At 39.0% G+C, this 144,179-nt stretch overlaps 10 protein-coding genes and 2 pseudogenes across 14 annotated transcripts in view; 7 read left to right on the top strand and 5 right to left on the bottom strand.

Moving 5' to 3' along the window:
* The window catches only part of LOC149107632 (U6 snRNA-associated Sm-like protein LSm6), an 8,105-nt gene extending 6,718 nt beyond the window's left edge, over positions 1–1,387 (top strand). For all 4 annotated transcript variants that reach the window (XR_016209270.1, XR_016209271.1, XM_089296403.1 and 1 more), the window contains one exon: positions 253–1,387. Coding sequence is in view for 2 of the 4 variants with exons in the window: in XM_089296403.1 (XP_089152529.1) it covers positions 253–290 (38 nt within the window). In the remaining 2 variants the exon portion in view is untranslated. The remainder of the gene's footprint in view (positions 1–252) is intronic.
* A 3,293-nt stretch (positions 1,388–4,680) lies between these two features.
* On the top strand, positions 4,681–8,072 carry LOC149107631 (uncharacterized). The gene has a single exon (XM_089295791.1). The coding sequence runs from the start codon at positions 4,852–4,854 to the stop codon at positions 6,022–6,024; it is 1,173 nt and encodes a 390-aa protein (XP_089151917.1). The 5' UTR covers positions 4,681–4,851; the 3' UTR covers positions 6,025–8,072.
* A 5,089-nt stretch (positions 8,073–13,161) lies between these two features.
* On the top strand, positions 13,162–16,376 carry LOC149107630 (uncharacterized). The gene is made up of 5 exons (XM_089296115.1): positions 13,162–13,468; positions 14,567–14,727; positions 15,188–15,435; positions 15,708–15,743; positions 16,073–16,376. Exons 1-5 carry the CDS (start codon positions 13,162–13,164, stop codon positions 16,374–16,376), a joined length of 1,056 nt encoding a protein of 351 aa, XP_089152241.1.
* A 3,814-nt stretch (positions 16,377–20,190) lies between these two features.
* On the top strand, positions 20,191–32,680 carry LOC149107629 (uncharacterized). The gene is made up of 3 exons (XM_089295809.1): positions 20,191–30,499; positions 30,930–31,060; positions 32,111–32,680. Exons 1-3 carry the CDS (start codon positions 20,207–20,209, stop codon positions 32,262–32,264), a joined length of 10,578 nt encoding a protein of 3,525 aa, XP_089151935.1. The 5' UTR covers positions 20,191–20,206; the 3' UTR covers positions 32,265–32,680.
* Positions 32,681–35,312: 2,632 nt separating this feature from the next.
* LOC149107628 (uncharacterized) lies at positions 35,313–41,030 on the bottom strand. The gene has a single exon (XM_089296387.1). The coding sequence runs from the start codon at positions 40,928–40,930 to the stop codon at positions 36,893–36,895; it is 4,038 nt and encodes a 1,345-aa protein (XP_089152513.1). The 5' UTR covers positions 40,931–41,030; the 3' UTR covers positions 35,313–36,892.
* LOC149107627 (uncharacterized) lies at positions 40,939–66,147 on the bottom strand. Its single transcript, XM_089296113.1, has 12 exons — positions 64,866–66,147; positions 64,686–64,766; positions 62,997–63,037; positions 50,454–50,600; positions 49,886–50,013; positions 48,772–48,916; positions 48,406–48,487; positions 44,634–48,082; positions 44,156–44,310; positions 42,055–42,176; positions 41,030–41,064; positions 40,939–40,959 (listed from the first exon to the last, which is right to left on the bottom strand). Exons 3-12 carry the CDS (start codon positions 63,006–63,008, stop codon positions 40,939–40,941), a joined length of 4,296 nt encoding a protein of 1,431 aa, XP_089152239.1. The 5' UTR covers positions 63,009–63,037; positions 64,686–64,766; positions 64,866–66,147.
* A 1,268-nt stretch (positions 66,148–67,415) lies between these two features.
* LOC149107626 (uncharacterized) lies at positions 67,416–68,239 on the bottom strand. Its single transcript, XM_089296401.1, has one exon. The coding sequence runs from the start codon at positions 68,203–68,205 to the stop codon at positions 67,465–67,467; it is 741 nt and encodes a 246-aa protein (XP_089152527.1). The 5' UTR covers positions 68,206–68,239; the 3' UTR covers positions 67,416–67,464.
* A 22-nt stretch (positions 68,240–68,261) lies between these two features.
* On the top strand, positions 68,262–72,453 carry LOC149107625 (uncharacterized). The gene has a single exon (XM_089296395.1). It carries the CDS (start codon positions 68,303–68,305, stop codon positions 70,856–70,858), a length of 2,556 nt encoding a protein of 851 aa, XP_089152521.1. The 5' UTR covers positions 68,262–68,302; the 3' UTR covers positions 70,859–72,453.
* LOC149107624 (nucleolar protein 6-like) lies at positions 72,387–93,804 on the top strand (annotated as a pseudogene).
* Positions 93,805–94,485: 681 nt separating this feature from the next.
* LOC149107623 (uncharacterized) lies at positions 94,486–98,969 on the bottom strand. Its single transcript, XM_089296409.1, has 2 exons — positions 95,212–98,969; positions 94,486–94,789 (listed from the first exon to the last, which is right to left on the bottom strand). Exons 1-2 carry the CDS (start codon positions 98,936–98,938, stop codon positions 94,581–94,583), a joined length of 3,936 nt encoding a protein of 1,311 aa, XP_089152535.1. The 5' UTR covers positions 98,939–98,969; the 3' UTR covers positions 94,486–94,580.
* Positions 98,970–109,364: 10,395 nt separating this feature from the next.
* LOC149107622 (nucleolar protein 6-like) lies at positions 109,365–135,303 on the top strand (annotated as a pseudogene). The gene is made up of 26 exons (XR_016209273.1): positions 109,365–109,532; positions 111,144–111,357; positions 112,038–112,190; positions 115,724–115,903; positions 116,708–116,880; positions 117,377–117,513; positions 118,171–118,331; positions 118,442–118,562; positions 120,105–120,182; positions 121,066–121,154; positions 121,358–121,472; positions 122,056–122,234; positions 122,953–123,072; positions 123,912–124,056; positions 124,153–124,376; positions 124,997–125,123; positions 126,803–126,957; positions 127,902–128,062; positions 128,437–128,589; positions 129,348–129,445; positions 129,966–130,090; positions 130,376–130,468; positions 131,276–131,461; positions 131,750–131,851; positions 133,799–133,852; positions 135,103–135,303. The product of XR_016209273.1 is annotated as a nucleolar protein 6-like (transcript).
* Positions 135,304–136,540: 1,237 nt separating this feature from the next.
* LOC149107621 (uncharacterized) overlaps positions 136,541–144,179 on the bottom strand; it is an 8,999-nt gene continuing 1,360 nt past the window's right edge. Inside the window, exons 2-3 of the mRNA XM_089296112.1 lie at positions 136,804–141,291; positions 136,541–136,640 (exon numbers count right to left, since the gene is read on the bottom strand). Of these exons, the coding sequence (XP_089152238.1) occupies positions 136,582–136,640; positions 136,804–141,291 (4,547 nt within the window). The 3' untranslated portion in view covers positions 136,541–136,581. The remainder of the gene's footprint in view (positions 136,641–136,803; positions 141,292–144,179) is intronic.

The raw sequence follows: 144,179 nt of genomic DNA, 5'->3' as shown, positions 1-144,179 counted from the left end.
CCCCCTTGGATAAACTCTCTTCCTATAAACATCGCTTCCCTTATTGTATGCCTTCTTTGGTGCAGATATGTTTTTAAAATGGTTGAGCTTGTCCCTCAAAATGTTACACTTAGGTGCAATTACGACAACAAATTTAATTTCTTGACTTCTCTGTATTATATACATGTAGCTGCCCGACTAAGTGCTGGGCCACCTCTCACTTTACAGGCTACCATTCTGCTCTCAACTGACGCTTTCATCTTTCTCTTACAGTGTTATATATCAGTACACAAAAGACAAGCCGAAGATAAAGACAACAAGGGCTGGACAGAAACTTAACTAAAAACAACCAAAATATTGTTTGTTGGTGATAGCTATGTGTACATAGAGTTGTTTTTGTATTTTCCTGTAAAAAAAACTCATTCATCTGTTATTCACAACTTGCTGATAGATTTTTGCTTTTTCTTGTACATGTAGTTACATTAGTTTCTGTATATGTACATGTATAGGCAGATAGGCAGGGAAGAGGAGGGAAGTTGTACAGTAGCTAGGTTTGAAGCCAGAGTTGTAAAATAATTTAGTTAAGTCCCGTGTCAAGATCTACGTCCCTGGCACTAGCCGGATCTGTGACTGCATTCAAACCTAGTGCTCCCCTAAGGGAGGAGGGGGGTGGGGGGGGGGGGGGGTATTCTGAGAAAAATTGGGTGGAAGTGAGCGGCCAGCTTCCCAAAGCCCCTACCCTAATTATGATAAAAATCTGTGATTGTCAGTACTCTGTTTATGACCTGACCCTAAATCAATAGCCTGTTTTAGACCTGCCTTATACTCAGTTCCCTAGTTTAGGCTGATGTTAAAGACTTTTGACGATCGGTGTTATCATCACTGATGAAAAAGTAGCTCCTTGTAAAAAAATGTCCAATTTAAGACTAGAGAACAAAAAATAGACCTTATTAAAATGATCAAAATCGCTAAAATCGATACCCTATTTGTGACCAAAACGGCTGCAAAACCATATCCTTTGGGGCTGCACATACCCTTATGGGTCATACAAGGGATTACACTTCTGGGCCAGTGCCCCGTCACGCCAGGGAATTATCTCCGGCTTCCAGAGCATAAAGTGACTGGTCCATCACAAGGCTACTACTAATTTCATTTGCGGGTCAGTATCCATTTATCAACCTGGGTGAAGAGGAAAAGTAAGAGTTTGTGTCTTCACTGTTTTGCCCAAGAACACAACACAATGACCCCGCTCAGCTTTCGGACTCAATGTGGGGTCCATTGCCTAAAGCATCAGGACATTTCCCTGCACAAAGATTTGTGATTCGTGGTTCCAAATTCAGTCCATCCTCACTTTGTACATGTAAATAGCCAACTGGTCAAAGGTTGTTATAAAGTTTTCTGTGTTTGAGATGTCAGGGGATTATTTTGGAGAAGTAGAGGGGGCTTGTCATCTGAATTTTACAGCTGCAGTAGCTGTTACCTCTGCATGTTCTGTTCCAATGGATATACTAAACAACAGTAAGGACGTTCGCGCTAATTGTTTCTGCGCATCCTTACTGCGCACGCAATTTCACACGCCACGTCATGCATCGAGCGCGCACTAAGTAATAAAAGGAACAATGATGGGACAGACGGCCAATTGGCTATTGTTATAGCTTTGCCCGGATTTAACGATCTTGGACATTCGATGACCCCTGTTTTTCTTTTCATGGATTATTTTCTCTACCGATTTTCTACGTTTAGCGAGAAAAGGAAGGACGTCTATCGATCAGAAGTTTTAATTTTTTGCAAATTCTTTTTAGCTCTTCGTTTATCTGTGCGGCGGTGTCAAATGCCTCTTGAAGGGTTACGTTTTGTGAAAACGTTGGAAACGTTTGGGATTTTTAATGCAATGGATTAACTAATACGAAATATCATTAGGATAGTTTGTCTCCGTTGATTCATCATTGATATTTTAAGCTAAAAACCCTGGAGACCACTGCTGATTTACGCACGCCAGTTTTTCAAAATCAGACTGGTTTTCCACAAGCTTTATTTCTGAAACGAAGTCCGTGACCCCCCTTTTTTTTATTTGTGAAACAAGTAATTCATTATCTGTCCGCAGAAGAAGTTTGAAGAAGGGCATTTTCCCACGAATGTCCTTAAGGGGGTAGCCTGCGAACGCAGACGTATTTCCGGCTGTCACTTGGTTCCGCTGAAAAATAACGTCTGCGAACCCGAGCCAGGAAACGATTTCTGTTACGTAATGACCTTTGTTTCTCCGTGGCCAATCAGATTCCATGATAGAATGAAACTCGAGTGCTCCTCACAGCGAATACCTCGCGCAGTAGTTCTGGGGTTATCTGAGCTAAACTGTGATTGGCTTCGAATTCCTACGTCACAGAAATCGTTTTCTTGCTCGGGTTCGCAGACGTTATTTTTCGGCGGAACCAAGTGACTGCCGGAAATACGTCTGCGTTGGCAGGCTATTAAGGGGGGGGGGGGGGGTCGTTCTTAACTACCAATTGGTCATGAATCTGTTGCTAAAGAAGGTTTCTAACAGTCATATGTTGAAAACCAGACCTCCTAATTAACCGCGCGGCCATGGGCCGAGCGCGGTTCTAGATTTACCCGTGGTTTATTTTTTTTTTTTTGTCGGTGACCAGACACAGACCTCCGCTCGGCCAAACTTTGAGTCACGGAACGTGTGATGTTTTTCCGCCAGAAGCTGTTAAAACATAAATACACGGACAATTTTACGGATATTGTTTTCTTTTTTGTGGGTAAAATATATTTTCTTTTTTTTTTTAATCAAAGCGTTGGATTTAAAGGGAATAATAAATACGCTGAAAAAAGGTATTATGTCAGCCATGGAATGCGCTGACGTTGCAGCTTTCACTTTCGCTACGTGACAAATAAGATCGTGTTTACTTTGCAAGTTTATTTCGGCAGAAGCGACGGTCATTAATTTATTTGTAATTTTGCCAGTATTTCTTGCGGTTTTAGGCAAATGAAGTAAATCCTTTGACTGTTTCATCGCAGCGAGTTCATAGATCGGAAGCAAAATCAAATATTTGCAAGCCAAGCAAAGAACGTGTCAGAACGTGCAAAGATTACGTCATTGATAGGGAAATAACCACCGTACTAAAGATAGCCGTAGATAACGCAATTCTTGAATTATGTGACTCGTGTGACTTCTTTGCTAACCCTTAACTCAAGGGAAAAAAACAGTTAAATTTAATCGTGACTTTAAAGAAAGAAAGCGGTTTGTAATAGTGTTCGTATCTTCATGCCCATACATATCCCGAAGAAAGTTCCAGATTAAGACTATTACGTCATCGGAGATGTCACAACGGCTACGACTGATGGTGCGATAATAGAGTTTGTGTTGATCAAGTACTGTGATGTCTACAGTAATCAATGAATCATCAAAGATTGCTTTGGAATATGCACTGCGGTGCGACTGTAGTACTAAGAAAACAGTTAAATTTTAAAAGCGCGGTTATAAGATCTAACAGATCTTCTTGTTTGCACAGGTTTGATCCATCGAAGAGTCCTGCAAAAGTTTCAAATCACAGCCATATTTGACCAGTCACGTGACCAGAATAAAAAACCCTAAAAATTAAGAGGCATCTAAATCCGAAAATTCAAATCAGTGTCAATACATTAAGATCGTCCAAGTGCTTAATGCTACGCATGGGTTTCATGAAACTACAATGTAGCATTATCATAAAAGTTATGAGGTAATAAAAACCCGTAGTAACAGACTTTCTACCGTAACTTTCCTGTTTTACGTGTAAACAGCAATTCCATACGTACGATTATCAAGAAGGCTTACTTATTTCTGATTCGTAAGAAAAATCGGAACTCTTACTCTTTTCTTCAAGTTTTAGTGATTTAAAATTCAAACGCGCGGTTTGGGACTGGCACTAGTTACGCACGCGAAATCTTTTTTTTTTTTTCAAAGCAAACGTTCCCTCACGTAAAATTCACCATTTAGCACTGCAAAACGTTCCAAAATAGCTTTCTTTTAAATATGGCCTACAGCAATCCTTCAGCAGCTGCTCTAGATCTGTAGTTAAGAAGGCAAAAAGTTCAAAATTTTACCTAAAATTTTTTATTGCTTCAAAGGTCCACATTTCACTTGGTATTGACGCCACCGTTAAATTTTTCATAAAAATGTTATTTTTTGTCCAGTATTTACTCGTTTTTGAGACCAGGCCTTTGGTTGCTAGGGGCAACGGGTTTGTTTTTATCTTGGTTACAGTGAAGAAACAATCCCGCAATGGTTGATTTCGCCCGCGCCGGAAAACGATCGCTGTGTGACAAGGAACTTTCTGTTCTGAAAATTTCACTGACGCGAGTAATCTATTAGACAACGCATAAGTGAAATCTTTATTTATTATTTTAACACTATTTTGGGGATGGTCCGTAGAGGGGGTCCGTAGGGGTAATCCATGGACCGGTCCGTAGGGTAGTCCGCGGACAGCTCTCGATGGAAAGGCGACAAACTAGGTTCGATTTCCGCCGCTTTCTCGAGTCCGGTCTCCTTTCCCGAACAGCGGTTGGTAATCTAGACTGCAAAAGAGTCGTTTTCGGACGTTTTTGGAAGGCGCGAAGCGCCGTAAGCGCGCTCCTCGCGTGTGAAGCACGCGAGCCTCACACGCCCGTCTCTCCCCATTCTCCCTCGCCGTTTTTACACTCGCTCCAGACCTTTCGTTCGAATATTGACGGTCTCTCGTGTTCGCAAAAATACGACTGTTTTGCAGTCTACTGGTAATCGAGCCTAGCGATAAACGCGCATTGAAAAACCGAAACATGTGACTATCTTATGACGATCCCGTAATACTGAAGGTACTCGCGTTGGGTTACCTCTTTTCATGTTGTACAACTATGGCCGTAATACGAATTGTACTTCTTGTGTGCCTGTTGCAAGGAACATGGGCACTTGTTTCTGTCAATTCAAAGATGAAGTCTTTCTCCTATGCCATAAAGAACGGTTTTATACACCCAAACGTAGAGAAAACGCTCTACGAACACGACACTGGGGAACCGGGTGTGATTACGGAGCAATGGTTTACCGGTCTCACGATGAATCAAGATACAAGAATAAGAATCTACATCGACAGTGAAGTGGAGGCAAGTTTGGATTTTAATCTCTTCCTCGCTCATGGATTAGGATTCTCCGAGAGAGACGACCTCGCAAACATTCCATGGGGGACACGGCGAATCGCTCATTCGGCTGATGGTGGAATCTACAACACTTTTCGCATACCGTTTGGTAAATCATTCCGAGTGACTGCCACCACAACCGATTCTGGTCACTTTTGGTACATCATCCGAGGGGTGGAGAATTATCCTTTGGTGTTGGGTGATCTGATTCTGCCCTCACATACAAGGCTGAGGCTCTATAAGAACGAAGACGTGCACCTGAAACCGTTGGAGTTCCTTCGTTTGGCATACGTCAATAACTCTGCGGGCGCATTGTTCATGGTGACATTAGTTGCCAGCAGTTCTAATCTTGTTTTTCTAGAGGGCTGTATGCGATCGTATATCGATGGAAGTAACAAAACAACTTGGCTATCCTCTGGCACTGAAGACTTCTTCCTGTCTGCATATTACTTCGATAAAGGACTATACCATCTCGACAATGCTGGCTTGACTCATTTAGACAAAGGCGGACTTGTGAGCGCTTACAAGTTTTTCGAACACGATCCATTGCTGTTTACAAAATCCTTCGAACTTTGGTGGAGGTGCAGTGATATGGACATTAGCAAAGATAAGCATGGCTGTCCTAACACCTGGCCAGATCCCACCCCTCCCAGAAATGAGCAGTTTTTCACTAAATATTCTTCCATGAAAGAAAAACTGTACAGCAAAGAAGAACCGTCCATCAAGGGAAAACCATCCAGTAAAACAAAGTTCGCTGGGAATGAAGGGTTCTTCACCAATGACAGTCGTACACTTAAAGAGAAAATTGCAATGACTGGAAACTCCTTTCTATTAGACAGGGGAATTATGCAGCCTGCTATTGTGACCACATACACCTGGGTGTATGAATGGTGAAGATTTGCTAGGCTGCATTAGGTGAACAAAAATTCAGATAGACCTCTTTCACTCATACATTTTGTTTTCATCATGTACATCATGTGTCAATACTAAAGAGATTATTGTCTTTGAAAACAGGTAGCCCGAAAAAACTGACCCCCGGTCTGCGGACCCCCACTACGGACCAGGTCCACGGACTAGCTGTGGACCAGTCCACAGACTCCCCCTACTGACCACCCCCCAAAATATAATAGAATTAATAAATAAATATTTCAGTTACGGGTTGTCTAATAGATTACTCGTGATGGCGAAATTTTGAACGTTACATTGTGCAAACATAACAGACCTGGATTCAGGCTCGCGTGCAATTTAAATCATTACACATTGCCATTTCCTTCGCTGTGGCCATACAGTATATGAAAGACGCGTACGGGGAAGCCCCCGGGAAGCCTCAAAATTTGTGTTCTTTCCCCTCTGCCATTTTGTTCAGCCCATTCTCCCGTGGATTCATGAACTCATTCCAGGCTTCACAATTTGATCAGTGGAATAACAGATACAAACAACAATTGACAGCCTAAAAATATATCTTCCATGGCCAGATTGAGCCACGAATGGAAGGTAAGAACTTTCCTTCTTACCATCGGCATCTCCTTACGCTGAAAACAGCTTTTAGGCATTTTTTTGGGGAGGGAGGGTGGGGTGTTAAAAACCCAAGTCTGTTACATTTGCACGGTGTAACACTCGAAAAATCACCGACATGAGTCTGAATCTATTAGACAACCCATAAGTGAAATCTTTGTTTATTATTTTTACACTAATTTAGGGTGCTCCGTAGGGAGGGTCCGTAGGGGTAGTCCATGGACCGGTCTGTAGGGTAGTCCATGGACCTGGTCTGTTGTGGGGGTCTGCAGAACAAGGGTCAGTGTTTTCAGGTTACCCTTTGAAAACTGTTCACAATCATGGTGGTATGCATTCATTTCAGTAACCGAGACAAAAGCTCAAATCACCTGCGAGTAGTGTCACACAGTCTACAGTGAGGAAACAAAATGTACAAGTGAAAGAGGTCTCACATTGATTTGTGTTTGTCTAACATGTAAATACATTACATTGTAATGCAACTGCACTGCTTCAATATCCACAGGTTTATTCAGGCTGAGGGGGGGGGGGGGGGGGGGAGGGTGCTAGGTTAGCAGGCGCAAGGGGACAACTGGTACTCCTAATTCTAGTGTTCTTTTGTAATGAATTGCGCAAAGCATTTTATTCTAATGCTCATGAGTGAGGTCATATTTAAGGCCCGCTTGTGTTGGGATGAACTGTTTTCAGCTGGTTGTTGTTGTTGTTTTTTTTTTTTTCGTGCTTTGTTGGGGGAAAAAAACTGTTTTTGCTTGCCGTTTGGTTGATTGTCCATTTCAACCAGCTCAGAAGTATGTTGAAATGGTTGAAGATGATAGGAACCATCTGCGGTTGATCTCAAATGTTGAGAGATGCCTTGGGTTGACTGCTAATGAGATACATAAACCTCATGTAGAACACAAATCCATATTACTAAGCTATTATGCACAGAATTGTTTTAAAAAGGAAGGGACATGAAATTGCCAAATCTCTCAGTGAAATATCAAGTACCCAATTAAAAATATCTGCACTGAGTCAGTTCTGGGCATGAGTGGAGAAAGGAACTAGAAGTGTTCCGGTGACTGACAAAAACTGAATTGTTCTCTATCTTGGTTATTACAGCAGTTGTGGATACATCTGTCTGTCAAAAAAGGTCCATCTTGGAACTTGAGAAAAGCTAGTTTCCTTTCCTGTCCTTTTGTTTACATTTCATATGCCTTAATTTGACTTAATTAATGCAGTATATTATTAGTGCATTTCAAATGTATCCAGAAGGGTGTTCTTGAAAACACTTGTTTTGGTCACCACAATAATTGTTTGAAATTGTATGGTATGAAACTATTTGTTTAGAACATAGGTTTTACATGTAATGAAGATAGTATTCATTTCTTTTGATAGTTAGAAGTTTTGTAACAACAATTTTCATGGAATATTACACCAAAGAATGTAAAATGGCCTTTTGTTTCAAATGGTGTGCACATAAGTAGAGTTCACAGAGTTTGCATGCTTTTTTAACCTCCTACACAGACATACTCTTGGCTCGTCACGCAATCTTTCCTCCCCAACAATTGCATGATGAGCCAAAAGAATGTCTGCATAGGAGCCTATGCTCTTTTGGGCTTTTCCATGACTTTCCACGACCCTTCCCAGTTTTCCAGGAGCTACACACACCCTGTAATCAATGGCAGTGGTGGATAACTCCTTAATATCCCTAGCAACACAAGATCGTGACACTTTTTTTGCGATTCTCTTAACCAGCTTTTGACTCATCCTTTTTTCAACCCTGAACATAAACAGGACAAAATGGAGTTTATTCGTTAACTAATACAGGATTCAACAAAATATCAAATCTATATTAGCCATGACATTAATTTAGTGTTGATTATTGGCAGTTATTGGGCATCACAGACAGTATTTACAGTACAAATACTAAACATATTTCTCTCATCTCTCCTCGTGTGAACAAAATATGAACTGACTAACATATAAAAGAAGATCGACTCTTAAGCGATACTTAAGAGGACTTAATGATCAAAGGGTGCAGACTTTCTAGGATAAATAAAATTTTTGAGGTAAAAATGTAAATTTAGTTTACTTTTACCCATCCAATAGATCGTTTTCACGTGACGTCATCACTTTCTAAAATCCAAAACTAAAGAGCCACCAAAGTTTTTATCTTCATCAGGCATAAGAGGCGGTATATTTGCATCTGTTTACAATTTTACAGCTCAATAGCGTTCGTTTGGAATCCAGAGCATTTTGAATTTCAGGGTTGTGGAGGTGCGTGACATAAGGCTATGATCGAGTTTGTCGAAAAATATATACTTATCTTATGATTTTGAGCCGTTTTAGAAGTTAGAGCATTAGGAAAAGTGCTTAAGTAAATGCTTGTTTGATCAGTACTGATAATCAGTCGCCTAGATAGCCAAAGTAAGTTCCAGATGGTTACACTATTTTCCAGCCGCTATAATCGTGTATCACGGAGGTACACCTACATGACGTTTTCATACTGGGCTCTGTAAATATCTGCGAAACATTTCGACGAATATCTGAAGTTTGGGGAAACGCACAGGCCTAAAACTTAGAGAAGTGTCTTATTTAGCTATCTTCTATAACATCATAATTTCATAGCTTTTTCCAATGGATGGTTTTCGATTTATTTTTCATTGCGTGACAGTGAAAACGATCTATACTTTATTGACTTTTTGTACCCTCTATTTCGTATGTTGCATGTCCTGTTGGAGATTGCATGACTTCCCTTATTCGGGAGCTTTTTCTACTGGATGGTTTTCGATTTATTTTTTTATTGCGAGACAGTGAAAACGATCTATACTTTGGAGACTTTTTTGTACCCTCTATTTCGTATGTTGCATGTCCTGTTGGAGATTGCATGACTTCCCTTATTCGGTCTCATTTCGTCACATGCTCCGAGCCTGCGCTCTGCCTGCGGTTTTAGTTACCAGTCCCAAGCTTACTTTGCAAAATTAAAGGAGACCATCTACAGATATGAATTAACTGCATAATCTCTTTTGTTGCTGTTGACTGACTTAATCCATTTTTTCTAACAGTTCACTGACTAGAGCCACACCCCATACACCTTATTCCAAAATGACCGCCATTTTAGAGTTTTTTTGTTTACCTTCAAATTACCCTTTGTTGCCTCGTTCTTAAACTCGAAATTCAAAAGAATATTTTCCCTTGAACGAGGCAAAAAGGGCTAATTTGCAAGCAAACAAAGGAACACTGAAATGGGGGCCATTTTGGAATAAGGTGTATTGACACTCTCCTTTATTGTGCCACATTTGGCTCCATTTCAAACGCACCCCCCCCCCCCCCCCTCAAAAAAAGTCACTTTGGACATCTTTGCTTGGAGCCCTTCAATAAACTGCCATGCAAATTCAAAATTTTCGAGACATGAAATTTCCCAGCTAAAGTTACATTGTTTTGATTGACTTGGTCATCACTCAGAGCTGAATCCACGTTTTCAAATTTGGGGGTCGAGGGTCCTTTTCAAAATTCTGAGGGCCCATTAAATTATTTTGAGGACCAGCTAATTAATATTGCAAATATTTGTGACAGTATGATTACTTTGTTCTCCAGTCTGTTATGCATAAGTGTTTATCAGTAAATAATAGTAGAGATGCTTCTTTCTTGCAATTGTGGCGAATTGATCTGTTTACCAACAGTTCATTTTCACATGTTGAACAGTTAAGCATAACTCTGCAAAATCATATTTATGTTTCATTAGCATAAACATTCAATTTACTTTTTTCTGTGTTCAACTGGACCCTTGTCCCATATTTTGTGTGGCCAACTGGTAAATAAGTGCATTCCAGGATGCAGTGAGTTATGACGCACTGGATACATCTCTGGTAACATAAGCATTACAGGAGTACAGACACAAAGCCAAATGGAATCAATTTGTAAGGCAATTTGTGACATAAATCAGTTTGTGCTTACATAGGAAAGTGAATTATGCTGTACAGTGTAAGGAAGATTTTTACAATTCATGCATTGAAGTACATGGATAGTGTTTTTTAGCACAGATATAAATCCAATTTGCATATGATTAATCAGCCAAGCAAGTCTTCGCCATTCACCCTTGTGTACGAGGTAACAGTAGCAGGCTGCATTTCACTTCTTAGTGGAAAGGATTGTCCTGCTATTGCAATTTTCTCTTTCAACAGGACATAAAGCATTGCTCTGTAATCACACCCGGTTGCCCAGTATCGTGTTCGTACAGAGTGGTCTCTACGTTTGCGTGTATGAAACCGTTCTTTATGGCATAGGAGAACGACTTCATGTTTGAATTAACACAAACCAGTGCCCGTGTTTCTTGCAACAGGCACATTAGAAGTAAAATTCGTATTATGGCCATAGTTGTACTACATCAAAAGAGGTAATCAACTCGAGTATGGGATTGTCATAAGATAGTCACACGTCTCTGTTTTCAGCCGGTGTGCGTTTGTCCTTTTTCCAGCGACAGCCAATAATTTTTAAGGAAAATTACCACGTTGTAAATATTTTTTTGGGTCTAGTTCCAGTTCGTTCCGATGCCTCCTGCAACAGGCACGCAAGAAGGAGAATTCGTATTGCAGCCATCTTCTTAGTTCGCGTTAGACATGCTCCAAGCCGCCCTCTCGAAACTCTCCGATTGAGAAATTAAAGCGAGCTTGAAGTGAGGTCGCGCAGCGACCGAACGAGCGACGAAAGACTTTGAGAAAGTCTAAGTTCTCGTGCAATCATGAAATAAACCGAAATGGAGCTTATACCAGTATGTCAAGTGATTATTCTAATTGTTACTTGGGCGGAGGAGCCCAAGTTATGGTTTCCGACAGGGCTACGGCCATTATAAGTGGTTCCAAAGTAGATCCATCTTCACTTTGAATTGTGCATATAAAATGCCAACAATACTTAGTGCTGACGAAGCCTAAAGATCGCTGTCTTCAGAGCTCACAAATAAACCTTCCTCTGATTGGCTACGATAACTTAATTCGGAATCGAACCTTCTCTGACCTCTGAAAGGCAATTGCAACGCACGTTACCGAGTCTCGGAAAAAGTTAAAATTAAGAGTGCTTCGTCATTTGAACCTCATTCTGGAAGTGTGCGGTTGTTAAGAGAAAGGCGGCTGCCTTTTTGCGTTTTTGAAGTGTCTGTGAAGAGGATTTAGATAAAGTTTTGAACGACTGGTAGATATTCGCTCTTGATTTCTGTGCGGGATATTTGGCTCAGAATGCGCCTTTCCCTCGGATTGCCCTCGTCAACTGTCAAATAGTTTTCCGCACCTCGCAGGAGGAAAATATCCGCTACTTTTTCACCTATAAAACTTTAAGCGGTAGAACCGTCCGAATGATGAATTCTGCTACATTAACCAAAATGGGGAACTGAAGTGCACTTTAAAATATTGAAGTACAATGCTACTCAGTTCCCTTCCCCAGGTCTTTCCTCTCACCCCTACCCCCACCTCCCTCACTTTAGTTTTCTTTCTCGTTTCCAGACTCCTAGTGCCAGAGTCAATTATAATTCCTTTGAAAAAAAGTCATTCTTTCCAATGGTGTTTTTCCAGTTTCAACCTGCACTCAACTTTTCTTACTCCATTGGCTGTTATTACAGTGGACAGTGTTCCTGATGATGTAGTGGTTAGCTTTGCTGGAAGAGCAAACAGTCACGACGGACACGACTTTTGAAAGCGAGAATTTTAACATTTCGTCGTCAATTGAACCTCATTCCGGAACTGAGAGAAGAATTTTGAAGACACTCTTTACCCTGAGGAAATAAGAAGACCAGCTTCATTCACTAAACCGCTACAAAATGATACTCTGCAAGTTTGTCTGGACAATTAACGAAGACCGCAGTAAGGTATGAATTCTACACTCGGCATCGACCTTCGATTCACAAGAACTGAATCAGAGTGACATTTTCAAAGGAAGCTCGGTTGCTGCTTTACTTTCAAACTGAGATCACTGTATTTTTACTTGATAATTATGATTTTAAAGTTGCTGAAGAGAGTGAGTTTTTTTCATTGTTCTTGATTTTAGCAATCTTGCACCATCAGTCTGAGACAAATGTTCTACGCGTTAGCTTACTTGCAAATGCGAAGGTTCACATTCATAGTAACGAAAATTTCGCTCGCTACGTCGTAAAACAGTTACCTTAATCCAATTATTTCTCTTTAAATTTTGCTACAAGGCTAGTTTCAATGCGTTTGTAAATTTAGATCCCCAAATTTCTGAAATTTGGACGGAAAGGAGTTTAGTGTCACAGTGCGCGAGCAATCGAAAATGCCAGCGTTGTTTATGACGAAAAACTCGACTACGGTTTCCATGGATTCAGGTGAAAAATCTAAATCATTTGCTTCGGCTATCGGTGCGGTTAGTATCGAGTTTTGGAGCGAGAGAATTGCGACATTTTTCGTAGTGAAATTGAAGAGAAATTTTTACAAAAGACAAAAAAACAAAACAAAACAAAAAATATAATATACAAAAAAAAAAAATACATTTTAAGTTTTCGTTAAGACCGGTGTAAATAGCCGAGGATAAAAAATGGCTTCGTGGCTAAGCCGCGAAATTAGTGGTGGTGGCAATCATCTTCCTCCACTGAAACAAAAGTCTAAAATACCAGTCAGAGTGACTCGGTTGAGTGGTGACAGCGACAAAAGCTCTTCATCAGAAGACGAAGGCAATAAAAAGCCGAGCTTGTCGAAGGATTCAGTGGAAAAACTTCAAAGTCAGCGACCATCAAGGATTCCGATTAAGGTCGGTCAGAAAAAGAACAAGATCGAAAAGGACAAACTCCCAGAGAAGAATGTGCGAGCCGTAATGGGAGAAAAACCTTTAGGAAGAGACTCAGGTATTGTGTTCAATTTGATCTTTTTCTTTGGACATAAGCTTAAACCATGACAATGTAGATTGTATGTATTAAGCTTATAAGAACCATGTTAGCTTCTGACCGAATTTTATTGCAGTGTTTATTCCAGTTAAATTATTTTTGTACTGTTTCATCATTTAGTAATCGTATCGTAATGTGCGATTTTTAATTTGCCATTAGAGGGAAAATTAAACCTAAAACAGTTTTATTTTAGAATCAGCTTTGGAATCTATACAAAGTTGGAGCTTACATTAGGTCCATTAGAAAAAAAAAAACAAGACTTAGAGTGGACGGTTGGAATCAGGGGAATGCTAGAACTGAAAACTGGAGAGAGCAAAACAGTTGTTTTGCTCAAATGAAACACTTTTCTTAGTACCATACCTGTGTATGGAACAAAAAATTTAGTTTTCAAAACACTCCTTCCTTTGTTCGTGAAGGGGAGAATGTCTCCCCGATTTGCGATTGTAGCAGATTTTTCTTGTTTAACTAGCGAAGGGCAAGCAAAAGATGAAAACAAAAAACACCTAAAATTAAACACAACTCGATAATCCGCAGTAAGTTCTAAAGTGTTTATTACATTTCAGTCAAATAGTAAGAAAAAAGAACTACAATAAAAGGTTAAGATAGCCACTCAAAGCAAATTAATTCCGCTACATTGTAAAATGATAAAATGAGGTTCCCAAAGTTTCTGCAGCCTAAATTTACGATTAGAAGCTACTTCTCTGCAAGTAACCAAAGCTCTAAAGCTTTTTGAAACTATTTAGTTGACATGCTCATTCGTTTTTGTGTGTGTTCTGGGGTTTAATGATTAGAAATTCCCACCATCGAGATAACACGGCAAGGAACGGCAAGTATTTACGTTGCTATGGAGACTATTCAGCCCCAAGCCTCACGCTTATTTGACTCCAAAAACGCGAGAAGAATGGGGAGAGGAGTAATGTTTCTTTGTCATTTGTGGTTAGTTTTCGTCGTGCAATTGAGCTTTGCAGTTTTGTGGCATTGATAAATTTTGTCTTTTTTAATACTCTGTCAAGAACATAGGAAGACTGAAAGGAAACTAATGGTTAAAATTGCTAATAGGTATTAATCTAAGAGAAAGGCGAGGAAAACAAGCTAAGGCTAAATTCAGTACCAGTCCTCCAAGAGCTGCGAAACGTAGCAGTCGTAAACCTGCCAAAGAACCGACACCACAAGTGAGGCGACGAATACCAAGACAACTTACTCCGATAGAAACAATACAGGTAAATGACACGCTCTTGTTGCCGAAATGATGTAAAATAAACCTTTTCTTTTTCATACCCAACTCAAACTTTAATAAAGCGAATCAGAACAAAAGTATTCAAGGAATTCAACCAATGTTAGGGAGGTCCGTCTTGTTAATCTCACTAGATCCCTGCGGCTACTCCTTGGGATTTTTGGTGAGGATATGACACCCTGGGGAGGCATTATTTTAAAGCGTCTAAGAGTTGCTTTTTTTCTTATTTTCAAAAAAAAAACATGCAATTTTAGGGAACAACGATAAATCTTATTCCTGCTATCAGCAATGCATTACTTAGGTGCGTGGTAATTTGTTTGGTGAGTGATGGAGTCAAGAAGGAGCTCCTTAACTTTGCAAAGTAACATTGTGTTGATATTCTGTTGGTCAAATCCTAGTCAAGTTTGTCACCAAGCGTTTATAAATCTTATTGTATTAACAAACAGGTCTCCAAGGATGAAAAAGAACCGCGCAATGAAACCTCGGCCAGTGATTCATCATCTGCAGCTAGGACAGATGAGATTACGCCAGATTTTGAGTGTAACATTCCGCGCGTGGAAGATGAAGATCTCATGAGAGGAGCAGAATCAAACATGAGTGGAAGTGAATATGGAGACGACTTTGAACGATATTCAGTCTCCAGCGATGAACAAACACTGCCCAATGTACCGCCATGGTTAAGAGAAGCAGTCGAGTAAGATTTAAGTCTGCAAACTAAGTTATTATAAGAAATTTAAGGCGTTCTTGTACATTTGATGTGCTTTGCGTTGTGCTAACGTTCACATCAAGGTCGATAGCGTCCATGCGCCCTGCAAAGTGATACAATCATGATCCAACCACAAACAAACACTCGTAACGATCCTGAACATCGTGTCGATAGACAGGTCAACAAGAGCAGAGAATTCCTCTCCCTCCCCTCAAAAGCAAAAGTTCTTACTTACGAAATCTACTTTTCAATTGTTGCAGGGAACAAAATGCGGCAAAACTGGCCGAAAAAGACAAGTAAGCATTCCTGTTTAGTAGCCGTCAAAGAACTGAAAAATGAAAACGATATCTGTATCTCTGAAACTTTCAACTCTTATCTTTAATATTTTAAAATTTTCAGGATTTTTTTGGTTTAGAATTGATTTTAAAATCGACGATTCGACAAATTTAACTGGCATTCTCCAGGAATAAGAATTAAAATTAATATTAACCTTGCGGAAAGAATCGCGAAAAACATAAACAACTTTTCATTCAAAAAATGTTACGAGCAATTTTTACAGGTTAAGATTTACGTAAACTTCAGAAGCGACACATGTACTAACAAGTAGAATTTATTTTCAATTAAGGAACGCCTCAGAAAGTGCCAATGATGCCACAAGTGAGCTTGGTACTGGCCATAAAGACATCCGTGAAGACCTAACGGTTACTTCGTATCCGGCTCCAAAAGATATCTGCACTGACTTCGTGGCGGACGAGTTGGACAAAATAATTGCCGACCTGAGTGTCATGAACGCTGACATGACAGACGAGGAGCATGCTGATGCAATGGCGTCTTTGTTGTTGCTACGCGAAGAGGCCAGGTATGTCCTGAGTAATGTGTCCAATTATTTTACGTTAGCGCAAGAATTCAATGTGAGGCTTGTGAAATGATTAAAGATGTTTTAAAATGTGTTTGATGTTAAACGTCTTTACCAGAGACTAAGAGTATAGGGCTTCTGCTATAATGTACATTAAAGGCTAGTTCTAAATTCCTCCTTCCAACGTTGATGGATTTTCTGACACTGGTGTATATATCGTATAGTGTGCGTAGCGGGCTGAAAGAGCTTCAGGCACTAGTGCTTAGTTTCAGCGGCTAAGGACTCTCCTCGTGACTTCGCGGCCAAACAAAGCGCGTGCACGTCACGCAAGCTTAATAATATAAGATATTTCTAAACTTTTCTTTTAAAGTTGCTTCTTTCAATGCATTTTTGTATTTCATCGACATATTTTAGCCTCAACGATTTCACTGTATATGTGGTATACTTTCCAAAATACGCCTTCAGGCTAAACTTAGACCTCTAGGGTTCGGCAAATCACTGCAGGGAAGAGGGGCGTGAAAGACTCCTATGCAATCTCATGAAGCTGTCTGTTTGAAGTTGATAAAGGTTAATTAACCGCCATAGTGAATTTGTAAGAGCTGACGTGTTGAACGCTAGCCCTTTTGCTGCTGTGAAACTCAGAGGAAGACCTGCCGTTAGTAACCTCAGATTCGTCAAATTCTCCAGGGGGTGGGAGGGGGGATATTCGTTTATTAATTTCTAAGTGTTTCACTGCACTGCCGATGCTAACCTGCAATCATACCCTCCCTCCCTTATATTCAGACGTGGGGAAGGAGGGCATGATACATTTACTTGTCGGATCATATGTTAAAAAACCAGATTCTGGTTTTTTCTCTGATTGGTGAAAACGAACTTATGAAACGATGCGTTCTTATTGGCTTTCATATTTCAACCTCACTTCCGGTCAAAAAGCTGGCCTGGCTAGAAGAAAACAAAATGGCAGAGACAGAGCGAGATTTTAGCGAGGACGAGTTTCCTGCTGCGTTAGTTGAAGCCCTGAGAAATTTTCACTATGATTCCCTGAAAGTAGAGCAGATAGAGTGCTTACGGCGAGTAATTTGTTTACGTGAAGATGTTTTGGCAGTTCCGCCTACGAGTGTCGGTGTAAAATAGGGTTGACTAGCCTACACGACTTCTACGGTTCGTGACATTTGTACATTTGCCGTTTTCTGTTCGGTCACTGGACCTTTTTTTGTAGCTTGACTCGTGTTTATGAAAGGCACTTCATGTTGTGTTATAAGGAAGAATTTTAAGTAGAGTTGAGCCGTTAGATTGTGCTATGGCAAATTATAGGTCTGCATGATTTCCGCTGTTATCTGCATGTTGCTTCGTCGAGTTTGACACCTTTGTAATTTGCCATGTGTTTATGCATTGTTTTGGCTCGTTTCTATTGCAAGCTATGTTTTTAAGTCTCCAAGTATTCGCTTTCAAGGGACAAAATTCAAAATTTACCGTGAACATGTTGCTTACTTGTATTCTATATTGCAAGCTGCTGGAGGACTCGAACATGCATTTGCATCTAAGCTTATGTGTAATCCTACGCTCTTGGGCAATTCTGCCAACACGATGCCATCAGCAGTGAAACAGCTCTTGCCAGTGAATTCCTTGTTTTTAGTTACCGTAAATAAAGGAATGACAGCTCCTACTGGTAAATTATTATCGCAGAAATAGCAGCACTTGTTTGTTTTTATCGTGAGCGCCATCTCACCTTGTTTCGAAACGCATTTAAAGTGCACCTAACCCCAAAATTTTTTTTTCGCTAAAACAAATCTAGACTTTATTTGAAGCATTTGGCCGAAGAAATTTTTGAATTTGGTTGAATCCTCGATTTTCTATGCCCTTTCAAAGTCGCGATTAAGTGTTTCACGACCGCGTTTTAGGGAGTCTGGGGCGGCGGTACCTGATGACGTCTACCCAGGAACCAAACACAATAGCGCCTCAGTCAACTCTCTGTATTTGCTCGAGAAAATAGAACGCAAAACTAATCGTTCCGATGTATTTTGGGACTAAAACGTCCAAGTTTTGTCTCAGAATCATTTCTTTTTCGTCACTGGAGTCAGAGTTAAGTTTCGATTCGGAAGGCTCCGAAATAAACTTCGATCGAGCAAGTTCGACAACTGTGAACTCACTGCTTAGAGCTTTGAGAGCAATTTACAATATTTCAAGCGACGACGGGGAAGACGTCTTTGCGGACGAGCTGCTTGTATATTAGGAATGGAAAGCTAGATACGAAGTGGAGGAGCAGGCAAACGAAAAGCAGGAAAGAAAACTCAAGGACTGCTTTGGATGGTAATTTCGTCAACTAAACATAAGATTCCCACGCGTGTTTATAGCCCGTTTACATTTGTCCTTACCGAGAATGTATTTTGTCAAGGTTCTGTTAAATCCAGTTTGTGTTTTACTTTCAGTTGAATGCTTCATGTTTATAAGAACGACGTACGTGTTGCAGTTTTCGAGACTTGATGACCTCCAAAACATTGGCTTCGGTCGATTGAAAATCGTATTGTTTGGACCTGTATTTTTGAAGCTGCGGGAAGCAAGGCGGAAGGAAACATTTCATACAGTTACCGATTTCACATTGCCACACGTTTTAAGTCGTAACTCCAAATAACCAATGTAAATTGTTCTCAAAGTTTGCAGTGAAATTCGTCGGATAAGCGAAAAGGATGTGTTCCCTAAGCGGTCCGCAGATAATGTTACGCGGTCATATTTTCGACGCTATTGCACAGAATCTTTGTCGCACTGCTGATTTCCAAACCTTCGAAAAACTTTGTGAGTCTAACAATTTTGTTATCATGTAATTCTAGAGGATTAATCTTCGACTTTCATCTAAATCGAAAGAGAAATAAGTGTTGGTTAGCGGCGTACAGTTGCGACTATTTACATATCAGTATAACGCTTCTTGATCATGACCGGATCACACAACTTTGCCGGTTATGTTATAAATATTGCGGGATTGGAAGATATAGGTTGTAGGTAGTATTTCTACAAATTTCTGGTTAGCTTTAAGCAGAAAATTTATGAAAATAGCGTTCGAAAGTCTGCGGAACAAATTCCAGTGAGAGTTTTTCAGTGGTTCTCACAGATTCAGTTCGCTTGTTTCGGTTCGACAAAATCAACCATCGTTTACGTCTTTATTGCACCATTAGCCGATCATCGTCAGTAAATTGTACAGTATATCTTTCTTTAAATCTGGAATATTGCTGCAACAGCCGATAGCACCTCTGGAAGGCGTTTTCTGCGCACTTTTCGAATGTGTATTGCACCATCCTGAAGGAAATGAGAGGAAATGAGATATCCAATCTTCCTGGGTAGACGTCACAAGAGCCGCTGGACCCATTCTCCTCAAACTCGGTCGTGAAACAAAATGGCGGTGTTTTGGAGCTATTTTCGAGATTTCGTCGTGGCACAGCAAATCGAGGATTTAACGGAATTCAAAAATTTTTTCGCAGAACTATTTCAAATAATAAGTAGATTCGTTCTAGCGAAAAAAAATTTTTGGGGTTAGGTGCACTTTAAGTTATAATTTCACATGGCGGAGTTTGCAAAGCTGATCTGCAGACTATTTCAGAAATCCGAGTCTCGAATTCCCGCCAACTACAAATAAGTTTGACTTCCGGTGAATGCTGACTGGCTCATAAAATGACAGTTTGACCACACCTTAGTTTATTTAAATGAGGGGGCGGTTGGTGGCTGGTTAAATAAATGTATCAGGCGTTTTTCTTTTTCCTTTCTCCCTTTTCCCTTCTTCTTTCAAAAAAAAAAAAAACGCCTGATCGCAGGTTATGCCGATGCAGCACAGAAGGTTTTCTAGAGCCCTTATGTTTCGTTTGTTAATGGAACAATTATGCATTAATCTTTTACAGGGACAGAGAGGAACCCATGAAAGATACAAAATATAACATCAGTGAAGATAAAAAAGTCGGCAAAGATGATGCTACCATTACAAGTTTTGTCGACGATGCCGTGAAACTAGTGTTTGAAGAAGAAAACAACTTGGAGGAGAAAGCAACAAGTGACGAAGAGTTCGATTGTAGCTCTGTAACGGTATCGAGCGAAGGGGAAAGAAAAATTGCCGCACTGGATGAAAAATCAAGACGGCTTAAAGCTCAGTTTGCCGAGGAAAACAGACTAGCTATCGAATCTATGGACAAGATACGAGAAGAGATCAAACAGAGTCAGGAGAGAGAAGACGCCATAACCAATGATATAGAGGAGATGAGACACAGACAGGATGAAATCAAACAAGACCTGACACGCTTAGATGAGATATCTAAAAGACGAGAGCGCGAGGAGGAAAAGTGGAAAGCGAAGATCGATAAAAAGAAGAAGAAAATTGCACGAAGACTGGAGAAGGTACGGGCCCATCGGCTTGAGTATCAACAGGAGACAGAAGCTGAAAACGAGAACCCAGAAGACCAGAATGGAGCAGGACGTCAAGTGGAACAGGAGTGTAAAGATGCAACTGAAGCAACCACTTGTTGTCTCGAGGAGGACGCGTCCAATATCATTTTATATGAGTCCCATGAGGTTAAGGAATATAGCAGCGTAAAACAGCTGGAAAAGAAGCGAAAACAACTTCGACGTCTGGAGAAAATGGAGAAAAAAGCTATCAAAAGAGAGAAGTTGGAACAAAGAGAGCGAAAAAAGATCGAAAAAGAGAAACGAAAAGTTGCTCGTAAACTTGAAAAACTAAGAGTTAAGAATTCAGCAGTGACTGAGAAAAGCCTGGTGTCCTCCCAGTGTGTAAATAATCAAGTTCAAGAAGTTTCTAGTGCCAGTTTACTGCAGGAAAATTCTGAAGAACCCCAAACAGTTAATCAGACTGAATATCAAACCACTCACTTCACTTCGGCTTGCGACGTTGACCAAAAAGAACAGGATGCCTCAAATGAAGCATCTGATCGAGATCCAACAGAGGGACATTTGTCGTTACACGCACTTGAAGTCCGACCCAATGTGTCTAACGGGGTAATACAGGCATTTGGAGATTCAGAGCTCGACATATCTGAAGATATGAAAGAGCCAGTTTTGGACAGCATCAGTTGTGAAACAGAAGTGGCAGAACTTGCTCCAGAAGAGGTGGAGACTTGTATGTTTAAAAGATCATTAAAACTTCAAAATGACAAGTGCGTGGCTACTGAAGGTTCTGTTGGAGAAGAAGTGAAAACGAAACCATACAACGAATTTGTTATGGAAAATTCAAAGGAATCCAGCCGCTCAGGTGGTAATCAAATGGACAACGAGGATGCCTCGGAAGACGTTGAGATCGATTGTCTAGAGAAAGAAGACACATTGAAAGACATATCAGTGGAACTCTTCAGTATCGAAGAAGAGTTGGGTCTGATTGAACCCCACAACAACCCTAAATGTGGTGGGGAACTAGAGAAGAATTTCAAGTCAGAGGAATGTGCATCGAAAACAGCTGGCATGGAATATGATGAGTTATCTTCCTTACAAGGAGAGATTCTTGTAAACAATTCCTTTGAGAGGGAGATCGTTTCAACAGCTATTGTTAGGGCTAGTGGGAAGCTCGAAAAAATGTCTGGCTTTTTCGCAACAAATATCCGCACATTGGGGCCAGCCGCAGAGCGTTTGGATGATATATCTGTCTGCAGTGTGATGACTCGCGACGAAATCCCTCCCCTATGTTTTGACGGTAAAGAAACATTGGCAAAAAGCGATGCTTTTGATCAAATTGATGGCGGGGACCAACATAATGACGGCCCGCTGCAGTGTTTGGATGATAGAGACGTGGAACTGTCCACTCGTTCCAATAAAAACAAGTGGACCGGAGATTTACTTGAAAAGAGTGTACCACGGCCTGAATATGTCAAAGAAGATAGCAATGATGAATTTTTGAATGATGGAAATGATGATACCATCGATATGACATTGAGTGATGAAGGCTTTGACCATGGCGATCCCAGTCGTACAGGGAACCGGAGGATTATAGCTAATGAACCTTCTCCATTAATGCGAAAAGTCTCTGGTAGGTTTGCACCAGGTGGAATACAACCTCTTTTCAACTCACATGGAACTGGAGAGTTCAACTCAATATTTGAAGATACAGTTCCTTCAGAAGAGGAAGTGGAAGACAAAGTACGGGGTGAAGATGGCCAATTTACCTCGGAAGAAAATTCCTCTCTCGACCATTTGGAAACAGGAACTCTTGAAGATGAAACGTTGAGCCACGACCACGGCATAAGCTTCAAAGATTTACCCAAGGAAATGCAAGAGGCGCTTTTACAGCGATACGCTGCTTACACTGATGTAGAGGGGGCTGAAAACGTACAAGTGGATATCGTCTATGAAGAAGTGAGTCGTCGCTCATCTGACCCAAACTCATTCTCTATCGCCTGCGAAGAGGCCAGTGTCCAAACTTGCGACCAGGAGAGCTGGATGGAACAAGATATCGTTCAAGAAATAGATGATGCATTTATTAAGGAACCATCTTTAAGTGAGGAACGCCCGTTAGCCTTCCTTAAATGTGATGAGATGAAAATGAAACAAGAGTCAGTAGATGATATTGAGACAAGACCTGAAGTAGAGCTGGATGGAGTTGGATGTGATCATCATGATCTACGAGACAGCATTGACGAGCGCGGAGTAAAGGAGTTTTTACAACAACCATTAACAGCAAGCGAAGCTTCATCTGTTAAATCTTCGTCTGTGCATTTACCAGACCTTCAAAGCTCAACAGCTGGACGTTATAACAAAGCTGCGCTTCCTGAAGAAATGAAACCCATTCCGATGAAAGCAGCTTCCACGTCAAACACTTTAGAAAATTTGCCCGTCGGTCATTTCCATGAGTGTTCAGACCGTTTCTCTTCACACGAAAAACCGTACAATTCACAGTCAACTGCAAAGCGTAATTTTCAAGAAGACGATTTCATTGCCGAATTTGACGACTTTTTAGACGAAGTTGAAGAAGCCTTGCAAGTGGCGGAAAACCAAGGTGATGCAATGACAATTGACGCACAATCTACAGTGGAGTCTCCTGATAGGAAGACGCAGGACGTGCTTCCAGATCATGGTAATAACAAATCTATGGAGAAGTTCAGAGGGTTGAAAGAAGACACATCTTCACATAGAGACATTTACAAGGATTTTAACATTCCACTGCTTATTTCAGACAGGGATACAAACAACAAACCTCTTGCAGAGTACAAGGAAGCATTCCGTTATAGCCATTCACACCAGTCTGGTAATGGTGAAGATGTAAAGAAAGCCTCCCTGGATAGAAATTTTCATCCAGTTATTGATACACCGAAAGAACTGGATTCCTCAGCTCTATTTAATGATGCACTTCAATCTGACTACTCCGATGATAGGGATGACTATACCTCGGAAAGTAGAGCTTCCAGCGTTGGGAAAACTGTGCTGGAAAAAACGAACGACCAAAATCTGTTTCTAATGTCAGAAAATAAAGACGTGCATAACAGAGGTGAAGTTTCTGGCTTTGCACACTGCATGGAAGGACCTCTCGCTGAGACAAAAGTGCAAGACGAGCAACACCTTTTAATGGATCTGGATGCCACGAATAAGAAAAACCAACAACTGATGAAGGAAAACACACAAAATGACGAAGGTTCTTTTGATGAAAAGGCAGGTTATGATTCTTCTAAAAATTCAGTTGAAGTCGGTAGTATCACAACTGATACTTCCCGAGCAGATGGTGCCGTGGCAAGAGCTGACGACGAATCTACTGTCAGCGAAATTCAAGAACTGCTTCGTGAGGAAGATTCAAAAGTTGAGAGATCACAGTCTATTTGTGATGCCGGTGATGAACTTGATTCTTGGGGCTCAATAGATGATATGCCGCCAAGTGATTCTCATTGTGTTATTGGTGGCAAGGAAGAATCTGTCTGTGGCGCTCCATACTTATCTGATGTTGTTAATAAAGGACCTAACCAAAAGAATAAAGAAGAAGACAGGGAAACTCTTGAACTTAAGACTAGCCCAGCATCAGCTTTAAAGTCTACAGCGGCATCACCAGGACGTCATAGAGACAGTTTACTTTCCCCGCGCAAAGACGAAAATATCTCTGTTGTTGGTGAACGTGTCAAATCAACAACTAATGAAGTATGTGCTCTTGAAATAGAAAAACGTGCAAAATTGGATTCAGTGGGTGATTTGGCTCTCCCCAGGGTCAATGGCGTCATGAAAGGGGTATCCTCTGCTCATCAAGATATTTCAGTTTCCCGCATTGATGACGAGGCCTTGGCGGTTGGCGAGGAGTTTCAAAGGATAGAATATCACGAACAGTCTGTTCTACAGGTAGCTCCTGGAATGGGCAGAAGCTGCCAGAAAGACAATAAGGCGGCTGCTAGTGACGTTAAAGCTAATGGTGGTGATGGATTTGCGTCAGTTGACTCAATTATGGACGAAAGGTTAGAAGCTTCACTGGAAGATAAATTTTCTCAAGTTGATACACCATCTAAAGAGGTCAGTCAGCGTCCCCATACTACCAAAAGGTTTTTATCAGGAAGAGGAAAAGTGACGAAGTCTAAGCTCAAAGAGGATGAGTTCATAGACGACTTTGACCGTTTACTTGACGAAATTGAAGAAGATATACGAACTGAAGAAAGCATGTCGTCTCCTAAAAGCAATTCTCGTTCTTCAGAAACTAAAAAGGCAGTTGAGGAAATTGAGTATCAATCAATCATTGATGTAGAAACTCTGGATGAATCTGTCACGTGGCTGACTGATATTGACAACGATGAGTCATTGTTGTCGTCGTGTGACGAGGAAGTGGCAGCTATCAACGATAGCATTTTAGAGGTGATTTCAGAAAACGAAGAAGAACCAGATTCCTGGGACGCTTTGGACGAGCTTGTTGACAGACGATTTCAAAGTCGCGATTCTAGCTTTGTCAGTTTAACCGACGGAGAAAACAGAGTGACAGATGAACGCAGGCGAGCTAACTACCAGCGAAGGATAGCAGCTGTAGTAAACATCTCGGAACATCTTCTGCATCAAGAGTTACTGGCAGCTGTTAAAGCAGCGGCGTGTGAAGTTACTGAGATTGACGTCTTGGAAGATGAGGTAAAGCAAAACGTAACGAAACATCATGTACACCAGGATGATATAAAGAGCCCAACGGAAGACAAAATGCAAGCGCTTGTGACCAACAAAGAAAAAGGTGTTACTGTCAGTGGAAAAAAGGCAACAGTTGGAGACGCTATTGAACAATTGAACAAACTGCATTCAATGGTCACTGACATACGACAGCAGCTAAGTGGAAGGAATGGAACTAAGGGACAGAGATTTGCTGTAAAAAGAGAGGTTAATACAGTCCCAGTTCTGCTGAACAGCATTAGTGTTCTTGATGATAACATCGCAGAAATGGCAGAAGAATTAAAACAGGCAACTGGAAAGAGTAACAAGGGCTCAGTCAAAAGCGACGAGCATGTTGGGACGGAGATGTTAGAGGAAAGCAGAAAAGAAAACGCAAAAATGTTGGTTGAGATCACTATAATGCAGGAGGAAGTCGAGGCGTTTAAGAAGAAGAACGAATCTTTGCATTCTGAGCTTGAAACGACAAACGCTGAGTTAAAATGTCTTCAATCCAGGGATGAGTACAAGCAAAGAGAGTTGACAAATTTAAAAAATGATTTTGAAAGAAAGGAGAAAAAGTGGGATGAAGCAGAAGAGAGCCTGGAAAATGCTCTGAAGGACAAGCTAGAGTTATTGGATGATGTTGAGTATTTGGAGGACAGCTTGAGGTTTAGACGGGAAAACAATGAGAAGTTGAACAATAGAGTTGACGAGTTAAATGAGACCATCAAAGAATTCAAGAAGTGGGCTAAGATGGATAATAAACGACACGAGTACGAACATTTACGCGAGGAGGTAGAGTTATTGAAGGGATCCCTGGAATTGTCTAATCAACGAGAAACGTTGTTGAGATGCCAGGTGGATGATTTGGAAGGACAAGTATCTCACTTTAAACATTGTGAGCAAACCTTGAAAAGCAACTTGGACACTGTAAAAAACGAGAAGTCGAGGACAATAGAGCAACTTGAGAAGCAGCTGAGTACAGCTGAGAATGAAAATACCAGAATGATCGCAGAGCTGTCAAGGGCATCAGATAAGGAGAATCTGCTGAGCGAACTTAAAAAAGAAAACATGAAGGTTATAAAACAACTTGAAGATCAGTTGAATAAGCTTACGAAAGAAAACTCCACGCTTAATGCCGAATTGTCCAAGGTATCAGAGAAGGATAATCAAATGACTGAGCTCAAAAGTGAAACGACGAAGGTCATAAAACGTCTTGAAGATCAGCTAGCGAACCTTAACAAGGAAAATCACAACCTGGCCACAGAATTGTCCAAGGTATCGGAGAAGGATAATCAAATGACTGAGCTCAAAAGTGAAACGACGAAGGTCATAAAACATCTTGAAGATCAGCTAGCGAACCTTAAGAAGGAAAATCACAACCTGGCCACAGAATTGTCCAAGGTATCAGAGAAGGATAATGAGATGATTGAATTAAAAGGTGAAACGTCCAAGTTCATCAATAAACTTGAGGATCAACTAGCGGCACTTAAGACGGAAAATTACATGCTGGCCACAGAGCTGTCCAAGGTATCGGAGAAGGATAATCAAATGACTGAGCTTAAAAGTGAAACGACGAAGGTCATAAAACATCTTGAAGATCAGCTAGTGAACCTTAAGGAGGAAAATCACAATCTGGAAAGAGAGAGGGACAATGAGATGAATGAATTTAAAGGTGAAACGTTCAAGTTCATCAATAAACTTGAGGATCAACTAGCGGCACTTAATAAGGAAAATTCCACGCTGGCCAGTAAATTGTACAAGGCATCAGAGAAGGATAACCAAATGCATGAACTAAAACGTGAAACGTCGAAAGTCATAAATAAACTTGAAGGTCAGCTCGTGACTCTTAAGAAGGAAAATTCCATGCTGGTCACAGAATTGTCCAAGGCATCAAAGAAGGATAACCAAATGATTGAACTAAAACATGAAAAGTCGAAAGTCATAAATAAACTTGAAGATCAGCTCGCGACTCTTAAGAAGGAAAATTCCACCCTGGCCACAGAATTGTCCAAGGCATCAAAGAAGGATAACCAGATGAGTGAACTACAAAGCGAAGCGTCGAACGTCATAAAACAACTCGAAGATCAGCTAGCAAGGCTTAGGAAAGAAAATTCCACGCTGGCCATAGAACTGTCTAAAGTCTCGGAAAAAGATAAACAATTGACAGAACTCTGCAACCAAGTAGAAAACTTGACGACTCAGAACAAGTTATTGCAAGATCAAGCCGTGGAAGCCAAAAAGCAGTCTTTTGATGAATTGAAATGTCCGCAGGAAGAAACCAGTGAACTTGAAGAAGACAGCATGCGTTCGAGGAGGAGTCGCAGAAGTAAAAGCTCCGATATTAAAAAGTTAAGGAAACGCATTCGCCAGAATGAGCAAGAACTTGAGTTCTTAGGTAGATTTATTCGACAGAGAGGTCTTGAGTTTGGGAGAAGACCACAATACCACATTGATCAGGATCCAACAGACGGGCCTGATAAACTGCCGAACGTAAAAGACACCTTAAACCACGAGCAAGAATATGGAAAAGATAACCAGGACACAAGCCAAGTGCAAGAAATGGAAAAGACCATCGAGGGCATCAGAAAATCTCTTCGACAGACGGAAAATGAATTGCAGCAAACAAAGGATGCGTTAACACTGAAGACAGACAGGACTGAATTTCTGGAGCGTCGAGTTGAAGAGACAGAAAGGTTACTTGAGGAGACATGCAGGCGTCTAAGACAGAACCAATACAATTTAGAACAGACTGATGCAACTTTGAGACAGCAGCTAGAAAGATCAGCAACACTTGAAAATCAGTTACAAGGAATGGAAAATGCCAGAAACACTGCCATAAAATCCATCATGAACAAAGATCAGGAATTGAAGGAGGCCTTCCGCAGGATATACCAAAAAGATCAAAGGATTGATGATATAATTGATGAGTTAAAGCAAGAAAGATTTGATAAAGAGTGTCTTAAAAGAGCCATTGAAGTGAAAGAATCTAATGCTGTTAGAGAGAGAGGACTATTAGTAAGACTAAGAGAACTTGAGAATCAGTTACAGCGGACGGAGGAGCTGAAAGAAACGACATCAGCCTCTCTTATGGACAAACAGCAGGAATTGGAGCAGTTGTACCGCAGCGTAAGCACCAAAGATTCACAAATTGATGACTTAACACTAGAGCTGAAACAAGAAAGGCTGGACAAAGACTTTTTGAAAAGGACCATCGCCGTTGCGGACTGTAATGTTGATAAAGAGAAGGGACTTCTCGAGAGATCAACACAACTCGAAAAGACGTTACAGGAGACACAAGAGCTGAGAGAGAAAACGCTAGAGTCACTTAAGAATAACAAGGAGGCATTAGAGCAAGCCAGTGATAAGATTGATGAACTAAATCAAAGGTTAAAACAGGAAATATCGGATAAGGAATGTTTGAGAAGGGCCGTTGAAGTTACGGAATGTAACGCGAAAAGAGAGAAAGGACTGTCGGAGAAACGAAGAACCGAGCTTGAGATTCGGCTACAAGAAATGGAAAAGCTACAAGAAAGGACCCAATTATCTCTCAAAGACAAAGAGACTGAGTTACAGCAGGTTTACACCAAGCTAAGCAGAAAGGACGATACATTTGACGAGCTAAAGCGGGAACTAAAACAAGGACGGTCTGAAAAAAGAGAATTGAGAAAGGCCATGGAGAGAAAAAAATCTAATGTTCAGCGACAAAAAATACTCCTGGATGGTAGAGAAGAAGAAGTGGAAAGTTTGAAGGAGCAGCTTTGTGACTACGAGAAGAAAGTTGAAAAGCTAAACGTTAACTTGAAGCAAATGAGAACGGAGCTAGAAGTAGCTGAAGACATCTTGACTTACAGACAAGACAATGTTGGTAATGCGGGTATCTCATCGCGAATACAATACGATCACTTGCAAGTCTTTCCCACAAAGCAAAGCAGGCATACCCAGGGGAGCTTCAGAGAAATCGGATCGTTAATGGTACATGTGGCAGAACGGCTTAGTAAGCTACTGCAAAGGCAGAAAGAATTAGATTCATCAGCAGTGTTACTGAAACAGAGAGAAGCTGAGGCAAAGCGTGTCGTGGAAAGGTTAAGAGAAGAATTGAATCAACGAGATGATGAAATAGAAAGCTTGAAAAGTTCTCTTTTAAAGAGTGTGTCCGAAGCAGAATGCATGAGAGGTCGCCTAAGAGAAGTCGAGTATGAAAATATTGATCTCAAGAAAACTCTTGCAGACGAGAGTGACCAAGTGAAGAAGCTGGAGATACTTGTCAAACAACTTGAAGGAGATGTACAAAGAGCGCACAACTCTTTAAAGGACAAAGACACCACACTGGAGGAAACTAAAGAGAGTTTACAATTAAAAAGGTCGCTTTTAACAAGCATAGAGACCAAATTGTGTCTAAAAGACAATGAAATTGAGGAATTGAGGGTAGTAAATAAGGAAGGAGGTTTGGAGTTGGAGCGTGTGCAGACATCTCTTAAAGAAGTAAAGAAAGAGTTGGAGATTTCTTCATCCATTATCAGAAAGCAAAATGAGGAGTTTGTTCATCTTAGATCGAGTGTAAACAGAAAAAACTGGGAAGCAGACAAAATGAAGTTTCAGGTGGAACCGACACAAAATGAGGTAAAATTGTTGTCAATTCAACTTGAATGTGCCAAGAAAGACAAAGAAAGTCTTTCACGAGAACTGGCGGCTGCTACCGTGCGTTTGGAAAACGAGCAAGTCTTGGCAGATCGACAGAAGAAGGCTCTTCAGGAGCAAGTGAAGTCTGGATTAGAAGATCTGAAAGGTAAAACCAAACTTATTTGGGACATGAAGATGAGCCTTCAGGAGTCCACAGCTCGGATCTCAAGACTTGAGGCAGAAAAATTAGAACAAGAGGAATGCTTTAAAGACTACAATAGAAAATCTGTGCGTGGAGTCAAGCAGCTGAAACAGTCTTTAAACATGGCAAATGAAAATGAAGGTTTGCTTCAATCCGGGATAGGATCAGCAGAACGCGAGATATCTAAACTGAGAAAAGAAAACCAAAGGCTAAAGTTTGAATTGCTGCTAAAAGAAACTGGTGAATTCCCTCAAGATGTGATAGATGGCACATTTTCTGGGTTATTTAAGGTAGGACTTATCTTTGTTGTAACTTGTTCTTTCGGCGTTGAACGTTCACATTTGACACCCAGAGAAACGAGCTGATGGAAGAATGTTTAGCTCGCTCTTTACACCATGATTTCGAAAGAACATTTACTTTCCTGTTCTGTTAAACCAGTTTATTAGCTGGCTCAGTCAATTATTTTCTGTGAAATGTTTGTTTTTCATGGAAAGGTCTATCGGTTACTTGAGATATCTGGATCAGATTTGAATCGTCCATTTGAACTATTTTGGGCAGCTTCTGTATGTTTAACCATCTCGTTTAAAAACTTTAGGATATTTTACAGTGGTTTCTTGTTATTAACCGGCTCTCATTGCCCTATGGTTCCACCAGCTGTATATGCTGGTTTGTGACACAGCGTTTTAGTTTAGTTTTCATTTTTGCCGTTTAAATTACCAGCAGACCGACTTGGACGCCAAAAGACAAGAAGTGATCACCAAGCTGAAGCAATTGGAGACTGAGGTTAAAGGAGACATGACAACTGGTTGTCGTGGAGAGATGCATGAGCCGCAGGAGTCAAGTGATACGCGGTCAGTAAAACTCAGTTAAAAGTTCCGTTGATACTAAGTGTCAGATGCTGCGTTCATTCTAGGGAGGTGATTGGATCTTTGTACAGTCTCTACTTATTTTTAAGCAGTTAACCTTTTTTGAAGCCTCACATACAGAGCCCGGTAAGGTAAGAATACGACAGGACTTACGGCTTTTTCCAGAATGAGCCTGAGATAAACACTTTCCCAGGGAAGAAAGGTTGTCTTATCTTAAGATATCGATCAGGGAAAGGTTTCATTCCACTCCACTGATCAACTCTTTTTCGATTTGATCATTTATTATTTTTGACTTTTAGCTCATTTTATCATAGTAGGTGAAAAGAATGCGCAAAATATGCCATCCATATATGCACGTTGTGTCCCCGCGTATTTTATGTCAAAACATCCAGTATGGGATTTATTGGTAGTCCACCATTTCCCTATGTAAGGTCAAGAGAGCGCGCAAAATATGAGCCGTATTGTACGGTAGAGTAGTATTCTGTTTTTGTCATTCGCACGCACCTTATTTGATCGGTACAATTTTCATATGATTTATGATTGAGGAAGTATTTCAAAAATTATAAGGCGAAATACTAGAAAATGGTATAATAGTGAAAAAAGAAATCTCCTCTGGGCTCGGAAAAATACAACGCAACTCTCAAAGTATCCGCGTGTGTTATATGTTAAACCCCGGATGGAGGGACTCCCACATGAAAAGCTCGGGGATGCTAATCGTCTCGCTTAGAGATATAAATCATGGAGTCTGGTCTCACTTAAGGCGTTCGGTGCCAAACGCCACTATTTTTAGCCGTCAAAGAATGTTTTAGGGTGTACTTGAAGAAATGTTAACGAAAACGCTGTCATGTCCTTTTAAATTGATATATTTTAGGAGTTGAATAAAGTTGGAGCCACGCCCAGTTTGGTCTCCTTAAGCCTTAGGAGATTTATTAAAATTTTCCGAAGAACATCGGTAACCTATTCAGAAGAGGTGTCACCCCTTCCCGGGTTAAACTATCGAATAAGGTATATCTATTAAACTAATATTTTTTATAGGATGGAGATTGGACATTTGGACAAGCGTTTCTCATCGCAAGGAGTTGAAACTTCCAACAACAGTGCTGTTCTGTCCACAAGGGATCGAATCATGACAGATCCAACGGCACCAAGATCAGCTAAAAAACTCTCAGTTTTTGTATGCACTGCTTAATTACCATACAGCTGAAAGAAAACTTTATTTCCAACGTAAGAACAATTCTTTAAATGTTGTTATAGTGTAATAAAGCGAAATTGTTTAAGCCGCCGAAAAAAAGAAATTGTTAATATGAATATCGTTTTCCGTTTGTTTTCTCATAAATGGATTAACAGAGAATTTTCCACAACAGAGCAATTGATCTGATGTGTAATATATATTTTTTTTAAATTTAATTTCAATAAATTATATGAAAGCATTCGTGATGTTTTAGTGTTTTTTTCGTAGCCTTCTGGGAAGCAACTCTAGATTTAGAAGACAATAAGGAGAATATTCCAAGGTTATGACAATCGGCCAGCAAAAGCAAGTAATCTTAGTCTCATTTTGTACAAGTTAGTCCGTCCACAAACGTTAAGTTTTTTGCTACGTCTTACGATGCGAGAGCGGCCACGTTTGTGGCTCAAAAACTTTCCCCAGTGCCCCACCCCTTTGCGTTCGAGCTTTTTCAAATGCCTTTTTGCTTGCAATCTTGACGAACTCGAGACACAAATATCGATGATGCGTCAGGCAAAGGTTTTAAAGTTCTAAATCCAAAATTCCACCTATTAATCCCTTTCAGTTCAATGCCTAATTATCCTAAATTGTTTCAAGGACAGACCAGTAATTCCTGAAAAAGAAAAATGTCCGTGAGGAAACTGAGTTCTAATCTCGCCTTTCTCGTGTCCAGTGCTTTCTCAGCATTCAATAACCCAATTGGCGGAAGCACGTGTATTAGCCTGATCTCGATGTCTTTCGATGATTCCCTGAATACTTCCGGTGTACCATATTAGGTCAAGATCGTAGTGTTTGGATCCGCGGTATATATTAGACAGGCGCAATGAAATTTTCTTAGCGGATGTTGCTCGCGGATGGAGTAGGAGTTTATTAGGTTTGGGGAAAAGAAAATGCGATGGCCATTGTTTTAGAACCGAAAACTTCGTACAACCTCATATCCCGAACGGAGTCAAGCAATAACAAGCTTCTAGTACACGTGAAATTAACGGATTCTTGTTTACGAGCGCTTGAAGAGTATCATCTTGTTGAGGTAATTTGTAGACAGCGCGAGTCAGCAAACTTGTGTCTGTGTCCATATACTGTAGAACGAAAGGCAATGATTCTGTGGTGTTTCTTTGAAAAGTACTTACCGATTCACTTCATTGTTTGACCTTAACTCTCCTCTCACAGGTATCTTCAAGACGGAAGCCAAGTATTAAATTTTCAGGATTAGAAGGGGTACGTTCTTTAGTTGAAATTTTCATGTGTCTTAAACTTATATCAAGGGCACCCAACGGAATATTTCGGTAAAATATCTGTTCGGATGGAAGGTTGCCTAAGAATTTCGAAATTTTTTTCCCAGCGACGCTCTAGACTTCTCAAATTTTTTCGGAAAACCATAAAGTTTCCCTAGAATTTTCGGAATTGATGTGCTCACTTTTATCATGTCCCATAATTTTCGGACGGTTTTGTTTGTTCTCTAAAATTTTCGTTTGGCTTAATTATTCCAAAAGCTGCTAAAAGTTTCGGTGAGCATTAGAGGTAATCAGGAATGTACGTGAACCTAATGAAAGATAAAGGCAATTGAGGTGATTGAGCTCGGCATTAGCCTACTTATCAGATTATTGGAGAAGTTATTTTTGTGGTCAGAGCATCTAAAACGATCAAATTATTCGGTTTTGACCGTAAAAAGATTCCTACGCCAACAACAATCCCTTGATCGGTTCAGAAACGCTCGTAAACCTACAAGAAAAGGTGTTTGTCCTTGTACAGTATATGCAGTGTTTCGTCACCAAATGTGAGATCAGAACGGAAATATAAAGAAAAGCCTATGTTTTCAGCTTTGCTTCTTTCTAAATGCCAGCAGTGCGTGCCTATTATGTATTATCACTTCTCCTTCCTCGCCACGTTAAAGAAAGCCATATATGCAGGATTCATCTCTGCTTCGTTTGTTTGACCCTGTTTACACCTATTATTTGTCAGCTCTCCAAAAACCTTCATTTTTTTAAGCCCTGAATTTGATTGAAGACCGGGATTTCATTAGCTTGTTCAATAAACAGATGGCTGTCTAGCTTGCTCCAGTTTCAGAGTTTGTGGAAGCCAGTTAGCCGTCATGTCAGCGTGTGTCCTGATTTTAACTTGCGCAAGCTTCTATTCCCATTTTTTCGCGCTTTAACTTTTTAGTTTATCGTATCTATAACAAAAATCTCGATCGTGATTGGTTTTCAGCGCGCCTATTTGTCACGTAATCCGCGCGCGATCACGTGGGTGTCCAATTACAGGTATCCAATTTGAACTTTTGTCGCTGGATACCTGTAATTGGACACCCACGTGACTCGCGCGTAAATTACGCGCAATTTAATGGCTTCCTTCGCACTGTTTCTTACAGTTCTCAAAATTTCTGAAAAGCGTACAGACGTTTTCGCTCAAAAGAATTTCTCAAAAAGACATTTTTAATCCCAAAATTTCTTATAGATACGATTAATTAGTAATTGGACCTCGTGTCGTACAATTCAGGGAGTAATCGTGCTCGTAATTTCAAATCGGCATCGCGCTTCGCGCTCGTCAGATTTTGAAATTACTCGCGCGATTACTCCCTAAATTGCACTCCACTCGGTCCAATTACTATTACTTCTCGGGCGATAATGGCGCGGCGACGTTATTTTATCGCGCGATAAAATTGAAAGACGTGTCCTTTATAGGGCACTGTGAAACTGACTTACAGCAGTCAATAGTGCTTTCGTAAATAAAACCACGCATAGAAACGCGGGAAATTCGGCCAATTTAGCGGTTTTCGGCTCAACTTCAAGGTGGATTACATTGTAATGCAAATGACAAAAGTTCAAGTATATGTGAAAAGAACAGTTCAAAGGGTAGTTGATTAATTTTACTTGAATTTGTCAAAAGGTGCGCAATTTTGTAGTTTCTCGTTTAAATTGTTTGTTCACAGATTTCCGTCCAAGTTTTCGACGAAGACTGGTGGTTTTTCGACCAGTTATCGTTGGTGGTCAAGTTTTGAGCTAAAATAGACAATTTAGCCATACAATGCTATTTATTCATTTCTCCCAAGTGGGTTTTTGAGAACTAACTATACAGCAATATACGACTTGAATTTATACGAAAAATTAAAATTACAACAAGGTATTAAGGTATATATATAATATGTATTGGATCTGAAAAATAGCAGGAAAACCCTAACGTGTGCAATGAGAACACACAGAGGTCCAAAATATAGTGTGTATATATAGTATGCACTATTTTATGTCTGGATGAAAATGCTAGATTTTAATGATTGAAGGCTAATTAAACATAGAGTAGAACCCCTATTTTCCCCGAGAGGGGCTGTTTAAGAGGGGTTGAACCGTACTTTCTAACCCTAAAAACTGCTAAGGGTACAACAATAGTGTTTACACCAGGTTATAAGACAACGCGGATAAAACCAATGGACCTGAACGTATTCCATGGGGTTAGCAATAGTCTGGCTAGTAGTATCCTGATGTTGTAAGGGCCCATTAACCGATTTGCTAAGGTCAGCCTAAGCACGGAAAATTTGAACAATTCAAAAGCTTTCACATTCGGTGACATTTATATATTTTTTTTCTTAGTGTTTAACACAATTCAAAGTAACAAACTGACAAAGTACAAACCAAAACAAACTAAACGAAAAACAGAAAAACAAGCACAAAAGAGAAATCTTAATCACCTCCGTGGGGCTTTCGTGAGCTTCGTTTGACCTTATCGAGCTGCTGGTAGTGTAGACTGCGTACGCGCTGATAGAGTAACTTCCGATAGATATCGTGGGGACTTTAAATGCTAAGGGAAATGCTGTTTCCATTAAAAACAGCTCTTTTTGACGAGTTACGAATTAAGCCAACGTTGGAAACAAAAAAATCATACTTTTTTTCCCGTAAATTACGAAGTTTTCAATATTTTGAAATTCTCTCAAAATCTGACCTTTTAGAAATGAAGCAAAATCTATGCATAGCGTAATATAGATTTAGGTTAGAATACTGAATCAAGGTATAAATCCCCACGAGGTAATATGCTTGGGTGACTTTACATTTTTTCAGATTGAGTCACATGACCATGCGCGTGGCCTGATGACTTCAACACTTGTGTAACTGATGATGGTTAAGATAAAGTACATGAAATAACCCTGAACTATGTACAAATGACAAGGTTATAAGAAAATAAATTTTCCTCAGCAACGGCTTAAAAAGATAAGTTAATGGGCCCTTAAAGTTGTAGTGATGCTAGTTATCACTCTAAAAGATATACCAGTTACCGCAAAGTGCCTACAAAACAACTCAACTTTTGTCTTCTAGGAATTAATAAGAACAGAACATATACGCACATTTCTTAATTTAAAGTCGTTACGAAATCTAACTGAAAACAGTAACTTATGATTCTTAGTTTAGGCAGATTTGGTCCGTCAAATCAAAGGCCCCAGTAGTTTCGTATAAATAATACTACAACTTGCTGCTTATCGCTGCCACTTAAAAAATCACAAATACCCTTCGACCTTCACACTTTCTTCGCTTCTCGGGCAACTACAGGAACATTCTATTGTTTAAATAGAGTGGGGCCTATTGCTTAATTATTCAAACTCTTTTTCACTTACTGGATACTTCATCCATAATAGTATTTTTAACTATCTTACGGAGGGAGAGAATGTCTCGGTGGGAGAAGTTTGGCTTCCATGTAGACCACTGCAAGTCTCTGTTGACAAATTCCAAGAACTGTTCGAAACATTTCATTACGTATAAACCACAGTCTTTGTCGTTTGGCTGTTGAGGGACTGTAGGATAGCTGACCTCTTCCACCTCCAGGGTCTTTTTTCCACCTTGTGGTGGTCTAGCTGACCACACGTCTTTAAGGTATCTAACTATCCTACGTTCAACAGTTTTTTGCTCCTTGTGTAGGGAATCGAGTATCATCAGCCTGATGCTGGAATCTATCCTGACGATTACCAAAATCCAATGGCGACTATTACACACGGGAATTACTAGATACTTCTTGGAGAAAATGTCTGTATTTTTTGTCCATTTCATTAACGCCTGTGGGTTGAATTGCGATAATTTCTTATAGAAACAGGAATTATATAGATATAACATCTTCTTTAAATCGCAATGTAGCTGATTTTCAGCGGCGTGGAGCAAATAAAAATCCAGAACGTCATCATTCATTTCTTGGTCTTTCTCGAGGCACACTGTAAAGCAACTGTGCACATCTACACTTCCAAAGCTGGTTTGATACGATAACAGACTGGACACAGGAAGAATGAGGACATCGTCACTTTCTGCTGACTTTCGTTCTTTGATGTTCAAGACGAGTGCTTCAAATGTTAGATCATCTATGGTGAGACTTCTTTGAGAGGTTGCAGCCTCAACGAAGGATCTTATGTAATAGATAAGGGCATTGAAGTTGTCGAATTTAAGCACCACTGAAGACCCCTTTTCATCTACCATTCCTCTCGAATTTCTTGCATGAGAATCTATTACATGCCATGTGGAATAGCTTGGTGCACAGGCAATAGTGTAGTCTAAAATTCGTAACAATAATCCAGTTGCTTTCTCTTTTTGACATTTTTCAAAGATGTCCTCTAATCTAGCGAAGTCATCATCGTCTGAGGTAGTGTCCCTTTTATCAATTGTCCCACCTACTATTTCTCTCTCTGTAAAAAACTGAAAACGGAAACATTGCAAGTCTTTAGGAAGTTCATCAAGAGCTAACTTAAGTCCACCGCTTGCGGATTTTCCAATGTAGCAAAGCTGGTTGAAATGTACTTTGTCTCCTGTGAGTAGGACTTGGTCAAGATCACTTGCTTTCCAGGACTCTACAGGTTTAACTGTAGTATATAGCAAAGAGGTAAGGGTTATCGATGAACACTGCTGTCCAGGACACTGGAAGTCCTCATGCCAAGACTGGTGAAAGGAGCCTCTGCACACTTGTAATTGGTCTCCATCGCTTTTTCCGTTATCAGACCAAGAGCCGCGACTGCTGTGGGTGGTTGATGGGTCAATATCATCTCCATGATCATCACCAGCGTATGACTGTCTTTTCTCCAAAATAACATTTACGCTTTCACCTAATTTACTGCCAGGTTTTTCACTTGGAGTCTTTCGTTTACATTTCCTCTTGGTTTGCGGAGCAAAATGGGTTTCCAGGTCGCTTCCACTGGAATTGCATTCTGGCAGAGACTGGCTGCGAAGGGACTTTCTGAAGTTTTTTCCGTCTTTCTTTTTGGTAGATTTCCTCTTTTTACCTGTCTTGGTGAGGGGAGTTTTCTTTCTTGGTAATGGAATCTTACCAGTAGGCACATCTTTCTTTATTCTTTCATGACTCTCTGAATTTGGATTATTGGCTGTCGTAACATTTGAACTCTTCATCTTCTTCCGTTGCTGGACTTCAACTTCGCCTTCATCTTTGGTTCTATGTTTCCGCGCTCTCCCTCTCTTTGAAACAGTTTGAAACTGAACAGGCTCTCGGAAAGAAGAACTTGGAAGCCACATGTCGTCCTCAGAGCTATATCCTTTGAAACGCACTTTGTACTCCTCGGAGTGGTACTGTCTATTTAGACGGACGTCAATTATTTTTTCAACCTCGTAAAATTTGTTGTCGTCAGCACACTCAGCAATTTGATCAATGCCTGTTTCACTACGGTTGTAATTTGCAAGCCCAGTCTCCAGGTCGAGTTGGCTCTTTTCAGATAACTTTGCTATGCCATCACTGTCGGTCTCAAGCACTACTTCCATTAGTACTTTACTGACTGGCAACCATCGAGAGACAAAAACAGAGCTCACAAAACCATACTGGTTACTTTCTACATCTCGGTAGATTATGCCTCTGACGGTGTGTCTGCATTTAGAACTGGTGCTGACTAGTTCTTTTCCATCTTCAGATAAGATAGACAAAATATGAAGAATGAAGTAGTCATCTTTGTCTGCAACTGCCACGTCCCTGAACTGAATTACATCGTGAGATGGGTCAATGGGTTTGAGAGAAGTGTGGAGGGAATTAGTAACCCAATGTCTGCGGCTTCGTTCTTTCGAGATAAACTCTCTTGGGATCAGCAACTTCAAAGCTTTCTTTATATGAATCGGAGAACCATTCCTTTCAATGTACCATTTAGATTTCCTCTCGCTAGGTTGTTCTGAATCTAGGTCCTCATCATCATCTGACTCCAATTCCTCTGTTTTATCTGCAGTCATTTGCTGCTCATCGTCGACTTCATCAAGTTGGGAGGGTTGTCTCATAAACTCGTCTTCCTCGTTTTCTATAAGTAGGCTCTCCATCACTACTTCGTTTTCTACACTGTTCGGCGTATTTATGTCAAGAAAAACTTCCAATTTATCATAAGACGGCGGTTGGTCTGATACTATAACGATCTCAGCAGGCTTGGTAAATCTGTAAGGCATTGTCCAACAACCATTTACTGTTAGGGTAGTCTCGAACTCATCTGGTAAGAATTTTCTTATAACATCCTGTGCCTGTTTAACGCCAGCTCTATGCATAGAACGCTGTCTTTCTAAAAACTCTTTATAGGTACATGGGTACTGGTATGGAGTATCATTCCCTTTGCGGACTTGGAAGTGGGACAATTTCCTATTGCTTGTGGCAGGGATTCGTATTCCTTCATATGATGATAACTCAGACAGAGCTTCGTTGATGAATGCCAGATCTTTCGTCTTACTGATCATATCAGCATATGTTGGCGAGGTATCTAGTGACTGGAGTTGATTGGTTTTGCCCTGCAACTGTCCAATGATCTTCTCTGTGGTAATTGTTCCGGATCGATGTGGCGAACATACTTCAGGTCCAAGATGCTTGAAGTGTAAGAACATTGCCAAGGAGTGTTGGCAGCCAGCAGAGAAGAGTAGTTCAGATGTTGTGTAGGCTCCATATGTAATGAAGTTTCCTCGCCTTTCTTTGATTTTAGCTGCATTTTTTTGGGAGTGGAGCTTCATTTTCTTGATTTCAAGGTATCTTTTCCAAAGTCGCAAGATTGTAATTCCTGTTGAGAGAGCCTTTTGGATTTCTTCTGGAGAACCATAGCTCGCATTGAAGAAAGGTTGAGTTAAAAAATGTACAGCAGTAATATAGAGGCAAGTTCCTTCCGAGCCCTTGACATATTTATGAAGCATATCGACAACCTTTAGTGTAAAGATTCTATTGGCCGTGTCTGGTCGTTGGTCAAAAAAACTTATTAGGAGAAGATCGTTTGCTGAGAATGGAACACTCTGACCTTTTTCTTTACATATATGCATCAGTTCATGAAGGTGATTGATTGTGGCTACAGCACTTCCACGTGCATCTTTGTAGAATGTGAGATTTCGAGTGCTATATTTCAGTACACGCAGAAATGTTCTCCTTAAATGGTCATAGTCTCCATACGCAATACTAGGCAGCTTCCAAAAGTATGGGGCAACAAATTTTTCATCTGGAACATCAAGGCCTAAATAGTTAATACCCTCAGCAACTGCAGATTCTGTTGGTGTCATGAGCTGCACAGATGCTGAGAGAGAAAAACCAGCCGAGTCAACAGAGTGTCCAACAAGGTTAACATTATTTGCTGCACAGTGTTGTATAACCTTTCTCCAAATTTTCAGAAGATGGGAGCCACCGTAACCGCTGTTTGGTGTTGGCCACATAAGATATACTAGAGGCTGAGATACTTGACCTGTTAGGTTACACAAATTGTGTATAGCAACTTTAGAAGCTAACTGTCGGCTTGCAATGATTTCATCCACCATTCTCTTCAGGGACGCAAAGTCATCTTCATCACCTTCAAATAAAAAGTCCATAATCATCAGAGAACTTCAATATGACACCTAGAACCTTGCTCCTAACAGCGAAAGTTCAGTAGGGAATTTTTGAAATGTTGCATCTTTTAAAGAGGCACTGTCAAGGAGAATAGAAAAATACTGCTTTCAAAAGACGACTAAATAATATTTTAAATAGGTAGAGAAAGTGTTCAAGAGTCTACTTTCATCTATCATAGCCCAGAATTTCCGCTCAAAGAAACGTTGTGTCTTGCTACCTGTATTGACCGGTCACCTCTGTTAAGCAGTTGCGGTCACCCTTTTTTAGTCCCATATTGCCTGTCTTCGATACGGTTACCTGTATAAGTGGCCATACCTGGAGAGCTCCTATACCCACATTTTATTACACGACTTTATTTTGCTTGAAAAAGGATTCATCATTGCTGTGCTTTTACCGATTTCGCAATTGCTCTCTAGAAGTCAGTGAACGTACTGTAGCATACAGCGGCGGATCCAGACCTTAAGCTAAGAGGGGGGCCCGGTATTGTTTTGATTGCCCTGCTGGCTTTTCTTTGTTCTGTGATTTCTTCCTTTTTTACCCCAAATAAGGGAGAGGCGGGCCCCCCGGGCCCCTCCCCTAGATCTGCCACTGGCATAAAATGATAAGAAATTGTTTATGTTATATTTGTTTATTATATATTTTATTGTGTTTTTACTGGAACGAGTCGCCATCCAGAATATAATATCACAGGGTTCTCAGACCACAGCCGCCATTTGCACCGCCCATCAAAGCAAACAAAGAATCCTCGCGCGGAGTGGATTCTTCGGTTCCTTTGATGCACCATTAGACGAGCGATCCTGGATTAACCTGTTTGTAAAGAGACTCAATATCCGTTTTTGGATTTAAGAATACAATCTTGGATTTCCCTTCCGCAAAACACCCTTAATCTGGGCCAAGTGTTCCAGGGCGACTCAGGAGCAAAAGAAACTTACTGACATAGCTATAATCGTACCTTTGCTCTCATCTTTCTTTGGAATTCTAAGAACATCATTGTCCCATTTGTCAACATCAGCATTCCAGCATTTTCCGATTAACGTAACATCCCCACTTTCATTCTGGACTGCCTGGAGGAATCTGCATTACAAGGAAACATATTTTACTAGCTGATATATGTGGTCTACACAATTATGGTATATTCAGTGACTTAGGCATACAAGGAGTTTGTGCTTAATCAGTAATTAGACATTTACGGTGACGAGGGTCCCCTGGTGAGACAACGACCAACGAATCAAATGCATCAATGTGTCGAATCAATGTATTAGTTATCCCTGCGGGAAACAGGTCAGCAGTGGTCACTGGGGCACTTGTTCTATTCAGATTTTCAATTCTATCACAGCGCTGCAAGCTCAAGGTTTTCAGAGATCGCCTTTTGGCGACCTTCTTCTATAAAATGTTCGCCTCTAAACTGCAATATTTAGAGAGGTAACCACATCAGCCTTAGTTGGTTTTCATGCGGGCCCTCTATCCTGGTCCAAATGGAATTTGTAGTGATGATTTCGTGGAGGAGGAAAACCGGAAAACCCGGAGGAAAACCCTCGGAGCAAGGCGAGAACCAACAACAAACTCAATCCAGATATGGTACCGGGCCGGAATCGAACCCGGGCCAAATTGTAGGAGGCGAGCGCTCTCACTACTGCGCCCTGTTCCCTGCTCACTCAGACAAATCTGGTCACCAAAATCTAAGCTTTTTCAAAGAAGGACACTTCGAGACTAATTCTTTTGACTATATTCGTTCGAGGAACGTTCCGACGCTATTAGTTTCGTTTGCCACTACTGTTCGCTCTGTGATCGGGAGGTCACCAGTGCTCCATAGGAAAATACCTTGCCAAAAAATCGCGTTAATTCCGATTTCTATCAAATTTGTACTACATGAATCGGATGGAGTATAATCAATGACCCAATCACTGGCTGATTTTGATCCAAGACACTTGAATATGGTATACATGACCATTCTTCTATCGTCAAGCCCTTTCGTAATGGCGGAGACACCACAACGAATCTAAGAGATTCTGAAGATGGTTTTTGGGGAGGAAAATAACGCAGGAGGTATCGTAAATAATTAAGGAAGTAAGTTCCAGAATTATCTTGAAATTCGGAGCAGGAATTATGGGTAAACGTTCCCACGTGTCGTTTTACACGAGTTCTCGATGTGAAGACGTGTGTCCAAATTCGACTAAATACTCCTCGGATCGCCAGTTTGGAGCGATTTTACAATACCGGGCCACTTAATTACACATGTCTCACTGCCTTTAAGAACGAAGCATACAGAAACAAAAGGAACCATTCAAATTCAATAAGATGCAGATGAGTGGCCCGGTAATCTACAATCCTGCCGAGTTTTGGTTACTTTTAGAATCTCACTTAATTCTTGAATGAAACTTAAGGCTTATGTGTATTAAGCCAACTTACGAAGCGTAGAGCTCAGAAACTTTGGATAAAAGGTTTGCTTTGCAGCGTTCGTTCCAGACTGCAATTTGCACATTTGTGCAGTTGCCATGGCGACTGAAACGCAATCTTTCTGTTAACGTCTCGCAAAAAATTATTGTTAATTCTAGGTTTTCTCGATTTCTGTTTTGTTTTTAGGATGCGTCTGCTCATATATACATGAGAAATGTTTCTTTCTGCAACAAATTTGAACAGCAGAGTTTAACAGTATTTTTTGTTTCTCTCAAATTTTTACTTTTTATTTTTACCAAGTTCTGCTGATTAAAATTCTGTAAATTTAATATTAGTTTCCATGGAGCCAGCCTATTTTTTTCTGGAAACTACCTTTTTGCCCTTTCAAATGATTAAGAGATGTGATATTAAATCTGCAATACTGTAAATACTTGGCAAGATATTAAATACAGAATCTGATGTGGTCAATTGTGATGTTTTTGTGAGCTTCCATTAAGGTTAAATTCATTAACATAGAACTCATGATGGCTAAGCCAGCGAAAGAATTGCATTATCCAATGATCCAGTTTTTAATACATGTCTATTCAACAATGTGCTATTGCATGACAATGCTATTTGAAAGGCTGCTGTATATGTAACAGGTATACAGATCTTACCTAAGAGCCCTTGCTTCATCACTAGCTTCAATCACTGGTGCACCATTGTATAGTTGAGCTGCATGTTTAATGACAGGAAGATTAAAGCCTGGCTGAAGTTTTTCTTTGAGCATGTAACTGTCACAGGTAGTGCTACAAGGAAGGCCAAACATACTCTGAAGAAGAGAAGAAAAATAAAATTAACATGAGGTTTTCATTGTAGCCATAATATACAAACTTCTGTTTCAGGAAATCAGTGTTACTCTGAGGAATGAAAAAAATGTCATTTATAATAACCGTGCCATATTCCTAATTCATTGGTATATTCATGATATTCAAAACCCCAAAACCACATAGAAGCTTCTACACCAAACTTTTAGGCTAAAAGAGGTTCTCAATGTACAATGGGTCTAGAAGGCAAATCTTGGCTTAGATTCTTAATCAACATGTTTATTTTTAAATACAGGCGTTTTTGCTGTATTGCAGATTACATACTTACACTCATTAGATCGTAGTTGGTCTCCCCAAGTCGTGTTTTGTGTAACTTGGCAATCATTTTTATGAGTGGTATGTATTTGTGATTGACATTTCCTTTAAGTTTTCCCATGAGGTTGGTGAGAACTGTGACTTGCACGGGTTTTTTTACGTCTATATCCTCTCTAAACAATGCAAGTAAGTCAACAATCAGTTTCTCTTGATAACCATGCTTGCAACTGTTATGCAGCATCTCCTCCCAGCTCAGCACATCTCTTTGCTGCATCCTTGTTACGACTGTTTTCTCCAAATTCCTCTTCTCTGAAGTTATTGTATGCAGTTTTTCCTTTAACTCAGTCTGTGTTGCATAATCAAGGCGAAAACCTCTTTTTCCTACTCTTCCTTCTCCCTTCTGTGTCAGTTTTGCTCGAGACCTTTTCTTGTGTAGATCCAGCAGATAATGCTGAAGGTTGTAACAGTTATCACAAGTGAATGGGTGATTGATGTTTCCGCTAGGTTTACCAGAACATGGAGGGTCTAAACTCTTGATTGCTGCTTTGACTTGGATGCTTTTTCCATCATAATTAACTTTCCTGTTAACTGTTACATATGCTGCCCTGCTTGATCTACTCTCAGTCAACTTTGCGGCTTCCTCTGCATGTATCTCTTTCCATCCTGCCCATGTTAAACATTTTTCATGTCCAACCTTGTGGAAGCACTGGAACTTTCCTTTACTCCTTTCTCGTTGAAACAATGTTTTGGCTGTCATCCGTCTTATACCAGAACTGTCTTTGTAGGATTCCACTATTTCTTGATTTTCGAAGAAGCCAAGACAATGTGCAACCTTACTTGTAGTGTTGGACTCATTCAGTTTTAGGGCCTGGAAAATAGTTCTCTGTTGTGTTTGGCGAACATCCCTATTGACGTTCGATTCCACCATTGTGACTGTTGCAGAAGAGCCACTGAAGTATGCTAATGCCGACTGGTGCAGACGGAGCTTATGGTGTATCATGGCCTGCGAGATTCCATCTAGATCTTTACCTCCACAACTAGACACTTTTGAGAAAACACCTTGTCTGGTACATCTTTCTTGGTAGAGAGGGCACACCACACATTGTATAGAGAATCTGGTTCGATTCCTAATGGAGCTGTAGCATGTACCAGTGAACTGTGGCAGGACATCACTAGGGAAAGTTAAGCTGCTAAAATCTTTTGCTGCAGCGTTGCACACCTGAACTGGTGGGAAGGCCTTGATCAGGAATGCCCTCAGACAGTTGTTTGAGTGGCTGGTTGAGTAACCAGATGACTGGTAAATCGCCATCCTTTCTTCACTGTTTACTCGTGGCAGTGGTTTAGGAACGGAAAAAGACAAGTACTGTTTAAAATTCTGGCAATCTAACTCTTGAGGCTTTAGATCCTTGACATTTGCATTGTTCCACTGTCTACTTGACAGCATTACCTTGTTACAAAACATATCCTCAGCACTAGCAATAGTACATGTGTGTTTTAGTGTTACTTCATCTGCCTGATCCATATCATCTGAATCAAGGTCGCCATCACATTTCATTTTCATTGCATTCAGGTCCCACCAAGTTTGCTCTTTCTCAGTGTCAATTGTTACACCTTCAATATCTTCACTGACGGCTTTGCTGTTGACATTCCTTTCTTTTTCATCTTCTCTTCCTATCTTGTCTTCTTTGTTTCCACCAGTTTGCTCTATCTCAGTGTCAATTGTTACACCTACAATATCGTCACTGACCGCTCCACCATGGACATTCCTTTGTTCTTCATCTTCTACTCCTATCTTCTCTTCTTTGTTTCCACCAGTTTGCTCTATCGCAGTGTCAGTCATGACACCTTCAATATCTTCACTAACTGCTCCACCGTTGACATTCCTTATATTTGCATCTTCTCTTCCTATTTTGTCTCCTTTGTATCCACCAGTTTGCTCTTTCTCAGTGTCAATTGTTACATGTTCAATATCTACACTGACTGCTACACCACCAGCATTCCTTTCATTTTCATCTTCTACTCCTGTCTTCTCTTCTTTGTTTCCACCAGTTTGCTCTATCTCAGTGTCAGTCATGGCACCTTCAGTATCTTCACTAACTGCTCCACCGTTGACATTCCTTATATTTGCATCTTCTCTGCCTATTTTGTCTTCTTTGTATCCACCAGTTTGCTCTTTCTCTGTGTCGATTGTTACATCTTCAATATCTTCACTGACTCCTCCACCACGAGCATTCCTTTCATTTTCATCTTCTACTCCTAACTTCTCTTCTTTGTTTCCACCAGTTTGCTCTATCTCAGTGTCAGTCATTACACCTTCAATATCTCCACTGACTGCTCCACCATGGGCATTCCTTTCATTTGCATCTTCTCTTCTTCTCTCTCTACCTTTGACATTCTTGTTATTTGTCATTTGCATCTTCTCTTCCTTTTCTTTGTTTCCACCAGTTTGCTCTATCTCAGTGCCAATAATTACACCTTTAATATAGTCACTGACTGCACCACCATGGACATTCCTTTCTTCTTCATCTTCTACTCCTAACATCTCTTCTTTGTTTCCACCAGTTTGCTCTTTCTCAGTGTCAATTGTTACACCTTTAGTATCTTCACTGACTGCTCCACCACAAGCATTCCTTTCATTTGCATCTTCTACTCCTAACTTCTCTTCTTTGTTTCCACCAGTTTGCTCTTTCTCAGTGTCAATTGTTACACCTTTAGTATCTTCACTGACTGTTCCACCATGGGCATTCCTTTCATTTGCATCTTCTCTTCTTATCTTGTCTTTTTTGTTTTCACCAGTTTGCTCAATCTCAATGTCAGTCATTACACCTTCAATATCTTCACTGACTGCTCCACTGTTGACATTCCTTTCATTTTCATCTTCTCTTCCTATCTTGTTTTCTTTGTTTCCACCAGTTTGGTCTATCTCAGAGTCAGTCACTACACCTTCAATATCTTCACTGACTGCTTCACTGTTGACATTCCTTTCATTTTCATCTTCTCTTCCTATCTTGTCTTCTTTATTTCCACCAGTTTTCTCTACCTCAGTGTCAATTGTTACACCTTCAATATCTTCACTGACCACTCCACTGTTGACATTCCTTTCATTTTCACCTTCTCTGCTATCATTTTTAATTTCACATTTCATTTCTGTTGAATTGCGGTCTCTTGCTGATTGTGCAGCATTACTACCTGGTCGCACCCCTCTTTTCTGCAGCCCTCTTATTTGTTTCTTCGATTTAAGATTAACTGTCATGAACTCTGGGATCTTTCCAAAGATATTGCGGCCTATTATCTCAAAAAAAATTCTTTTATTGGATGCAGTGTCTGAAACCTTGAAGTAGTCGATGGCTTCTCTGAAAAGGTTGTCTTTAGAAATGTACCAGGATTTGTCTGTCTCCTCATAACTGCTGCACAACCACTCGGTTAGGGCTTCTAGAGAAAATTGGTTTTCTGTTTCTTTACCTAGAAAAAAAAATTGATCAGTTTTTTTAAGGTATCAGTTTATTAAAACCAAATTTGAGTTGTGAGTTTCTTATTCAACTTAACCAACAATAATCAATACCAACAGTAGTGGTTTATTGTGCAGTGAGTACAACATGTGTGGAAGTCAGCATTGGTTCTGCTAAGAGCATGATGAGGTTAAGTGACAAAATGAGCAAATGAATTTACCCCAGTATAATGAAAAAAATTAATTTTGCAACCAAATATTACTTTAACTTGTCCTTCAAAAAAATAACATTTTCTTAGATGCTAGTAGTTTATTTTGGTACACATTTGAATATTACCTCCTCCAAAGACAGGACCCTTTACCAGTGCTAAGGACATGACATCACATTTGAAGTCTGCTAGGTTATGAGCAGATGTAATCTGTAAGGAAATTGAAGTAGAATGAATTCAAAGGGCAGTTTTTTCCCTTACTTAAAATAGATCACTATTGTGTGGTAAAACAATTATGGTCTTTAGATTTGCTCTACAACATGATTTTGAAATTGTTGTCACAGATATTAGAAGAGAATTACACTGCTTATTTTGTCCTGAGTGAATGCTCAGTTACTATGTCCCTTCCTTGGGGAATTTCTCAAGTCATCACTCAGAGGTCTATGGCCAGTCATGGCTGGGTACCCACAGTGGCTATTTGGTTATTGACCTACCAGTGTGTCCTGATAAAACAGTCTCTGGTTCCGGGGTGGAATCTCTGTTAGGGTATACAGTTTTAATTGAAGTTGCTCAACACTTGTATGGCTTGGTAGACACATTTTTATTGTATACTGGGTATGAAACACTATAAATGTCATCCTATTAATAAACAAAAACAAACTGTATGTAAGCTAAGGAACCCATTTAGCAGTACCCTGTTATAATAGTACAGTGGATACCTCTTTGCTGGTTTATCACAATATGGGAACTAATTTGTTGTTCAAACAGCCTGTTGTCCTGCTGAAAAACTTTACAGGATCTTTTAGGATCTTACAACTATTATAACTTTTTAACACTTGCTTAAGATCCTTAAAGATAATGTTCTTGACCAGATCTTTGAGGATCTTGGTTAAGATGCTCGAGGATCCTTGAAAGATTCTCACTTGTGTGGCCCTGTGAACCTGCATGCTTGCCCACCGCATTGCGAATCTGGCACAATTTGTTTTTTTCCTCAATCACTACATGAACACATATAAAATAACCTCAGACTCAAGATACATCTGAGAAATGTACACTGTAGTTCCAGGGAATAATTATACTGAATAAACCAATGCTAGCTAAGCATTCCATTGAATGTACAACAATTTTTTTTGACATTATCCAGGGTTTTATCCTGGCCAATGTATCCCTGCCTTCATGGGATTTATTTAATCATTTACATGAAATGACTGAAAAGAAAAAGTAGATGGGAAGGTGAAATATGTTACCAGCTGGTTGCAGGTTAAAGCCGTTATGAGCCCAGAAAAAAATAATATATAGAAAAAATGTACACTTAATTGGCCACTCCCCATTGGGGCTTTTCAGGACCAATATGTAAACAATCAATGATAAATAAATATTGAAATAAACATAACTAGGTTGAGAATCCCAGCTGGTGGGAGTCATACCAGTTGGCTATAATTTACAAGTGTAGCCGAGAATTGAACTCGGAGCCACCGAGAACAACATCAGCTAGTGGTCAGAGCAGGATTTGAACCCGGGACCTACGGATTTCAATTCCAGTGCTCTAACCACGCAGCCAGACTGCCTCCACAAACATGAAAAAGACTGTTTGACTTGTACACTTACTTATCGACAGGATGAGAATCATCTTCAGAAAATGAATCTAATACAGGAGAATCAAAGTCTAGTGTGCTCCCATATGTGTCAGATGGAGGTAATCTCTTGCATTTCTTTCTGCTTACATGGGCTTTAGCCTATGACCAGATACAAATTAAATTAATTATGCTTTACATCACATGTCAAGCATGGTAACTTATGCACAACACTTTTTTTCAGAGAAGAATTGGAAAATGTGACTGCAAAAGGAAACAATGTGACCAAGATTATTCAGACTTAAAATATCAAATCTGCAGAATACTATCAATAAATTACGGCCTTCCTCGAGTTTTTTCATAACTATCGAAAGTTTACCCTTAATTTTCCACCAATGTCTTCAAAACATAAGGTGTTTCCTTGGTTGCTAAAATAATTAAGTGTTGGTTAATTCACTCTGAAGCACGTAAAAAAAACCCTCCTCTTGAATAAGTAACAGTGGTACGGAATGTCATTTTCTAAATAAACCCCTGGAGAAGAAGGTATTTGAGCATTTACAAAAACAATGCCTTCATGATAGTTTGCTGACATGATAATTTACCTTTCCATTTTTATGGTTTGAGGGTATACAACTTGCTGGGGACTTGTTTCTTTTCCTCAACTTTTTTGAAGATTTGGGTAGGAATATATAGCTTGGCTCTGGTTTACGGAAAAATTTTCTGTATGCCACCAAATCAGTAGGATATTGCTGTAAACAGACAAAGAAAATTAAGCAAATGACCACTAAAAGATTCAGATACAAATATAGTAGATAGCTTATACTTATGGTGTAGAAATTGAAGTTAGTCAGTGTGCAAGAGACAACATTTGGTTAATTTGTTACAAGTTCCTTTTAAGCATAGAATTACTTTGTCTATATTTTTCTCAGTAAGGGTTTTATCCTTAAACTTTATGACCTAATTATATATTGTGTCATTGGCTATTCACAGAAAACAACTGTGAAGAAATAACTAACAAGTAAATGAAATAATCAGATGGGCAGAAAATCACTCTTTTCTTGCCCACCCCATGAGACTTCAACTAAGGGTGGCATCAGAAATATAAAAGCTACATTTCTTGCATCAGAACAATATGGGCATGCCACAAATTAATTAAAATTTTAAAAGTATCAAGATAATTGTTATAAAGGTGTTTTTGTTTAGACTGTCTTGTTTTTGTGGCATAAAACTGACTTCAGTCAACAATTCAGTTGGTAGAGCAAGTGGAAGAATTACAGTGGTCATGGGTTGCCTTGGAATTCAATTCAATCCTGAAATTTTTTTAAGCTGCTTTGTTTCTGCAGCTTACAAAGTAGCATACATAAATAAATTGAGATGATATTTCATGAAATGATGTTTCATCACTTTTACCCGAAAGTGTGCTCTCCTGACTCTTTACAAGAAAGATTTAAATCATCTGCATTGATGTAGTAGTTTTAAACCAAAAGACTCACTTTATGAGCTACATGTATTATAATTGGAGGGCTAGATTTTGAGTAAAAAATGGTGAAGTTCTTTCAATGAAAGCCTACACATACAGCAATGTATATATTAATGGCAGATATATGTGAAACTGGCTTGACTTTTTTTTTCCTTTATACTATATATGACTTCATTGCAAGGTTTTGTTACACCAGGTATTATTAGACCTCATTAACCAAGACCTGGGTCCTTGGCGATCAGATAATTAAGTGACAACGAAAAGTTACTTGCCCAGGAGGAAAATCTACTAGTCCCGGACAAACGGACGGCACTTTTTTCAAGCCCTGTGATAAATAGTGTGTGTTTTTGGGACCATTCATACACTAAATGATATCAATAATTTCTGGGACAAGTTTAGTGTTAATTATTGATTGATCATTAATTGACTAGCCTAAATCAGTGCAGCATGTCCAGTTCCTATTTTTTCCCCTTATTTTTTGAGCAGTTTCCTATTTCTTCTATTTTGTTGAAGTGAAACCTCCTATTTTTCCTTTTTTTGGCCAAGCATGTGTTACAAAATTAAAAATAGATTTAAGCCTTACTGGGTGTTTCAGATGTACATGTCGACTTATAATTAAACAATCGGTGTCATGACTTTGATGATATAAAATTAATCAACAAAACTGTTAGTGACAGTAATTCATTCTTTGTTCTCTGTTGCTTACTGGATTTCTTTCCATAAGTTAGACTTACTGTTTGAAACATATTTTTGCAATGATTTTCTTCTGCACCTCTTTTATCTGCTACATTTATTAATGTAGTTCAGGTGACTTGTGTTAGAGTCAACAGATAATAACATTGTACATTAAACCATGGAAAATATATTAGTTATCCATACATGTCCTTATGCCAAACTGTTGCATCACTGACTAAAGTGGCAGACTGACATAGCTGATGGGTTGCAGGGAAACTATCTTAGTCCATCAAAATAGCATTGATTTTCCTATTTTTTCAAAGAAAGTTCCTAATTTTCCTATTTTTTGCAATAACAAGTTTCCGATTTTCCTATGTTTCTGAACAACCATGCTGCTGAAATACACTGTCAGTGTCAAAATTAAACTTATGCTATTGATTGATTTAATTGACTGATTGAGAGTGCTTGATTGATTGATTGATTGAATTGTTTATACTCCTTGGTCATTTTCATTGATAACATTAGCATTGTCTGGGACCATACAAATGGTTTTAACATAGCACATGAATTAATAACCAGTGCAGTACAATACAAGCTCTCCTGTGACCTGTATATTACATATTAAATTGTTATATAGCTGGCTTTTTTCCCACTTCATTACGCCCATTCATTGGCTAGTTAATGTTCACATGAAATATAACAATGAAACAGCTGTTTTCCGCCAAATGCCATGAGCGGGCAATATTGCAAAAACCATGACATCAAACAGGAAGCAGTTTACTGTTACCCGCGCAATGTTGACTGCTGTTGCATATCACTTGGCAATAAAGTGATTATTTGTTTTCTGTCGATTTGATCCATTTGTTTTGCTATACTGTAAATCTTCGCACTAGTGCCCCCCTCGAATAAGCGCCCCCTTTGAACAAGTGCCCTCTCGAATAAGCGCCCCTCCTATAGGCCAAAATTTACAATAAGTGCCCCCCTTCAAATGAGCGCCCCTTCCCCTGCCCCCATTTTGTGGACAACTAATACAAAGGATGTATACAGCAGTTTTCGTTGTGTAGTAATAGATTTGTGCATTGTTTCAGTTTGTGAACCGGTAAGTGAAAAAAAAAATTTCAAGTACCAATGGTGCCGCAATTTAAAGTTTAGGATCAGCTTTTTATGTTGACATACAGTTTATATTGTTGTTTACGCACAGATGATTTTTTAAAAAATGATCATGTCAGGCCGTGATTTGGGAAAAATTAAATAAGCACCCCTCTCCCCCCCCCCCCCTTCTTCTCCTAAATTTGAAATAAGCACCCCAGGCGCTAATTCGAGGATTTACGGTATAAGAAATCACTTGATGAATCGAAACTCAATGTTTCCTTCGACTTTGTCTCGGGAAACATTGAAATTCTTGGGAAACAAAATTCACTCTCCCCCAAGGGGCCAGTCACTAACATAACTGTTAATAATAATTATAATATTGTTTTGACGGTCCCACTGGTAATAATACAAATAATAACAACAACAACAACAATATTTAAACAGGGTGCATTCATCACATCAGTGTTTTCCAAATTGGTGCAGCTGTCTTCCAATATTACACCACAAAAATATGGATTAGATTTACAAAAAACCTAGATAAAAACAAGAGTGAATTCCTCATTTCTCAAACCCCCAATGACTCAAACCAAAAGTTGTTTCCCTAGTACATGTAACTCCACTGTATACCTTTCATTTCGGTACAGTTTGCATTTACTATTATCATTATTATCTTTAAGAGTACTATTATCATTGTTGTTTTCATTTTTATTCTCATTAATTATTATAAATTTAAGAAATCGAATGTGGTTTATCGTGGTCTGCGCTCTTATCAACAACGATAACGTCATCACAGTGATCAAAATGTTGTGGACTCAAGAGGCGCAGCCAAGTGAGTCCACAACAAATCAATGTCAAAAAAAATGTTTTTTTTCAGAGTGCAAGCTGAAGAAGGCATTGCGTGACAACAGCAAATTACCTAATCAGATTGTGAGATTAATAGCAGTCGTGGTAAAATGATACATGTCCTCCTTGTATGTACATTTTGTAATTAGGTTGGGTAATTCAGTATCAACTGCAATAGAGTTTCAATTAATTATATGTCATGGTATTAGATATATTTTTAGTACTAAGGCCGGTATAATATGCAGTCCTTTACACCTACATGTACACATATGAACAGCTATGTGACTTTATAGAGACATACCTTTTTATGGCAACCAGATGGACAACATAACAATTTGCAATAAGCACAAAACAACACATTGCAGCACAAACTGTTTTCTGGGAAGCAACATTTCAAACTCAAAGTAACAGTAATTTACTACTTCATTTCATAGAGGCCAGAAACTTTCTGGGAACTGACTGGTCTGCTAGTTTTGTCCCTTATCAAGAACAGTCACTCATGGGAAGGTACTGATCACTTGGTAGTGGCAACTTCTAATCATTTGTGCCGATTATAAGGCTGCTTCTGACATTTTGTCGAGTTCAACATGTGAACTTCAAAGTAACAGTATACATTTTTATCACGGAAAGTGATAGGGAAACTTACTGGTCACTTGGTGGTAGAAGTTTCATAAGTCAGTTTCGCCAATCAAAAAGCTACTAGAGACATTTTGTCTTCACCAACTGAACTTCAAAGTAATGGCATACATCTTCATCATGAAAAGTGATACAGGAACTTACTGGTCACTTGGTGGCAGTAATTTCTAATCATTTCTGCCAATTAAAAAGCTACTTATGATATTTTGTCTTCACCAAGTGAACTTTAAAGTAACGGTATACATCTTTACCATGGAACGTGATACGGGAACTTAGTGGTCACTTAGTGGTAGTAATTTCATAAGTCAGTTTCACCAATCAAAAAGCTACTTGAAACACTTTATCTTCACCAAGTGACCTTCAAAGTAACGGTATACATCTTTATCATGAAAAGTGATACGGGAACTTACTGGTCACTTGGTGGTAGTAATTTCTCATAATCATTTGGTGCCAATCAAAAAACTGCTTGAGACATTTTGTCTTCACCAAGTCAACTTTAAAGTAACGGTATACATCTTTACCATGGAAAGTGATACGGGAACTTACTGGTCACTTGGTGGTAGTAATTTCTCATAATCATTTGGTGCCAATCAAAAAACTGCTTGAGACATTTTGTCTTCACCAAGTCAACTTTAAAGTAACGGTATACATCTTTACCATGGAAAGTGATATGGGAACTTACTGGTCACTTGGTGGTAGTAATTTCTCATAATCATTTGCTGCCAATCAAAAAACTGCTTGAGACATTTTGTCTTCACCAAGTCAACTTTAAAGTAACGGTATACATCTTTATCATGAAAAGTGATATGGGAACTTACCGGTCACTTGGTGGTAGTAATTTCTCATAATCATTTGGTGCCAATCAAAAAACTGCTTGAGACATTTTGTCTTCACCAAGTCAACTTTAAAGTAACGGTATACATCTTTACCATGGAAAGTGATACGGGAACTTACTGGTCACTTGGTGGTAGTAATTTCTCATAATCATTTGGTGCCAATCAAAAAACTGCTTGAGACATTTTGTCTTCACCAAGTCAACTTTAAAGTAACGGTATACATCTTTACCATGGAAAGTGATACGGGAACTTACTGGTCACTTGGTGGTAGTAATTTCTCATAATCATTTGGTGCCAATCAAAAAACTGCTTGAGACATTTTGTCTTCACCAAGTCAACTTTAAAGTAACGGTATACATCTTTACCATGGAAAGTGATACGGGAACTTACTGGTCACTTGGTGGTAGTAATTTCTCATAATCATTTGCTGCCAATCAAAAAACTGCTTGAGACATTTTGTCTTCACCAAGTCAACTTTAAAGTAACGGTATACATCTTTACCATGGAAAGTGATACGGGAACTTACTGGTCACTTGGTGGTAGTAATTTCTCATAATCATTTGGTGCCAATCAAAAAACTGCTTGAGACATTTTGTCTTCACCAAGTCAACTTTAAAGTAACGGTATACATCTTTACCATGGAAAGTGATACGGGAACTTACTGGTCACTTGGTGGTAGTAATTTCTCATAATCATTTGGTGCCAATCAAAAAACTGCTTGAGACATTTTGTCTTCACCAAGTGAACTTTAAAGTAACGGTATACATCTTTACCATGGAAAGTGATATGGGAACTTACTGGTCACTTGGTGGTAGTAATTTCTCATAATCATTTGCTGCCAATCAAAAAACTGCTTGAGACATTTTGTCTTCACCAAGTGAACTTTAAAGTAACGGTATACATCTTTACCATGGAAAGTGATACGGGAACTTACTGGTCACTTGGTGGTAGTAATTTCTCATAATCATTTGCTGCCAATCAAAAAACTGCTTGAGACATTTTGTCTTCACCAAGTCAACTTTAAAGTAACGGTATAGATCTTTAGCATGAAAAGTGATATGGGAACTTACCGGTCACTTGGTGGTAGTAATTTCTCATAATCATTTGGTGCCAATCAAAACACTGCTTGAGACATTTTGTCTTCACCAAGTGAACTTTAAAGTAACGGTATACATCTTTACCATGGAAAGTGATACGGGAACTTACTGGTCACTTGGTGGTAGTAATTTCTCATAATCATTTGGTGCCAATCAAAAAACTGCTTGAGACATTTTGTCTTCACCAAGTCAACTTTAAAGTAACGGTATACATCTTTACCATGGAAAGTGATACGGGAACTTACTGGTCACTTGGTGGTAGTAATTTCTCATAATCATTTGGTGCCAATCAAAAAACTGCTTGAGACATTTTGTCTTCACCAAGTCAACTTTAAAGTAACGGTATACATCTTTACCATGGAAAGTGATACGGGAACTTACTGGTCACTTGGTGGTAGTAATTTCTCATAATCATTTGGTGCCAATCAAAAAACTGCTTGAGACATTTTGTCTTCACCAAGTCAACTTTAAAGTAACGGTATACATCTTTACCATGGAAAGTGATACGGGAACTTACTGGTCACTTGGTGGTAGTAATTTCTCATAATCATTTGGTGCCAATCAAAAAACCACTTGAGACATTTTGTCTTCACCAAGTGAACTTTAAAGTAACGGTATACATCTTTACCATGGAAAGTGATACGGGAACTTACTGGTCACTTGGTGGTAGTAATTTCTCATAATCATTTGGTGCCAATCAAAAAACTGCTTGAGACATTTTGTCTTCACCAAGTCAACTTTAAAGTAACGGTATACATCTTTACCATGGAAAGTGATACGGGAACTTACTGGTCACTTGGTGGTAGTAAAATCTCATAATCATTTGGTGCCAATCAAAAAACTGCTTGAGACATTTTGTCTTCACCAAGTGAACTTTAAAGTAACAGTATACATCTTTACCATGGAAAGTGATACGGGAACTTACTGGTCACTTGGTGGTAGTAATTTCTCATAATCATTTGCTGCCAATCAAAAAACTGCTTGAGACATTTTGTCTTCACCAAGTCAACTTTAAAGTAACGGTATACATCTTTACCATGGAAAGTGATACGGGAACTTACTGGTCACTTGGTGGTAGTAATTTCTCATAATCATTTGCTGCCAATCAAAAAACTGCTTGAGACATTTTGTCTTCACCAAGTCAACTTTAAAGTAACGGTATACATCTTTACCATGGAAAGTGATACGGGAACTTACTGGTCACTTGGTGGTAGTAATTTCTCATAATCATTTGGTGCCAATCAAAAAACTGCTTGAGACATTTTGTCTTCACCAAGTCAACTTTAAAGTAACGGTATACATCTTTACCATGGAAAGTGATACGGGAACTTACTGGTCACTTGGTGGTAGTAATTTCTCATAATCATTTGCTGCCAATCAAAAAACTGCCTGAGACATTTTGTCTTCACCAAGTCAACTTTAAAGTAACGGTATACATCTTTACCATGGAAAGTGATACGGGAACTTACTGGTCACTTGGTGGTAGTAATTTCTCATAATCATTTGCTGCCAATCAAAAAACTGCTTGAGACATTTTGTCTTCACCAAGTCAACTTTAAAGTAACGGTATACATCTTTACCATGGAAAGTGATACGGGAACTTACTGGTCACTTGGTGGTAGTAATTTCTCATAATCATTTGCTGCCAATCAAAAAACTGCTTGAGACATTTTGTCTTCACCAAGTCAACTTTAAAGTAACAGTATACATCTTTACCATGGAAAGTGATACGGGAACTTACTGGTCACTTGGTGGTAGTAATTTCTCATAATCATTTGCTGCCAATCAAAAAACTGCTTGAGACATTTTGTCTTCACCAAGTCAACTTTAAAGTAACGGTATACATCTTTACCATGGAAAGTGATACGGGAACTTACTGGTCACTTGGTGGTAGTAATTTCTCATAATCATTTGCTGCCAATCAAAAAACTGCTTGAGACATTTTGTCTTCACCAAGTCAACTTTAAAGTAACGGTATACATCTTTACCATGGAAAGTGATACGGGAACTTACTGGTCACTTGGTGGTAGTAATTTCTCATAATCATTTGGTGCCAATCAAAAAACTGCTTGAGACATTTTGTCTTCACCAAGTCAACTTTAAAGTAACGGTATACATCTTTACCATGGAAAGTGATACGGGAACTTACTGGTCACTTGGTGGTAGTAATTTCTCATAATCATTTGCTGCCAATCAAAAAACTGCTTGAGACATTTTGTCTTCACCAAGTCAACTTTAAAGTAACGGTATACATCTTTACCATGGAAAGTGATACGGGAACTTACTGGTCACTTGGTGGTAGTAATTTCTCATAATCATTTGGTGCCAATCAAAAAACTGCTTGAGACATTTTGTCTTCACCAAGTCAACTTTAAAGTAACGGTATACATCTTTACCATGGAAAGTGATACGGGAACTTACTGGTCACTTGGTGGTAGTAATTTCTCATAATCATTTGGTGCCAATCAAAAAACTGCTTGAGACATTTTGTCTTCACCAAGTCAACTTTAAAGTAACGGTATACATCTTTACCATGGAAAGTGATACGGGAACTTACTGGTCACTTGGTGGTAGTAATTTCTCATAATCATTTGGTGCCAATCAAAAAACTGCTTGAGACATTTTGTCTTCACCAAGTCAACTTTAAAGTAACGGTATACATCTTTACCATGGAAAGTGATACGGGAACTTACTGGTCACTTGGTGGTAGTAATTTCTCATAATCATTTGGTGCCAATCAAAAAACCACTTGAGACATTTTGTCTTCACCAAGTGAACTTTAAAGTAACGGTATACATCTTTACCATGGAAAGTGATACGGGAACTTACTGGTCACTTGGTGGTAGTAATTTCTCATAATCATTTGGTGCCAATCAAAAAACTGCTTGAGACATTTTGTCTTCACCAAGTCAACTTTAAAGTAACGGTATACATCTTTACCATGGAAAGTGATACGGGAACTTACTGGTCACTTGGTGGTAGTAAAATCTCATAATCATTTGGTGCCAATCAAAAAACTGCTTGAGACATTTTGTCTTCACCAAGTCAACTTTAAAGTAACAGTATACATCTTTACCATGGAAAGTGATACGGGAACTTACTGGTCACTTGGTGGTAGTAATTTCTCATAATCATTTGGTGCCAATCAAAAAACTGCTTGAGACATTTTGTCTTCACCAAGTCAACTTTAAAGTAACGGTATACATCTTTACCATGGAAAGTGATACGGGAACTTACTGGTCACTTGGTGGTAGTGATTTCTCATAATCATTTGGTGCCAATCAAAAAACCACTTGAGACATTTTGTCTTCACCAAGTGAACTTTAAAGTAACGGTATACATCTTTACCATGGAAAGTGATACGGGAACTTACTGGTCACTTGGTGGTAGTAATTTCTCATAATCATTTGGTGCCAATCAAAAAACTGCTTGAGACATTTTGTCTTCACCAAGTCAACTTTAAAGTAACGGTATACATCTTTACCATGGAAAGTGATACGGGAACTTACTGGTCACTTGGTGGTAGTAAAATCTCATAATCATTTGGTGCCAATCAAAAAACTGCTTGAGACATTTTGTCTTCACCAAGTCAACTTTAAAGTAACAGTATACATCTTTACCATGGAAAGTGATACGGGAACTTACTGGTCACTTGGTGGTAGTAATTTCTCATAATCATTTGCTGCCAATCAAAAAACTGCTTGAGACATTTTGTCTTCACCAAGTCAACTTTAAAGTAACGGTATACATCTTTACCATGGAAAGTGATACGGGAACTTACTGGTCACTTGGTGGTAGTAATTTCTCATAATCATTTGGTGCCAATCAAAAAACTGCTTGAGACATTTTGTCTTCACCAAGTCAACTTTAAAGTAACGGTATACATCTTTACCATGGAAAGTGATACGGGAACTTACTGGTCACTTGGTGGTAGTAATTTCTCATAATCATTTGGTGCCAATCAAAAAACTGCTTGAGACATTTTGTCTTCACCAAGTCAACTTTAAAGTAACGGTATACATCTTTACCATGGAAAGTGATACGGGAACTTACTGGTCACTTGGTGGTAGTGATTTCTCATAATCATTTGGTGCCAATCAAAAAACCACTTGAGACATTTTGTCTTCACCAAGTGAACTTTAAAGTAACGGTATACATCTTTACCATGGAAAGTGATACGGGAACTTACTGGTCACTTGGTGGTAGTAATTTCTCATAATCATTTGGTGCCAATCAAAAAACTGCTTGAGACATTTTGTCTTCACCAAGTCAACTTTAAAGTAACGGTATACATCTTTACCATGGAAAGTGATACGGGAACTTACTGGTCACTTGGTGGTAGTAAAATCTCATAATCATTTGGTGCCAATCAAAAAACTGCTTGAGACATTTTGTCTTCACCAAGTCAACTTTAAAGTAACAGTATACATCTTTACCATGGAAAGTGATACGGGAACTTACTGGTCACTTGGTGGTAGTAATTTCTCATAATCATTTGCTGCCAATCAAAAAACTGCTTGAGACATTTTGTCTTCACCAAGTCAACTTTAAAGTAACGGTATACATCTTTACCATGGAAAGTGATACGGGAACTTACTGGTCACTTGGTGGTAGTAATTTCTCATAATCATTTGGTGCCAATCAAAAAACTGCTTGAGACATTTTGTCTTCACCAAGTCAACTTTAAAGTAACGGTATACATCTTTACCATGGAAAGTGATACGGGAACTTACTGGTCACTTGGTGGTAGTAATTTCTCATAATCATTTGGTGCCAATCAAAAAACTGTTTGAGACATTTTGTCTTCACCAAGTCAACTTTAAAGTAACGGTATACATCTTTACCATGGAAAGTGATACGGGAACTTACTGGTCACTTGGTGGTAGTAATTTCTCATAATCATTTGCTGCCAATCAAAAAACTGCTTGAGACATTTTGTCTTCACCAAGTCAACTTTAAAGTAACGGTATACATCTTTACCATGGAAAGTGATACGGGAACTTACTGGTCACTTGGTGGTAGTAATTTCTCATAATCATTTGGTGCCAATCAAAAAACTGCTTGAGACATTTTGTCTTCACCAAGTGAACTTTAAAGTAACGGTATACATCTTTACCATGGAAAGTGATACGGGAACTTACTGGTCACTTGGTGGTAGTAATTTCTCATAATCATTTGGTGCCAATCAAAAAACTGCTTGAGACATTTTGTCTTCACCAAGTCAACTTTAAAGTAACGGTATACATCTTTACCATGGAAAGTGATACGGGAACTTACTGGTCACTTGGTGGTAGTAATTTCTCATAATCATTTGGTGCCAATCAAAAAACCACTTGAGACATTTTGTCTTCACCAAGTCAACTTTAAAGTAACGGTATACATCTTTACCATGGAAAGTGATACGGGAACTTACTGGTCACTTGGTGGTAGTAATTTCTCATAATCATTTGCTGCCAATCAAAAAACTGCTTGAGACATTTTGTCTTCACCAAGTCAACTTTAAAGTAACGGTATACATCTTTACCATGGAAAGTGATACGGGAACTTACTGGTCACTTGGTGGTAGTAATTTCTCAAAATCGTTTGCTGCCAATCAAAAAACTGCTTGAGACATTTTGTCTTCACCAAGTCAACTTTAAAGTAACGGTATACATCTTTATCATGGAAAGTGATACGGGAACTTACTGGTCACTTGGTGGTAGTAATTTCTAATCGTTTTTGCCAATGAAAAAGCTACTTATGATATTTCGTCTTCACCAAGTGAACTTCAAAGTAACGGTATACATCTTGATCATGAATAGTGATACGGGAACTTGCTGGTCACTTGGTGGTAGTAATTTCTCATAATCATAGGGTGCCAATCAAAAAACCACTTGAGACATTTTGTCTTCACCAAGTGAACTTTAAAGTAACGGTATACATCTTTATCATGAAAAGTGATATGGGAACTTACTGGTCACTTGGTGGTAGTAATTTCTCATAATCATTCGGTGCCAATGAAAAAGCTACTTGTGATATTTTGTCTTTAATTTCATAAGTCAGTTTCGTTAATCAAAAAGCTACTTGAGACATTTTGTCTTCACCAAGTGAACTTCAAAGTAACGGTATACATCTTTATCATGAAAAGTGATACGGGAACTTACTGGTCACTTGGTGGTAGGAATTTCAGATCATTGGTACCAATCAAAGAGCTGCTTGAGACATTTTGTTTTCACCATGAGAAATTACAAGCGGTAATGGTATACATCGTAATCATGACAAGTGATACGGGAACTTACTGGTCACTTGGTGGTAGTAAGCTTTTGTAATAATTTTTGCTTATTAAAAAGGTGCTTTTGTGTTCATCATGTGAATCTCTCTTATTTTAAGTTACGGTTATCATCTTTGTCATGAATACTTGACATGAAAAGTGACATTATCCAGGAAATGCACTGACCAAAAGATCACAACAGTAGTCTTATCTCAAATTTTTATTGTGCTACTCACCTTGGAAAACATGATTCAGAACCATCCCCTAGGATTTGGGCCTGTGATTGAGGCAAAATATAATATGAGGTATTATTATTATTATTATTATTATTATTATTATTATTATTATTATTTCTGAATTTTTACCCTATACATGTAAGATGCAAGTTCCTTTTTATTATCATTATCAGTATCATTATCATTACCATTACCATTACCATTATCATTATCATTATCATTATCATTATCATTATCATTATTATTATTATTAATATTATTATTATGTCAGCATTAGTCAAGGTACAGAGAAAATTTAATACTCGGACTTTCGTAGGAAAACCCCAGCCATTGCCTTTTTGTCTTGTACGATGATTCTGTTTTAGTTTAGTGCGTGAACTTGCAGTTTAATGGTCACCCTCTTCTAAGCGGTCATTTCTTCTGAGAGGCCAGTTCCAGGTCCTAAAATGTTCACGTTATCAGTTTATGGTCAATGTGACCAGTAATATCTGTCATTGATAATTTCACTTTTCAAGAGCGGACGGTGAATTTACAGAAGTTGTCCACGTTCTTGCGTGATTGACATCTTGTGGTCATCAAATAATTTTGGATTTTAAAATGGCGGAGACGTTGACCAAATTGAAAATTGGTTGCAATAAGACTTTTCATAATTTTCAGCAAAGCCGAACGAATTTATTCAGCCTAGTTCGGATGGGTCCTATTGAAGTAAATGTTCCTGACTACTGAGTACGAAAATTCGAATTGGGGTTTTGTTCACTTTCCGTACCATCGTCGAAACTGGGTCTCCATTTCCGGTAACAACTCAGGGATGCAAAATACATTGTCCACCAAAACCAAATGTGCGAAAAAACGCGCATTAACAAACGGAAACCCGTGAGAAAAAATAATGACGATTTTTGAGTTTAACATGATTACCTTCAGCTCTTTTCTGGCATGTGACAAGGCATGCCCTGATGTATTTTCCCTTCTAAATCGCAAAGTACAGTTATTAGATCCGTAAAAACCATAACTTCCACAAAGGCACAAATAAGCCCGAATAAAGATATAACACATATGAGAAGAATCCTGCCTGGCCGTTGTTAGATCAGAATTGTTTCTTGAATTGGCACCGTGCCTTTAGATCAGTCGAAGTAGAGTGGGACAGTAGAGTGTTGGTTAACACCTATTCCCGGGCAACGTTTCGGCTATACCAAAAGGCAATAACAGGGAATCAGCTTTCGGTTCTATAAAGAACACAATCGGACAGTAAAGAAACTGATGGAACAATACTTTCTTACGCCGGGGAAAAAATAATCAACAATCATTACACTATCTCGTTTTGTCAGAAAAGGCAGATGTGTTTCCATAGTCTGCATAGTTCATGTTCGCATTGAAAGTACCAGTACCAGGATTTGATTTTACTCAGTGGTCGTGACAGAAATTGCACTTGGAAGTAAGATCACAGTAGATAAAGAGACAACTTCGAAAGCCCTTCCAAGTTCGAAAACATTTTAGACCCTTTTGTGGTCTTGCCTTTGACCAGCTCAATGAAGCTATACTTTCGGCAGTTCGGGTGCGTTTGAAATACAATAATTGCGAATACGGTTTGAAAAACAGTGCCGGCTTTTCCCGCGGACTTTGCTTAACGTTGGCAATATTAAATATAATAATTTATAGGCTCATTTATTTACAACTCGAAGTAGTTCTTACCTCAACCTCAGGCAGCAAACGCTCCAACAACGGGTCGGCAAATCCTGACCGCGCTTCCCACCGTTGGACACAAAGTATACACTAAACATAGGGGAACGATCAGAACGATGTTAATTACAAAATATTTTGACGCTGCAGCCTCGTGCAAAAAATTGCAAAATGTGAACAGACTCTACGTACCGAGAAACGTAATTTCCAGATGACCAGATGTATCTAGGCAGAATATGACAGCTATGATAATTTTCCGCGACCAGATCAACGGATACAACTCAACGTGGGAAAGGGAGCGTCAAAGGATAAGAACAACGATCTAATTTCACTAAAAATGACAGCAGAACAGACCACTATTGTTTGCAGGTAAGTAAAATTTTAATAAACAACTAATTCTCATTTTTCAAACAAAAAAAGGTTCTCTACGCAGTCAGAGGATCAAGTTGCACACCTCAGTTCACAGTAATCGCGTTTCCAGCCAGAATTAATTTACAACATTTACAAGATGGATATTTAAGCTTTACTTGATTTTTTACTGGTAAACATTGTGTGTGTGCGAGCGCCGCTCAAGATAACAGAAAGATAACAGAGGTAAAAGTTCGATTTTACCATGTGATCAGGCATGGTTTAAGTCGGTAATCGAGGTCGAGATGACAGATACATCCGCTTGCGGTCGCATATTATTTCACATCCCGTGGTGTCCAGATTGCGTCGGTCTCATTCTATCACGTTTTCCGGCAACATTTGTTTTCAATTTACGTACGAGTCATGGCAAAACACAAAGACATTGGTTAATCCTTGTTTGCCAAATCCGGACCAATCACTCGGACAATATTCAAACGTGCATCTAGATATTTTGAAGTTATCTTTCCACCATTCTACGAAATTTCCGTGTAAGGCCCTCTACACGACCCCGGGTGGTTTTTCCTCCGGTTGAATCGCCGCGGCGGGCAACCCTTTTACAGTCAAATTTTTATCAGCGTTTACATGAAAGCAGTAGTCAAGCCGGGTCAGCCCCCCTTGCCGGGTAACCCTTGTCGAGACTCGGGTTGACCCGGCGAGAAGGGTTGAAATTTCGTCAATTCTTAGATGTAAACAGTGGCCTAAAAGCTCATGGTTGGAACTTTCAGTCAAATAACCATTTGTTTCACTTTTCTTTGGGTTCCATCAGGACCTACCACCATCCGTTATACCTGTTATACTTTCAATTTTTTTGTTGTTTGTTTGTTTGTCATCTTTCTAGCCCATGTTTTCAGTTTTTGATCTGTATAAAGGCTGGCCCGGGTCAGGCTCGACGTTCCCTGGGTACCAGAGGTTTTTACTCGCGCGAGGCAAACGAAAATACTTCGCTTCGCTTGGGCTGCCGGAGGCCGTAGCCACGATCGGCGAAGTCGCGAGGAAAAGCCCGGAAAACCTCTGATACAGAACGGTTTCATTCACTGTTCTCGTTGAACTTTGATCAATTTTATTAGGTTACATTTAAACCAATCACAACGAGCATCGCCCACTGTGATCACATGGACCGGCACGCGAAGACATGACACTGATGATACATTCGCGTGACATGACAGATCTGCTTTGGTTCGAATTCATGGTTTCTGCGGGACTAAAACCTACGTTATACTCCCGTGAAAAAGGTTCCTAATTCGAAGTCTTCGCTGTCGTGCCGTTTATTTGACGCTACTGTTGTGTGTAATGGTGGATATTACAGCCTTGTATCTGGAAATGCTCAACAACTGAATCTCTCTTTTAGCGCTTTTCACTGTCGAGAATAGGCTCGATTTCCGCCGCTTTCTCGAGTCCGGTCTACGTTCCTCCCCGAGAAGAGACGGCTGGACGCGTGAGCGGCAAAGCATGTCTGTGACGTCTCAAAATAATGTAATTCTTGCGACGCTTCAGGTGGCCGGAAATGTCATCTGATGACAATCATAGGCAGGCACACATGACGCCTACGGCTCGTAAAATTTGTGGCGTTTTTTTCACATTATTGTTGCGGAAGGGCTTTACATGCTGTGTTCTATAGAAGGGTTTTTTTTTTTTTTTTTTTTTTTTAAAGTAGAGCAGAACGGTTTGACTATACTGTAGCAACTGTCATGTCAAAGGTCACACATATGTTGGTGTAAATGGTGTTGACACCATGTTTATGTTTTACTTGTTCGGTTTGCTTTGGCTCATTTAAAAATTTAATTTTGTCTGGCTTCGCCAGAGACTGGTGTTGCTTCTCTTCAAGAAGACTAAGGTACACATCAATTTGACTGGGTGTTTTGTTTCTTGAAATCGATGTTTGCGTTTATTCCTCCCTTTGTTTACTTTGTTCGTTATCTCATATTCTGGTACCACATGATTCAAATATAGATTCTAACGTATAAGTCTGTTGACTATTTTTCGTGTTCTATATGCTACTATGGTTTAGATCAGGTAAGATTTCATCAGTTGACGGTATTTGGTTAAATATCCCCCTAATGCGATCGCACTTCATATCGAACAACTCCTTTGCTACTGCGAGAAAGCTAATTTATGCAGCCTGCTCGATTCAGGCAGGCAGATTTCTTATTGGTTGAAATTAACAATGCCAAGTCCACGAGTCCAACCGTGAGTTCGGGGGAGGAGCGCGGGCTCTTTTCCCGAACAGCGGCTGGTAATCGAGCCTATGTCGAGAACGACAATCTGTCCGTCCGTAAGGCCGCGTATTCTTTGTAAGACGTCACTGAGACGTGCAGGTTACAATACACAGTGATAACAATGGGGTGACAGGCCTGCACAACTCCCATCCACGTGTAATAGCCGGTTAAAGCTTTGCTCTAACGAGTATATCCTTTAGGGATCTGCCCCTTTTGTACGAGACAATAGGGGGATCTTTGAATATTCTTCTAAGCAATGGTTGTTGTTGAATTAAATGCCATTTCTGCATAAGTATTTGCTTTAAGTTAGGCACTGAAGGGCGATATTGTGTGACAAAAGGCAAGATTCGCTTGTCTTGTTTACGTTTCTGTTGTAGGGCAGCTTTTCTCTCCTCAAATGTAATTTCTGCGAGAGTTGTTGAAACAAGAGTTTCAGGATACCCTCTCTCGATGAGATTTGTTTTAAATTGTGAAATAGCAGTTTTGAATGCTGTTTCAGAGGAGTTGGTTCGGAGAAGTCTGAACGCTTCGCCCTTGATGAAGCCCTTTTTGACCCCTGGTGGGTGGCAACTCGAGAAATGCGTGTACTGAAATGTTTCAGTAGCTTTGAAATGAGTTTTAATGTCTAGTCTAGACTTTTGTGCAAATCTTTCGCCTTTGTAAACTTTTGTGTCGAGGAACGTTGTTTCCGTGTCGGAAACTTCAGCCGTGAACTTGATAGTGGGATGGTGGCTATTTGCTAGTTCAATGAACTGCGTGACTTCGTCTCTGTTTATATTCCAGATAGAGAATATATCGTCAATATACCTTTTCCAGGCGAGTGGTTTTTGAGCGCTTTGATTTAAGATTTGTGATTCTACCTTTCCCATAAAGATGTTGGCAAAAGCGACTGCCATTTTTGTACCCATGGCTGTTCCATGTGTTTGGAGGTAGTTTTTTCCAGTAAACTGGAATAAGTTTTCTTGAAGTATAAGTTCAAGCGGTCTTGCCTGAGTTTTTACGGCCATGAGCCTGCTAACATCAGAGGGTCTATTAGCTGACCACGCTCAAACCAGCAATGACTGTTACATGAATGAAAACAACGGAGCTACGAAGATGAATGTGAACCACCAGGCTGACAAAACGAACCAGGCGGAAGAATCTGACAGTGAATCAACTGATGGAGAAGAAATTACCCACACTGATGAACGCGAAGCCATACGAGAAATTCACCGCCGCAAACGTAAACGCGATCAGCCCGACGAACTGGAACAGGAACTTGAACGTTCCCAAGCAGCGCTAAAATCCCTAAAGAGACACTTAGAAAGAAAGACTTGTCCAAAGTCGCTACAATACCGAGCCAGAGCCCGCATAAGAGCGGATGATGACTTCAAGAGGGACATTAAACGTCTTCGCTCAAAAGCTGAGCAAGACTATTTACAAGCGCTGATACGGTTTCACAATCGAAACATCGAAGGCCTCCGCACAGCCATAAGACAAGAAAAACGAGTTCAGGCCAACAAAAAACAAAAGAGCATTGTAACCAAAAAAACAGCTTTCGCGCGCTCGGCGCCCAAAGAAACTGTAAACAAAAACAATGTATCAAGAAGGATCGATGAACTTAGAGCCGAAATCATGTCATTGTCAACATTATTAGATGACAGCAATAAACAGAAGAGAGATTATACCTGTCTACTCTCTGACTCTCGTATTATAAAACGGGGATATGGGAAGAAAAAGCCATCCCAAATACAAAACAAAAAGCGAAAAGAACGCAGAAAAAAGGATCGAACCGATCATTTACATGCACAAACAGAGGCAAACAAAAAACACATAAAGAACCTCTCGAACATAGACCTCACAAACGACCAAACTAACTTGTTAGCTAAGGGTCTCAAATTTATCCCCACACCTAAGGAAAATGATACACAAATAAGGCGCCATCTTTTGAAGGACTTTGAGCATTTCGCTAGAAGAATGCGCCTACAATACATTTTCCACGGGGAATACAACGAACCGCATCCTTTCCACGTTAAATCAAACTGGATTCCGCCGGTTCAACAATCAGTGGCTCTTGAAAGCTACTTAGAAGAGGTCAAAGTTCAACTTGCTGAAGTACAGCTTACAAAACCTAAGGATAATCTGCCCAACACAGAACGAAAGGCGTTGAAAACGCTACAAGAAGATTCCAACATCAATCTTAAAAAGGCAGACAAGGGAACGCGAACGGTTGTCCTAAACACTGAAGATAAAATTCTCGAAGGACAAATCCAGTTAGACAACCGTGAACACTACAAACCCCTTGAACGTCCTATGGTTATAGAGACATCCCTAAGGGTACAACAATTAGTTAAGGAACTCCACCAGCACAACTATATTGATGACATGACCAAACTATGGTTTTGTCAAACACCTAACCCGCCTCGCATACCAGTGTTCTACACGCTTACAAAAATTCACAAACCAACTCCGGTTGGAAGACCCATAATATCTGGGTGTGATGGTCCGACAGAGAGGCTGTCTGCATTTGTAGACAAACTCCTTCAACCCATAGCAAAAGAACAGGAGTCATATCTGAAAGACTCGACGGACTTCATCAATTTCATAGAAAAAACGAGAGTACCAGGGAACGCTATCCTTGTTTCAATGGACGTGACAAGCCTATACACAAATATACCTCAAGAGGAGGGGATAGAAACGGTATGCAACGCATACGAATCTTACTATAAAGGAGAATCCTCCATCCCAACACAACATCTTAAAAGAGCGCTTGAACTTATACTTCAAGAAAACTTATTCCAGTTTACTGGAAAAAACTACCTCCAAACACATGGAACAGCCATGGGTACAAAAATGGCAGTCGCTTTTGCCAACATCTTTATGGGAAAGGTAGAATCACAAATCTTAAATCAAAGCGCTCAAAAACCACTCGCCTGGAAAAGGTATATTGACGATATATTCTCTATCTGGAATATAAACAAAGACGAAGTCACGCAGTTCATTGAACTAGCAAATAGCCACCATCCCACTATCAAGTTCACGGCTGAAGCTTCCGACACGGAAACAACGTTCCTCGACACAAAAGTCTACAAAGGCGAAAGATTTGCACAAAAGTCTAGACTAGACATTAAAACTCATTTCAAAGCTACTGAAACATTTCAGTACACGCATTTCTCGAGTTGCCACCCACCAGGGGTCAAAAAGGGCTTCATCAAGGGCGAAGCGTTCAGACTTCTCCGAACCAACTCCTCTGAAACAGCATTCAAAACTGCTATTTCACAATTTAAAACAAATCTCATCGAAAGAGGGTATCCTGAAACTCTTGTTTCAACAACTCTCGCAGAAATTACATTTGAGGAGAGAAAAGCTGCCCTACAACAGAAACGTAAACAAGACAAGCGAATCTTGCCTTTTGTCACACAATATCGCCCTTCAGTGCCTAACTTAAAGCAAATACTTATGCAGAAATGGCATTTAATTCAACAACAACCATTGCTTAGAAGAATATTCAAAGATCCCCCTATTGTCTCGTACAAAAGGGGCAGATCCCTAAAGGATATACTCGTTAGAGCAAAGCTTTAACCGGCTATTACACGTGGATGGGAGTTGTGCAGGCCTGTCACCCCATTGTTATCACTGAAATTGATGCAAGAAGCATAAGAACGTCTCTCTAAGACAGACTCATAGCTTTCAACAAGGAAAGCTACAGCGATCTCTGGCGAAGCCGGACAAAGATAAATATGACACCCGTGACAACAAGCAGCATAACTTGCAACAGTAAATCAAACAGCCGGGCCCGGCGTACTAATACAAAATGCAAGTAACCAACATGCTCACGGAATATTTCAAACTTTGTCCCTCCAGAGCTAATATTTAGAGAGCTTAAAACATATCTTGCAATCAAATGAGCTAAAAAAATAGCACGTGGCCAAAAACAGAGGTGTCAAACTCAACAAATTACACGCGGATAGCAGCGGAAACCACGCAGACCTATGACCTCTAACGGCTCTACTCTGGTGAAATGTCCTCCGAAAAACAGGATTATTGCTTAGCGAAATATTCGAAGATCCCCCTATCGTACAATACAAAAGGGGCAGATCCTCAAAGATATACTAGTTCGAGCAAAAATCTCAAAGCGGCTATGACACGTGGATAGGAGTTGTTAGGCCTGTCACCCCATTGTTATCACTTAAAGTCGCACAGGTGATAGGGGAAGGCTTTGTGGCTTTCCTTTGCTGTTTGTAGGATCAGCAGACTGCATTCAATCGATATGACATGTATACAGTTAAAACAACAAATTAATTTCCGGTGAGGTAATTAGTGTTGCCAAATATTTTTAAAGATATTAAGGTGTCAATTTCAGAGAGAGTAACATTCCTTTGCAGGTTTCCTTTGTGGCTTTCCTTTGCTGTTTGTAGGATCAGCAGAGTGCTTTTAATTTCAGCTTTTAAACAAAGATTTGGGGGTTGATTTTGGGTTATCCAGTGTCAGATAAATTTGCGCTCACTGGCAAACTCGTGAAGTGAATTGAATGAGCATTGTATGGGTACGATTCATTTGCAGTTTTCAGTTTTTTATGAAGTTTTGGAAATGTGCGGTTTTATATTTTTTGTCATCGAAAGAGTGGTTGTGATTAAACAATCGATAATCGTTTTGTCAGGGTAAAGATGATACAAATGTTCATTGATGACAAGTATACGGTTAACAACAAATTAATTTTCTGTGAGTTAATTAGCATTGCCAAATATCTTTAAAGATAATAAGGTGTTGATTTCAGAGAGAGAAACTTGTGCTTTGCGGCTTTCCTTTGCTGTTTGTAGGATCAGTGCTTTTAATTTCAGCTTTTAAACGAAGATCTGGGGGTGGATTAATTGGTTTATATAGTGTCGGATAAATTTGCGCTCACAGGCAAACTCATAATAACATATCTTCGATACATACAATTTTAGATAGACCAAGCGGGTCGCACATGCGATATGTCAAGTCAATTAATTTCTGGTGAGCTTTGCCAAATATCTTTAAAGATAGTAAGGTGTTGATTTCAGAGAGAGGAACTTTTCAGTGGAGTGCTTTTTATTTGGGTTGGTACATTTCACTGACCCTTAGCAAGATGGACCTGGTACATGAACTACTTGAATGAACCACCAATGGACTACCCTAAATGTAAACCCCTAAAATTTCTAACCCAATCTTCTAGGAACAATTTTTAAACTTCATCGCTTCTGCATGCATTACGTGCCGTTTATTTATGATATTCCCCCATGTGAGCCTCCATTGCAAGCTAGTTCCAGTCTAACACAAGGAATACGAATATGGCCTATTAACAATTTATTCCACCTACTTTTCTGTAGCTGGCAGACCACTCATGTCTTCCAAGGGGAACCAAATTTCCTCTCCCCCCTACCCCCTCACCCGTGAAAGGAAAGTTCTGTTTTCGGAAACCAGAGAGTGTCAAAGTTGTTGGAAGTTATCTTCTTGAGACAGGAACGAAACCAGACTTGAATGTGGATATTGCTGTGGAGATGCCGAAGGTGAGAGGTTTTATGATTGCTTGACATTTTAGTTCATTCTTTACTCCTCTACTGTACATGCGTGTACATGTACATTGTACCTTCGAACACACATGGCTAGCTACAAGGCGTTGGTTAGGTACTTTCTGCAGGTTCATTCTGGAGTTCCTCCAATCTCACTGTTATCATTTTGAAAGGGAGAAATGAATGGTATTGTAATTGAACTTGTAGGTGATTGACTTGTAGTTTGTGTCATCAGTCCAGCGCAGTGATCAGAGAGGTGGAGAGAGAGATAGCCTTTATTTTAAAACAATGGGAATTAAAGCTAACGGAAGAAGCTTTAATGGAAGGAAAGAAAAGACCATGAATGCTGTACATTCACTAGCTAGATTTATGGCTTCTCCTTCCATCTCTCACTTCCGTGAAATTCAATGGCAATTGTATGTGTCTACAAAGTCTCATCATTGTCATGCACACATCCTTTTATGTAACTTCAGTAGGATAGCCTTTCTGCATGTAAATAAGCTATGGTATATATTAATATAGATCTACACTGTCAACACAAACATTCTGTCCATTTCTAGGCTGATTCTCAGAGTAGTCCTACTGTGCGTACACAAATACATGTAATATTGAGCACTACATGTACATTGTACATAGATGTAAATGTACAATGTTGAATGCATTATAATACAACACATGTTTCTCGGACAAAGTTGAATTCCTTTTTAAGTGTCTAGCTCGTCATATATACATGTACAGTGTGTATAACTAAGTGAAATTACGTGAAATTAATGCAGGCTTGTAATATTTTTTTGGCATTAGGAGTGTTTTCAACCGAAGGACTATCCGAACCTGAGATACCATCACAAACATACTCTATATCTGTGTATCATAGCAGCACATTTAATGAAGAGTTCATTGTTTGAAAGTGTTCAGTTCATGCACATGAATGTTGAGGTACTGAGACCAATACTTCTGGTCAAGTCTAAAGGTTAGTAACTAAACATCGCTTAAATACTGTATGTACTCTCTCCTCCACAGAGGTTTGAAACATCTGTTTTAAAAGCCACTGTGCAAGGTGAGTGCAGGCGCAAAGTCGAATGGATCACCATCGCCCTTCATGTAACCCTGCACCTGCACTTGTATTGTTCAATGGATTAATTCTCCCCACCTGAAAAACCAATTTTAGCCTCTGCTGAGTAGCAACGTTTTCGAGTCACAGGCGTGAGATTTTTAACCTGCAAGTGCCAAGATTTTTAGAAGGCACAACTACATGTATATCAAAAGATCAAACTTTCAAAAGTTTCTTCAGGAGAACATTCCAAAGATTTCTGAGGATGTTTCCAATAATTTTTATTTCCTAAGACCAGACTCCGAAAATGTGTTTTGTTTAACCGGCTTACACCTATAGGTGCAGTAGGAAGTTTCACACAAGTGGCAAATTTGACATCTTCTGGAATAAAAAGTGCTTACAACTGATTCCTCTCATAGGTATAAAGCTGGGAAACAGTTTGTCATCAAATTGCATCCCTGTTTATCAGTGGGTACATTCAGACCTCAGAGGTTTTCTCGAAAAAAGAATAATGTCAGACAGAACTGGTTCAATGGCAAGGAGGGCGTGGCAGAAGATGGGGCTGGTAGGTTACAACTCTATAATTTGTTATTGGCAAAACAACCTCTGAGTCACTTTTAATTAATTATCAGTGGCTAACATGTCAGGAAAACAAACTTTTGTAATGCAGCTGTACATTATATTGTAGCGTATAGATTGATTGTAAATCTAATCTTAATCATTTAATATTGCTCATCTCGATTTTCGAACAGTTTTCATTTTCTGGTACATTTTTTGATACTTTTACCATTAATAAACTACTATCTTGTACAAGTTGGAAGAGATGGTGGAATTGTATTGTGTTTCTCTGGGAAAAATTATTTATATTACGTGTAGTTTGAAAGTTGTATGCCCTCCCTGTGAAGGTTTTTTTGGGTTGAACCCTTCCACCCCTCCAGAAATTCCAGTCTAACTTCATACTTTTCTATAAAATATTTGGCTTTTGAGATCTCCCACAAACTGGGGATTTCCAAATTACGATGCTCTCAACAAATATAAGCTCTAGGGTGGGTATGGATATTTCCTCAAACCACACATTGGGTATAAAAAGTAACTTTTTAAACCATTGAGTACATATTATATATAAAACGTTGCTACATGTACAATAAGTATTAATATTTATTTGCAATGTTGTGGCCTCTATTAACAATAATTCTTTTCTTGTTTTGTGTTATGTTTTTTAGACACAGGAATACCAACACCTCATTACAACGCCTTGGTGTTGTCTGACATGTTCTTGGAGCAGCACCTTCACCATTTGTATAAGTGCATTACTGATTTCCCAGGAATGAAAGACGCAGTGGCTCTAATAAAAGTTTGGCGCATCAGTGCGAACTTGATCAGGGTTTGGCATTTTCTGTTTCCATTTTACACTTTGTCTTGTAAAATTTTATAGTTAACTCGGACTGAGGTGTAAGTGGTGACACCACTTTCTAATATTCTTTCTTCACACAGGGACGAGGCCGTTGTGGGGGATTTTTAGCGTCTATGTTGATCTCTCATTTACTGTCAGTTAAAAAGATCAACAAGCACGTGAGCTCATACCAGATTCTGAGAGTTTTTCTGCAGTTCCTTGGTAAGCAATCAACATATGATTTCTCCTTACAACTTCATGCATTATCAAGGAGACATTAAGTGATGAGAATAAAAAGAATCATTAATAGGCTCAGCCTTTAACATGGTTTGCACTGCTCCTAGAAGTCATTGAATACTCCTGGAATTTTAAAATGTACTTTTCAGTCCCATGGGAGGACTCATGGTTAGTGCGCTTGTCTCCGGATTGAGTGATCTGGGTTAAAGTCCTGGCCGGGGGACATTGTGTACATGTATGTTGTGTTCTTGGGCAAGACACTTCATTCTCACTGTGCCTTTCTCCACCCAGGTATATAAATGGGTAATGGCAAACTTAATGCTGGGGGTAACCCTGCCATGGACTAGCATCCCATCCAGGGGGGAGTAGAAATGCGGTGTATTCCTAGTCCCTTCATACTACAGAGACTGGGACAAGCTTTGGTCTGATGAGTCACTTGGCTGGTATGCAGCATTTCAGGACTTAGAAAATGTCTTGAAAATTCTCTTTTTTCCAACCTACCCCTGGAAAACTTGTGGAATTTTGTAGGAGAAGAAAATTCTATCAGTTAACTTGGTAATGTTAAGTCAAATACTCAGACCGTGTTTTTTAAAGCATCAATTTTTACACCATGAAAAAGACTGCGTTATATAGTATAGTTTTATAGTAGTTCGTACCGTGAAAAACATGGAATTCCTATCATTACTGAGTACGTAGTGCAAACTCTGTTTTAAGAAGAATGCAATTGGATTATCAAATGATAAACAATGTAAATCTGATTTATGATATTAGGGGTACATTGTGCATGATTTTATCAAGGGGAATCAAGGGCAGTTCTACATTTAGTATGTTTCATTAAAATGACTTTTATTATCCTTTTGTCGAGAACACCTCCAATGTTTATTAGGACCTCCACAGACCAGATACTTAGTTGTTGACAACTATTTTGTTATCGACACCTAAATATTATGGCACAACTAAAAAATGTAACGTACATGAGCTTTCGACAACTAAAGGCTTAATTTTTAGTTGGCAAAAACAAAGCGGTTTCCATTTTCGAAAAGGAAAACTGCTTTTAATTAGTTGTTGAGAACTACGTTTTGACGATTTTTCCCGTGTGTAGTCCTGAATGTTGGTTTAGTTGTCCACAACCATCAAAACATGACACACCTTTGACATGCTTATTGTGTTTTGAGCATGCATAGTGAATGTTCCCAAGGTCTTGCTGACCTGACTTGGACATCGACAACTAACACTCCAATGTGTGGAATGCTCACTATGGACACAATTAGTTGTTGATAATATTTAGTTGTTGTTAACAAATAGTTGTCAACAATGTTAACTAAGTGTCTAGTCTGTCGAGGCCCTTTAAGTCCACTAAGACAAAGAAAGGAGAGTTTCCACAGTGGTGCTTAATACATTTGGGATCCCCTGAAAAAATTGCCAGATATTTAATAGCTAGATGTTGTAATCTGTCTGACAGAGATGACAACACTGAAACTAATAATTCATAATTATTTGTTATTTCTAAAATGCTCATTAAAATCATGTTAGGATCCACTGACTGGACTAAAGAAGGAATAATGATGACCAGAGAAGACATTGAAGAAGGGAATGTGGTAAGCTGATTCTGTAGATTTGAATTATTTATTAAATACTAGCCCTTGCATCTGTACACAAGACATTGTTTACTCCAGCACCACTGTTGTACATAGATTAGATAAAACAGTAGAAACCCACCCTACAGTTAAATTGTATGTTGTTTAACACAGCGAGGACGATTTTTTTCCCCAGTGTGGCCCTGCGCTTGGTTTATGAGACATAAATACGTAATATTTAGGTAACAAGCCTAATGCCTTTGATACATGTACTACCAGGTTTTTGTGGCATGCTGACTGTCAGATTAATAGGGTTCCACTATATATGAAGACATGATTGATCATCACAGTTATATACACAACTTTTTAAGCAGTTGTGAAATTAAAGCCTGAAAAAAGCTATCAGTCTTGAGCGGGATTCGAACCAGTGACTTCTACAATACCAGTGCAGTGCTCCATCAACTGAGCTACATGTATCAAGCCAACTGGGAGCTGAGAACGTGACCAGCTCCCAGTTAGCTTTCTTTTTTTAGGTTTAACATATATGTACTTGCTCTATTTTCTCAGGACAGTGCACAGTAAAGCAGTTAGAGGTTCTAAAGAGGTTTTTAAAATGTCAGATAAATGTTGTGTTGGACTGACTGTCATTTCATCATTGGCTTTCTTCTTCATGCCACAAAATGGCACAGTATACATGTAAGTTAACATGTATCAGTCCTCGTGCTCAAGGTTTCCGCAATCAATTATGTTTTACAGGGTTGGAAGACTAGCCCATTACTTACCCTCCAGGCTTGAGCTGGGAAGACCAGGACCTTTGCCCCTTTAGTCTTGTGAATTCCCTTACAGTTTGGGTTCTGATATCCATAATAAATAGTCACTGATTTTATTCAACGTCACAGCTTCACTCACAGTTTGCCCTAATCTTAGTAATTTTCCACTCAAATTGCTTTGTCACATAATACTCATTCCCGGTTGCCAACACCCCTTAGTCAATCCGGCAAACTCCTGTAGGCCAGACCCCCAGGGACTGAGGCCCCAACCAGCAAAGCTCCCACAGTCAATAACACATGCAATCTTCACCACCACTAGAAAGTTAAAAAAACTGTGTCTTTATTTTGTCATTCTTACAGTCCTCCAAGGCAGATTTTCATTCCGGGCTTGATGTTGTGTTTGTTGATCCATCTGGCTACCTTAACTTGTGTGCTGGGATGACTGCAGCTCAATACAGGAAAGTAAGTGAACTGTGTTGTCAGTATTAAACATTACCGGCCGTACCTAAATTTGCAATTAGGCAATCAGAAGCCTTGTCTGCTGTCCTGAGCATATAAGAATCTTCAATTGTCACATTTGTCGAGACTTGCGAAGTACATTTTAATGACACAGGAAAGATGCCATTTTGCTGTCATCAAGGGTTGTACTTTTCATGATTATTTCTCTGATTAATTGTCAGCTGCAGCACAAGGTCAGGTTGTTGCTGGAATTTTTGGACAGTTAAGTTTTAAAGACAGCTTTGAAGTGCTCTCCATGAAGCCTGTGCCATTTATATGAACATTTGATCAATTTTTACAGTGAGTACGAGCATGTCAATGTTGTTGGTTGTTGATTTAGCTGACATTGAATTTTAATTTGACATACGACTTTAAATGTTCAAGACTGAGTTTAAAGAACCCTGAGATTCACTGATGGGACAGAGAAATTACCAGCAAGTCAACTGCCATCAAAACATGATAGATTTTATTGCTAAATGTACGTGTAGGCAATACAGGAAATTTAAATTAAAAATAAATTGTTTTCAATTTTCTGTGCACATATGTACAATTTCAGTGAAATTATTTGTGATCATGGCTCATCATATTGCTGGGAAGGATTTGTGTCAAAATGTGCTGTTCCAGAAAACATGCATATTCCTCCCACAGATGGGATTGAATTTCCTGGGGGTGTGGTGGGGGTTAGGAAGTTTCTGTGAAATCAAAAAGTTTAAAGAAATGTAGGAAACTTAATTAAAACGAAGGGGTGGGAGGTCTTGGAAAAAAATCCCTTAACTGTGGGGGGACGTATGGATATTTTCTGGAAGTACGTAATCAGCGTTCCATGGGCAGAACTTGAGGTCCAGGTTTGTGTTAACGATTCACCCATACTCAAACACTTTTGTTGCAGAATTCCCAATATCAGTGCTTTAGAAGTGGTCTGCAGGAGAAATGGTCTTCTCTGTCACCTTATGGATCATCCAGGGGACTGGACCCCAGTTGTCACTGATTGGCTGCTTCATCTTGTCACTAGAGGCCTGGGAAAGAGAGTAGAGATGCTTTACTTCAAACCACAAACTCCACTTCAGGTGAATTAAATTTAGGAGATCGTCAGGGGAACTGCATTTGTCTTGATATTTTAGCAACTTCTTCAAACTAGTATTATAAGAAATGTCTGGTGCTGAGTAGAGAGAAGTTGTTTGTTGATGATGGAGTTTAACTGAGGCGGTTGTTTGCATGCTATTAAATATAGAATCTTTAGAAGTTCATATGTCACATTTTGGAAATCTTTTGGATGTCATTGGTACTTTTTGAGAAGTCTTTGTGTCAACTGGAAACTATTCATGCATTATAATTTTCAGCAATCTTTGCAGTAAATTTTCCTTGCATTCAACAATTAGTGCTTAAATTATCTTGATACAAAGCAACATGGAAACTACAACATACATGTATTTGTTTTGCAATTTATTCATTCCATCATTCATTGTAATCTTCAATTGCAAGAATTTTTATGATAAATTTGCCGTAGATTTACAACAGTTAGTGCTGAAAGTCTTGATATTAACAACAAAAATTATGAATTCATCAGAATTTTTACCATTTGGTTAGTATTATAAATTGATGGTTAGTTAAAGCATGCAATGGTTATCTACATGTATATGTTGTAGGTAATTTTTTTCTTCAGGTAAATTTGATTTTTACCTAGGTAATATTTTTTTTAACTAGGTAATTTTAAAACAAATTTTTCTACCTGGATATTTTTAATCTGTTATGATGTTCTTCATTTTCACATAGTAGATCAACGGATATTGACAAAGCTGGAGTGCCGGTTAGCCAGATTTTACCCGTTAGCCCGTGTCGGTTAGGGGTGACACTATTTGGCGCAAAGACAGAATATCACTAGTTTGCTTGCGGTTTGCTTTCACTTCAGTTTGCTTGCGGTTAGCTTTTTTTAGGTAGTTTAGGCAATATTTAATATTATTGTTGTTCCGTCATTCCACCTTGAATCGTCCACTGCTTTCGTTTAATGGCCGCTGCATCGGTCTTGGTTAGTCCAAATTCTGCTTCATTTTTGCTGTCATTCTTTAGCCAGTTTTTTACCTTGTCGTAAAATTGATCGTTGATAAACACAGTTAATTTGCTTTCCTTCTTTTTAGAGCTTTTTTGCGCATCTAACTTCTCATAAAACATGTCTTTGCTGACACAAAACGTGGCAGTTTCCATTGCTTTCACGAACGAAGTCCCGTTTTCATCCAAGTGCGCATGTGCACGTTTTGCATAAATTAAGTTTGGACCGAGGTGAGTCTGGGACCCAAAAAAGCAATAATTAGGAGAAAAAAAAGAAATTTTTTTCAACTTGAGCTGTGTAGTCTAGTGGAGATCGAGATGGACATGTAATCTGAAGGTCTTGGGTTCAACACACGGTAGGTACTTGTAATTTCCTTCTTCCTTTGAAATTAATAATTAGATAGGAAAATAAGAAGAGGTAGGCAAAGAATAGGGAGATAGTGAAAGAGAAGAAGAAGTAGGTGGGAGCAGGGAGAGATGAAGAGAAGAGTAGGAAATGAGATTTTTCTCCTCTTTTTTTACCTGGTTAAAAAAAAAAACCTAGTTAAATAATAAATTTACCTAGTTAAAAAAAAATTACCTACTGAATATTTTTAACTGCAACATATACACCCAGCTAAACCTTATTTTCTAAGTGTAATACCCTTTTGCAGCTATAGGGAATTAGTATATTCTCAGCTCCGACTATTGCATTTCTAGCTCTCTGATTGGCTCAAAAACTCCGACTATGAGCCATTAGTCGGAGTTTTACCTTATATGGAAAACAGTGCGCCAAGTTTAAAAATTTTCCGCTCTGTAAAATTGTTGAAATAAAAATCGGCGGCAAAAACCCGATTAAGAATATACTAAAACAATTATTCCATTCGACCTTGTTGGATATGAAGTGATCATAACCAACTCGCGCTACGCGCTCGTTGGTTATTTATCACTTCATATCCAACGCGGTTTCATGGAATAATTGTTAATTAGTTTTAAGTATGTAATGAACCACTGTGGATTTAGATTCTCTATGTAGTTAACACACGGTGTGTTGTTTCAAACTCTTGCTCTTTTAATGTAGTGGCCTGTGAACAAAGCTCCACTCTCCAGAAGTCAAAGCAGTGTGACACTGGGCTTGTTATTGAATTCTGACCATGCAGATACCGTGCTCGACACAGGGCCCCCAGCTGACAGTAGTGAGGTCAGTGGTTATCTGTTCTATTGGCATGTACTCTGTGTATGGTAGTCAATGCACATAGGACCCTGAGCTGACAGTACTGAAGGTCAGTGGTTATCTGTTCTATTGGCATGTACTCTGTGTATTGTAGTCAATGTACATAGGACCCTGAGCTGACAGTACTGAGGGTCAGTGGTTATCTCTTTTATTGTATGTACAGTGTACACTGCTAGTTGTTAATACAGCTCCTAGTGTGAGGGTCAGTGGTTATCTCTTCTATTGTATGTACAATGTACACTGTTATTAATTGTCAATATACATGTAGAACACTCAGCTGACAGCACTGAGAGTCAGTGGTGTTCTTTATTTATGTATGTACCAGTGTTCTAGACAAGCTACATGTACATGACCCAACAAATTGACAGAAAATCTATAATGATTTGGTTGGAGCAGTGGGAATTGACCCATTGGAATTCCATATGTTGACACCCTACATATGTACATTGGCAAATTAGCCAGAACCCTGACATACATGTACAGTACAATGTATCGAGCTTTCAATATCAGAAAAACAAAATGAAACAAAGTTTTCAGCTGCAAATGAGATACAAAATATTAAATAAATGTATATTGAGAAAAATCTGATATGCTTCCTGTACCTTCAATCTCCAGCCTCCCCTTCCTTTGCCTGTGTGTCCTTCCGCCCCCCCTCCCCACTGTGGTGGCCCAGTTGCCACTTGATAATACCTTTTTATTTACTTTGCCTTTAGTTCATAAGGGATGGATCTTTTTGTTGGAAGAGGTTGTGGGGGATTGGACAATTGCCAAAATGGAAGTAAAAAGACTGAAAACGTCCTTTTGACCTTGGGATACTGCGTTTGCTGAAAAATATCCTTGGTGAACTTAAGGGTGGGAAAAAATCTTCATGTTTGGTTAAAATTTTTCTCCTCCTCCCAAAGGAAAAGATTTGTTCCTAAACTGCACATGACGCATTTTCACTTATTGTTATTTTTTTGTCCTGGCAGGCTCCATCTTTCCGTGCATTTTGGGGTGAGAAATCGGAGTTGCGCCGATTTAAAGATGGTTCTATTCTTGAGGCGGTGGTTTGGTCCTGCGACAGCATGGCAGAGAGAAGAACTATCTGTGGGAGAATTATTAAACATCTTTCCCCCTTCCACCCTCCACCTTCTTCACCCCCCTCCCCTGAAGCCACCTTTAACTGACCCACTAGCATGGGGAAAGTTTATTAAAACTCAATTTTTTTTTGTAGACACGGTGGTGTTGATCCAGCATTGCTGACTTTTGTTGCGAATCAGCTGGACTGTGTACTGCAGACACATGGTGCATCATGTGACAGTGGAACAGGTGATGAAGAAGCTCAGAGAGTGATTCAGGTGTACAATGCTTTGTGTAAACAGATCCGTGCATTGGATTTGCCACTCAATGTCAACTCGATTCAGGGAATTAGTTCTGTTTTCAGAGGAGCAGAGGTAGGGAAAACACTTAGGAGTTTTTTGATCAACATCCAGTTTCCCCTTACAATGTCAGTACAGTCTCAAGCAGTCAGGTGCTGAGAATAAAGAAAACCATCAACAAGGAAAACTGATAAAGATCAGTTCCATCCCGCAGAATTTTTATCGGTTCCTGGCAAAGATGTTACAAGCAATTTGCCTTATACTGTAAAATGACGATAGTAAGATTTTTGCTTATTTTGTTCAAAAGGCTTTTTCTTTGGACGGCTTTCAGTAGGGATGCACATTTTACATGTAGTGGAAAAATTTTACATTTCAAAACTTGCCAGTTTTGTATTTGGAACAAACTTGAAGACAACGAAAAATTTTGTTACATTTTAATACATGTACATGAAAGAATGCTTAATGGTAAGCCACTCTAGGGATAACAATAAGAAGCACAAAACAAGTGAAAATATCAAAACTCAAAAAACGTTATAGCAGGGTAGTTGCTAAGCCTAACAATTTTTTTTTTTGCCTTAGAGGGCTACATGTGAAACAAAATAACTCTAAGCTTTGCATTTGGGAGGCCTTACTTACACTGTAGACAAAACTATGCACATAAGAAAGGTTTATGAGGTTTTGTTGTTCTTCTGTCTAGGTTTTTCCACCAAGCCCTTGTTTTAAAAATAGCAAAGTTAAGCCACAAATTGGTGATGAAAAGTTGGCGTGCAATGTACTCCTTCCTTCGGAAATAAAACACACAGTTTGGTGTCCAGCCATGGAAGGTGAGATTCTATAAAAGAACATTTCTCTTACAATGGCTGCGACTTCACAGCACCTTAGTTTAATAATAATAGTAATGGTAATGGTAATAATAATAATAATAATAATAATAATAATAATAATAATAATAATAATAATAATAACAATAATATTAATAATTGGTATTATTATTATTATTATTATTTTAATGAACTTTATTTACTGAGGGTGACACATGACAGTATGAACTGATAAGCTAGTGACCCTCTGTGCTAAACATCTATGAGTAATTATAAAATAACTTAGAATAGTACAAAGTATGAATATTAATTGCAAAAACATCTCAACATCTACAGATAAAATATCTATAAAATTAATTATTCAGAATTAAAAATTAATTCAAAGCACATGAATATCTCTATTCACAACACTATGCTAAGAAATGTTTTTTTCATGGCCGAGCTAAAGGAACCGATGGTGTCCTTTTAACGTATTTCTAGAGGAATTCCGTTCCAGAGCTTTGCCTCATGAACTTGAAAGGTCCTGCTTCCTTCCGTTTCTCTGTTCTACCACGGACACATTCTGCACATTAAATTATAATTCGCGTAAGCTCGTGATCTAAAGTTCATAAATTCCAATACAATTATGATATATAAGGGCCTCCAAAGACTAGACATTTAGTTGTCGACAAGTATTTGTTATCGACAATTAATTGTGTTCCATGCGAGCATTCCACACTATGGAGTGTTGGTTGTCCATAACTAAGTCACGCCAGCGAGAGCTTGGGAAATGACGTTCACTACGCGTGCCCAAAACACAAGACGCATGCTCAAATGTGTGTCATGTGACTCCCAAAAAACGGTCAAATCGTACTTGCCGACAACTAAAGCAGTTTCCCTTTTCGAAATGGGAAACTGCCTAGTTGTCTTCAACTAAAAATTTATCGTTTAGCTGTCGACAATTCATCTCACACACTACGTTTTTTTAATTAGTTGTCGATAACATTTAGTTGTCCACAGCGAAGTGTCTAGTCTGGAGGCCCTAACAGAAGGCCCTAACAGAAAAATAGTCATGAACAAGCTAGTGAGTAGCGTGTATAAATTATGGCAATAAAAACATTGTGGAAAATTGAAAGAACTACTTTCTCTAAGAGTAATGTATTGTGCTGTCAGCAAGTTAGAGTTGCTTGTTGCTCTTTGTTTGAAGTCTTGCAGACTCAAAAATGTAATTATGGAGACTGATAGCAATAACACATTAGTATAACTTCAGATGTGGCTAGCAGGTTGGGTTTTATAACTCTTAGGCCAGTAAAAAACCAGCCTCTAGTATTTCGTGAAATTGAAACTTGACAGAGTTGTTATTTCCGATAAATAGCCAAATAAGATTGTAAAAATTGAACACAGTTGGAATTACGAAAGGTATATCTCTGGAATTTGTTTAACTTTAACCTCTCCAATATCTACAGTTTTCAACGTTTCAATGATTTTATATCTTGTAAGCTGTAATGAAGCATTCCAAAAGAAGAAAGAAAAAAAATGGAAACCTAAATCTGACTAGTGGAAAATCTGGCGAGTTAAAAACTCAGTGTTCTGGCTGGTAAAATCTGACATGCCACTAGCCTGTATTAAAAAGTTAATCTCCATTCCTGAAATGTCTTTTGTGTTTGATGCTGTAAATTTAGTTATTTTATGTTAAAGGAAAAAGTCTAAAGCTCTAGCTTTCTCCAAGTTGTTTTACAGTTCGAGACCAGTGGTAAATGGCCGGATGATCTAGCTGCTATTGAACACATTAAAGCAGCTTTTCACATCAGACTTGCTAAGTTGCTGAAAAGCGAGTGTTCGCTTGTAACTGCGGCTTCGCCTCAGCATGTAGATGTTCTCAAGGTGAGTAGCTGAAAAATTTCGGTTCAAAGGATTAACGCGTCAACAAAACCAACTGGCTTTCCACAAATAGGATTCATCTAAGGCCTAGTCCACACTGCGGCGAAGAAATTCGAAAACCAATCTTTATTTCTACGGTTAGGTCTGCAGTCGACACTAGTCCGTCAAACGGGAGGAACTTGAAGACGCCGGCTTTGCATTTTCTTGTGAACAGAAAATAATTTGAAAACGGAACTTTTAAAAAATAGGTGACGTCACGATAATCATGTGATTTGCCTGCCCCAGTTCTCCTCAAACACAAATCCAAAATGACCGGTGATTGTTGCGTTTTCCAATTTCTCCTGCTTAGTACTGTGGACATATAACCTGCAATTCGCGGCAGCAAAAAAAGATTGTCTGTTCACAGGTTATCATAGCGCTGTTATTAACCCATCAGGACCTTTACTTTACAACAGGAAAGAATGGTTTTGGCTATTTTTGACATTGTTTTTGCTTGTTTTCCGACCACTTGTATTATCAAACCAACAAAAGTCTCGTCCGCTGGAAAGGAAATTTCACGTGCGATATTCTGCCACTTGATTGGCTAACGAATTTGGAAAGCCAACTAAATGATAGCGGTCTTACTAACAATATTTTTCCGCCTCACTGAAGAGTCCGCTTCCGTGACGTGAGGGGTGCAAACTTGAGTGGGTCCAACTTCATTGGGATCGAATCAGACACCTCTTTATCGCGCCTTGGTTGGTGGTGCTTAATTTGAAATGTGAGCTGATGAGAACCTTCCTAGCATGCAATTCCTGTGTTTTTCTCCGGCAGGATGGCCTTGTATTTAGAATCAAGATTATGCATTACCGGGAAATGGTGTTGCTTCAAAAGAATGAAATCACACAGGAGCTTAAAACAGATTACGAGAAGAAAGCTAAAGAACTGGAACGAGAAATAACGCATTTGCCGCTCTTAACAAGCACACTCCATGGGTAGGTATTGTTCAGAAATACTCTTCTACGTCTACACATACACTTAGTTAAGTCGCTAAAACTCGTAAGATGTCACACCAACTGTAAAAATCTGAATAAAAAATAACACAATGGGATATCAAAAAATTAAAACATGAAAAATCCATAATAAAACTAATACAATGAAATATTAATAACTAACTAACTGTGATTCAAAGCTACCTAGGTCATTGAGTTTGTGGAATAAACCACTCGCTTGGTTAATAAGACACATGTATCCTTTCTATTTTGGTCAAAATTCACAGGAGCGTGTATGTTTGCGAGTGACAAACCAAACTGGCAATGCCTCACTTGTACTTATCATTTCGTTTTGCTATTTGTTTTTTTTTTTTTTGCAGCATACAACAGCATTACCGCGGATTTACCGGAACTATCCGTTTGTCCAAACGCTGGGTGGCCGCTCAACTGATGGCTGATCACGTGACTGATGAGTGTATTGAGTTACTGGTGGCTTCTCTCTTCCTCTCCCCAGCCCCCTTTACTCCTCCCGGGTAACGCAATAGACCACCTCCGGCTGAGTTTCTTTACGTCCCTGTGAGGACTAGAGAAGAGTCTTTTTCGGAATCATTTGTTGCACCAACGTGTTGATTTTCTTGTAAATCGAACTCAATTTTATATGAAATGTTTTAAACAAGGACTCGTTGTGAAACAGAGGCAAAAGGCAAGTCGGAAATGGAGTATTAATTTAACATTCCAACATGGAAATGAGTGTTCTTAGAGTTGCAAATTCTCTTCTCAAACTCATTCATAATTCATCAAGTTAAAATAAAGAAAATTCACAACCACGAGGGAGATTTGGATACCAGCTCTTGATTAGCATAGATTTTGACGATTTTACTTCTCCGTTTACTCCTTAGTTTTTGTTTTGATTGGGAAGATATATTAAACACTCGAGAGAGTGTTTCATCGGCTATCCAAACACCTTGAATTTCGTCAAAAATACATCGCTGCGCGTCGTATTTTCAACTCTAGTCAGTTAATGTGTTGTTTTCGAATTAGTACCTCTTAGATTTGAAAATAATTTTAAGCCACGCCCTCTAAACAGGATCCTGTTACCTCTTAGAGATTCTTTTTAACATTTCCGACGATCACCGCTGTCCTTTTGACATGGGAGTGCCCACGGGCTTTGCAGAAGTCGATCGACTCTCGCCTACTTGGCTTTCTTCCTCACGAATAAGTGCACTTGAAATGATAAATACGTATTTACTGCAGAAAATTTGTTCAGTTTACACAATACTCCTTCTTACAGGTCTCCCCTGGTTGGATTTCTCCGATTTCTTCGCCTTCTTTCTTCAACCGACTGGGAAACAACTCCTGTCATTCTAAATTTTAACAACGACATTTCTGGTGAGTGAATGAGGTTTCGTTATTTATCGTTCACTTCTTCAATTTTTTTTTTTTAACAAGTTTCAAGCGAGAAGGGTTTGGAATTGAAGAAAGCAGTCATTTTAGAAATTGTGGTGACCAAAAATCAAATTCTCCCGTGTCAATTTGAAGGGGATATATGGACAACAGTGAGAAGAATTGTCATGTTGATCATGACTCTTGAGGGAAGTCGTAACCGAAAGCGTAATTGGCTTGTTGTTTTCGCTGCAGCGACTTAGAAACTGTGATGACCAAATGTCAAATTTTCCTATGTTAATTTAAAGTGAATGTATGAACAACAGTGAGGAAAATCGATATGTTGACTCATTAGACAGTGTTAACCACCAACTTAGAAACTGTGGTGACCAACTGACCAAAAATCAAAGTCTCCCATGTTTATTTAAAGAGAATGAATAAACAACAGTGAGGAGAATCGATATGTTGATTCTTGGACGTGTGGAAAATGCTAACGTAAGTGAACTTGTGTTGTTTTTCTCAATAGTGGCTGACTACTAAGAAATATCCTCCAAGTTTTACAAAAACAGAACGCAACTTCCAGCAATATTTATCTCTACTCCAAAGGACAAGTTCAGCTCTATGTGGACCAAAGATAAGCCTTCTAAACAGGTCAGTTGATTTGTTTGGACTATTTCGCTTAGTTTTGACTTTCATCGTTCATTTAGTCTATTGTGAGGATGTGAGGATGTTGTGCACCGAAGAATTAACTGTAGATCAGCCCGAAGTTCGCACTGAAAAGAACTGAGAAAATTGGATTTTTGTTCCTTATAGAATTGCAAAACACCAAAGTTAACGTGCGTTCCAAACTACCAGTAGATAGAACGTCTTGTCCATTATTTAGAACAGTATCTACACTTGAATCAGTATTTACATATTATGTCTTTCCCGCTATAGATTGTCAACAGACTCTCTGTGCTGGCAAGGGAGTCACACTTGATCGTGGAACGTCAAATTCAAACATGCGCACTACAGCCAACCGATTTCAAGGTAAGACGATGACCTGATGACTGAGGCGTCACCTTAGTAACTGTCAAAAGTTGAACCCTAATTCCTTTCGAGTAAGGTACTTTCCAACAGTATCACCGGTAGGGGTTTCTCTAAGTTGTTGTTTTTGTATTTTTTTGACAAGTTATGTCTGTCATACAATTCAAATTAAGTAAGGTTCCATTATCCCAAACACAAGTTAGCCACTTTGCAGCACGTGATGCCTTATGCAAAGAAGGATTTTACACGACTTGTCTAAGAATGATGTATGGCACACTGCCCCACCCACCCGACCCCTTATTCTTTGCACGACCCTCACCCAAGACAGACTTAGCGTATTGCCGATATTCAGCAAAGAAGACCATGCTTATACAGTAAAAGCCCGCCTGTAAGAACCTATTGGTTTAAGAACCTACTGGCAGAAATTTGCCATTTTAATACCCAAAGATATAAGAACCTGTTAAGCCAAGCAAGATCAAGCAGGCTCGATTATGTGAATTACGGTAAAACATTTTCACCAAGGAATGTGAATTTGAGAGGGCAAATTTGTGTTACAAGAAAATACCTGATACGGTAGTGAATAAGTACTGCATATTTAAGGACCAAACCCAATTTTATTGATTTTTCTGGTAATCAATAACTATATCTCCCTCATGGAAATTAAGAACCCAAATAAAAACCTACTTAACCTCGAATGCCAAAAAGCTACCTCAAAATACAAGGAACTATTTTGCCAGACTTCAAAAAATGTTGGTTCTTACCCACGGGTCTTCACTGCAACTCTTCCACTCCTGTCTTTACTTTCCTCAGCAAATCTTCTGCCCGCCTTTGGATCACTATGACGTCATCATCCATCTGCACAGTCGTCTTCTCCCTCTTAGAACCCAAGCCCTTGATAAAGGGAAACATCCGGCAGAAGCCTCGTTTTCACGTCCTTCAGTTTTACTTCCGGTCGTAAACTTTGATCCTGCACAGTTGTATCTTAAAGAACTTAAGGTAAGGAAAGATTCGACGAGCAATCTTAAGCTGTTTCTGGCGTAATTTGAGTAATCCTAAGTTACGAAATTTACCCTGCAGAATATGGAGCAAACATTTGCCTTTTTGATCTTAACACCCTGAGAAAAGCCTCTGGAAGTAGTTATATATATATATGTTTCTGATCCAATGAACGAAATGTCAAATTTTATTTGCAAGGAATATTCGGTACATAACGGAAGTGAAGTTATACCCACTGCAATCTGACAAATACTCTGTTTCCTTGGTTTCTCTGTTTTGTTTTCTTCCAGGATGCTTTTTCTGACATTGCGCTGTTCTTTCACGATGTGTACGGAGGCGACTTGATAGGAATTCTATGGAAGCCTCAGAGTTTTGTGCCGGCCCCGTTCAAGGTACAGGTAGCATTTAGAGTCTTTTATCCTTCAGTCTTAGTATAGATTAATTTCTAGATTCTCCATACCGTGTCCTGTGGGAGGCACGGTGGCTTCACGGTCAGTGCGCTCATCTCCGGATCGAGCGGTCCGGGTTCGTGCCCTTGCTGGAGACATTCCCTTCTGTCCCTGGGCAAAACACTTCACTCTCTCGGTGCCTCTCTTCACCCAGGTGTATAAATGGGTACCGGCAAACTTATTGCTGGGGGCAACCCTGCGATGGACTAGCATCCCATCCAGGGGTAGTAGAGATACTTCTAGTCGCTTCATGCTTCAGAAACCGGGATAAGCTCCAGCTGATAGACCTCTTGGCTCGTATGTAGGATTGACCTTTTACCTTTACCATACCGTGTCATAACAGTTTAAAGTACTCGCGTCATAAATGTGAATGACTGTAGCATCAGAGATAAAACTGGTCCTCACTTAAACATCGTTTCCCCAGTTTCTTTGTTTGGGTTCTGTCTGCCTAAACCAACGTTGGCATGGTAACAAAAGCCAGGTCGACATCTACAGCTATCAAACTGCATTTTCACGATCAACGAAACTTGTTTAGCTTAGCGAAAACCTGTTTATCTGAAACCCGTTTCGTGAAAAACAAGTTGGTAATTTTTATTCCTTTGTTCGCATAAGGGGCGCGTTCCATTCAATCAAAAATTTCGGAATTTGCGTAATAGGAACTAATGGTACGGAAATATCCGGGGGAAGTTGCCAGGAAATCCAAAAATTATTGGTCCTCGGGCAATTTCTTCTTCTTAAGTCTCGTCCCTGACAGGAACTCAAAGTTCACATTTTTCGTCTGAGCTGCACCGAAACTATTTCAATCATTCTCAAAATAGACGCATTTCAATCATGATTCATGCAAAGCCCCGCCTGATGTGAACGCTTTTCCTGATGAAACATTCATTAGTTATTAGACCATCTACCCCCTACCCCGTCAAGTCTCCCGTTTTGTGCTGGCGTCCAGCTCTCGCGATTTTACCCGCGCGTTCAACGATCGAATAAAAATACAAGAAAAAATGGCTGCGAACAGTCTAATGTTTTATTCGTGATTAGTCTAAACATGTTTATTCCTAATGTGAACGCAGTATGACATGTTCCTTATCTCGAACCAAGATGTCCTAAGGATCTGGACACGAAAGTCGGAACAATGTCATAACGTGGCATAAAGTAATCTAAAACGTTACCAAGTTGAAATGGTATGGGGCGGACATAACCCGAGTAAAACAAGTTTTCCAGTCTGTGGAATTCATAGAAAATAGATCTGTAAACGAGTGATTAGAATTTATATCTACTAACCCTAGAACTTGATGTGTCAAATTCTTTTATTGCCGGTTTTCATGTGACGTGGCCATATTCCAAAATTAAAAATTACCTTTCCATTTTCAGGTTTCAGTTTCATCATACAAAAAACCCTTTAGAAACTTGACATTTTAAAATGTCTTAGCTCGACAGGGTTCTTCGTTTTGTAACTGTAGGACACATTTGAATTTCCTAGCCAGGCTGTCGCGCAGGTCAAAAGATGAGTTCTCGCTTTAGTTTTTGCAAACTGAACAGTTCTTGCACTAGAAGAATTATTTATTTCAACGTGCCGGAGCTCAAGAGTAATAACGCTTCGTTTCAATAGCGAAACTCAACGACAGATGTTTCTGTTACTTTACGGCCGCCATGTTGGTGCCCCTCCGAGGGGCACCAACATGGCGCCTCCATTATATCATCGATCTGTCATATCCCGGATTCTTGACTTAATTTACTCAATGGTTACGATTTTTGGTTTTGATCACATGACCAGTGAAAACCAGCAATTGCCACTGTTTTGTCTCCTTATCCTTTCTTGTTGATTTGTAATTTGTTCACGTTTTATCAGGTGTTACACGCGCAGTGCAAGATGCCATTAATCAATCCTCAAACGGCTGAAAAGGTTGGTAACTAGATATATAAACAATAGCCTCCATTTGGCGCGAAAATATGCTCGGATATTTGTCCGCCGACATTATTTGTTTCAAGAAGCGCACAGCTGTCCGAGAGCGTAGCTCGAGGAAAACTGTGAGCTTTGAGGAACAGATAATGTCCGCGGACAAATATCCGAGCATATTTTCGAAGTCAAATGGAGGCTATTGTGTTTACATGTATTATCCTTCAAATAGTTTTCGCAACACGCGCAGTTTTGAAAAGTGAGAAATATTCTCAGATATTTCCCTGTTTTAGCTGGGGATTATTAGGTCACGTGAGGCGTTTAGACTAATCGCGCGTGTGAAAATGTTTGATGGATTATAAGTAATGGTAATCGGACTGAGTGGAGTCCAATTCGGTGATATCTATGTACTTCGTAAATGGACTAAGAGCATAAACGGGGATCTCGACGGAAAACTAAAAGGAAAATATCTCACAGCAGGAGAATGGCACCATAGAAAGTATTAAATTGACCCTTTTTTAACGTCCGGTCAGCCTTCCAATTTGTTTTATAGTGTAAAAGGTGAAGGTGATATACTTCTCATGCGATAAAATTTAACTTTTTTAGAAGTTAACTATGAAAATAGATTGTTTAAAATAGATTGTTTTTCAAAATTCCACGAACTCTCCTTCACTTTTGTAAGAAACCCCAACCCTCACCCCCACCCCCACCCCGAACACCCCACCCCCACCTATAAAAACGCAGCAAAAGTGAATGATCCCAAAGGGTAATCAAAACTCCAACCAAAATATGCAGCCGAAGCGAAGCGCGGGGAAACATGAAGTCAACGCCAAGCGCGGGAAAACATGCCAGCGTTGCCAAGCAACAAAAAGCATACAAACGCTGGGAAGCGCGGGAAAAGTTGCAAACGTTGCTAAACGGGAAAAAGCATGGAAACATTGCCCATTGCGAGAAAATATGGAACTGATGATAAGGGCGGGAAAACGCACGGAGGTAAAGTCCCAATTGGTTTCCCCTTTGCTCCTGATTGGTTGAAAACTCAATATGTTTGCTCAGGTTGGTAAGATTACGATGTAGCTTTCGAATGCTTTTGACAATCAATCGAAAAACCGTTTTATTGAGATATTCTCGAGTAACGTTTTCATAGTAAAGCAACTGTTTAGTTGTGGTGATAACTTTTGATGCTGTTGTTGTTTTGGTTGTTGCTGTCGTTGTTGTTGTTGTTGTTTTAAGTCGTTTTTTGTATTCAGTCCAAACAGGGCCAGACCTGGGTCATCCCGAACATATCAGCCATCTTGTCTGATTTTCAGACCATCGGAGAGGGACTGGTGAAGAAGATCGAAGTGTTGAATGCGTGAAAGGGGAGAGGACAAGCGTGACATTTAAAAGTGAAATAATAAAGCTTTGATGAAGTCAAAAACACCTCCATTAAAGGAATCGAATACCTATAATTACGTTTCCATCTATTTGATTGCAATGAACGCAGATAACCATATATATTTAGAATCTTCTTTGCAACCGCTTTTTAGGATGTCACGGTTAAGCGTTGCGTGACATCTTAAAAAGACGACTGCGGAGGAGACTATGTATTTTAAGTTATCGCAACGAATTAATTGTCTAGTAAGCCTAGTACTTAAACATTTTAACCTTTTTAATCTTTTCCTAGTACGCAGAGTCAGCTTGTTTAAAAAATGACCAGAACTGTTCTGGTCTCCTTCAAAGCCGTTATTAAGTTGGTCACGCAATGCTCCTCTCCAGTAACGGCGCGGAGTGCGGAATATTTGAGCGAAGCTGTCATTGGCTAAGACGCGCAAACGAACGTGGTTCAGGTTGAAGCAGCTGTCATTGGGAAGAACATTTGCGTGACCTAAAAATATCGGCTGTCAAGAAGACTAGAATTGTCAGAAAGTGAAATGTTTTGGGTGAACTTGGATGATACCTAACAACCCACTTTCGAACCACAGAAGGCTTTGACCTGCTTATATTAAGCTTGTGATAACACTTGTGCTTTACACGCGTATTCAGATTACTCTAAAATTCTGGTTATTATTCCTCACGGTTTCCCCACCCCCCTCCCACTCAAAGATCCATCTATATATAAAAACTATTTCAGTTGTAAGATACTAGAAGCCTTTGTCTACTTTTTCTTGTTTCATTGATATAATCACTCATATAACAACGGGCCGTGAGTTCGAATTCTGAGTACAATGAAAGCTAACTGAATGATTTACTGTACTGAAAACGCTGATTGCTTTGTCAAGAACTTAAAAAAAAAACACTTTGAAGGAGGCTTTTCGAATTTTGGTTGAAATGCATAGAAAATGCCTTTCTCGGAAAATTTCACGAAAATAAAATCAACGTATTTTACACTTGGTTTGTCAGAACATTGCTTGCTTGTGTCTGCCAGGAGCCCTCCATTGCTGAGGTCATCACTTCCTGAAACAAAAACAAAGATGGAGAAAAAACAAGTTATAAATCATTTTTCTAGTAAACCAATTCCCTTTGAAAGCTGTAGATTAACGCAGTTTCGCCCCAGTTCCCCCTGCAGGTTACCTTGTAGTCCATTGCCCAGCTAAAGTGAAATCTTTTTACTTACGTTTATTTCCAAAGTCAAATGTCACGTTTGCAAGAAGGTTTCAGGTCATTGCTTGCTTGATGTCTGCCTGGAGCCCTCCATTGCTGAGGTCATCACTTCTTGAAACGAAAAGAAAGATAGAAACAAACCAAGATATCAATCATTATTTCTTCTGAGCCAATTTGCTTTTATTTATGCTTGACATTAAGACAGTTTGGCCCCAGTTCCCCCTGCACGTTACATTGTAGTCCATTCCCACGCCAAAGTGAAAGTTTGTACTTACTTTTATTTCCAAAGTCAATTGTCACGTTATCTCCAATCAGCATAAACGGCGCCCACTCGGAAACCTTGGCGAAGCCGTTTTCTCTCATCCACTTCATGGCCTGGTGAAGGGATTCACTGGCACTCACCCCACGAAAAAGATGCTCGTAGAAACGACTCATCAACTGCTCAGTCGCCTCGTCTTCCAGAGCCCACAGTGCCACCAACACTGAGCGCGCACCGGATCCTAAGAACGCTCGAGCCATTCCAACAACTCCTTCGACTTTAATCTGTCCATGGGCACTGTGACAACAGCTTAGTACAACAAGTTTGGCTCGTAGCTGAACTTGCGAAATGTCACTCACCTTCAATAAGCAGTCGCTTTCACGTGGAAGTCGACTACCAGTTCTAACAGGCACAAGAATAATTTCTCCTTTCTCCGCATTACCATGTGCAGCGAAGTGTATCAGGCTCACTGAATTTATTCTTTGAAGAACCGCCTGCTTAGTTGCTTGCTGTCCTATCAAAGGCTGAACACCCAGCAGTCGTCCAACCATCTCTGCTTCCTTTCTTGCAAAGGGCAATGGTGGGATGGTTTTTCGGCAACCCTTCCAAAGCACTTCACCAACGTCAGGATCACCCACTATCAGAGCTCCCGTCTGACTGTGATAGTCGGTAGGACTGTCTTGAATGCATTTGAGAGTCGTCAACGAAGGAGCAATGCGAATCCTGAAAGTCTCTGATAAGTACTTCCCACTGTCATCAAGTAAAGCTGGAAATGGAACACGGTACAGGTGGCGATCAGGAACAATGATGATCTCGGACCCCTTGAGTAAGTCGGCCACAGGAGCGATGATCATTTTGTAGAACAAAGTTAGATTTTGTCTGGGATCAACTTCACGTCCCTGTTGTCGTAAAACGGCGAGGTTGTCTTCCTCAGAGGAATCTGGTGTTTCTTCAATGCCATTAAAAGATCGATCTTCGCAAAGCTCCGGGGGTAAAATACCAAAGCTGCGGAAGCTTTCAGCCACGTTATTAAAAAAGGTATCCAAATTTTTAGCTTTATTAGTGCGCAGTGTCTTTTTCTCTACTTTGCTTTCTCGGAAGTCAACGACTCCATTTGCTTTCAGAATCCACAATAATACATTTTGATTATCATATGAAATGTACAGACAGTTAGAGTCGCTTTCTAGGTTGGCGACATTTTCAATGCCAGTCCATGATTGCGGGTCAGCTGAGATTTGCCGTTCAACAGAGTACTGAGCTGCCATCAAGTCTGATAGGGCCCTAGCCCTTCCGAGCTCTTCAACATAAAGAGCTTTATTAGGATTCCCAACGGCACAAAGCAATGTACTGAGTCTTTTGTAGGGAGAGTTGTACTGATCTGAATAAAGTACCTTGAAGTCATCATTGTCTTTGAGAAAGCCTCGGCATTCTTCGCATTTTTGAATACTTTGAAACAAATAAAGAAACGCTTCCTGTTTCTTGTCCTGTGGTATTTTTGCATTTGCCATGTTTGCATAGCAGAAAAACTCTGCTTGAAAGTCTTGAACTCCCTCCTTAACTATTGAAAGTGCCTTCTCGAGGTATTCTTCAGCCATGACATATTCATTGCGAAGTATAAACAGATCTCCTAAGGTATAGTACATATTTGCTTCTCCTCTTCTGTCACCAATTTCAACGAAGATAGAAAGTGATTTCTCATAATATTCTTTGGCCTTGACATGGTTACGCAGACGTGCAAACAGAATTCCTAGCAAACTGTAACATGTTGCTTCGCATCCTCTGTCACCAGTTTCAGTTGCAAACAGAAGTGCTTCCTCGAAATATTTGTTAGCGTCAGCATATTTCATACCGAGATATAGTAACGCGCGTCCTAAAAATAGCCGAGATCTTGCTTCTCCGCTTCTGTCACCAATTTCAGTTGCGATCGCGAGTGATTTCTGATAATATTCTTTTGCTTTGACATAGTCACCAAGAGACATAAACACATCTCCTAGGTTTGCATAACATGATCCTTCTACCTTTCTGTCACCAATTTCAATTGCGATCGCAAGTGCTTTCTCGACATATTCTTTTGCGTTGGCATAGTCAGCAAGAGATATAAACACTGTTCCTAGGTTTGCATAATATGATCCTTCTCCTTCTCTGTCACCAATTTCAATTGCGATCGCAAGTGCTTTCTCGACATATTCTTTTGCGTTGGCATAGTCAGCAAGAGACATAAACACTGTTCCTAGGTTTGCATAACATGATCCTTCTCTTTCTCTGTCACCAATTTCAATTGCGATTGCAAGTGCTTTCTCGAGATATTCTTTTGCGTTGGCATAGTCAGCAAAAGACATAAACACTGTTCCTAGGTTTCCATAACGTGATCCTTCTCCTTCTCTGTCACCAATTTCAATTGCGATCGCAAGTGCTTTCTCGAGATATTCTTTTGCGTTGGCAAAGTCAGCAAGACACGTAAACACTGTTCCTAGGTTTCCATAACATGATCCTTCTCCTTCTCTGTCACCAATTTCAATTGCGATCCCAAGTGCTTTCTCAAGATATTCTTTTGCGTTGGCATAGTCAGCAAGAGACATAAACACAGTTCCTAGGTTTCCATAACAGGATCCTTCGTTCCTTCTGTCACCAATTTCAATTGCGATTGCAAGTGCTTTCTCGAGATATTCTTTTGCGTTGGCATAGTCAGCAAAAGACATAAACACTGTTCCTAGGTTTCCATAACGTAATCCTTCTCCTTCTCTGTCACCAATTTCAATTGCGATTGCAAGTGCTTTCTCGAGATATTCTTTTGCGTTGGCATAGTCAGCAAGAGACATAAACACTGTTCCTAGGTTTCCATAACGTAATCCTTCTCCTTCTCTGTCACCAATTTCAATTGCGATTGCAAGTGCTTTCTCGAGATATTCTTTTGCGTTGGCATAGTCAGCAAGAGACTTAAACACTGTTCCTAGGTTTCCATAACATGATCCTTCGTTCTTTCTGTCACCAATTTCAATTGCGATCGCAAGTGCTTTCTCGAGATATTCTTTTGCGTTGGCATAGTCAGCAAGAGACATTAACACTCCTCCTAGGTTTCCATACCATGATCCTTCTCTTTCTCTGTCACCAATTTCAATTGCGATCGCAAGTGCTTTCTGGAGATATTCTTTTGCGTTGGCATAGTCAGCAAGAGACACAAACACAGTTCCTAGGTTTCCATAACATGATCCTTCGTTCTTTCTGTCACCAATTTCAATTGCGATCGCAAGTGCTTTCTCGATATATTCTTTTGCTTTGCCAAATTCACTAAGAGAGTAAAGCATAATTCCTAGCCCTGCACAAGCGTGTGCTTCCTCTTTGCTGTTTCCTGTTTTGTTCATGATACTGATCGCTCTCTCATAAAGTCCTTTTGCCTCAACATACTTATTTTGAGCCTTATATATTGCTGCCAGCTTTATACAAAGTTTCCCTGCATTGACTGTTTCACCTCTCTCACGTTCAATGCTGAGAAGCTTCCTGTCGTATGTTATTACATTTGTGTAATCACGGATAAGAAGGTACGCCTTGAACATTACTTTATAGATTGCCTCGCAAAGAAATTTACCAAACTGCTCTTCTTTCTCCATTGCTTTATTATTTAGTAAAACCAAGCTTTCTCTGCATAACTCGATTGCTTTTTTAGCACGACCGGTCATGTAAAGGAATGTGGCAACAACGACGCCAACATAGATTGCTTGTATAATTTCTTCAATGTCGTTCATGACGCCCTCTTCTGTAAGTCTTGTAAAAAAAAGAAAATTCTCTTATCAGAATAAAACAAAACGTATCTATTTCGAGGATATATTGTCATAAATACGAATAATATAAAAAATTGGGTTCCCCGTGCTTGTTAGTGAGCTATAGCCATTTTTCAACTGAGAGAGCTCAATATCAAGGCAAATCCGTCATGTTTTCAATATGCGCGTGCACGAGCGCGCGCTAATGACGCCATAAATTATCCGCAGTAAGGATGCGCAATGCAAATGTGAGGAATGACCTTAACATCACTGAAAGCTGATTTACAAGTTTGCAAATACTTAGCACAATCGCGTTACATCTGGACTAATATAAGCGACGATTCATGATTCATGGTAGTACGTCGATTTGAAGCGGAGTCACCTACAAAATCACTGCACGAGTTGAAATAGTTCAAATAGCTGATTAAATAAAAAGATCGTCCTTAGGGCAGACATGTTTACGCAAATATTAGCCATGATAACAGACATATTACCCGCTGCCTGCCTTTCTGATTTGCCAGAAGTTAAAATAATACCGAGCCGAGCGACATAGAAGTGACATGAAAGAGTTTCTTAAAGCGGGCGAAAACTCTTTCGATGAGTAATCTGAATCTAGCTGCAAATATAAGTCTGAAGCGAGCGACAGAAATAACTCTGAATATTGAGCGAAAATTAAACAACTCCCAACGAAAAGCAACAAGGTTAAATTGTTTCTCGGCGACAAAACTGTTTTGAACTCAGCGCAAAAAATAAATCGATCTGTTCTAAGCGACAATTGCAAAAATAATGAGCAACAAAACAATTCTGAGGCCAGCGACAAATATAATTGGAAACTCACTGGCTAAAAAAATTATTGCATTATTATGAAATGCACGGCTAATAAAATTCTGAATAAAGCAAAATCCATTTAGTTTGATTGCGAGGAAAACCTGTGTGATTGGTAATCTGGATGTAGAGCTATTAAACTGCTTCAAGTTTTTGAGGCGCAAAAAAAAAAAAGGACCAGGCAGTAAAATCTGGAAGCACTTGTTTATCACTGAATTAAATTTAACCATAAAATGGAAACAATATATTGAAATTCTTCTTGAACTTTGCAACTAAAATATAACTAGATTTATATTAGTTCTATTTGAGTTAAATGGTAAATAGAAGGTCTGGAAGAAGTTTAAATTATAGTAAAGAATTGATTAAAATTTGAACTGTCAGCTAAGAAATGACGCGATTTTAAATCGATAGCTCAGATTTGTGACCTGTCAAATTCACTGATCGTTGAGAAATGGGCTGGAAAAAAAAAATTCACCGAAAAAATGACTAATAACTGAAATTCCAGCACTCTCATCCAGACCTTCTAAATACAGATGAAGAAAATACAATGTCAGTTGTACTTACCACGCCAACGTAGAAACGAAATACTGAAACTGATTCAAAATCTCGTATTCCTTGCATGGAGTAAATTACACTCAGTCAAGTTCATTTTATTCTGTTCGCTTTAGAAACTGAAAAGACCGGAAATCGGTGAATCTCAACGTCAGCCGTTCATCTGAGAAATTCGAAAATGACATTTTCTAGGTAGATTTCATTTCGTGTTCTACAAGAAGAATGAACAACAATGTGCTTTCACTTTCCCCAAGGATAATGAAGCTTTAAAAAAGCCACCTTTATAGCGTATTTTATATAGCTTATTTTGTCGAGATTAGAAAACACAATTTTCCATTCCTCTAAATAAATTGAAGGCGTTGGTTGTGAATTTTTAGCGCCGGACTGCTGTACAGAGTAGGCAAATATGTTTACCCCAGTCTCGGTCAGTTTTAAATCAAGCTGAACAAGTTTTCATCTCTCTTTAGAAAAGAGCAAGGATAAAATTAAAATAATATGGTCCATACGATGGGGCCGAAGTCAAAAGCGTAACTTGCAATTGTCACGAGCAATATTTTGGGCGAATATACGTCAAAAAAAGGATGAAAGCATTTGGAATAGTGTTATTAAGAAAAAACAGCTATGCAAAATGATGGCGAGGGTATTTTTAGAAATCTACGGTGGCAAGGAGTGAGAAGGCGGTTTCAGACGATTTTAAATTTCGTTACTGCCAGTAAATTACTAAATTAGAAAGAGAAAAAATACTAGTTGATACAATGATCTTAGTAACAACACCGAGAGAACACCAAGAAGGTTGAAAACTAAAGGCCTCCCAGCGGGGTTACATGTTGCCCTAATTATTGAGAAAAATTTATATTTCTTCCTAGTTCGCCATTAATAAACGTTTTTGTTCTTGGCAATGTTTTACAAAATCACGGTGATTGAAAGAACACGTGTAAATAAGACTTAAAAACTACGTTTCCAAGCTAATAAATGAAAAATGATTTATACATGTACGTAAACCACGTTTGTTATTGATTTTATCAATGAATGACATTTTCCTAGCCCAGAGTAAATTAATATTGTGATCTAAATCTTATCATCTTATCATTGTATGTGGGCCTTTTATTTCATTATTTCTTTACTTTTGTCATACTTTTTGATATTTAGTGACAGGTCCACGTTGCCTATTTTTACCTGTATTGTTAAACAACGGATGTATGTATGTTCAACCTTTCATTTCAAGAGGGAATGTTGAAAACTTTCTTTTGGCGCATTTAAAAATATTTAACGACGTTATTAGTATGTTTCTTCTAAAATTAACAAAGGAGTATAGTAATAATATGTATATCGAAATGTTGTTTGATTGCCCTCTTTTGTGGGAAAATGAATGACTCCTATCACATGACATTCCAAGGAGGCAGATTGTGATATCCTACAGGGAAAACGAGAACAATGATTATTGCAGAGTGTTACAAAGGTTCTAATGAGAGTAAAACAATTTATTTAGATTTTTGTACGTTCGAATTACAACAATGAGACAGGCTTACACAAAAGTTGGAAGTTTCATAAATACATTCTCATCTTCGGATTAAGAAAAAAAAAATAGCAAGATCAGCTAAGGCTGGCGTGTTTCAGTAAAATGTTTTGGTTTCGAAGCATTATTATTGTGCCTTTGTTTAGCCAGCGTATGGTTTTGGTGGAGGGATAGGGGCAGGGGGTGGGACAGTGTTGGGTGGGTGGGGGAGAGTACCAGTGCGGGAGAAAAAGACTGCATGAAAAAACAGTATGAACGGCCGATAATGAAATTGAAAATACTGTTCTTCGGTTTTTCTACCTACACCTGTATTATACTGCATCGCGCTCTTTCATATTTCTTGCGACAACTATACATAGCACAAAACAAAAACTGTGCACTTTCTTATAGACAATGAGAGCTTTTATTTTCACGGGGTTTAGAATTAGCGACACCGTCCAAAGGTGGCCATTAAAATTTTCGTGATTACGTTTTCAGGTGCGCTTTTTTCTGTGAATCACGTTCAAAATCTGATAAAAGCAGAAAGCCTCAGATGGAAAAATAATATTAAAAATATTAAAAAAACACGAGTAACAACAGAAAGCGAATGTTATCGACTGCATGATCTTTGCAATATCGCCAGCCTTTGTGTCACAGCAAGCTAGTGTAATAATAAAATAATCAAAACGATGACATTCAGTGAATAAGTTTTGGCGGGTTATTTTTCATAAACGTTGTTTAATGATATGCTCGAAAATAATGAAAATATGCCAAACCCACGCCAAGATTCAACGAATTTGGCATTACGAGACAGAAAACCCTTAGGTCGGCTGAAAAATCGTGTTGGACGTGGAAAAATACTAATTGGTTGTACAGCTTGCTACATTTTAGGGCAGAGAACTCGTTGTAATCTCTTCACTGTAAACTTACGATAACAGGGGAATGTTTGTTTACAATACTTGCCTCGTTAGCATAAGCGTTTCAGTTTTCAAAGGTGCAAAAGTTTCAAAGATAAAGGCATGACGCGATTAACTTTGCCAAGGAACTGCTTAAAATACTTGCCGTAAATATTCGAAATTTTACAAAGAGCTTACTGGCGCTTAACTTTTGCCGCCCAAAACTCTTACATTGTTTAAGCCCTGAGTACCTCCTTCAATATAACACTCAAAAAACAAGAAATTACAACAATTACCAAGGTTTAAAAGCTATTTAAATATTTGGAGGCTTTTTATATCTGGCATGATGCCTTCACTAGCGAATTCGTTTACCAATGGTCGCCCTAAAAGCCCCCAAATCGCAGAAGAAAAAACTGTGGCATTAATAAACCCAACTCATGGTCTGATTATATTTAGATTTAACTCCTTCTAAAAAAGATAAAACTTTTGCCGGTTATAAACCTTCTATTGGAGAGCATGGTTGTATCTTACGTTCTTTAATACTCTCAAGGTCGACTTGAAAACGAGATGTTCATTTGTTTAAGGTAGAACTTGGCTTCATATCATTATTTTTAGAAAATCTTTCCACAAAATCTTGCACGCAACTTCAATTTTCAGACGCCATACCGCCCATTTTAAGCATAAACCGAAACATTAATTTTTAAAAGCAAAATTCTTTGTAGGTGTAAGCCTGCCCCCTCCTTTTGCTGTTAAGCTCTCGCCCAAAAAAGAATCCCGCCATTAAAGCCCTTTGAACAAAATCAGATATTAATACCCGGCGTTTATTCTCAGAATCTCACGGTATGCGGAAACCATTTAAGTTACTTTCATTTTACTCTGGTCTACCTCTTTGAGAACACTTACAAAATGTTGAAAACACTTGCTTACGATTGTTCTTTCTACACTTGCCATGTTCCTTGAAAATGTTTTCCTTTATGAAAAAGAAATGCATTGTTCTTGTTTCTTTTTTTGTGGATGTGGATTTTTGCCAATGTGACATAAATTCCTGGCCTTGATAATCTGTGATAAATAAGAAGTGCTGACATTGCTGGCTCTCTCCAGTTCCTCAGCATCTCTAACATTAGAACAACCTTTGTTACTGACACAAATTAGTTCCTTGCTTTTCTTTCCTGGGTGACCCTGTGGGTTTTCAAAATTAACCAGACTAACTTGTGAAAACTTTGTTACAATGCTTCATCTTCATCCAAGACCGGCTTTGAGCGAGTCTAAATGTTGTCAATAAGATTTTCTTGGCTTTGCCTGTGTTTTAAAGATCCCTTTTAAAATTTAACAAATTAAGATTTTAATTTCTCGAAGGCAACTCGCTTTTTTAGACCAAGACCGGTATTGAAAAGATACTTATAACAATGAGTCTTATAAAAATGAACAAAACAAGTTATATGCAAAATATGGAGACAGACCTCTTGCCTATGAACTTCTTTTTACATCATCAGTGTAGAGTTGTGGTTTATTTTGTACTCCCGCGTTATAAGAGTCTGGGTACGTCAGTAGCCTCGTTTACGTTCTGTTACGTCAGATCTAAGCGCCCTGGCCTTGGATTAGGTTCGCCATGTGCTCGATGTAGCGTTGTATTTGTTGTTTTCATTAAAGCTTCAGTACTTAACAGTTGTGAGGGTTTCTGGAGGATTTGGTCAATTACATTTTAATCAATTTCCTCATTGTTGTGGATAAAAAAGATATCAGACTACTGTGTTTTTAAACTTTTAAGATAAGTACACCAGACAAAAGGAATCGTGCTTTACAGCACGGCGAATTTCACTTTGTAAAGTGAATCCACGAAACACTCGGCAAGGGACTTTCCCAATACTGTCATATTTTGTCACGCAAACAGCACCTGCTACAACTGTTACGCCGGTTTTCCAGCCTCGCCTAAGAAAACAAACCTTTAGACTGAAGCTATCTAAATGTGGAGACACTTAATAAGTATTACACGATAAAATTGAAGTTTAACTTGTTTTCAAGATGCATATACACTGAACAAATAAAACTGTACTTTATACCATGAGGAAATTCTCTTTGGAATGTGAAACCTCGAAAGTGTCGCTGGGGAATTTCCCAACGCTATATGTCACTATATTTTATCACGCAAGTAGCATCTGTTATTACTGACTTCGGACATTTTCCCGTCTCGACTCGGAAAACAAACCTTTGCACTATTCTGGAGTTTTTTCATTACTTTTTTTTCCTTAGGAAACAAATTTTGACACAGAAAACAAATTCCACGAACAGCTTACACTCTGTAATGCCAAGATATATTTCTCTTTAGTGCAAAGTTCACATTTGTCATTCGCAATCTTCATGCATTTTGAGGGTTGTTGTTGTTGTTTTTTTTCCAAGCTATTTTTGCGTCTACGTTAGTAAACAAACTGCAGTAAACAAACTAAATGTTAGAACGAAAACCATCAACTTATGAGTAAATAAGACTCAAAAACGTGTTTCCAAGCTAATATATGAAAAATGACTTATACATGTATGTAAACCACGTTTGTTATTAATTTTATCAATGAATGACATTTTCCTAGCCTAGGGTGAATTAATATTGTAATCTAAATCTTATCATCTTATCATTGTATGTGGGTCTTTTATTTCGTTATCTCTTTACTTTTGTAATATTTTAGTGACAGGTCCACGTTGCCTATTTTTACCTGTATTGTTAAACAAAAGGATGTATAAATGTTCCACCTTTCATTTCAAGAGGGAATGTTGAAACTTTCTTTTGGCGCATTTAAAAATATTTAACGACGTTATTAGTATGTTTCTTCTAAAATTAACAAAGGAGTGTATATAATAATATGTATATCGAAATGTTGTTTGATTGCCCTCTTTTGTGGGAAAATCAATGACTCCTATCACGTGACATTCCAAGCAGCAGATTGTGATATCCTACAAGGAAACCGAGAACAGTGATTATTGCAGAGTGTTACAAAGGTTCTACTGAGAGTAAAACAATTTATTTAGATTTTTGTACGTTCGAATTACAACAATGAGACAGGCTTACACAAAAGTTGAAATTTTCATTAATACATTCTCATCTTCGGATTAAGAGAAAAAAATAGCAAGATCAGCTAAGGCTGGCTTGTTTCAGTGAAATGTCTTGGTTTCGAAGCATTATTATTGTGCCTTTGTTTAGCCAGCGTATGGTTTTGGTGGAGGGATAGGGGCAGGGGGTGGGGCAGTGTTGAGTGGGTGGGGGAGAGTGTCAGTGCGGGAGAAAACGACTGCATGAAAAAAACGGTAGAACAGCCGATAATGAAATTGAAAATACTGTTCTTAGGTTTTCCTACCTACACCTGTATTATACCGCATCGCCCTCTTTCATATTTCTTGCGACAACTATACATAGCACAAAACAAAAACTGTGCACTTTCTTATAGACAATGATAGCTTTTATTTTCACAGGGTTTAGAATAAGCGACATTGTCCAAAGGTGGCCATTAAAATTTTCGTGATTACGTTTTCAGGTGCGCTTTTTTCTGTGAATCACGTTCAAAATCTGATAAAAGCAGAAAGCCTCAGATGGAAAAATAATATCAAAAATATAAAAAAAAACACGAGTAACAACAGAAAGCGAATGTTATCGACTGCATGATCTTTGCAATATCGCCAGCCTTTGTGTCACAGCAAGCTAGTGTAATAATAGAATAATCAAAACGATGACATTCAGTGAATAAGTTTTGGCGGGTTAACTTTCATAAACGTTTTTAAATGATATGCTCGAAAATAATGAAAATATGCCAAACCCACGCCAAGATTTAACGAATTTGGCATTACGAGACAGAAAACCCTTAGGTCGGCTGAAAAGTCGTGTTGAACGTGAAAAAATACTAATTGGTTGTACAGCTTGCTACATTTTAGGGCAGAGAACTCGTTGTAATCTCTTCCCTGTAAACCTACGATAACAGGGGAATGTTTGTTTACAATACTTGCCTCGTTAGCATAAGCGTTTCAGTTTTCAAAGGTGCAAACGTTTCAAAGATCAAGGCATGACGCGATTAACTTTGCCAAGGAACTGCTTAAAATACTTGCCGTAAATATTCGAAATTTTACAAAGAGCTTATTGGCGCTTTACTTTTGCCGCCCAAAAATCTTACATTGTTTAAGTCAGTACCTCCTTCAATATAACACTCAAAAAACAAGAAATTACAACAATTACCAAGGTTTAAAATATTTGGAGGCTTTTTATATCTGGCATGATGCCTTCACTAGCGAAGTCGTTTACCAGTGGTCGCCCTACAAGCCCCCAAATCGCAGAAGAAAAAACCGTGGCATTAATAAACCCAACTTGTGATATTATTATATTTAGATTTAACTCTCTAAGAAAGTTAAAACTTCCGATTATAAACCTTCTATTGGAGAACATGGTTGTATCTTACGTTCTTTAATACTCTCAAGGTTGACTTCAAAACGAGATGTTCATTTGTTTAAGGTAGAACTTGACTTCATATCATTATTTTTAGAAAATCTTTCCACAAAATCTTGCACGCAACTTCAATTTTCAGACGCCATACCGGCCATTTTAAGCATAAATCGAAAGATTAATTTTGAAACGCAAAATTCTTTGTAGGTGTAAGCCTGCCCCCTCCCTTTGCTGTTAAGCCCTCCCCCAAAAAAGAATCCCACCATTAAAGCTTTTTGAGGTTTATTCTGGGAATTTCAAGGTATGCGAAAACAATGTAAGTCACTATTATAATTTACTCCAGTCTACCTCTTTGAGGACACTTACAAAATGTTGTAAACACTTGTTTACGATTGTATTTTCTACATTTGCCATACTTCCTGCAAAAGCTTTCCTTTATATGAGAAAGAAATGCATGGTTCCCGCTTCCTTTTTTGTGGATGTGGATTTTTGCGAATGTGAAATTCCCGGCCTTGATAATCTGATAAATAAGTGCTGACATTGCTGGTTCCCTCCAGTTCCTCAGCATTTCTACCATTAGAACAACTGTTATTACTGAAACAAATTAGTTCTTTGCTTTTCTTTCCTGGGTGACCCTGTGGGTTTTCAAAATTAACCAGACTAACGTGTGAAAACTTTGTTATAATCCTTCATCTTCATCCAAGACCGGCTTTGAGCGAGTCTAAATGTTGTCAAAAAGATTTTCTTGGCTTTGCCTAGTGTTTTAAGATCCCTTTTAAAATTTAACAAATTAGGATATTAATTTCTCGGAGGCAACGCGCTTGCATTTAGACCAAGACCGGTATTGAAAAGAGACTTATAACAATGAGTTTTATAACAATGAACAAAACAAGTTATATGCAACATATGGAGACAGGCCCCTCGCCTATGAACTTCTTTTTACATCATCAGTATAGATTTGTTGTGGTGTATTTTGTACTCCCGCCTTATAAGAGGCTGGGTACGTCAGTAGCCTCGTTTACGTTCTGTTACTTCAGATCTAGGCGCTTTTGGATTAGGTTCGCCATGTGCTCGATGTAGCGTGGTATTTGTTGGTTTCATTAAAGCTTCAGTACTTAACAGTTGTGAGGGTTTCTGGAGGATTTGGTCACTTACATTTTAATCAATTTCCTTATTGTTGTGGATAACAAAGATATCAGACTACTGTGTTTTTAAACTTTTAAGGTAAGTACACGAGACAAAAGGAATTGTGTTTTACACCATGGCGAATTTCACTTTGTAAAGTGAATCCACGAAACACTCGGCAAGGGACTTTCCCAATACTGTCATATTTTGTCACGCAAACAGCACCTGCTACAACTGTTACGCCGGTTTTCCAGCCTCGCCTAAGAAAACAAACCTTTAGACTGAAGCTATCTAAATGTGGAGACACTTAGTAAGTATTACGCTATTGAATTTAAGTAGAACTTGTTTTCAAGATGCATATACACTGAACAAATAAAACTGTACTTTATACCATGAGGAAATTCTCTTTGGAAAGTGAAACCTCGAAAGTGTCGCTGGGAAAATTCCCAACGTTATATGTCGCCATATTTTGTCACGCAAGTAGTATTAATTATTACTGGTTTTGGAGATTTACCGGTCTCGTCTTGAAAAACAAACCTTACCACCATTCTGGAGCTTCTTCAATATTTGTTTTCTTAGGAAACAAATTTTGACACAGGAAACAACTTCCACGAACAGCTTACACTCTGTAATGCCAAGATATCTTTCTCTTTTGTGCAAAGTTCACATTTGTCATTCGCAATCTTTATGCATTTTGAAGGTTGTTTTTTTTTTCAGCTATTTTTGCGTCTGCGTAAGTAAACAAACTGCAGTAAACAAACTAAATGTTCGAACGAAAACCATCAACTTATGTTTCCAAGTTCGCAATAATGGTAAAAAAGTTCCAGGGGCAGATCCTAGATTTTTTTTAGGAGGGGCTGCACCACTAAGTAAACAGATTGTAAATTTTTTTTGGCAGAATACCATTTGTATTAGAAAGCAGCAGGTCATGTCAGGGGAGCGGAGGTGCGCACCCCTGCACCCTCCCCCTAGATCTGCCGCTAAGTTCTTAGTTCAGGGTTATTTTCCCACTATATTTCTACGCGATCGCTTACTTCGATGTCAACGTCGGCTAAGTTCCTGCGTCCTACAATATGGAAGTCCTTGATATGTTCTGGTAATTCTCGGACGAAAGTACTGGGTCGAGTTCCCGGACGCCATCTTGAAGGAATCTTGGTTCGTCCGAAACAAACTCAAAGATGAGCCAAAAACAAACTCCAAGGGACTTTCTGAAGCAAATTATAGGCCGCCCTGTGGTGGTGAAGCTTAACAACGGCGTTGATTGTCGAGGTAAACAGCTTTTTTTGGCATGTGCATGCAAACCAGCTGAGAATTGATGCATTCATAAGTTGCTGTTTTCGTTTGACTGTTCATTCTATTTGTTATCAGCTGCAAACGTAAGCTTAAACAATAGGAAAGCGTTGTTAGAAGTCTGAAAAAGAAAGGCCGTTCAACATTCCCCTGAAGTTGTCAGCAATATCTTTCTAAGTTTTGTTGATACGAAAATAATCTTTAATCTTTAATCATTATTTATACACGGTAAAAATTCATCAGGTACAACAAATTCCCATAAAATGTCTAAGATCCTAAAGCTAAAATTCTAATGCTAAAATTATATTAACTAACAGCAATATTCTACTTATAAACCTGATTTCCATGAATGCCATGTGTTTAAAAATTATGATGGTGAAAGCGTTTGTAAAATTGATTTAATGAGTCAAACTCTCCAATGTTACAGGGTAAGCTGTTCCAAAGGGTTGCGCAGCTCTCACAGGGATTTGGGTATCCCCGTGTTTTGGGTAGCCCCGTGCCCAAATCCCTAGTGTTTTGGGTACCCCCGTACCCAAATCCTTAGTGTTTTGGGTAGCCCCGTACCCAAATCCCTAGTGTTTTGGATACCCCCGTGCCCAAATCCCTAGTGTTTTGGGTACCCAAAACACTGAAAGCGTAAAACTAGGGCAAGTGAAATCATCCACAATTCTGCTCAAAACCCATTTATCTTCTTACGAAACTTTGTCTCAATAAATTGAAGCATTCTTTTGCTTGATATAAACACAATTTGTTTCTGAAAATAGTCGCAATTCCTAACAGACTGTCGGCTGATCCAAGTCCGCAGTTACAACAATGTTTCACGCACTAAAGATCTTTGTATAAACATGCGCTTGTTGCCTCTCAATAACCCTTGAAATGTACGTTATTTTAAACGAGAAAGGCGCTTTTTAAACCTTGGATAGTGCGGTGATTGAATTCAATCAATATGCAAACAAGGGAGGAAAGACCTATAGAAATGCCAAACTGTAGGGGATACCCACATCCCTAGTGATATGGGTATCTCCTTCCAGAGAATCTGGTTGTCCTCGTTTCTTTAATTCATGATAGCCAAATGGACCGACCGTTAAAAGGAAAAGCAGACTTACAAAGATGAAAGTTCCAATGAGGAAAGGACTAGAAATGCCAAAATGTTGGGGATACCCAAATCCCTAGTGATATGGCTATCCCCTTCCAATATGTTTGGTTATTGTTTCTTTAGTTCAATGTAGCTAAATCGAGAGAAGATAAAAAGGTTTGCTTTGCCTTTTAATCCTCGGTCAATTTGGCTACCTTGAACTAAAGAAACGATAACAAACAAACACTCTAGAGGGGGATACCCACATCACTAGGGATTTGGGTAACCCTTTACATTTTAGCATTTCTAAGTCCTTTCCGCATTGGAATGACTTGCGTCTTTGTATTAAGTTGGCTTTTTATCTTCGGTCGATTTGGCTACCCTGAATTAAAGAAACGATAGCAACCAAACATATTGGAAGGGGATACCCATATCACTAGGGATTTGGGTATCCCATGCACTTTCCCAGTGTTCAAAGGAGTTAGTCTTGTCTACTTTATTTGCATTTTTTATAGATATCTCAGAAGAAAAAACAGCTTTAATGGCAAAATCTAATTGGAGGGATGGTCAAGGAAAGAGTGACAAAGAAATAAGTCTGAGACAAAGTTTATTTCAAACAGGCAACCGTACACAGAGGTCAATTACAGCTTGAGACCTGCGTATTGTGTGATGGCCATATCGTGGTGTTTTTGCTTGCATATTGATTTTATTCAATCCACAGGAACTTTGGTGCGTGAATGTGTTTTGTATGTCATTTATAATATTACTGCGGACTCGGATCAGACAGTCTGTTATAAATTTGGACTATTTTCACCAACTTTATGTGTTTATATCAAGATTAAGAAAGTTTTAATTTATTGAGACAAAGCTTTGTAAGAAGATGAATGGTTTTTCAGCAGAATTATGGATGATTTCACTTGCCCCAGTCTGTGGTATTTAACGCTTCCAGTGTTTTGAGTATCCCTACTGGGGATACCCAAAGCACTAGGGATTTGGGCACAGGGCTACCCAAAGCACTAGGGATTTGGGCATGGGGCTACCCAAAGCACTAGGGATTTGGGCACGGGGGTACCCAAAACACGGGGATATCCAAATCACTGTGACAGCGCCGCTGTAACTAAAACTATTTTTCATGTAGTTAGTTCTTGGAAAGGGAACAACAAGTTTGTTAACCAAGTCCCTCAGAGCATAATTTGATTCATTTTGCATTACAAATTTAGAAGTGAGGTATGCGTTAAGTAATGCAGTACATGTAAATTCCCAGTCTTTATCACATTTTGGTATTACTATGTGTTGGTTGTTTTAATTCTCAATTTGTAATTTGTAAGAATTTGTCTAATTGTAATGCACTTTTGACTGTTTTTATAGAAAAAGCACTATATAAGTAATATATGTTGTTGTTGTTGTAGGCTAAAAAGTGTTTTTATTATTGTTCCAACCACGTAACTCAACTTCTATCTGGAGTGCAACCAAAGAAAGACAGAAATAAAGCTCTGGATGACATTTTGCATGACCTGAATACTCTACTGCTGTCTTTACCTGATGGGAAAAAGGAGCAAGAGGTTAGCTAAGGCTGTCTTGGATGGATCATGTATTGCACTGGCTGATATACATATCACAGCATGTTTACATGTATTTCATGGCAGTTTATGAACCAAAGCATTATGGTACCCAGTCATTAAGCTCCCAAGTCAGTTAGTCTTCAGCCTGAGCTGTTACGGTTGTAGCTTCAATAAAGAAGTTGATTAGCCCCCAACCCAAAGTTGGTAACTCTAAAGCCCCTTTATAAGTCAACTGACTTGACTTATTCCCCTCCACTGCCTGTATGGAGCATAGGTCTATGGAAGCTGCGTGTCATCTGGTTCTGTTTCTGGTTAACTTCTCAATCTGTCTTTTCAAGTGCAAATGGAATGCATTCCTTTTTAAGCAATGACGTTTTGTGTGACGTCATCGCTTTATGCTGGCATGCAAGCATTCCTTTGGATAGTGATTTCGCATAATTTGTCGCACTTATGTCCGTGCGCTTATGTCATGAACGGTTTATCCCCCTGTGGAAGCGAAATGTACTCTGGGAGTTCTTTTGCTGCTTTCCTTTGCTCTTGGTAGGTTCAGCAGAGTGCTTTTAATTGTAGCTTTCAAATGAAGATTTAGGGGCAGATTTTGGTTTAAACAGTATTGGATAAATTTGTGTTCACTGGCAAACTCATGATAAGAACATACAGTATCCTCCATACATACAAGTTTAGATAGACAAGTAAGTCGCACAGGTGATAGGGGAAGGCTTTGTGGCTTTCCTTTGCTGTTTGTAGGATCAGCAGACTGCTTTTAATCGATATAACATGTATACAGTTAAAACAACAAATTAATTTCTGGTGAGGTAATTAGTGTTGCCAAATATTTTTACAGATATTAAGGTTACAGTATACCTTCAGGGGTGTCTCGCGCGCAAGCGATGTAGCATGTGCAGTTTAAGCTGTGGATACCTAAACCCCTATATCAAATTAAAGCTTATAGAGCTGGCTATCAAACTATACCAACAATTTTGAAAGAAAATGAATTGTCGAATTTTTCATGACCACTAAATGCGAGCGCCCGAATCACCTTTTGAAAGCTACAAGTCAGAGCGAATTTTGTTTTTCGCCAATTTAATTTTTTCCTCGATTTTAGGGCCCAAAGCGCTTAAAAAACGTGTCTGCGTTTTGGCATATTCAATTGCAGTAAAAAGTTACAGAACGTTTTCGAAATAGGATTAAAAAAATGTGGAGTGATCGTATAAAAATCGCTCTCAAAGATAAAGTATTTTGAAATTAACAATTCCCAGACACACTTTTGTAGTTTATATGTTAACCTAGCCACTGTCCAAATTTAAGAGCAATTGAACAAATTCCCTTTGAGTTATAACTGTTTGAAGTGTCTGCTTCAAGTGAAAAAATTTATTGGAGAAAACAACACTAAGAAAAATCTTCTGCTTCGCAAACCAACTCCGCCCACAAACACCTTCAACTGGGTTCTCAGATAACTAAGCCAATCAGTGCAGGGAAAATTTACTACCGTTAACCTCCTGGTGAAATTTACGCGCGAATCTCTAAAAATCTCTTGTGTTTCGCAATGCACTCAAGGAACCGAAGGCAGAGAGATAATTTTTCTGTAGCTCGGTTTTTCTTGAAGCTGGTCTGGCAAAATGGGTAAGACTAAAAAGGATACAAACACTAGAGTAACTGAACGAAGGAAACAAACAAAGGAAAGCGCGGAGAGCAACTGTGTGTGGGCAACTGTGCATGGATAATATTTCAAATGGTCTCAATGAGTCCGACGATTCGTCGATATCGGACTCATCAGAAGAGTCTCTGTCAGGATCCCTGTTATTGCTGTCAAGTTCCGAAATTTTTACAGAACCTTTCTTTTCTCTTACCACGAATATTTGCCCGCCTTATACGATAACTATAGCTTCATCCGCGTGGCGAACTTTCGCTTGTTCACTCATTGATATATTTTCATTCGTTCTTCACCGTTTGTGCTTTTTCGAACTGGTCCATGGTTTAAACGTGGTCTATGTTTACTTATAACTTAATAGAGACACACCTAATACCAAAAATGCTGGGTAGTCAGAACAACAATGCTGATCAACTGAGTAGTCAATTCGTGACATCCATATAGGTAATTCCCACGAAAATCGTCTCGGTTGATTGCATACGCACCATAGGGCCAATATTTAGCCTTTTTCAAAACATTTTTTCAGAAATTAGAGATTAGTCTTCGACCACTATTTTGACCCAAGAATCCAAATTTGAAGAAAATTGCCAACCCGAAGGTATACCATAACCTTAAGGTGTCAATTTCAGAGAGAGTACCATTCCTTTGTGGGTTTCCTTTGCAGCTTTCCTTTGCTGTTTGTAGGATCAGTGCAGTGCTTTTAATTTCAGCTTTTAAACAAAGATTTGGGGGTTGATTTTGGTTTATACAGTGTCAGATAAATTTGCGCTCACTGGCAAACTCGTAATAAGAACATATCATCCATCCATACAAATTTAGATAGACAAGCAAGTCGCACACGTGATAGCTGAAGGGTCTCTATAAAATTTACGGACTGGTAGCGCAGTTGTACTTTTTCCAGTCTTGAAGTGAATTAAATGAGCATTGTATGAGCGCTGAAATATACAGTTTACAGTAGTGATAATGAAGTCAGGGTACGATTCATTTGCAGTTTTCAGTTTTTTATGAAGTTTTGGAAATGTGTGTTTTATATTTTTTGTCAATGAAAGAGTGGTTGTGATTAAACAATTGATAATCGTTTTGTCAGGGTAAAGACAATATGAATATTCATTGATGACAAGTATACGGTTAACAACAAATTAATTTTCTGTGAGGTAATTAGTGTTGCCAAATATCTTTAAAGATAATAAGGTGTTGATTTCAGAGAGAGAAACTTGTACTTTGCGGCTTTCCTTTGCTGTTTGTAGGATCAGCGGAGTGCTTTTAATTTCAGCTTTTAAACGAAGATCAGGGGGTGGATTTTGGTTTATGTAATGTCGGATAAATTTGCACTCACAGGCAAACTCATAATAACATATCTTCGATACATACAATTTTAGATAGACCAAGCGGGTCTCACACGCGATGTGACAAGTCAAGAGAAAATGGTTTTGTCTGGGACAAGTATATGGTTAAAACAACAAATTAATTTCCAGTGAGGTAATTAGCTTTGCCAAATATCTTTAAAGATAGTAAGGTGTTGATTTCAGAGAGAGGAACTTTTCAGCAGAGTGCTTTTTATTTGGGTTGGTACATTTCACTGCCCCCTAGCACATGGACTAACAAGATGGACCTGGTACATGAACTACTTGAATGAACCACCAATGGACTACCCTAAATGTAAACCCCTAAAATTTCTAACCCAAAAGTTTAAGAATCAGTTTGTCTGCTCATATTCCAATCTTCTAGGAACAATTTTTAAACTTCATCGCTTCTGCATGCATTGCGTGCCGTTTATTTATGATATTCCCCCACGTGAGCCTCCATTGCAAGCTAGTTCCAGTCTAACACAAGAAATACGAATATGGTCTATTAACAATTTATTCCACCTACTTCTCTGCAGGTGGCAGACCACTCATGTCTTTCAATGGGAACCAAATTTCCTCTCCCCCCAACCCTCTCACCCGTGAAAGGAAAGTTCTGTTTTCGGAAACCAGAGAGTGTCAAAGTTGTTGGAAGTTATCTTCTTGGGACAGGAACGAAACCAGACTTGAATGTGGATATTGCTGTGGAGATGCCGAAGGTGAGAGGTTTTATGATTGCTTGACATTTTAGTTCATTCTTTGCTCCTCTACTGTACATGCATGTACATGTACATTGTACCTTGGAACACAATTTGAACATGGCAAGCTACAAGGGGTTGGCTAGGTACTTTCTGCAGGTTCATTCTGGAGTTCCTCCAATCTCACTGTTATCATTTTGAAAGGGAGAAATGAATGGTATTGTAATTGAACTTGTAGGTGATTGACTTGTCGTTTGTGTCGTCAGTCCAGCGCAGTGATCAGAGAGGTGGAGAGAGAGATAGCCTTTATTTTAAAACAATGGGAATTAAAGCTAAGAAGCTTTAATGGAAGGAAAGAAAAGACCATGAATGCTGTACATTCACTAGCTAGATTTATGGCTTCTCCTTCCATCTCTCACTTCCATGAAATTCAATAGCAATTGTATGTGTCTGCAAAGTCTCATCATTGTCATGCACACATCCTTTTATGTAACTTCAGTAGGATAGCCTTTCTGCATGTAAATAAGCTATGGTATATTAATATAGATCTACACTGTCAACACAAACATTCTGTCCATTTCTAGGCTGATTCTCAGAGTAGTACTACTGTGCATACACAAATACATGTAATATTGAGCACTACATGTACATTGTACATAGATGTAAATGTACAATGGTGAATGCATTATAATACAACACATGTTTCTCGGACAAAGTTGAATTCCTTTTTAAGTGTCTAGCTCGTCATATATACATGTACAGTGTGTATAACTAAGTGAAATTACGTGAAATTAATGCAGGCTTGTAATATTTTTTTGGCATTAGGAGTGTTTTCAACCAAAGGACTATCCGAACCTGAGATACCATCACAAACATGCTCTATATCTGTGTATCATAGCAGCACATTTAATGAAGAGTTCATTGTTTGAAAGTGTTCAGTTCATGCACATGAATGGTGAGGTACTGAGACCAATACTTCTGGTCAAGTCTAAAGGTTAGTAACTTAACACCGCTTAAATACTGTATGTACTCTCTCCTCCACAGAGGTTTGAAACATCTGTTTTAAAAGCCACTGTGCAAGGTGAGTGCAGGTGCAAAGTCGAATGGATCACCATCGCCCTTCATGTAACCTTGCACCTGCACTTGTATTGTTCAATGGATTAATTCTCCCCACCTGAAAAACCAATTTTAGCCTCTGCTGAGTAGCAACGTTTTCGAGTCACAGGCGTGAGATTTTTAACCTGCAAGTGCCAAGATTTTTAGAAGGCACAACTACATGTATATCAAAAGATCAAACTTTCAAAAGTTTCTTCAGGAGAACATTCCAAAGATTTCTGAGGATGTTTCCAATAATTTTTATTTCCTAAGACCAGACTCCGAAAATGTGTTTTGTTTAACCGGCCTACACCTACAGGTGCAGTAGGAAGTTTCACACAAGTGGCAAATTTGACATCTTCTTGAATAAAAAGTGCTTACAACTGATTCCTCTCATAGGTATAAAGCTGGGAAACAGTTTGTCATCAAATTGCATCCCTGTTTATCAGTGGGTACATTCAGACCTCAGAGGTTTAAGAATAATGTCAGACAGAACTGGTTCAATGGCAAGGAGGGCATGGTAGAAGATGGGGCTGGTAGGTTACAACTCTATAATTAGTTATTGGCAAAACAACCTGTGAGTCACTTTTAATTAATTATCAGTGGCTAAGATGTCAGGAAAACAAACTTTTGTAATGCAGCTGTACATTATATTGTAGCGTACAGATTGATTGTAAATCTAATCTTAATCATTTAATATTGCTCATCTCGATTTTGGAACAGTTTTCATTTTCTGGTACATTTTTTGATACTTTTACCATTAATAAACTACCATCTTGTACAAGTTGGAAGGGATGTTGGAATTGTATTGTGTTTCTCTGGGAAAAATTATTTATATTGCGTGTAGTTTGAAAGTTGTATGCTCTCCCTATGAAGGTTTTTTTGGGTTGAACCCTTCCACCCCTCCAGAAATTCCAGTCTAACTTCATACTTTTCTATAAAATATTTGGCTTTTGAGATCTTCCACAAACTGGGAATTTCCAAATTACGATGCTCTCAACAAATATAAGCTCTAGGGTGGGTATGGATATTTTCTCAAACCACACATTGGGTATAAAAAGTAACTTTTTAAACCATTGAGTACATATTATATATAAAACGTTGCTACATGTACAATAAGTATTAATATTTATTTGCAATGTTGTGGCCTCTATTAACAATAATTCTTTTCTTGTTTTGTGTTATATTTTTAGACACAGGAATACCAACACCTCATTACAACGCCTTGGTGTTGTCGGACATGTTCTTGGAGCAGCACCTTCACCATTTGTATAAGTGCATCACTGATTTCCCAAGAATGAAAGACGCAGTGGCTCTAATAAAAGTTTGGCTCATCAGTGCGAACTTGATCAGGGTTTGGCATTTTCTGTTTCCATTTTACACTTTGTCTTGTAAAATTTTATAGTTAACTTGGACTGAGGTGTAAGTGGTGACACCACTTTCTAATATTCTTTCTTCACACAGGGACGAGGCCGTTGTGGGGGTTTTTTAGCGTCTATGTTGATCTCTCATTTACTGTCAGTTAAAAAGATCAACAAGCATGTGAGCTCATACCAGATTCTGAGAGTTTTTCTGCAGTTCCTTGGTAAGCAATCAACATATGATTTCTCCTTACAACTTCATGCATTATCAAGGAGACATTAAGTGATGAGAATAAAAAGAATCATTAATAGGCTCAGCCTTTAACATGGTTTGCACTGCTCCTAGAAGTCATTGAATACTCCTGGAATTTTAAAATGTACTTTTCAGTCCCGTGGGAGGACTCATGGATAGTGCGCTTGTCTCCGGATTGAGCGGTCTGGGTTCAAGCCCTGGCTGGGGGACATTGTGTACATGTATGTTGTGTTCTTGGGCAAGACACTTCATTCTCACTGTGCCTCTCTCCACCCAGGTATATAAATGGGTAATGGCAAACTTAATGCTGGGGGTAACCCTGCCATGGACTAGCATTCCATCCAGGGGGGAGTAGAAATGCAGTGTATTCCTAGTCCCTTCATGCTACAGAGACTGGGACAAGCTTTGGTCTGATGAGCCACTTGGCTGGTATGCAGCATTTCAGGACTTAGAAAATGTCTTGAAAATTCTCTTTTTTCCAACCTACCCCTGGAAAACTTGTGGAATTTTGTAGGAGCAGAAAATTCTATCAGTTAACTTGGTAATGTTAAGTCAAATACTCAGACCGTGTTTTTTAAAGCATCAATTTTTACACCATGAAAAAGAATGCTTTATATAGTATAGTTTTATAGTAGTTTGTACCGTGAAAAACATGGAATTCCTATCTTTCCTGAGTACGTAGTGCAAACTCTGTTTTAAGAAGAATGCAATTGGATTATCAAATGATGAACAATGTAAATCTGATTTATGATAAGATGTACATTGTGCATGATTTTATCAAGGGGAATCAAGAGCATTTCTACATTTAGTATGTTTCATTAAAATGACTTTTATTATCCTTTTGTTGAGAACACCTCCAATATATGATTATTAGGACTTCCACAGACCAGACACTTAGTTGTTGACAACTATTTTGTTATCGACACCTAAATATTATGGCACAACTAAAAAATGTAACATACATGAGCTTTCGACAACTAAACGCTTAATTTTTAGTTGTCAACAACTAAGCAGTTTCCATTTTCGAAAAGGAAAACTGGTTTTAATTAGTTGTTGACAACTACGTTTTGACGAGTTTTCCTGTGTGTAGTCCTGAATCATTGGTTTAGTTGTCCACAACTATCAAAACATGACACACCTTTGACATGCTTATTGTGTTTTGAGCATGCATAGTGAATGTTCTCAAGGTCTTGCTGACCTGACTTGGACATCGACACCTAACACTCCAATGTGTGGAATGCTCGCTATGGACACAATTAGTTGTTGATAAAATTTAGTTGTCTTAAACAAATAGTTGTCAACAACTAAGTGTCTAGTCTGTGGAGGCCCTTTAAGCCTACTAAGACAAAGAAAGGAGTGTTTCCTCAATGGTGCTTAGTACATTTGGGATCCCCTGAAAAAATTGCCAGATATTTAGCTAGATGTTGTGATCTATCTGACAGAGATGACGACACTCAAACTAATAGTTCATAATTATTTCTTATTTCTGAAATGCTCGTTAAAATCATGTTAGGATCCACTGACTGGACTAAGGAAGGAATAATGATGACCAGAGAAGACATTGAAGAAGGGAATGTGGTAAGCTGATTCTGCAGATTTGAATTATATATATTAAAATACTTGCAGCTGTACACAAGATTTTTGTGGCCCACTGACTGTCAGATTAACAGGGTTCCACTACATATGAAGACATGATTGATCATCGCAGTTATATATGCAACTTAAGCAGTTGTGAAATTAAAGCCTGGAAAAAAAAAAAACAGTCTTGAGCAGGATTCAAACTCATGACCTCTACAATACTGGTGCAGTGCTCTACCAATTGACTGAGCTATCAAGCCAACTGGGAGCTGGAAACATGACCCACTCCCAGTTGGCTATTTCTTAGGTTAAACTGTACTTCCTCCATTTTCTCAGGATAGTGCACAGTAAAGCAGTTAGAGGGTTTAAAGAGGTTTTTAAAAATGTCAGATAAACGTTTTGTTGGACTGACTGTCATTTCATCATTGGCTTTCTCCTTCATGCCACAAAATGGCACTGTATACATGTAGCAGTACTCATGAGGTTTCCAAAATCAATTAGGTTTTACTGGGATGGAAGACTAGCCCATTACTCACCCTCCAGGCTTGAGCTGGGAAGACTAGGACCTTTGCCCCTTTAGTCTTGTGAATTCCCTTACAGTTTGGGCTCTGATATCCATAATAAATAATCACTGATTTCATTCAACTTCACAGCTAATCACTCAGTTTGCCCTAATCTTAGTAATTTTCCACTCATGTTGCTTTGTCACATAATACTCTTGTTCCCGGTTGCGAACACCCCTAAGTCAATCCGTCAAACTCCTGTAGGCCAGACCCCCAGGGACTGAAGTCCCAACCAGCAAAGCTCTCACAGTCAATGACACATGCAGTCTTCGATACCACTACAAGTTTAAAAAACTGTTTCTTTATTTTGTCATTCTTACAGCCTTCCCCCAGATTTTCATTTAGGGTTTGATGTCGTGTTTGTTGATCCATCTGGCTACCTTAACTTGTGTGCTGGAATGAGGGTGGCTCAATACAGGAAAGTAAGTGAACTGTGTTGTATTAACCATTACCGTGCCCAAATTTGCAATTAGCCAATCAGAAGCCATGTCTACTGTCCTTAGGATATAAGAATCTTCAGTTGTCACATTTGTCAAGACTTGCGACATAATGACACAGAAAAGATGTCATTCTGCCATCATCAAGGATTGTACTTTTCATGATTATTTCTCTGATTAATTCTCAGCTGCAGCATGAGGTCAGGTTGTTGCTGGAATTTTTGGACAGTAGTTTTATGGACAGCTTTGAAGTGCTCTTCATGAAGCCAGTGCCATTTATACAAACATTTGATCAATTTTTACAGTGAGTACAAGCATGTCAATGTTGTTGATTGTTGATTTAGCTGACATTGAATTTTAATTTCACATACAACTTTAAATGTTCAAGACTGAGTTTAAAGAACCCTGAGATTCACTGATGGGACAGAGAAATTACCAACAAGTCAACCGCCATCAAAACATGATAGATTTTATTGCTAAATGTACGTGTAGGCAATACAGGAAATTTAAAATAAAAATAAATTGTTTTCAATTTTCTGTACACATATGTACAATTTCAGTGAAATTATTTTGATCATGGTTCGTCATATTGCTGGGAAGGATTTTTGTCAAAATGTGCTGTTCCAGAAAACATACATATTCCTCCCACAGATGGGATTGAATTTCCTGGGGGTGTGGTGGGGGTTAGGAGGTTTCTGTGAAACCAAAAAGTTTAAAGAAATGTAGGAAGCTTAATTGAAATTAAGGGGTGGGAGGTCTTGGAAAAAAATCCCTTAACTGTGGGGGGACGTATGGATATTTTTTTGAAGTACGCAATCTGAGGGTTCCATGGACAGAACTTGAGGTCCAAGTTTGTGTTAACGATTCACCCATGCTCAAACACTTTTCTTGCAAACACTTCAAACACTTTCTCTGGTCTGCAGGAGAAATGATCTTCTCCGTCACCTTATTGATCATCCAGGAGACTGGACCCCAGTTGTCACTGATTGGCTGCTTCATCTTGTCACTAGAGGCCTGGGAAAGAGAGTAGAGATGCTTTACTTCAAACCACAAACTCTACTTCAGGTGAATTAAATTTAGGAGATCATCAGGGGAACTGCATTTGTCTTGATATTTTAGCCACTTCTTCCAACTAGTACTATAAGAAATGTCTGTGGCTGAGTAGAGAGAAGTTGTTGTTCACGATGGAGTTTAACTGAGGCGGTTGTTTGCATGCTATTAAATAAAGATTCTTTAGAAGTTCATATGTCACATTTTGGAAATCGTTTGGATGTCATTGGTACTTTTTGAGAAGTCTTTGTGTCAACTGGGATCTATTCATGCATTATAATTTTCAGCAATCTTTGCAGTAAATTTTCCTTGCATTCAACAATTAGTGCTTAAATTATCTTGATACAAAGCAACATGGAAACTACAACATACATGTATTTGTTTTGAAATTTATTCATTCCATCATTCACTGTAATCTTCAATTGCCAGAATTTTTATAATAAATTTGCCGTAGATTTACAACAGTTAGTGCTGAAACTCTTGATATTAACAACAAAAATTATGAATTCATCAGAATTTTACCATTTGGTTAGTATTATAAATTGATGGTTAGTTAAAGCATGCAAAGGTTATCTACATGTATACGCCCAGCTAAATCTTATTTTCTAAGTGTAATACCCTTTTGCCGCTATAGGGAATTAGTTTTTAGTATGTAATGAACCACTGTGGATTTAGATTCTTTATGTAGTTAACACACGGTGTGTTGTTTCAAACTTGTGGTCTTTTAATGTAGTGGCCTGTGAACAAAGCTCCACTCTCCAGAAGTCAAAGCAGTGTGACACTGGGCTTGTTATTGAATTCTGACCATGCAGATGCCGTGCTTGACACAGGACCCCCAGCTGACAGTAGTGAGGTCAGTGGTTATCTGTTCTATTGGCATGTACTCTGTGTATTGTAATCAATGCATATAGGACCCTGAGCTGACAGTACTGAGGGTCAGTGGTTATCTGTTCTATTAGCATGTGTTCTGTGTAGTGTAGTCAATGTACAGGTCAGTGGTTATCTGTTTTATTGTATGCACAGTGTATGCTGCTAGTTGTTAATTCAGCTCCTAGTCTGAGGGTCAGTGGTTATCTGTTTTATTGTATGTGCAATGTACGCTGTTGTTAATTGTACATGACCCAACAAATTGATAGAAAATTTATAATGATTTGGTTGGAGCAGTGGGAATTGACCCATTGGAATTCCATATGTTGACACCCAACATATGTACATTGTAAATTAGCCGGAACCCTGACATACAGTACAATGTATCCAGCTTTCAATATCAGAAAAACAAAATGAAACAAAGTTTTCAGCTGCAAATGAGATACAAATGTATATTGAGAAAAATCTGATCTGCTTCCTGTACCTTTAAGTTCCATCCAGCCTCCCCTCCCTTTGCCTGTGTGTCCTCCCCCCCCTGTGGAGTCTCAGTTGCCACTTGATAATACTTTTTTATTTACTTTGCCTTTAGTTCATAAGGGATGGATCTTGATGGTTGTAGGGGATTGGACAATTGCCAAAATGGAAGTAAAAAGACTGAAAAAGTCCTTGTGACCTTAGGATCCTGTGTTTGCTGAAAAATATCCTTGGTGAACTTAAGGGTGGGAAAAAATCTTCATGTTTGGTTTCCTCCTCCCAAAGGAAAAGATTTGTTCCTAAACTGCACATGACGTATTTTCACTTGTTGTTATTTTTTTGTCCTGGCAGGCTCCATCTTTCCATGCATTTTGGGGTGAGAAATCGGAGTTACGCCGATTTAAAGATGGTTCTATTCTTGAGGCGGTGGTTTGGTCCTGCAACAGCATGGCAGAGAGAAGAACTATCTGTGGGAGAATTATTAAACATCTTTCCCCCTTCCACCCTCCACCTTCTTCACCCCCCTCCCCTGAAGCCACCTTTAACTGACCCACTAGCATGGGGAAAGTTTATTAAAACTCAATTTTTTTTTGTAGACACGGTGGTGTTGATCCAGCATTGCTGACTTTTGTTGCGAATCAGCTGGACTGTGTACTGCAGACACATGGTGCATCATGTGACAGTGGAACAGGTGATGAAGAAGCTCAGAGAGTGATTCAGGTGTACAATGCTTTGTGTAAACAGATCCGTGCATTGGATTTGCCACTCAATGTCAACTTGATTCAGGGAATTAGCTCTGTTTTCAGGGGAGCAGAGGTAGGGAAAACACTTAGGAGTTTTGTGATCAACATCCAGTTTCCCCTTACAATGTCAGTACAGTCTCAAGCAGTCAGGTGCTGAGAATAAAGAAAACCATCAACAAGGAAAACTGATAAAGATCAGTTCCATTCCACAGAATGTTTATCGGTTCCTGGCAAAGATGTTACAAGCAATTTGCCTTATACTGTAAAATGACGATAGTAAGATTTTTGCTTATTTTGTTCAAAAGGCTTTTTCTTTGGACGGCTTTCAGTGGGGATGCACATTTTACATGCAGTGGAAAAATTTTACATTTCAAAACTTGCCAGGCTTGTATTTGGAACAAACTTGAAGACAACGAAAAATTTTGTTACATTTTAATACATGTACATGAAAGAATGCTTAATGGTAAGCCACTCTAGGGATAACAATAAGAAGCACAAAACAAGGGAAATATCAAAACTCAAAAAACGTTATAGCAGGGTAGTTGGTAAGCCTAACAATTTTCTTTTTGCCTTAGAAGGCTACATGTGAAACAAAGTAACCCTAAGCTTTGCATTTGAGAGGCCTTACTTACACTGTAGACAAAAGTATGCACATAAGAAAGATTTATGAGGCTTTGTTGTTCTTCTGTCTAGGTTTTTCCACCAAGCCCTTGTTTTAAAAATAGCAAAGTTAAGCCACAAATTGGTGATGAAAAGTTGGCGTGCAATGTACTCCTTCCTTCGGAAATAAAACACACAATTTGGTGTCCAGCCATGGAAGGTGAGATTCTATAAAAGAACATTTTTCTTACAATGGCTGCGACTTCACAGCACCTTAGTTTAATAATAATAGTAATGGTAATGGTAATAATAATAATAATAATAATAATAATAATAATAATAATAATAACAACAATAATATTAATAATTGGTATTATTATTATTATTATTTTAATGAACTTTATTTACTGAGGGTGACACATGACAGTATGAACTGATAAGCTAGTGACCCTCTGTGCTAAACATCTATGAGTAATTATAAAATAACTTAGAATAGTACAAAGTATGAATATTAATTGCAAAAACATCTCTACATCTACAGTTAAAATATCTATAAAATTAATTATTCAGAATTAAAAATTAATTCAAAGCACATGAATATCTCTATTCACAACACTATGCTAAGAAATGGTTTTTTCATGGCCGAGCTAAAGGAACCGATGGTGTCCTTTTAACGTATTTCTAGAGGAATTCCGTTCCAGAGCTTTGCCTCATGAAATTGAGAGGTCCTGCTTCCTTCCGTTTCTCTGTTCTACCACGGACACATTAAATTATAATTCGCGTAAGCTCGTGATCTAAAGTTCATAAATTCCAATACAATTATGATATATAAGGGCCTCCAAAGACTAGACATTTAGTTGTCGACAAGTATTTGTTATAGACAATTAATTGTGTTCCATGCGAGCATTCCACACTATGGAGTGTTGGTTGTCCATACCTAAGTCACGCCAGCGAGAGCTTGGGAAATGACGTTCACTACGCATGCCCAAAACACAAGACGCATCCTCAAATGTTTGTCATGTGACTCCCAAAAAACGGTCAAATCGTACTTGCCGACAACTAAAGCAGTTTCCCTTTTCGAAATGGGAAACTGCCTAGTTGTCTTCAACTAAAAATTTATCGTTTAGCTGTCGACAATTCATCTCACACACTACGTTTTTTTAATTAGTTGTCGATAACATTTAGTTGTCCACAGCTAAGTGTCAAGTCTGGAGGCCCTAACAGAAGGCCCTAACAGAAAAATAGTCATGAACAAGCTAGTGAGTAGCGTGTATAGATTATGGCAATAAAAACATTGTGGAAAATTGAAAGAACTACTTTCTCTAAGAGTAATGTATTGTGCTGTCAGCAAGTTAGAGTTGCTTGTTGCTCTTTGTTTGAAGTCTTGCAGACTCGAAAATGTAATTATGGAGACTGATAGCAATAACACATTAGTATAACTTCAGATGTGGCTAGCAGGTTGGGTTTTATAAAAAACAGTAAAAAAACAGCCTCTAGTATTTCATGAAATTGAAACTTGACAGAGTTGTTATTTCCGATAAATAGCCAAATAAGATTGTAAAAATTGAGCACAGTTGGAATTACGAAAGGTATATCTCTGGAATTTGTTTAACTTTAACCTCTCCAATATCTACAGTTTTCAACGTTTCAATGATTTTATATCTTGTAAGCTGTAATGAAGCATTCCAAAAGAAGAAAGAAAAAAAATGGAAACCTAAATCTGACTAGTGGAAAATCTGGCGAGTTAAAAACTCAGTGTTCTGGCTGGTAAAATCTGACATGCCACTAGCCTGTATTAAAAAGTTAATCTCCATTCCTGAAATGTCTTTTGTGTTTGATGCTGTAAATTTAGTTATTTTATGTTAAAGGAAAAAGTCTAAAGCTCTAGCTTTCTCCAAGTTGTTTTACAGTTCGAGACCAGTGGTAAATGGCCGGATGATCTAGCTACTATTCAACACATTAAAGCAGCTTTTCACATCAGACTTGCTAAGTTGCTGAAAAGCGAGTGTTCGCTTGTAACTGCGGCTTCGCCTCAGCATGTAGATGTTCTCAAGGTGAGTAACTGAAAAATTTCGGTTCAAAGGATTAACGCGTCAACAAAACCAACTGGCTTTCCACAAATAGGATTCATCTAAGGCCTCGTCCACACTGCGGCGAAGAAATTCGAAAACCAATCTTTATTTCTACGGTTAGGTCTGCAGTCGACACTAGTCCGTCCTGAAAACGGAGCTTTTTGAAAACTCTCTTCAAACGGGAGGAACTTGAAAACGCCGGCTTTGCATTTTCTTGTGAACAGAAAATAATTTGAAAACGGAACTTTTCAAAAATAGATGACGTCACGATAATCATGTGATTTCCCCGCCCCAGTTCTCCTCAAACACAAATCCAAAATGACCGGTGATTGTTGCGTTTTCCAATTTCTCCTGCTTAGTACTGTGGACGGTAAATATTTGATGCGTTTTAGGAGTGAAAAGGCCGTTTTGAAATTGTTGTCCGGCGTCGTGTAGACGTTGCCTAAGTTATTTGACATATAACCTGCAATCAGGCGTTCTTTACTTTCACGGCAGCAAAAAAAGATTGTCTGTTCACAGGTTATCATAGCGCTGTTATTAACCCATCAGGACCTTTACTTTACAACAGGAAAGAATGGTTTTGGGTATTTTTGACATTGTTTTTGCTTGTTTTCCGACCACTTGTATTATCAAACCAACAAAAGTCTCGTCCGCTGGAAAGGAAATTTCACGTGCGATATTCTGCCACGTGATTGGCTAACGAATTTGGAAAGCCTACTAAATGATAGCGGTCTTACTAACAATATTTTTCCGCCTCACTGAAGAGTCCGCTTCCGTGACGTGAGGGGTGCAAACTTGAGTGGGTCCAACTTCATTGGGATCGAATCAGACACCTCTTTATCGCGCCTTGGTTGGTGGTGCTTAATTTGAAATGTGAGCTGATGAGAACCTTCCTAGCATGCAATTCCTGTGTTTTTCTCCGGCAGGATGGCCTTGTATTTAGAATCAAGATTATGCATTACCGGGAAATGGTGTTGCTTCAAAAGAATGAAATCACACAGGAGCTTAAAACAGATTACGAGAAGACAGCTAAAGAACTGGAACGAGAAATAACGCATTTGCCGCTCTTAACAAGCACACTCCATGGGTAGGTATTGTTCAGAAATACTCTTCTACGTCTACACATACACTTAGTTAAGTCGCTAAAACTCGTAAGATGTCACACCAACTGTAAAAATCTGAATAAAAAATAACACAATGGGATATCAAAAAAATTAAAACATGAAAAATCCATAATAAAACTAATAGAATGAAATATTAATAACTAACTAACCGTGATTCAAAGCTACCTAGGTCATTGAGTTTGTGGAATAAACCACTCGCTTGGTTGATAAGACACATGTATCCTTTCTATTTTGGTCAAAATTCACAGGAGCGTGTATGTTTGCGAGTGACAAACCAAACTGGCAATGCCTCATTTGTACTTATCATTTCGTTTTGCTATTTGTTTTTTTTTTCCAGCATACAACAGCATTACCGCAGATTTACCGGAACTATCCGTTTGTCCAAACGCTGGGTGGCCGCTCAACTGATGGCTGATCACGTGACTGATGAGTGTATTGAGTTACTGGTGGCTTCTCTCTTCCTCTCCCCAGCCCCCTTTACTCCTCCCGGGTAACGCAATAGACCACCTCCGGCTGAGTTTCTTTACGTCCCTGTGAGGACTAGAGAAGAGTCTTTTTCGGAATCATTTGTTGCACCAACGTGTTGATTTTCTTGTAAATCGAACTCAATTTTATATGAAATGTTTTAAACAAGGACTCGTTGTGAAACAGAGGCAAAAGGCAAGTCGGAAATGGAGTATTAATTTAACATTCCAACATGGAAATGAGTGTTCTTAGAGTTGCAAATTCTCTTCTCAAACTCATTCATAATTCATCAAGTTAAAATAAAGAAAATTCACAACCACGAGGGAGATTTGGATACCAGCTCTTGATTAGCATAGATTTTGACGATTTTACTTCTCCGTTTACTCCTTAGTTTTTGTTTTGATTGGGAAGATATATTAAACACTCGAGAGAGTGTTTCATCGGCTATCCAAACACCTTGAATTTCGTCAAAAATACATCGCTGCGCGTCGTATTTTCAACTCTAGTCAGTTAATGTGTTGTTTTCGAATTAGTACCTCTTAGATTTGAAAATAATTTTAAGCCACGCCCTCTAAACAGGATCCTGTTACCTCTTAGAGATTCTTTTTAACATTTCCGACGATCACCGCTGTCCTTTTGACATGGGAGTGCCCACGGGCTTTGCAGAAGTCGATCGACTCTCGCCTACTTGGCTTTCTTCCTCACGAATAAGTGCACTTGAAATGATAAATACGTATTTACTGCAGAAAATTTGTTCAGTTTACACAATACTCCTTCTTACAGGTCTCCCCTGGTTGGATTTCTCCGATTTCTTCGCCTTCTTTCTTCAACCGACTGGGAAACAACTCCTGTCATTCTAAATTTTAACAACGACATTTCTGGTGAGTGAATGAGGTTTCGTTATTTATCGTTCACTTCTTCAATTTTTTTTTTTTAACAAGTTTCAAGCGAGAAGGGTTTGGAATTGAAGAAAGCAGTCATTTTAGAAATTGTGGTGACCAAAAATCAAATTCTCCCGTGTCAATTTGAAGGGGATATATGGACAACAGTGAGAAGAATTGTCATGTTGATCATGACTCTTGAGGGAAGTCGTAACCGAAAGCGTAATTGGCTTGTTGTTTTCGCTGCAGCGACTTAGAAACTGTGATGACCAAATGTCAAATTTTCCTATGTTAATTTAAAGTGAATGTATGAACAACAGTGAGGAAAATCGATATGTTGACTCATTAGACAGTGTTAACCACCAACTTAGAAACTGTGGTGACCAACTGACCAAAAATCAAAGTCTCCCATGTTTATTTAAAGAGAATGAATAAACAACAGTGAGGAGAATCGATATGTTGATTCTTGGACGTGTGGAAAATGCTAACGTAAGTGAACTTGTGTTGTTTTTCTCAATAGTGGCTGACTACCAAGAAATATCCTCCAAGTTTTGCAAAAACAGAACGCAACTTCCAGCAATATTTATCTCTACTCCAAAGGACAAGTTCAGCTCTATGTGGACCAAAGATAAGCCTTCTAAACAGGTCAGTTGATTTGTTTGGACTATTTCGCTTAGTTTTGACTTTCATCGTTCATTTAGTCTATTGTGAGGATGTGAGGATGTTCTGCACCGAAGAATTAACTGTAGATCAGCCCGAAGTTCGCACTGAAAAGAACTGAGAAAATTGGATTTTTGTTCCTTATAGAATTGCAAAACACCAAGGTTAACGTGCGTTCCAAACTACCAGTAGATAGAACGTCTTGTCCATTATTTAGAACAGTATCTATACTTGAATCAGTATTTACATATTATGTCTTTCCCGCTATAGATTGTCAACAGACTCTCTGTGCTGGCAAGGGAGTCACACTTGATCGTGGAACGTCAAATTCAAACATGCGCACTACAGCCAACCGATTTCAAGGTAAGACGATGACCTGATGACTGAGGCGTCACCTTGGTAACTGTCAAAAGTTGAACCCTAATTCCTTTCGAGTAAGGTACTTTCCAACAGTATCACCGGTAGGGGTTTCTCTAAGTTGTTGTTTTTGTATTTTTTTGACAAGTTATGTCTGTCATACAATTCAAATTAAGTAAGGTTCCATTATCCCAAACACAAGTTAGCCACTTTGCAGCACGTGATGCCTTATGCAAAGAAGGATTTTACACGACTTGTCTAAGAATGGTGTATGGCACACTGCCCCACCCACCCGACCCCTTATTCTTTGCACGACCCTCACCCAAGACAGACTTAGCGTATTGCCGATATTCAGCAAAGAAGACCATGCTTATACAGTAAAAGCCCGCCTGTAAGAACCTATTGGTTTAAGAACCTACTGGCAGAAATTTGCCATTTTAATACCCAAAGATATAAGAACCTGTTAAGCCAAGCAAGATCAAGCAGGCTCGATTATGTGAATTACGGTAAAACATTTTCACCAAGGAATGTGAATTTGAGAGGGCAAATTTGTGTTACAAGAAAATACCTGATACGGTAGTGAATAAGTACTGCATATTTAAGGAGCAAACTCAATTTTATTGATTTTTCTGGTAATCAATAACTATATCTCCCTCATGGAAATTAAGAACCCAAATAAAAACCTACTTAACCTCGAATGCCAAAAAGCTACCTCAAAATACAAGGAACTATTTTGCCAGACTTCAAAAAATGTTGGTTCTTACCCGCGGGTCTTCACTGCAACTCTTCCACTCCTGTCTTTACTTTCCTCAGCAAATCTTCCGCCCGCCTTTGGATCACTATGACGTCATCATCCATCTGCACAGTCGTCTTCTCCCTCGTAGAACCCAAGCCCTTGATAAAGGGAAACATCCGGCAGAAGCCTCGTTTTCACGTCCTTCAGTTTTACTTCCGGTCGTAAACTTTGATCCTGCACAGTTGTATCTTAAAGAACTTAAGGTAAGGAAAGATTCGACGAGCAATCTTAAGCTGTTTCTGGCGTAATTTGAGTAATCCTAAGTTACGAAATTTACCCTGCAGAATATGGAGCAAACATTTGCCTTTTTGATCTTAACACCCTGAGAAAAGCCTCTGGAAGTAGTTATATATATATGTTTCTGATCCAATGAACGAAATGTCAAATTTTATTTGCAAGGAATATTCGGTAAATAACGGAAGTGAAGTTATACCCACTGCAATCTGACAAATACTCTGTTTCCTTGGTTTCTCTGTTTTGTTTTCTTCCAGGATGCTTTTTCTGACATTGCGCTGTTCTTTCACGATGTGTACGGAGGCGACTTGATAGGAATTCTATGGAAGCCTCAGAGTTTTGTGCCGGCCCCGTTCAAGGTACAGGTAGCATTTAGAGTCTTTTATCCTTCAGTCTTAGTATAGATTAATTTCTAGATTCTCCATACCGTGTCCTGTGGGAGGCACGGTGGCTTCACGGTCAGTGCGCTCATCTCCGGATCGAGCGGTCCGGGTTCGTGCCCTTGCTGGAGACATTCCCTTCTGTCCCTGGGCAAAACACTTCACTCTCTCGGTGCCTCTCTTCACCCAGGTGTATAAATGGGTACCGGCAAACTTATTGCTGGGGGCAACCCTGCGATGGACTAGCATCCCATCCAGGGGTAGTAGAGATACTTCTAGTCGCTTCATGCTTCAGAAACCGGGATAAGCTCCAGCTGATAGACCTCTTGGCTCGTATGTAGGATTGACCTTTTACCTTTACCATACCGTGTCATAACAGTTTAAAGTACTCGCGTCATAAATGTGAATGACTGTAGCATCAGAGATAAAACTGGTCCTCACTTAAACATCGTTTCCCCAGTTTCTTTGTTTGGGTTCTGTCTGCCTAAACCAACGTTGGCATGGTAACAAAAGCCAGGTCGACATCTACAGCTATCAAACTGCATTGTCACGATCAACGAAACTTGTTTAGCTTAGCGAAAACCTGTTTATCTGAAACCCCTTTCGTGAAAAACAAGTTGGTAATTTTTATTCCTTTGTTCGCATAAGGGCGCGTTCCATTCAATCAAAAATTTCGGAATTTGCGTAATAGGAACTAATGGTACGGAAATATCCGGGGGAAGTTGCCAGGAAATCCAAAAATTATTGGTCCTCGGGCAATTTCTTCTTCTTAAGTCTCGTCCCTGACAGGAACTCAAAGTTCACATTTTTCGTCTGAGCTGCACCGAAACTATTTCAATCATTCTCAAAATAGACGCATTTCAATCATGATTCATACAAAGCCCCGCCTGATGTGAACGCTTTTCCTGATGAAACATTCATTAGTTATTAGACCATCTACCCCCTACCCCGTCAAGTCTCCCGTTTTATGCTGGCGTCCAGCTCTCGCGATTTTACCCGCGCGTTCAACGATCGAATAAAAATACAAGAAAAAATGGCTGCGAACAGTCTAATGTTTTATTCGAGATTAGTCTAAACATGTTTATTCCTAATGTGAACGCAGTATGACATGTTCCTTATCTCGAACCAAGATGTCCTAAGGATCTGGACACGAAGTTCCCATGTTCTATGTCAACGTTTCCCCACCCCCCTCAGCTAAAGTCGGAACAATGTCGTAACGTGGCATAAAGGAATCTAAAACGTTACCAAGTTGAAGCGGTATGGGGCGGACATAACCCGAGTAAAACAAGTTTTCCAGTCAGTGGAATTCATAGAAAATAGATCTGTAAACGAGTGATTAGAATTTTATATCTACCAACCCTAGAACTTGATGTGTCAAATTCTTTTACTGCCGGTTTTCATGTGACGTGGCCATATTCCAAAATTAAAAATTACCTTTCCATTTTCAGGTTTCAGTTTCATCATATAAAAGACCCTTTAGAAACTTGACATTTTAAAATGTCTTAGCTCGACAGGGTTCTTCGTTTTGTAACTGTAGGACACATTTGAATTTCCTAGCCAGGCTGTCGCGTAGGTCAAAAGATGAGTTCTCGCTTTAGTTTTTGCAAACTGAACAGTTCTTGCACTAGAAGAATTATTTATTTCAACGTGCCGGAGCTCAAGAGTAATAACGCTTCGTTTCAATAGCGAAACTCAACGACAGATGTTTCTGTTACTTTACGGCCGCCATGTTGGTGCCCCTCCGAGGGGCACCAACATGGCGTCTCCATTATATCATCGATGTGTCATATCCCAGATTCTTGACTTAATTTACTCAATGGTTACGATTTTTGGTTTTGATCACATGACCAGTGAAAACCAGCAATTGCCACTGTTTTGTCTCCTTATCCTTTCCTGTTGATTTGTAATTTGTTTACGTTTTATCAGGTGTTGCACGCGCAGTGCAAGATGCCATTAATCAATCCTCAAACGGCTGAAAAGGTTGGTAACTAGATATATATAAAATAGCCTCCATTTGGCGCGAAAATATGCTCGGATATTTGTCCGCCGACATTATTTGTTCGGAGAAGCGCACAGGTTTCCGAGAGCGTAGCTCGAGGAAAACTGTGAGCTTTGAGGAACAGATAATTTCCGCGGACAAATATCCGAGCATATTTTCAAAGTCAAATGAAGGCTATTGTGTTTACATGTATTATCCTTCAAATGTTTTTCGCAACACGCGCAGTTTTGAAAAGTGGGAAATATTCTCGGATATTCCCCAGTTTTGGCTGGGGATTATTAGGTCACGTGAGGCGTTTAGACTAATCGCGCGTGTCAAAATGTTTCATGAATTATAAGTAATGCTAATAGGACTGAGTGGAGTCCAATTCGGTGATATCTATGTACTTCGTAAATGGACTAAGAGCATAAACGGGGATCTCGACGGAAAACTAAAAGGAAAATATCTCACAGCAGGAGAATGGCACCATAGAAAGTATTAAATTGACCCTTTTTTAACGTCCGGTCAGCCTTCCAATTTGTTTTATGGTGTAAAAGGTGAAGGTGATATACTTCTCATGGGATAAAAGTTAACTTTTTTAGAAGTTAACTATGAAAATAGATTGTTTAAAATAGATTGTTTTTCAAAATTCCACGAAATCTCCTTCACTTTTGTAAGAAACCCCAACCCTCACCCCCACCCCCACCCCGAACACCCCACCTCCACCTATAAAAACGCAGCAAAAGTGAATGATCCCAGAGGGTAATCAAAACTCCAACCAAAATATGCAGCCGAAGCGAAGCGCGGGGAAACATGAAATCAATGCCAAGCGCGGGAAAACATGCAAACGTTGCCAAGCAACAAAAAGCATCCAAACGCTGCGAAGCGCGGGAAAAGTTGCAAACGTTGCTAAACGGGATAAAGCATGGAAACATTGCCCAGCGCGAGAAAATATGGAACTGATGATAAGGGTGGGAAAACGCGCGGAGGTAAATTGGTTTCCCCAATTGGTTTCCCCTTTGCTCCTGATTGGTTGAAAACTCAATATGTTTGTTCAGGTTGCTAAGATTACGATGTAGCTTTCGAATGCTTTTGACAATCAATCGAAAAACCGTTTTATTGAGATATTCTCGACTAACGTTTTCATAGGAAAGCAACTGTTTAGTTGTGGTGATAACTTTTGATGCTGTTGTTGTTTTGGTTGTTGCTGTCGTCGTTGTTGTTGTTGTTTTAAGTCTTTTTGTGTATTCAGTCCAAACAGGGCCAGACCTTGGTCATCCCGAACATATCAGCCATCTTGTCTGATTTTCAGATCATCGGAGAGGGACTGGTGAAGAAGATCGAAGTGTTGAAAGCGTGAAAAGAGAGAGGACAAGCGTGACATGTAAAAGTGAAATAATAAAGCTTTGATCGAATCAAAAACACCTTTATTAAAGGAATCGAATACCTATAATTACACTTCCATCTATTTGATTGCAATGAAAGCAGATAACCCTATATATTTAGAGTCTTCTTCGCAACCGCTTTTTAGGATATCACTGTTAAGCGTTGCATGACATCCCAAAAAGACGGCTGCGGAGGAGACTATGTATTTTAAGTTATCGCAACGAATTAATTGTCTAGTACACCTAGTACTTAAACATTTTAACCTTTTTAATCTTTTCCTAGTACTCAGAGTCAGCTTGTTTAAAAAATGACCAGAACTGTTCTGGTCTCCTTCAAAGCCGTATAAAGTTGGTCACGCAATGCTCCTCCCCAGTAACGGCCCGGAGTGCGTCATATAAAAAGGCGACATTACTGGCGCTTGGGTTGACGATGAGACACGACTTTTGATTGGCGTACAGGGAACATTTTGGCGTCACATACTCAGGAATATTTGAGCGAAGCTGTCACTGGCTAAGACGCGCAAACGAACGTGGTTCAGGTTGAAGCAGCTGTTATTGGGAAGAACCTTTGCGTGACCTAAAAATATCGGCTGTCAAGAAGACTAGAATTGTCAGAAAGTGAAATGTTTTGGGTGAACTTGGATGATACCTAACAACCCACTTTCGAAGCACAGAAGGCTTTCACTTGCTTATATTAAGCTTGTGATAACACTTGTGCTTTACACGAGTATTCAGATTACTCTAAAATTCTGCTTATTATTCCCCACGGTTTCCCCACCCCCCTCCCACTTAAAGATCCATCTCTATATAAAAACTATTTCAGTTGTAAGATACTAGAAGCCCTTGTCTACTTTTTCTTGTTTCATTGATGTAATCACTCATATAACAACGGGTCGTGAGTTCGAATTCTGAGTACAATGAAAGCTAACTGAATGATTTACTGTACTGAAAACGCTGATTGCTTTGTCGAGAACGTAAAAAAAAATACTTTGAAGGAGGCTTTTCAAATTTTGGTTGAAATGCATAGAAAATGCCTTTCTCAGAAAATTTCACGAAAATAAAATTAACATATTTTACACTTAGTTTGTCAGGACATTGCTTGCTTGTGTCTGCCAGGAGCCCTCCATTGCTGAGGTCATCACTTCCTGAAACAAAAACAAAGATAGAGAAAAAACAAGTTATAAATCGTTTTTGCAGTACACCAATTCCCTTTCAGAGCTGTAGATTAACGCAGTTTGGCCCCAGTTCCCCGTGCAGGTTACCTTGTAGTCCATTGCCCGGCTTGAGTGAAATGTTTGTACTTACTTTTATTTCCAAAGTCAAATGTCACGTTTGCAAGAAGGTTTTCAGGTCATTGCTTGCTTGATGTCTGCCTGGAGCCCTCCATTGCTGAACTCATCACTCCCTGAAACGAAAAGAAAGATAGAAACAAACCAAGATATCAATCATCATTTCCTCTGAGCCAGTTTGCTTTTATTTATGCTTGACATTAATATAGTTTGGCTCCAGTTCCCCGTGCACGTTACATTGTAGTCCATTCCCACGCCAAAGTGAAAGCTTGTACTTACTTTTATTTCCAAAGTCAATTGTCACGTTATCTCCAATCAGCATAAACGGCGCCCACTTGGAAACCTTGGCGAAGCCGTTTTCTCTCATCCACTTCATGGCCTGGTGAAGGGATTCACTGGCACTCACCCCACGAAAAAGATGCTCGTAGAAACGACTCATCAACTGCTCAGTCGCCTTGTCTTCTAGAGCCCACAGTGCCACCAACACTGAGCGGGCACCGGATCCTAAGAACGCTCGAGCCATTCCAACAACTCCTTCGACTTTAATCTGTCTACGGGCACTGTGACAACAGCTTAGTACAACAAGTTTGGCTCGTAGCTGAACTTGCGAAATGTCACCCACCGTCAATAAGCAGTCGGTTTCACGTGGAAGTCGACTACCAGTTCTAACAGGCACAAGAATAATCTCTCCTTTCTCCGCATTACCATGTGCAGCAAAGTGTATCAGGCTCACTGAATTTATTCTTTGAAGTACCGCCTGCTTAGTTGCTTGCTGTCCTATCAAAGGCTGAACACCCAGCAGTCGTCCAACCACCTCGGCTTCCTTTCTTGCAAAGGGCAATGGTGGGATGGTTTTTCGGCAACCCTTCCAAAGCACTTCACCAACGTCAGGATCACCCACTATCAGAGCTCCAGTCTGACTGTGATAGTCGGCAGGACTGTCTTGAATGCATTTGAGAGTCGTCAACGAAGGAGCAATGCGAATCCTGAAAGTCTCTGATAAGTACTTCCCACTGTCATCAAGTAAAGCTGGAAATGGAACACGGTACAGGTGGCGATCAGGAACAATGATGATCTCGGACCCCTTGAGTAAGTTGGCCACAGGAGCCATGAACATTTTGTAGAACAAAGTTAGATTTGGTCTGGGATCAACTTCACGTCCCTGTTGTCGTAAAACGGCGAGGTTGTCTTCCTCAGAGGAATCTGGTGTTTCTTCAATGCCATTAAAAGATCGATCTTCGCAAAGCTCCGGGGGTAAAATACCAAAGCTACGGAAGCTTTCAGCCACGTTATTAAAAAAGGTATCCAAATTTTTAGCTTGTTTAGTGCGCAGTGTCTTTTTCTCTACTTTGCTTTCTCGGAAGTCAACGACTCCATTTGCTTTCAGAATCCACAATAATACATTTTGATCATCATATGAAATGTACAGACAGTTAGAGTCGCTTTCTAGGTTGACGACATTTTCAATGCCAGTCCATGATTGCGGGTCAGCTGAGATTTGCCGTTCAACAGAGTACTGAGCTGCCATCAAGTCTGATAGGGCCCTAGCCCTTCCGAGCTCTTCAACATAAAGAGCTTTATTAGGATTCCCAACGGCACAAAGCAATGTACTGAGTGTTTTGTAGGGAGACTTGTACTGATCTGAATAAAGTACCTTGAAATCATCATTGTCTTTGAGAAAGCCTCGGCATTCTTCGCATTTTTTAATACTTTGAAACAAATAAGGAAACGCTTCCTGTTTCTTGTCCTGTGGTATTTTTGCATTTGCCATGTTTTCATAGCAGAAAAACTCTGCTTCAAAGCCTTGAACTCCCTCCTTAACTATTGAAAGTGCCTTCTCGAGGTATTCTTCAGCCATGACATATTCATCGCGAAGTATAAACAGATTTCCTAAGGTATAGTACATATTTGCTTCTCCTCTTCTGTCACCAATTTCAACGAAGATAGAAAGTGATTTCTCATAATATTCTTTGGCCTTGACATGGTTACGCAGACGTGCAAACAGATCTCCTAGCGAACTGTAACATATTGCTTCGCATCCTCTCTCACCAGTTTCAGTTGCAAACAGAAGTGCTTCCTCGAAATATTTGTTAGCGTCAGCATATTTTATACCGAGACATAGTAACGCGCGTCCTAATCTTAGCCGAGATGTTGCTTCTCTGCTTCTGTCACCAATTTCAGTTGCGATCGCGAGTGATTTCTGATAATATTCTTTTGCTTTGACATAGTCACCAAGAGATGAAAACACAGTTCCTAGGTTTGCATAACATGATACTTCTTCTTCTCTGTCACCAATTTCAATTGCGATCGCAAGTGCTTTCTCGAGATATTCTTTTGCGTTGGCAAAGTCAGCAAGAGATGAAAACACTCTTCCTAGGCCTCCATAAGATGATCCTTCTACCTTCCTGTCACCAATTTCAATTGCGATCGCAAGTGCTTTCTCGAAATATTCTTTTGCGTTGGCAAAGTCAGCAAGACACGTAAACACTACTCCTAGGTTTCCATAACATGATCCTTCTACCTTTCTGTCACCAATTTCAATTGTGATTGCAAGTGCTTTCTCGAGATATTCTTTTGCGCTGGTATAGTCAGCAAGACACGTAAACACTATTCCTAGGTTTCCATAACATGATCCTTCTACCTTTCTGTCACCAATTTCAATTGCGATCCCAAATGCTTTCTCAAGATATTCTTTTGCGTTGGCATAGTCAGCAAGAGACATAAACACAGTTCCTAAGTTTCCATAACATGATCCTTCTCCTTCTCTGTCACCAATTTCAATTGCGATTGCAAGTGCTTTCTCGAGATATTCTTTTGCGTTGGCATAGTCAGCAAGAGACATAAACACTGTTCCTAGGTTTCCATAACGTGATACTTCGTTCTTTCTGTCACCAATTTCAATTGCGATCGCAAGTGCTTTCTCGAGATATTCTTTTGCGTTGGCATAGTCAGCAAGAGACATAAACACAGTTCCTAGGTTTCCATAACATGATCCTTCTCCTTCTCTGTCACCAATTTCAATTGCTATTGCAAGTGCTTTCTCGAGATATTCTTTTGCGTTGGCATAGTCAGCAAGAGACATAAACACAGTTCCTAGGTTTCCATAACATGATCCTTCTCCTTCTCTGTCACCAATTTCAATTGCGATTGCAAGTGCTTTCTCGAGATATTCTTTTGCGTTGGCATAGTCAGCAAGAGACATAAACACTGTTCCTAGGTTTCCATAACGTGATACTTTGTTCTTTCTGTCACCAATTTCAATTGCGATCGCAAGTGCTTTCTCGAGATATTCTTTTGCGTTGGCATAGTCAGCAAGAGACATAAACACTGTTCCTAGGTTTCCATAACATGATCCTTCTCCTTCTCTGTCACCAATTTCAATTGCTATTGCAAGTGCTTTCTCGAGATATTCTTTTGCGTTGGCATAGTCAGCAAGAGACATAAACACAGTTCCTAGGTTTCCATAACATGATCCTTCTCCTTCTCTGTCACCAATTTCAATTGCGATTGCAAGTGCTTTCTCGAGATATTCTTTTGCGTTGGCATAGTCAGCAAGAGACATAAACACTGTTCCTAGGTTTCCATAACGTGATACTTTGTTCTTTCTGTCACCAATTTCAATTGCGATCGCAAGTGCTTTCTCGAGATATTCTTTTGCGTTGGCATAGTCAGCAAGAGACATAAACACAGTTCCTAGGTTTCCATAACATGATCCTTCTCCTTCTCTGTCACCAATTTCAATTGCGATTGCAAGTGCTTTCTCGAGATATTCTTTTGCGTTGGCATAGTCAGCAAGACACGTAAACACTATTCCTAGGTTTCCATAACATGATCCTTCGTTCTTTCTGTCACCAATTTCAATTGCGATCCCAAATGCTTTCTCAAGATATTCTTTTGCGTTGGCATAGTCAGCAAGAGACATAAACACAGTTCCTAGGTTTCCATAACATGATCCTTCTCCTTCTCTGTCACCAATTTCAATTGCGATTGCAAGTGCTTTCTCGAGATATTCTTTTGCGTTGGCATAGTCAGCAAGAGACATAAACACTGTTCCTAGGTTTCCATAACGTGATCCTTCGTTCTTTCTGTCACCAATTTCAATTGCGATCGCAAGTGCTTTCTCGAGATATTCTTTTGCGTTGGCATAGTCAGCAAGAGACATAAACACTGTTCCTAGGTTTCCATAACATGATCCTTCGTTCTTTCTGTCACCAATTTCAATTGCGATCGCAAGTGCTTTCTCGATATATTCTTTTGCTTTGCCAAATTCACTAAGAGAGTAAAGCATAATTCCTAGCCCTGCACAAGCGTGTGCTTCCTCTTTGCTGTTTCCTGTTTTGTTCATGATACTGATCGCTCTCTCATAAAGTCCTTTTGCCTCAACATACTTATTTTGAGCCTTATATATTGCTGCCAGCTTTATACAAAGTTTCCCTGCATTGACTGTTTCACCTCTCTCACGTTCAATGCTGAGAAGCTTCCTGCCGTATGTTATTACATTTGTGTAATCACGGATAAGAAGGTACGCCTTGAACATTACTTTATAGATTGCCTCGCAAAGAAATTTACCAAACTGCTCTTCTTTCTCCAGTGCTTTATTATTTAGTAAAAACAAGATTTCTCTGCATAACTCGATTGCTTTTTTAGCACGACCGGTCATGTAAAGGAATGTGGCAACAACGACGCCAACATAGATTGCTTGTATAATTTCTTCAATGTCGTTCATGACGCCCTCTTCTGTAAGTCTTGTAAAAAAAAGAAAATTCTCTTATCAGAATAAAACAAAACGTATCTATTTCGAGGATATATTGTCATAAATACGAATAATATAAAAAATTGGGTTCCCCCTGCTTGTTAGTGAACTATAGCCATTTTTCAACTGAGAGAGCTCAATATCAAGGCAAATCCGTCATGTTTTCAATATGCGCGTGCACGAGCGCGCGCTAATGACGCCATAAATTATGCGCAGTAAGGATGCGCAATGCAAATATGAGGAATGACCTTAACATCACTGAAAGCTGATTTACGAGTTTACAAATACTTAGCACAATCGCGTTACATTTGGACTAATATAAGCGATGATTCATGATTCATGGTAGTACGTCGATTTGAAGCGGAGTCACCTACAAAATCACGAGTTGAAATAGTTCAAATAGCTGATTAAATAAAAAGATCGTCCTTAGGGCAGACATGTTTACGCAAATATTAGCCATGATAACAGACATATTACCCGCTGCTTGCCTTTCTGATTTGCCAGAAGTTAAAATAATACCGAGCCGAGCCACATAGAAGTGACATGAAAGAGTTTCTTAAAGCGGACGAAAACTCTTTCGATTAATAATCTGAATCTAGCTGCAAATATAAGTCTGAAGCGAGCGACAGAAATAACTCTGAATATTGAGCGAAAATTAAACAACTCCCAACGAAAAGCAACAAGGTTAAATTGTTTCTCCGGCGACAAAACTGTTTTGAACTCAGCGCGAAAAATAACTCGATCTGTTCTAAGCGACAATTGCAAAAATAATGAGCAACAAAACAATTCTGAGGCCAGCGACAACTATAATTGGAAACTCACTGGCTAAAACAATTATTGCATTATTATGAAATGAACGGCTAATAAAATTCTGAATAAAGCAAAATCCATTTAGTTTGATTGCGAGGAAAACCTGTGTGATTTGTAATCTGGATGTAGAGCTATTAAACTGCTTCAAGTTTTTGAGGCGCAAAAAAAAAGGACCAGGCAGTAAAATCTGGAAGCACTTGTTTATCACTGAATTAAATTTAACCATAAAATGGAAACAATATATTGAAATTCTTCTTGAACTTTGCAACTAAAATATAACTAGATTTATATTAGTTCTATTTGAGTTAAATGTTAAATAGAAGGTCTGGAAGAGGTTTAAATTATAGCAAAGAATTGATTAAAATTTGAACTGTGAGCTAAGAAATGACGCGATTTTAAATCGATAGCTCAGATTTGTGACCTGTCAAATTCACTGATCGTTGAGAAATGAGCTGGAAAAAAAATTCACCGAAAAAATGATTAATAACTGAAATTCCAGCACTTTCATCCAGACCTTCTAAATACAGATGAAGAAAATACAATGTCAGTTGTACTTACCACGTCAACGTAGAAACGAAATACTGAAGCTGATTCAAAATCTCGTATTCCTTGCATGGAGTAAATTACACTCAGTCAAGTTCATTTTATTCTGTTCGCTTTAGAAACTGAAAAGACCGGAAATCCGTGAATCTCAACGTCAGCCGTTCATCTGAGAAATTCGAAAATGACATTTTCTAGGTAGATTTCATTTCGTGTTCTACAAGAAGAATGAACAACAATGTGCTTTCACTTTCCCCAAGGACAATGAAGCTTTAAAAAACCCACCTTTATAGCATATTTTATATAGCTTATTTTGTCGAGATTAGAAAACACAATTTTCCATGCCTCTAAATAAATTGAAGGCGTTGGTTGTGAATTTTTAGCGCCGGACTGCTGTACAGAGTAGGCAAATATGTTTAGCCCAGTCTCGGTCAGTTTCAAATCAAGCTGAACAAGTTTTCATCTCTCTTTAGAAAAGAGCAAGGATAAAATTAAAATAATATGGCCCATACGATGGGGCTGAAGTCAATAGCGTAACTTGCAATTGTCACGAGCAATATTTTGGGCGAATATACGTCAAAAATAAGATGAAAGCATTTGGAATAGTGTTATTAAGAAAAAAACAGCTATGCAAAATGATGGCGAGGGTATTTTTAGAAATCTACGGTGGCAAGGAGTGAGAAGGCGGTTTCAGAGGATTTTAAATTTCGTTACTGCCAGTAAATTACTAAATTAGAAAGAGGAAAAATACTAGATGATACAATGATCTTAGTAACAACACCGAGAGAACACCAAGAAGGTTGAAAACTAAAGGCCTCCCAGCGGGGTTACATGTTGCCCTAATTATTGAAAAAATTTTATATTTCTTCCTAGTTCGCCATTAATAAACGTTTTTGTTCTTGGCAATGTTTTACAAAATCACGGTGATTGAAAGAACACGTGTAAATAAGACTTAAAAACTACGTTTCCAAGCTAATAAATGAAAAATGATTTATACATGTACGTAAACCACGTTTGTTATTGATTTTATCAATGAATGACATTTTCCTTGCCCAGAGTAAAGTAATATTGTGATCTAAATCTTATCATCTTATCATTGTATGTGGGTCTTTTATTTCGTTATTTCTTTACTTTTGTCATACTTTTTGATATTTAGTGACAGGTCCACGTTGCCTATTTTTACCTGTATTGTTAAACAACGGATGTATGTATGTTCAACCTTTCATTTCAAGAGGGAATGTTGAAAACTTTATTTTGGCGCATTTAAAAATATTTAACGACGTTATTAGTTTGTTTCTTCTAAAATTAACAAAGGAGTATATATAAAAATATGTATATCGAAATGTTGTTTGATTGTTCACTTTCGTGGGAAAATCAATGACTCCTATCACGTGACATTCCAAGGAAGCAGATTGTGATATCCTAGAAGGAAACCGAGAACAATGATTATTGCAGAGTGTTACAAAGGTTCTCCTGAGAGTAAAACAATTTATTTGGATTTTTGTACGTTCGAATTACAACAATGAGACAGGCTTACACAAAAGTTGGAATT

Source organism: Orbicella faveolata, unplaced genomic scaffold (assembly GCF_042242905.1).
Source record: "Orbicella faveolata isolate gen_17 unplaced genomic scaffold, um_ofav_v1 contig_26, whole genome shotgun sequence".
In the NCBI taxonomy this organism is placed as follows: Eukaryota; Metazoa; Cnidaria; class Anthozoa; order Scleractinia; family Merulinidae; genus Orbicella; species Orbicella faveolata.
The sequence above is the reverse complement of the archived record's forward strand: the minus strand, read 5'-3'. Positions and strand labels throughout refer to the sequence as shown.

Coding starts and splice junctions, on each gene's coding strand:
- LOC149107623 (XM_089296409.1), bottom strand. CDS start 98,938: ATGAACGACATTGAAGAAATTATACAAGCAATCTATGTTGGCGTCGTT. Junction 94,790..95,211: donor AATTGACTTTGGAAATAAAA/GTAAGTACAAAC, acceptor TTTTTGTTTCAG/GAAGTGATGACCTCAGCAAT.
- LOC149107629 (XM_089295809.1), top strand. CDS start 20,207: ATGAAAGATACAAAATATAACATCAGTGAAGATAAAAAAGTCGGCAAA. Junction 30,500..30,929: donor CATTTTCTGGGTTATTTAAG/GTAGGACTTATC, acceptor TTAAATTACCAG/CAGACCGACTTGGACGCCAA. Junction 31,061..32,110: donor CAGGAGTCAAGTGATACGCG/GTCAGTAAAACT, acceptor TATTTTTTATAG/GATGGAGATTGGACATTTGG.
- LOC149107631 (XM_089295791.1), top strand. CDS start 4,852: ATGGCCGTAATACGAATTGTACTTCTTGTGTGCCTGTTGCAAGGAACA.
- LOC149107625 (XM_089296395.1), top strand. CDS start 68,303: ATGAGCCTGCTAACATCAGAGGGTCTATTAGCTGACCACGCTCAAACC.
- LOC149107630 (XM_089296115.1), top strand. CDS start 13,162: ATGGCTTCGTGGCTAAGCCGCGAAATTAGTGGTGGTGGCAATCATCTT. Junction 15,436..15,707: donor TGGTTAAGAGAAGCAGTCGA/GTAAGATTTAAG, acceptor CAATTGTTGCAG/GGAACAAAATGCGGCAAAAC. Junction 15,744..16,072: donor AAACTGGCCGAAAAAGACAA/GTAAGCATTCCT, acceptor TTTTCAATTAAG/GAACGCCTCAGAAAGTGCCA.
- LOC149107627 (XM_089296113.1), bottom strand. Junction 48,083..48,405: donor GGGTCCTGTCTTTGGAGGAG/GTAATATTCAAA, acceptor TTTTTTTTCTAG/GTAAAGAAACAGAAAACCAA. Junction 44,311..44,633: donor CCAACTACGATCTAATGAGT/GTAAGTATGTAA, acceptor TCTCTTCTTCAG/AGTATGTTTGGCCTTCCTTG.
- LOC149107626 (XM_089296401.1), bottom strand. CDS start 68,205: ATGGGTACAAAAATGGCAGTCGCTTTTGCCAACATCTTTATGGGAAAG.
- LOC149107628 (XM_089296387.1), bottom strand. CDS start 40,930: ATGTGGCCAACACCAAACAGCGGTTACGGTGGCTCCCATCTTCTGAAA.